Consider the following 144,179-nt stretch of genomic DNA (forward strand, 5'->3'; position numbering starts at 1 on the left):
CTTCAGGTGACAAAGCCATCCTCCCCTGCCCTGCCCACCCAACATCCTTCACTTCATCCCTGGGCAGGTCAAACCCTGTAAGGGAAAGGGGAATTGCCTTGGCTTGGGAGGATGAAGAGCAGGAACCATCAGCACATCCTGCAAGCAGGGACCTGGGAGCAGGGCTGGGAGGTGCACCAGGGAGTGCCACCAGCCCCAGGGAGGTGCCACCAGCCCCAGGGAGTGCCACCAGCACCCAGGGAGGTGCCACCAGCACCCAGGGAGTGCCACCAGCACCCAAGGAGTGCCACCAGCCCCAGGGCAGCAGTGGCACTGCCTGAGTGGCAGTGCCTGCTGGCACTGGCACACTGTGCCCCCCCTGGGACCCACAGAGCAGCTCTTTGTCCCCTGCTGCTGCTGTGGCTCTGTGTGCTCTGAGCCCAAGCAGGTGACAGCCCTGGGGTCATGGGCTGCCACTTTCAGTGCCAAGTGGGACAGGGGACCTGCTGCAGGCTCAGCTGGCACTGAGGAGCTTCCAAATGCCCTGAGGGGTGGCTGCTCAGCAGGGCAGATATGCACCTCTCTCAATCAGGGGCTGTGGGCTGGGGTGTGTCCTTGGGGCTGGAAACACTTGGCCAATGTCACCTGTACTAAACTCTGTGGATGTTTTAGGCTGCAGCTTTGTTTTCTCTGCCTTGGCCTTACTTCCATCAGTGAGCCATGTTTCTCCTCACTTTCTCCTTGCAAAAGCAGCAAAATTGTTGAAGTTATGTTTTTCCATGTTAGTTGCCTGGCTCCATCTATGGGGCTTTGGAATCCCCCTAAATCACAGCATAGTGACAGATCAGTGATGGCAGCACCACCCTGCAGCAAGAGAGCACAGTGAGCCTACTGAGGGGACACCAAGAAAAAGGTATTCCTGCCAGGGGGATGCTCTAAGCTGTGAGAGCAAACACAGCTTCATCACCCTCCTGAGCACAGAGTCAGTGGGAAAAGCTGCTCAGCTGCTCAGCAGTCAGACAGGAAAATGAATGTCTCTTGGAGAGCAAAAGAGGAGAGGACTGGGATAGATAAGATGAGGTTTGGTTTAGTACAAGCAAAATATTACCAGTAGCTTCTTCAGCTATGAGATAAAAAACAGGATTGCAGAAGATATTACAGAATTAGACCTTCCTTTGTTATTTATACCCTCAAACTTAGACCTCCTTCAACCCTAAGTTAAATCAGAAATCTCTGGTCCTTTATATTTTCTTAATATTTTTGTGCCCAGCTCATCAAGGCTCTTAAAACCTCTCTTTGAAGCACGACTCAGAGGTAGTACTTGCTCATCCCTTTGGCTTAATACTGGTGTTCAGCTAGCCCAAATCACTCCTCAGCCCTTTTTGGTGGCTGCCTTTTGGCATCTCTTGCTGTTAACTCAGGATAGTTTGTACACCCAAAATGTCTAATCATGGTGCTCTGCTCAGCTGTCTCCCTCAACAAGGTTTGGTGCAGGCATCTTTAGGTGTTTCTGCCTCAGATGCTCCCCTGCACCCTGACATCACCCACTGTGGGGTGTGTGAGCCCCACGAGCCAGTGCTGGAGGAGCACAGCTGGCAGGAGGTGCTGCCTTAGCGACAGCCTCCAGAAGCATCATCCTTCCTCCCTTCAGACAAACATCTCCTCCCCCATTTCTGATGGTCCATAGGTCCAAGATAGCTTCTCTGCCACTTCCATGGCTCTGCTGAAGTTTTATGTCCTGGAATTGCTGTCAAGTTTAATGTTAGCATTTTATATAACGAAATAGCAGTTGTTACACCTCTGCAACCTGCATGAATTCACACTGAAAAGACTGGAAATTTCAGGTGAATTTTCCCAAACTCCTCAGACCTTTACCAATGGCCTTACATTGGATTAAAAGCAGAAGTAAGCAGTATTTACTTGGGAAACTGAGCACCAGACATACCTGGAGAATTCTTTCTGAACCTAATATCAATGTATTTGAGAGGAAACCATCAGAATATTTACCCTTTTGTACAGCTTCATCGACCTTTTCTTACAACCTCTTGTTAGCTTTTCCCTTTACAGGTTTTTGGTATAGATCCTTGGGTTATAAGTCTGCAGTTCTCTGACATGTTATTGCTTTGTAGAAAGGAAGGTCTCTTTGTTTTACACTTTTAAAATACAAAACCCTGAAATGATTGCCTCTTCTGTAGTATTTTTACATAAGCGCGGTCTCATTGACAAAACTCTCATTGACTTTGATGGTTACAAAAACAATGTTTGAATTTAAAAAGAAAACATGATTGTGCTTAAAGGTGGCAGTCTGATGTTCCCAGTACCTCCAAATCTGATAGAGCCAGTAGTTTACCTAAAAGCCAAACACGTGCCCCTTATGAGCTCTAACTGGAGGCCCCTCTGAAATACCTGAGGACAATTTCTAGCATTTTCAAAGCCAACTGAGAGCTGATGGGTTGCTTCACAGGTTTTTTTTTTTTTTTTTTGCATAGTTCATTTTATAATTGCTGTGAGCAATCCCAGAGGAGCCCACTCCTCAGTCTGGTGGGGGAAGCTGCACCTTAAGGTCTCGTTACATTTGCAGATCTTAACATTTTAATTCATTCCCCTTCTGGCAAGTGGAAACTGAGCTAAGCCTAAAGGCACAAGGTGTAGCTGTGATGCTGAAGCAGAGCTGATGAGCAGAGGATGCAGAGCCCCAGAGTTACCTTTGGTCCCTCTGAACTCCCTTGCATGCCCACAGCAGTGCTAGGGGTCACAGGTTCACCGCTGCGGCACCAAACCCTCTGCAGAGCTGTGCCTGAGCCCGTCCCTGGGGTGTCAAAGGAGCTTATGCTGCACTAGGAAGAGAGGAAGAAAAATGCCTCCGTGACTAGTAAGTCTAAAATCTGTATTATTGTCAAAGAAACAATAGCAGCATCAGCTGCTGCTGCTGCCCAGGAGCAGAGCGGTGTCATTAGAGGCACAGGGCAGGGCACCTCGGGGGCAGGCAGTGCTGCTGGCTCTGCAGCCCTGGGAGGCACTGCCAGAGCAGCTGAGCTTGTGGAGCAGGGCATGGCACAAACCTGCCAGAGGGAAATGCTCTCCCTTCTCCAGAGAATGCAATGAACTAACCCATAACTGACCAATCTGGAAAACACAGCGGGCTGGGCTGCTCCTCTAGCTCTTCTTTAGCTGGCAATTTGCCTCATGTTTTCCAGAGGACTGCTAGTGACCATATTTTCCAAGTGGCCCTGCACTGCTGATTGCTACTGCCATGCTTCAGACACGTTTGAAATGTCCTTATTTGAATTATGACTCGCAACATCTGTATTTAAAACCATTTACTTCACCTTCACTTTCCACAATCAATATTGTTAACAGGGATAAAGATATGGAGGGATGACAGAAAATATTTACTCATTTCTGCCTGCACAGTCCTGCCCAGCCCTCCATTAGCCCATCCCTGATCTTACTCACTCCCAGGGATGCAGCTCTCACTGGACTCTGGCAGCAGGGGGATGTGCTGGTGGCAGTGCTCCCCAGGCAGCTGGGAGAGGAGTTTCCAGGAGACCTGGATCCTCCTGTCCATGCAGCCCCTGCCTGTGGGGCCTCAGAGCTTCCTCTACACCTCTCAGGGATCCCTCCAGACAGGACCACTGCTGCTCCTGCACACCTGGGTGTCAGTGGAGGTGGCTGCAGGGGCTGAGGGGGGCAGGTGCTCACCTGTGGGGAGTGCTGCTCCCTGGGCTGGTGCTCAGTGTCACCTGCTCTGTCAGGTGCCAGGGGGCTGCTCTGCCTGCTGCATATCTGGCTGCACAGCCCTGTAAAACTACATTGTGTAAAGATCATCCAAGTCCTTTCCAGATATTCCAGTGAGGCTTTTAAGACCAGACTTATCTGATGTAAACTGATGCAGCTCCATCAAGTCAATGGAGTGATGTTGTATTATAGCTAAAGCCTTCATTTGTTGGTTTTTATAATTGAATATACAACTCTTCCAATTTCAGGTAACAGACACCTTCATTTCCACATTGGCAAGGGGTTGATTTATTCCAATAAATATTGACCTGCTGTGATGAAGCATTCTTATTATCAGGATGTATTGGTACAGCACAGATATATCGATAGATTTTCAGCTCAATGTTGTATAAACATTTTACAATGACATATTTTGAACTTACACTGACACTGAAAATATTTGTGGTGGTGAGGAAGCTGTGAGCTCAGTCACTTATCTCTGACATGGCAAGGGCTGGGAGAATGACCAAAGATTCGCTGGAGTTTTGGGCTCTTATCAGTTGTTTTGCATGTACAAACCCAAGCACAGGTCAGGAGTCTGTTTGCAGTGGGGACCCACTTGCAAAATTTGCTCCATAAATCATCCTTTGTTCTATCCATCAATAAAAAAAGGATTAATGAAGCCCCAAATTTTCACACTGAATCGGAGAGAAAGGTTGGTTAATTCGCTTTTCAGAAATTTCCACTCTGGAAAATAGTTCCTATTTCCACTGTTTTGCTCCTCCCAGGGGCTGGGGGGTGGAGCTGGGCACCCTCACCTCCTGCCCACAGGCAGCCTGGTAATTCAGTCCCAAATTCTGGTAATTCTCCCATGCTGGTGGGAGAGCCTTTGCCCCTGGTCTCTGTGAAACACAGCCTGTGAAACTGCAGTGCAAAAGCTCTCTGAGATGACAAGCAAAATGGTGAGGAGAGTAAAATATGGGACCTGAATGGTTTTAAGCATTCTTTCCCTGAGAGCAAGATACTTTTCTTTTCCTTTAGGTGGCAATGAAGCTGCCAGCCCCCTCTCCTGAGGGTTGCTGGCCTGGGCAGGGTTGGAGCTCCTGCTCTGTCCCACTCTGCAAGTGCACACTGAGCACTGGGGGAGGAACAGCCTCTTTTTAATCCCCTAATGGGTGAATTTTAGCTGCTCATTGGTGAGAGGCAATTCCCTAATCCCAGAAGAAGCAGTATCATCTGAGCTGTCAGCAAGTGGCAGGAGGGATGGATTGTGCTCTGGCTGTCAGGAGCACTGCAAACCTTGCAGCACTTCCCCCCGTGATGGCATGTGGCATCCCCAAACTTTTCTGCACTTGTTTGGTTTATCTTGATTAATAAGCTCAAGTATTCATAAAGCTGAGGCCTGCCATTAAGGAGGTGATAAGCCATAATTTGTAATAAAGGAGCCACCTTTTCCAATTGTCTTCAGCTGAAGCTCAGAGTCCCCTGTAATGATTTATTGCCTTACTGCCAGGCTCTTGATAAGTGGACACCAAATGGCTCCTCATTACTCAAAAGCTCCTATGCATTCTTGCACCAAAGTCCCTTCCAAGCTCCTCTTGGTCCACTTTCTGAAGAAAATGAATCAAGGCCCTTCTCTCAGTAGCCTATAAACTATTTTAGCATAAAAAAATATCATAAATGAGAAAGGAGAAAATCTTGTTTGCTAAAGGGCTGCTAGATGAACTGCCTCTTGCCCTTTTGATAGCATCTTTGAAATGGAAATGGCCAGCTGCCTGACCTTCTGTTCAATGACCCTTTTTGTACAAAGTCAAATTGCAGTGGCTTCACAGCAGCAATTCACCTATGGACATAAACTAGATTTCAGGGGGGTATGGAAGAGGAGGCTTCTATCTGCAGCTTCTTTAGAATATTTCTTCCATGTTAGTGTTTCCTACATACACATCAAGAATCAAGCTGATAAAATGAATTACTGTTCATAAAAGGTATTTAGGCTTATACTTCAGTAGCTTACATCTCTCTACTTCTTTATATTATGGATGTAACAAGCTGTCTTTAAAAATCATTAATCAAAAAGATTTAGTATCTGAACAGTGCTACATGCAATTTTGAAAAAAAATTCTATAATCAGTTATTGGATTGTGGCATTAATTATTTAACTCATTTTATTAGAACTCAAGGAAAAATATCATTCTAAGCAGAATGAAAGATCAGCAAAAATAAAAGAACAGGAAAAAATATCATATTTTTAAATATGTTGGGACTTAGGTGCCCAAATTTAGAAACTGGCTGGCCATGTGAGATGTCCAAGTACTGTGAGAGCCACATTTGCTGTCCAGTTTCTGCTCTCACAGCTCAGCTTACCCCGTGATACAATTACTTTTTTTAAGAGCGCTCATTCCTTGTTAAACGTGTTTGCCAAATTCAAACCCGTTCTTCCAGCTGAGGTAAATCATTCATGCTCTATTGTACCAGCTGAGAAGTTGTCCAAGGAGGTTTTGCAGATATCCACAGAAGCACCAGGCTCGGGGTGCTGGCTGGCAGGAGGCAGGAGTGGCTGGAATTGTGGTCTGTGCCTCGCCCCACAGTCACAGGCACGCAGCCTTTATCCTCCAGCCCCACCTCTGCCTCTCTGCCAAGTGCCAAACATCCTCCAGCCGAGGAGAAATACAGTGGGATGTGCTTGGTTTTACAAGCAGCACATTTAGCAGCATTTCAGCTTCATCTAAAATTATGCCTGGATCATGTAAACATAAGGAATCACTCACAGCTGTCAAAAAAATTAGACCCTTAAGGTAGCTAGTACTTTTTCTGATTAAAGAGCAGCCCTGATTGTTGGTTTACAGCCAACAGCTGGTATGTTAAAGCTAAAATCTGAGTGTCAATTAATTGTGTATCAGATCAGCTGAGAAAGACAACTGTGCACAAGCATATGGTCATTGCAGGAATAAGGCTGCTGAAAGCTGAGGGTGTTGGATGGTTTCAGCCTGTCGCTCCTCACTTATGATATTGTAAATGAGGCTAAAACAGTTTAATTCGTGTAACTGGCAGGCAGAAGGAGTGTTTAATTGAGGGAGAGGGGAGGGCTGGCAGCACTGCCAGGTTCTCCTGCGGTTGCTTGATGCACAGTGGATTGTGCCCAGTGGCAAGTTGCCCAGTCCTGTAGCACACACAAACACAGTTCATAATTACACCATAATTCAATCTGAAGTCTTGTTTCCAATAAATCCCTCATGAACTTAGCATTCTACCCAGCCTCAGCCCAGACTGCCACCAGCCCTGCCACCCTTGGATGTGGCACGGGAGGAACCCTGCAGGCTGAATGAGTACCTGTCACCTTGGTGAGGGCATGGTGGTGCCAGGGCTCCTCTTGGCCACCGACTGGGACCCTGATGTGCTGCCACTGTGCCCTGTCCTCCTGCTCTTTGGCAATGGGCAGACATGGCTTTCCTATCTGGGATACACTAATGGCTTGGAAATTTTCCACTTGATTGGTTACAATGCAACCTCAAAGGAGAAGAAAAACAACACTCAAAATGAATAAATGGAATACAGCATAAGAGATGACCCTCCTTCTGTTCCTGCTGGCACAGGTCAAGCCAGGAGAAGTTTTATGACATACTCTTGGGCCCCCAGGTTCAAAAAAGCATCTGTGCATTTGCCTAAGTTTTAAACATGTACTTATGTCCATTCCTACACAACAGCGCTCTCAAATCATGTGGCAGCTCTGTCAAACCATAAAGAATAAATTTTTACAGTATTTTGTAGAAACTGTCAAAGGTTTGATCCAAACTTGAAATTCAGATTCCTGATTTTAGAAATACTACCTGGCTGTATTTTAAAGGTAAAGGTTGTATTAAAGGTTCAAGTGGACACAGGCTCACGCTGCCAGAAGATGCTACAGCATGACCAGGCTCAGTAGGTTGGCACCTCCTGAGGTCCAAGAAGGGGATGATCTTCCATCTGCTCTGCTTTTGTTCATATCCCCCAGCCTTGCCTGTGCTGTCTGGTCTCTCTTTTCACAGAGCTGAGGGAGAGCTGCTGCCATTCCCTTGGTTTTGGGTTTTTTTTTCCCCATTGAAGCCCTGTGGTTAAGGCAGAGGGAGACCTGGGTTTCTCCTCTTCTGCCTGAGAGGTTTGTGTACAGGGACTTGTGGCTACTGAACTGTACTCTTCTACAGGAAAAGCCTGTGAGGGGACCAGGAGGGAAATTGCTTCCCCCCTCCTGTTGAGAAATGCAATTTGGAAAGGTCCCTGGAGGCAGTGAGAGCAGCCACGAGCCCGAGCCTTTCACTGAGAGAGTAAGGCACTCACCTAGCAGGCAGGATGGGCCCTGCTGGCCCAGCACTTCATTCAAGGGCTGATGTAATTAAAAAAGACACAAGCAAATAGTCATCTCCTGTTACCTTCTGTATAAAAGCATCTGAAATACTACTGACAGAGGAGGAACTGTCTTTTCGAGTCCCATACGTGGAGCTCTCTAAAATGGCCAAGAAGTATTTCACAGATGTTTAGAGGAAAATAAAAATCCCCCCTTTGAGCTGAGAACAAGGATGAAACACTCAGACCAAAGGTTAGTGTCCTCCCATATATATAAACCTCCTGGGTCACTGGCTGTTAAGATAGAAATGGTTCCTCCATACTGAAGCTCCACAAAGCTGTAGGACTGCTGCATTTACAGGAGAAATAGCAAAGTGTTCCTGGACAGAGTCAAAGCACAGACTCAGAGATATGGGGAGAGCAGAACGTGAACCCAGGCTCAAGGGTGTGTACATGGCATGGCCAGGCAGGAAGGTTTTTAGTTTTTAGAAAGAGAGAGAGACAGACAGCAGATACATAATAGATTTTTCCCTCCCTGTTTGGAGTCTGTCCCTGTAACCCCTGCATGTGAGCAGCTCCAAGGAAATGCCACCTATATGACCAACCCAGATGTGGGAGCCCCCTGAAGGGACACTCCCCCCTCAAGCTGTCCCCACGATCCAGCATCTGAGGACAGGCTTGCCAGGAGTTACCAACCATTCCCCCTATGGATACAAAATAAAATGCTGATGCTTTCTTTTCACCCATACTGTCCCAGTGAACATGAAACTACAATAACCACAGCAGTGTGTTGTTTGAAATGAAAATGGCAGCACACTTTCTTCAGGAAAGTCTCTTATCATCTGCCTTTTCACCAGTGGCACTGTGACAGTGAGAATCAGTTAATGCAATCCTCACAAATCAGCACTAACCCCAGAGTTGCTGGGAACCTTTGACAGAAGAACTTCATACCGTGGAGGAAGTTACCTGATTCCTAAAGGTCTTTACAAGTTGGGCACTCCCTGTTGTTTCTGCACAGCAGCAGAGCAGGATTAGGGGCATGACACAGACACCACTGCAGACACAAGGGCTGGGCTAATTCCCCTCTGAAAATTATCTGTTGGCTCTGCTTAAAATCCAGGGCTCCTAGGTTAGGGAACAAACGCTGCTGTACTCAGATTAAACATCTTTGTTTCCCAAAATAAAATAAATGATGGGATACAAGATTAATTAAATCATTTTACTTGAAACAACAAGTTGAGTCCTGCAGTGCAGCTTTACCAGACTAATGAGCACAACAGCGAGGCTGAGCAGAATGCTAGCTAGGAGAAAGGAAAAAGTGGTTCAAAAACCAGTGTGACAACATGCAAATAAAGCACCTCCCAGGTTTTATGCTTTGCCCTTATAATCACTGCATTTGTTTTGAAGGATTCTGAAATGCACAATTGCTTATGTGCCCTTGTTTTCCTCCAAACATCAGTTGGAGGAAAACAAGGGCAACAGAGGCAGAAATAGCACGCAGACCATAGCATATGGATTAAAGATGCTGCATCCAGATCTGCTTGTTGCTATTATTCTTGGCTTGTGAATATTTTAAAGCACATGCCAACTCTTTGCCTCTGAAAAATCAATGCAAATTTGGCCATTGACTTTACAGAGCTGGATCAGAACTGAAGGTCTGTGCCCCCCACCCCCTTTTTAAATAAGTGGGAATTTTATAGGATAATGGTCCTGGATCATATTGATTGGCCTCAGCCAGGCTGCACATCGCCCTCACTGGAAACTGTAAAACCTGTAATGGGCTGAACACAATGGGGATGTGACTGACATGTGCTGAGGGCATTTGGGGCTCAGGGCTGCACTCTGCTCAGGGTGCTGCAGGCTGGGAGGTGTCACAGGAGACACCCAGCAGGCCTGGCATGACACCACTGCATGGAGCACAAACATCCATAACCCTGCACTGCTCTGTGGGCTGGTGACCTCAATGGGACGGGCTCTTGTGCTGCCCTGCAAGGACAGCACACCAGGCTGTGTGTCCCTGCCCACACTGAGGGGACAGTGCCCGTGCTGGGGGACAGACAGTGCCCTGCACAAAATGCTGCAGGGTTCAGCAAAATGGTGATGTGGAAAGCCAGCAACAGCATTTTGTCTTACTACCTCCTTCATGTATCAGCAGCATTGAATAAGGTAAGTACAGAGAGACCTGTGGGGTTTTGCAGAGGTGACGTGAACCCTACAGAAGAGCTGATGAATATATCAACCCCGTGCCAACCTTGTCACCTCCCTTAATCAGCCCCTGCCTCATCTGGTGGCTGGGTATCTCTATCTGTTGCTTTGTGCAAAGGACATTCAAATCAGAACTACATTCAAATCAGAACTACTGTCCTGGAAAAAAATCTTTCCCCTATAACAGCTGATGATGTGAGCCCACATCAGTGGGAGCCTTATTGACTGGTGAGGGTTTTGGATCAGGCCCTCCCCTGTGGTCATTTCCAGAGACAATTATTCTGCTAGCTCCTGCTTTGCCTTCTGTGACGTAGGGCCATTGCTCTGGGGCTGGCCAGGCTCCTGTGCTCTCCTGGAAGCCATTTCCCTTCACTGAACTTTGATTGTGAGGAATGGGTTATTGTCCAGGGTTTGAAAAGCAGACTCTGCAGATCCTGGCTGGATCCAGACACCCACTCTTTTCATACTCAAAATCAAAACAAAACACTGCTGCATGTGACTGCAAAACAGTCTACACATTTGTGCCTGTTCATCTGAATATGGGAATATGCTCTGTGAGATTTTCTGCTGAAAACATCATATATTGTCTGCTGCTTCCAAGCTGTCAGAGTGCACACACAGGAAATAAAATCTTAGTTTTGCAAAAATCAGAGGATCTTTACTTTTCTTTTAAACCTGGCTTCACCTCACTTAAAATAATGTTTTAGGTACAGTATTAATGAAAAGCTACTGCCATATAAAAGGAACATGGGTGTCAGCCAGTGTAATAATGGTAATGTAAAAATCATAGAAAGTTGATGTGTGACATGTACTGGCCCTGTTACACAGGCTGTGCACGCACGTGCATGATATTCAGGACACCCTCTTATCAGCTTTAATTACATTAGTAGCCACTGCTCATCTGTATCCTGTATAAAAGCAGCAAGGCAATCATTAGGAATAAGCATTGCAAGGTAGAGCAGAGGCTGGAGCACGGCGGCAGCGCCTCTCTCGCGGTTTGATTTGACATGCTTGCATAATCACGGATGGGATGGCTCCTTCTTGTTTCATTTTCAGTAACAAACAAAAAATCTCCTAACCTGAAACAATATGATGACAATTTTCCATAAAGGAAGAGGCTGAACTACTTATGGCTACAAAGACAGAGGAGATTGTATTAAAGGACCGTGAATCTGGAGCTCTTTGTTGTGTTCGCAGGGATTTTCAGGGTGATTTAGTGTGGATTGATTTGCAGTTTATTCTGCAGCCATTGTTTGTAATGTGCTTTGCAAGCTCATGTACTCTGAACCTTAATTGTTCTAAATTAAACTATGGGGACCAGACAGAACACATTTCAATCAGAATTACAAAATATTGCACCAAATTCCTTTGGGATACATAATCTCTCGCTATGTCTGCAGCGCTTGTATACATGAAGGAGGAGTGAGAAAGCATATTTAGGAAGACATTTTACTATAATTTAATTTACCCTTTTCCATTGGTAAAGCAAACAAGGACAGAGGTGGTGGCAGAAACAAGCAAGGGAAGTGGTTCTGGAGCTGCCTCACCGTGGTGTTTTTCGCACCCTGCGAGAGCAGCTGCTGGTGCACAATGCTCTGTGCAGGGAGGGAAGCACTGCCAGCAGCGAGGGGCTGGCACTGCCTGGGATCACAGAGATTGGCAGGGCAGGGAAGGCAATAAAAGCTTGCTTGGGCTAGCATGGGAGAAAGGAGCAATATAACTTGCATTGATTTGAACGATTCTGAGTGAAAGAAGCTCTGATATTAGTAGGGTTGGAGCCCTTTTAAGCCAATATGCCTTTACTGAAAGAGCTCTGTAATATTTGCTTGAAAAATACCTTTGTGTATCCTTGCTAGCACTGACCTGGCTCCTGGCAAGCTGGCAGACAAGGAAACCCCCTTCTTTTCCTCTTATTTTTGTTCAGGTAATTGCTTCCCCAGCTGAAGCTTCTCTGAAGAACCATGATAAAGAAGTTATATATGAAGATTTAATCTGGGAGAAAAACACTCGGTGAGGATGAGAAATAGAGTGAGAATGCAGGAATGGTGGCAAAAGCAGGAAAGGATTTTGGGGAAGGGCAGGTGGTGCCAGAGTGAAAAGCATGGCCATAGGGAAATTGGAGCTCAGGACAGCTCTGCCACCCAGAATCAGATGTCTGGCCTGCACAAAGAGCTCTTCTGCTCAGTGTGCCAAAGCTCTAATAGAAGTTTCCTTTTCTATTCAGCACTAAAGTGGGTTAAAATCATTAAAGAACATAATTTTTGTAGTTTACCATAAGAATATTCTTTCTATGTCTGTATTTGAGCAAGGTAGAGAGTGGCTGCTCTAGAGCATGGTGGATACTTCAGTGTCCCATACTTGGAACGGTTTCATCATAATTTTAGGCCATACTCTGCATTGCTCTTTGGGTGATTTGAGCTGGGACCTCCCAGCAGCAGGCTATCTCAGCAGCTTTGGGGGCAGAAGTGATGTCAGGATGCTAATGTGCCCCAGGCTGCACTTCCAGGAGACCACCTGAGCCTCCCTGGTGGGGGCAGAGGGGGAAAGAGACAACTCCCAGCTAATGAGGGGCATGCTGCAAGATCTCCTGAGATGGTCCCTGAACAGCAGCAAACTTTTGTGGCAGAAGTAAGGAAGGAGATGGGATGAAGGACAGAGACTGACGAGCCTTGGCCTCAGCAGAGGGTGAGGAGCTGTTTACATGGCCAGCCCTAGGAAGGCACCCTAATTTTGGGAGAGGAATTGAAGTCCTTTTCAAGCTCACCAGTATCAGTGCCTCTTCCTGTCACTTCCAGTCTGGAGAAATACAGATCAACTGAGCAGCAGCTCGACAAGCTCTGGAAAGTCACAAGTGATTTGTCAGAGCTTTTTTGCTGGGAGGTCACAACGAGCACGAGCGTGTTTAGGCACCGTATGTGTCCCTATTTATCCACTGCACCTGTGCTTCCATGCCGAGCCTGAAACAAACCCCCTCATACTCCATTTAGCATAGCAGTCTGAATTAGTTAATTTTAGTCAGTTGGTGATTGTTATTGCTAAGATCCACCACTGTTCTGCATTGCACAGGCATTAAAATTAGTGTGAAGATTGACAGCCTTTTCCCAGAAAGAATAAAAGTATCTGCACATTCATGATGAATATAAACAGAAAGGTCAAGACTCAAAAGCCAGCAGTCACCTATATAGTCTCCACACAGTAGACTGTCTCATAAGGTCACAACTCATTTAAGCCCTGTGCTTCCTATGAATGCTCTGGCAGATGTACATAAGTGAATGGCTTATTTATCATCAAAGCCTTAGCTCAAATATAACTTTATTAACAACACTAAGTTTTTACTCCTGTTTTAATTTAGACTAAGAAATGAAATTCAATGGTATTAGAAGAAATGACTCAAATGCTCAGATTGAGATAATACTGGCTGAATATATTGCTCTCAGTGCCTGCAATGGTCTGACAGCCTCTTTATATCAGTGATTTTCAATCTCTTCAATGTTTATGTATCTAAAATCTTCTGCTGGAGGTAGGGACCCTTAGAGTGAAAATTTAAGCCAACTGACAAGAGATTTGCTATCCTTGCTTATCTTTTATAGTACTCTCAATCACAGCCCATGGAGCCCAGGTGAAAAAGCACTGACTGAGGTATTTACATGGCCCTCCTTCCCACAGTACCTGAATACCCACCTCACCATGGATTTGTTTTTACTGCAACAATGTGAATAAGAAGAGCACTGGTTTTTCTCATTCCTACCTACCCAAAGAGCAGAGATATCAAGTAAAAATTCTAAAACCAGACAGAAATCAAAGATTATCTGCCCAAATCCATCCTTATGAATCTACTTAAAGTAAAGAAATCCAGTAACTCTTTTTTTCACACTATCCACGGGCAGGACTCTCAGCCACATTTATCCTTTGCAGCAGTGATTTGATCTGCTAGATCCTTATTTACAGGTTATTATTTGTTCAGCTTTGAGATCTGGCTTTGCAACATTTCAGAGTGTAAGAGAAGACGGGCAAGTGGTGAATTTTAGGGGCAAAAATGAGGTAAGAGAAGTCACTTATAGCAGTAAAAAGGCTGTCTCATTCAGAGATTTTAGGTTTGGTGCTAAGTTAAAAAAAAATAAAAAAATCTTTGCTCACAACCAAAGGCACCCTGTGTGCCTCTGCAGTTGGTCTGTGTGGGATCTCGATTGCAGCAGGGCTTCAGAAAGGCTGACTGCTTGCTCTAACCACTGGCTTATTTAGAGGGACTCATGAATAAAGCCAGCTACCCTGAGAGACCTCCTATGTGCTCTGCTGGTAACCAAATGAGATGGTAATTTGGTGACTTAAAAAAAAAGGACATCACAGTGGGTCCATCCCAGTGTATGCCCGATGTGACAAAAAACCCCAGTGGCACAAGTGGCAGCCTTGGCACAAAGCAAAGGCCTGGTAAACACAGACAGGGATTTGTCCATGTGAAATGCTGCTGAAATCCCACTTCCAAAGGACATTCAGAGTGTCAATCCCACCCCCACTGCAAGATGCATAGGACAATCCATGGGTAAATAAAATATATGCTGATTACAGAACTGCTTCCTTTTCTTTCCTCTAATATTGTCATTGGGACAAAAAGCAAAAAATACTTTTGTGGGGAACAACTCAGCAGCTACAGTTTTGAAGTAAAGCCTATCATTTGTACCGCAAAAATCAAAACAACCTTTTATTTGTCACTGCAGGGAGAAGAAGAAATATGATTCTTGTCTCCTGGCTCTGTAATGTTGTCTTCAGCTGTGCATTCTGTCCAGTGCCTTATCATGTCAGTGAAAGGAGGGATTCTGCTTCTTTCTTTCTTCCCTTTTCCCAGTCTTCCTTTCTTTCTTTCTTTCTTTCTCTGACTCTTTTTTTTTTATTCCTCCCTGTTCTTCACCTGACCTCTTGCTCACGTAACATCTGTTTTAAAATGGTCATTCCCTATCACCATTTCTTTTGGGAAACACGTTTCTAAGCCTAAGCATACAAGATTATAGCAGATTTCTTAGCTTACTGTGTAGTGTGTTTCCCATGTGATAGCTTCTCCTCAGGAAAGCTATTCTTTCATGCAGCCATAGCACCAGCATTGATCAGTGGAAAAGTTCAAGGCAGCAACTCATCAAGCACAGCTTCAATACTAGATTCCAGACAAGGTCTGCAATAAATAAGACCAGTAACAAAGCATCATATTTCCTCCTTACACAGAAAACCAACAGTGACACAGTTCTAAATTTCAGAATATAAGGACAATTTCTTCTCTGCATTGGAGCAAGATGAAAGCTGGAGGTATACTCTCTTTCAATATAAACTATCTTTAAGTAATTGTGAATTTCGAGGATGGTAGTCTTTGAAGTGTGCTAGCATATCATTTTAAATGCACGGGTTCTTACTGCAGGAGATTTTTCAGTGCCTTCACTGACGAGGACTTTGCTGTCTGAACACTGTGATAGTATTGAATATGAGTGTTTAGAATATATTATTCTGACCCCAGTGTTAGTTCCTGCTTTTTATAAAATATAATAATGGTTCCAAGATTTCAATGTTAGCTAACAAAAAAAAAAAAAAAAAAAAGAAAGAACAATCTAGTGCTGTAAGCAGATAGGAAAAAAATTCCAAATAGCAGTGCGATAAAAAAATATACACCCTATGAGGCCCTCACAGATTATTGCTATTGATTTCTTTCCTGGAGACGTGGAAATGTTACCAGATGGGGTGTTAGGCAGTAAGTGTGTGGGTGCAAACGCAGTTTATTGCTTGCTGTCTAGAAATCACTGAAAACCTTCACAATTCTGTTTGGCTGTGTCACATAAAAAGGTAAATTTTTTGCCCTACACCAGTCCTTACAAAAAGCTACATGACATGCCATGCAATGAGCATACAGTAAATTTGTCTCTAAGGAAAAAAAAAGATCAACAAGGGAATTAAACGCACACAGATACGTGCACACGCTTACCAGGGACCATAAAATGCCTTGCACATATTTGAGTATTTGTCCTCATCTTGGTCATATCCTTGCACTGTGTTGATTTAAATTAATTTGAAAGACTAAATTGATTTATTTCATGGTTTTTCTCTTTTACTTCTGCCTGGAACATTGGGTTCTGTCCTGTATTTTATGCTTATGGAAGTGCTAATAAGATTTGCTGTAGGTTTCTAAAAGTCAGGTACTGGAGCTGGAGTATAATGCACAACTGTGTCTGACCCCTCGGGGATGCACCCATTAAAAAAAAAAGGCTGACCTTCTGTCACTTTCTTCCTCCTCCCTTTTAATGATTCCTTCTATATCCTTTTGAGAAGATCTTTACAGCCCTTTGACCCCTGTTAGAACAGGAAGACTTAAACAGCTAAAAGTACCCTCAATATCAGCGGTTGCCAACAGGAGCTCAAGAGGCTTTTTAGGAAATGCCAGAAGACAATAACCTACATTTTCAATGCATTTAGAGCCAGGTCCACATTCAATATTGTATAATTCCCCTTTCGTTTGCTTTAGCACAGCACATGCTGCTGCTGAGCAGAGGCCTGACAGCACAAACAGACATTCCCTGGCAGCAAAGCTGCTGTTCTGGCAGCAAACCACTGCTCATGACAAAACAGCAAATCTCTGTCAGTTCTGCATGTTACACTTCTCATCTAGCCTTCAGAAAAACAAAACTGTGCGCTGTTGAAGGAGCAGGTGGTTCTGGATTTGCTCTGGCAGCACTGCCAACCTCCCCCTCCTCTCCAACTCCTGTCTTGCTGCTCCCTGAACCTCGTAACATCCTCCACCCCTGAGCCTGGCATGTGCCACTGCTTCCTGTGAAGAGAAGCAGCTCAGCAAAACCAGGTCATGCCAAGCAAAAACCAGGTTTTGGCTGCTCTCTGTGGCTGTTTCCAGGTGGCAGGGAGCACTCTGGCCATCTGCAGCACAGCAGCCCCGTGCTCACAGCTGGAGCACAGCTGGATACTGAGCTCAGGCAGCAGGAGCATCCGGTGGGAGGGAGCAAGGATGGGCTCACTAAAACAACACCAAGATGAACCCAAGGGGTGACAGCACCCTGGCAAACCTTTGCTGTGCTCAAGGAGGCTTGGTCAGAGAATGCAGTGGAGTCCTTGTGCCTTTCTGCAGTATTTAGATTCTTCTCTCTCTGGAAGAGCAGTCTCTGATTCTGCTCTGAGCCCCTGCCAGACAAAGTCAAGCAGGACAACTCTTCTGAGCAGAGCAGTGAGTGGCCAGTGCTGAGCCATGAAATTACAGAGGAATGAAAATCCCATGGACTGTTGCAATGGTATCGTGATCTCACAGGCATCTCATTATGTGTGTCACCAAATAAAATATCACTAAGCAATGTGATGAAGCCATCAGCTTTAAAACCCAGGGAAAAGTCTTTTGGGGTAGCAAAATAAGATAAGCCACTCAAGTCCCTGAGTCTTCTTTCTGTGGGGACACAAACCATAGGAGAAGAGCTGGAGCTGTGCTAAAATGAACCTGAGCCACCTCTCCAAGAGTTTGCAAAATGTTCCCTGATACAACCAAGCCCTTGTGCTGTCAATGCATCCAAAAAAAGGAAGTCAAACCTGAGTTAGACTGAGCAAATCAAGTGAGCAATGGGGATGTGCAATAAAAAAGCATTTCAAGAGGGACAATTAAACACTGACACTTTGTTTTCTTTTGCTATCACCCAAGACTGGTTAATGCTCATTGCTCACAGTGCATACTGACTTTGATAGCTCAAGCAGCTTTCTGCTAAAAGAATTTATAAGAATTTATCCTGATGCAAGTGTGCCTGTGTACTGCAGTGGAGTGCAGCCCCCCTGGCTGCTGAGGGTGAAGTTACTCTTGTGAGCAAAGAAAACAACTGCCCCTGGTTTGAGGGCATTTACACTATGGAGACTGAGCTGAATGACCTTATTGGGTCATTTGTAGGCCACTAGGCTTGGAAAATTGATGAAACCAGCCTTCATGGTGGGGATTTCAAAGACAGTAACAAGGAGATCCCCATATCAGTGATGTACAAGCCCTACAAAAGGAATGGCCATGAATATAATTGGGCAATACCCCACATAAAGGTGATTCTCCAGACAAGGAGGCATTTTGTATACAATTCACTCCCAAGGAAAGAGAGCCCTCTGCTATGTGTTTGCATGACCTAGTGGACAATATAACCAGGCCATAATAACCAGGTGGCCTCGGTGTCACACTGACAAAGGATGAAACTCAGTCTAATATTTTTCAGAAGGGCAGTACTTTGATAATTTCCCGTGGAAAAAAAGTGGCAGCCTCAAGGAAGAGGAAAGAAAGAAAAAGGTAAATTTTCCCAGCAAGCTTCTTGCTGCAAATGAAAAATGAATCACAACATGAGTCTGATAAACCTTGTGGGCCAAAACAAAGCACAGCCAAGTCCCCAGCTCTTGCTTTGTCCTCTCTGAGGCACTGTGTCCCTTGGGGACCAATTGTGCAGCTCTGAGTCCTTTTGCCTGGTGGCCTGTCATGGAGTCTGTTAGACTATAACTCACAGCTGCTCCTTCAGAAACATTTATTTTTGTTTGTTTGAATTTATTTCAGACGCACGCACGTGCACACACAGATACAAAAGCCTGGCCCTGCTCTTTCAAGAGGCCTGGAGTGCCCAGGCATTTCATTGTTTTCCATGCATTAGCTTCAGAGGACTTCAGGAGTAAAGGAGTATTTATTTATGGATTAGATTGACAGAGTGCTCCCTACAAGTGCTCCAGATTCATCTCTATTGAACTCTGTGCTCTCACTCTGAGGTTCTGATCCTGCAGAGCAAAGGGAACCCACCCCAGTGATGTTCTCAGTCCAGATGTTAAAGTTAAGAATATGTTTAAAGTGTTTGGGGACTGAAGCACCAGCCTCTAAATATCACATGAAAATAAATGCCCTGTGATTCTCACCGGCTCCTGAAGCTGTAAATCTTTTAAGTTTATCATGAAATATTAAATAAGTAAAGCCAACACCACAGTCAAGAATGAGTCTGACACTCAAGTCAGACCTTCCAGCCAGCAATATTCACAGAGTTCCTATTTACATAACCTGTGGAAATTACAGTATTTAGACATATTATAAAGCTCCTAATACCATAAAAAGGCAGGAATATTCTCTCAGTTTGCATCAGTACTTAACTAACCATGAGCCACCAAGTCTTAAATTTCTACTAAGTACATAAATCTCCCACATCAGATAGAATAGACTTCATGTTAGCAAAAAGCCCCCAGTAGAAGCAGTAATTGCAGTAGCTTGTTAATGAAATCCTTCCTTCAAAGGAGTGACTTTAGAATTCTGCAATAGCCATTGAAAATTACATGCAAACATTATGGTCATTTGTTATCATTATAAATTGTGATAATGTCATGGCTGACTTACAAAGATGATGACCTGAAAGGCCATGACATTATGACATTACATTTTATCAATAATGAAAAATTGCTTCTTTTGCATGATTGTACTGGAGGTGAGGCAGGACCCTGGAGCTGCTGGCTCCTGCAGACCATTCCCAGCTCTAGAGAGGAAAACAGACCAATAAAGAAACACTTGGGGGAAACAAACCAATCAACCAACTGCAGCAAAACTAGAGATACAGATAAAGAACACAGAGTATATTTACCTCACCGTATTTAATTTGGATTTCTGAAGGCCTGGATGATCTATGTCTTGAAAACAGCACAGAAGAGATTCACCCAACACAAGAGCTCTCAAAAGGCCCTTTCTAGTAGTTAGCTGGCACACTGAAAGCCTTGGGGACCAATGCAGCTCCTAAAGAGGAGTCCAATGTTTTCAATGGCATTAACTGACAATTCTGTTTTAGTTGTTTTCCAACCCAGCCTCTCTCTTCACTGCCTAAAGTGCCCCTCTACCCATCAGCTTAGTGACACATGGGACCCTGAACAGGGTGCCAGAGAGAGAGCTGGGAGGAGCAGGGTGTTATTCAAGGAAAACAGCTCAGCTGTTGCCACTGGCACATGTGCTTTAATTTGACAGCTGTACCAGCAGCCAAAAAGCTGGAGCCCTGCAGGAGATACAGCTCTGCCATGCACAGACACTTTCTCCTAATGCACTGAAAGTTCAGCTCTCAGCCACCTGACCCTGGCTGGGTGTTTACACTGAAAGAAGATGTAAAGTTCAATCTCCAGTCCCATCTTTTCTGAGGCATGGCAGAGCTGAACATCCTGAAGAACTGCAGGAAATGTGGTGACTTCCTCCTCTTTCCAGCACACTGTGATGCCCAAACACTTATATGTAAACCATGATCCCTTCTGCATGCTTCTCCTACTGCCTTCTGCCTCCACTCCTGAAACACAACAAACACCTGTGCAGGAGATACAGAGCCCCTCTCCTGAGATCCACCTGGCCTTGTCAAACCCTGCAAGGGGGTGAGTGCTCTACAGCCTCAGCACAGCCACCTGCTCTTTTCCAGGACCAGAGAACGAATAAGTGACTCTCACAGACTCACTGAACTGCTATAATCCTGTGTGCAACTGGCTTCTTCCCTCCTGCCTGCTCTTCCCTCACTGCAAGAGCTCCAAGTCCATGGCAGGATCTCCTGCAGCTCCCCCTGTCCCACAAATGCTGCCCCAGGCCAAGCCCTGGGCCAACAGATGGGCTTGGCCCCTGCCTGCTGCTGCCACTGCAAGCAACAAAGGCAGAGGCTGCCAACCCTCAGCCTGAAGTGAGTAGGGGCTATAACCTGAGTTCAGACCCAACCCTAAATTTCTCAAGCTCCTGGAGACAGTGGAGGGCACATTTAGCAAGGAGAGCAGCCTGCCTGGCAGAGTCCCCTCTGTGTCCCAGCCCACTGCAAGGGGGCTGCATTCACATTGCAGAGATGCCTGCAATGACATCTGTGAAAACGTGTGCTCTCTGTAATTGTTTTTTGTAGCAATATTTCCGAGGAGAGTTTTATGGTGAGTATGAAAAGAAATGCCCATAGTGGTTCTCTTACATACTACGATAAGTAGAAAAAGGAAAGTTGATCATTTCACTCATTTTACTTGCTGGTGTGTCAGGGCTGTCATGTTTCCAGCAAGCCTATGCAGGGATAGTTTCTCAGTAAATCAACATATAGCTGCTTTTATTTATTTATTTATTTATTTATTTATTTATTTATTTATTTATTTATTTATTTATTTATTTATTGGTAGAGCTTGAAAAACAGAATTAAAAAAAAGTTGGAAGCACTGTGGTACCTTCCCTATTTTCAGCTGCACTTGTTCTCTCAGATGGCAGTAGAGAGGCAAATACACACATACCACAGGCTGAAATTCCTAAAATAAGGACTACAGGATATCTAAAATCCCAACATTTGGGATGCAAAGTACATTTTGTCTATTTTTATCTTTTATGCAGGTATTTTATGGCAGGAATGTAAAAGACATTTATTTGATGCCATTACCTCTCAGTAGTAGCTCCTGTACATTTTCTCTTGATGCCACCATTTTTGAGTGATTTTTGTGGAAATTAAAAGCAGTAGTACCTGATACCTGAAAATTACAGAAATTGCCTTAATTGTCATGGAAAGGATGGCAGCAGCACAAGAGAGCTGCTTGCCAGCACACAGGGCAGAAGCAGAGAAAGGCTTGACCAGTTTTCACCTAAGAGGTTCACTTTTTGTGTGCACACAGGGTTCTGCTGGTGGTGTGAAATCCCAGGGCATCTGCCAAGATGTATTGCTTAATGTTCTCTGCTTTTCAAAGGTTCAGTAAGCAAAAGGGGTTACCCTGAGCAAGCTGCTATGACCATGACAGGAGCAAAACACCTCTGTGTATAAATTTGAAACCTTTAACCTCCTAACTGTCAAATTTCAATATTTCTGGTCACAGTGTTAAATGCACCCTAGCATTTTTATTGAAAGAGTTTTCAGTGTATCCGGATGGAAAAATCAAAGTTTCCTTTTATATTTACACACTGTTAGTAAGCTGTTAAAAGAAGAATAAAGCAAGGTGACTGCCAGCAATATTTTGTATTAGTGTAAGCTTTACAGCTCCAGCATAATAAAACAGCCTCCCAATTTGCTTTGTAACCTGTGACGTACACTCTAAATGACTTATGGTTACTGCTGCTCTAATACAGCCTACATCTTACTAATGATACACAGGCTGCACTCCAAACTGGGCAGAAAGGAATACAGGAAAAGATAAGATGGGATGAAATGTCTCTTATGAAAACAAATCTTTTAATCAAATCTAGTTTTCAAGTCCTTCAACTATCAGTGCTCATCTCACCTATTTATCTTTAGTTAGTTGTTTTTTTGCCTTTGCATGTGCAAAGAGCATGCCCACCATTGCTAGACACAGTGATATTACAGTGCCCTGCCCAGAGATGCCCTTACATTTTGGTATCCTTTCCTGCTCTGCCCGTTTTTTGTCCATTCCATCACAAAGACCTTTATGACAGCAGACAGGAGAAAGAAATCATGGCTTTAGAGAGCCACTTTCCCTTCAAACAGTAAGTAAATATTATCAGAGAGATGTGTGACAGTGATGGAGAAACCTGACATGGAGCCATCCCTTCCGGGGCATTGCCTGGCTCCTATTCCCTCCAGTGCAGCCACCACCAGCAGCTTCCAGGATGATATTTCTGAAGTCTCTCCAAGGTGAGACCTGAAATGTCACCACTGGCAGCAGTTCTGCTGCAGGGTGCTCCCCAGGAGCCCCTGGTGGCAGCCCAGCCCGCTCTGGGTGCGGCTGAGGAGCACAGAGCAGCCCCCACAGGGCTGCCTGTCCTCTGCTCCTAAGCCCTGCACAAGTCAGGATTGAACATTTGTTGTTAAGCCCTGCTGCCAAGAAGGAAATTTATTTTGGGGCAATGAGAGGATTACAACCCAGCTTCTGATCTGCCACGATCCTGTTTTACACCAGGGTGACTGCTGGCTGGAGTTAAGTTCCTGTGCTTTATGTGGAGGAGATGTAATCAGAACAAGGCTTTAAGCACCTATTTCTTCCACAGAAGTGGCTCTGGCTCACAAGGACAACAGGATGGCAGTACCAGATCCCTCTCAGAACTGGAGAGCACAGACCTGCTACTAAATAGATTTTTCAGTGGTGAAAGCAACAGGGCTCAGCACTTTTGGAGGGGAACATTTTCTTGGGTTGACAACCCAGATATTTTGTGGGTGGTGGATACAGAGAGAGCCCTGAGTGCCTCAGCAATTTTCTGAGCTTCTTACACAGCTCTGAGCACAGATAGCAAGGTGTTTAGAGTCACCCCTCCTATTCTAACTAAACCACTGTGGCCATTTCTGCCTGCAAGCTGCAGCAGGATCACCTGCAGGCTCTGTATGCCTAAAGCTTGGTCCTCTCCTCACCTCTGCATGGACACAGCACTGGCATGTGCAGCCAGGGTCTGCTTGCAGCCTCACTCCAAACCTCATTTCCAGGAGTCAGACTTCTGAATAAAAGGGCAGCAGAAGACAGGAAAGCAGCCTACTCCCCTCTATTAAATGTAGCATGTTACTTGCTGTGGGTGAGAAGTGCTCCCTGCTTCCTTGGTTGGGTGCAGCAGGGCTCCATCACCTCCCTCTGCTCTCCCCTGTGTCCCCCAGCATACTGCACTCCTCCCTGAGGCATTACTCTGGGTTGGAGAAGGCTCTAAATGCAGCAAGGCTGTAATTACTGGTGAGCAGTTTTAGCTGTATGCATTTCTCAGGGCAGTCCCACGTGGCTGGAAGCTCAGCTCTGGCTGGGGGCCATGGCATGGCAGGTCAGGCTGGGCACAGGGACTCCCAGGAGAGCCCTGAGCACGGGAACCACTCACACAGAACAACTTTAGAGGAGCCCTGCAAGGGCACAGCCAAGCCATCTTGCCCACATGGACACAAAGTCCCCAGCTGCTTCTCTGGGGGCAGGTGTTTGTGATTTATTTCAAGGAGGCACATCACTGACAGCTGGGGAAAGGTGTCTCACTGCCCTCTGACCTGTGACTCTGCTTGAAGAAAATGGGATGTCAGAATGCTCCTGCTCTGAAGATGAAGTCAGCAGCAGCTACTGGCATCAAGATGTTTAGATTCACTTCTTAAACCAGAGATAATTTCCATGGTATTGATAGAAAAAAAGGGGAAAAGTGACAATTGCATCTACATTCACCCCATTTTACAGGGAGTTATCAACAGCTCAGGAAGCTCCTGCCTGCTGCTCCACTACTCTACCAGCCCCTGATAGTGCCCATAGTTTTGCCAGGAAATACTTGCAGCCTTATTGGATTTCACACAGCTCACAATGTCACTACAACATGAAAATCAACAATTCTGCCATTCTGATCAGAAAAGAAAGGATGGTCAGTTATGCTCTCAGTCTAATGAAATACAGAGAGGTCTCAGACTAAAAAAAATGAAACAAAGTACAATGAAAAGGTGGTTGTGTCCCTATGATACACTAAGACCAGTTAGTGCTAATAATCCTTTGAAACACCCTATTCAAAAAGGTATCTGGAATTCTTATCACATTTAGGAACTTGCTTAAAACATTTCTGGATTTATCTGAAATCCATTGCTAATTGTGATTGGTTTAGTCTGTCGAAATGCAGGAACCAGAGCATGCACAAAGTCCTTGGTTTACCAACACTTCCTAAATCTATTGTGACAATGAAAAATAAACTTCATAAGTGGTTGTCCAGCACCTATTTATTTACTAGGAGTAATAATGAAATTCAGGCCTTTCAGCCCTAAGAGAGACTTCTCCTCAAAACACACCCTCTGCCTGCAGGCAGCACTGCAGGGCATTTCCCAGGCAGGAAAAGGTGTGCCAGTGGCCAGGGCACCTGCTGACATCATCCCAAGCTTTGCCAGGATGACTCTGGGGAGGTCACTGAGGCTCTGTGTGCCCTCTGCTTACTCTCTGGAGAGCAGCAGCACAGGGGGGGTCCCACAGAGCCCTGTGGCACCACGGGGGAATTGGGGCTGTTTGGCAGCTCCTGACTTTGTCCTTTTCTAGGGACACAACTCCTGCTGCTACTGCTCTTGTTTTCAAAACATACAATAATCTCAGTTTGGTCAAAGAACAATCAAATACTATGATTTTAACCATGAAATCAATAGTCATGAAAATGGCCCCAGCTCATTATCGTTCTCTTGGGAAGTTTTCAAATAGATAATGGCAGAAAGTTGAAGCTAGACTGGATCAAGCACTAATTGTAAAAAGGATGAAGGACAATTTTGAGTCTAAATGTAGGAATATTTCTCAGTTATGACTTTGAAATAACATTCACTTTTTGCAAATATTTAGGTAGATTCTCCTGGTTTCTCAAACTATTCCTTAATTTCTAAATGGGATCCTCAGCTTCAGCTCAAATGATTCCTTGGTGTTCATCTACTTGTTGTGGCTAAAAACTTTGTTGTACAGTGGAAGGCAAGGAACAAAACCATGTTTGTGTTGTGTAACCAGCCCAAACCAAATCCCCATACCCAGTGGGCATTGGGGCCAAAGCCATAAACAATAAAAGAATAGTTGGAGCAAGCCCAAGGACAAGCTGGGGCTGAAATTTATATCAACCATTGAGAAAACATTCAGAAATTACCATTTCTATTTTGTGTATTTACAAAGATGCTGAGCAGTTCACAGCTTCCACAGCAAAGGAAGATTGCATTAGAGAATGTTGCATGCCCTCTAACATTAAAGCCACCTGAACTTTGAAGAGGAAGGGTTCCTGTCTTTGCAGTGGCCTTGTGACTGCTGGGAGTTCCTTCAGCATCCCCTTAGATGGCTGGCATTTGGCTCATTTGTGGTGCTTCTATTCAATTGCTGACGGTGTGATTGAATTTACCATTTAGAGCCATTACCGTGTGTCATGAACCTCCCCAAGGTGAAAGGCGAGAATCTCCTCCCCTCTCCGGGGCTGCTGGCAGGGAGGTGCCGCGGGGGCAGATCCCATCAGGCACAGGAGGGGAAGGAGCTGGAGAGATCTGAGGAGCTCTCCAGCATCACTTCCTTCTCTTCCTCGTCCCCCTCACTGTTCCCTTCCCTCTCCAGTGCCCCACTTTGTGTCACTCCCCTCCTGTCCACCTAAGGAGCCCTGTGGCATCCGCTAGGAATGAAGAAAGGGACCTGCAGGGTGCATGAGTAGTTTTCCATACAAGGATAAAGGTGTGTTCATCATCAGTCAGAGTTTTCTGCCTTGAAGCCGAAACGTGGAAAAATAAAGAATATTATTTCTTTCCTTCCACGACCCATTTCCCTGCTCTGTAGCAACATTAGCAACGGCCAAGAAGAAAATCATATCTGCAGAGGAAATTTCTGGGCTTGATTAATGCTGTTTGTCAGTTCAGCTGGGCAGAGTGGGGCTGTGTGGCAGCAAGTCTCAGAGCACAATCCTTCAGGCAAGGCTGAAAGGGCTGTAAACAAGCTATGAAAGTTTAATGACATTCAAATATCTGAATGACTCCTCAAATGGTATCGTGGTTAGGAATTGTCCTGTACAGCTTTTGTAAAGAATTCACAGGGTTAATGACTAAAGAATGGAGTTCTGGTAATCAATATAGTCCTCTGGCTCTATTGATTGGAATCGCCTGCTTATTTTGCAGCTAAGATTTTTTAGCCCATTCAGAACAAAGACACCCTGGGGGACTGTTAAGTAAATAGGCATTTAAGACTTTTTCGTTGCTAAGAAAGTAGTTAATTATTATTAGTGCTTAAAAGTCTCAATTTAGACAGAACATCCCAATGAACATCATAATTTTGCTACTTTTCTGTATGTTTTATGCAAATGCATGTGTATTGGCAGCTGTTTGGAAGTGTGCACCCACTGGGCTGGACAAGGTGCTGAGGGAAGCTCCGCACCTGGAAGGCCTCAAGGCACTGAGAACCTTTGCAGGGACCTGTTCACAGAAAAGGATCATGTCCCCAGGCAGTTACAGTGTTTGTAGGGTCAGGACTGCCAAAAAATATGAATGTGCCAGGAAATCCCTGTTGATCTTTTGCTGAAAGATGACATTCACAGAGGTGGAGGAAGAGGAGTGCCTCAAAAGGGAGCTGGGCTTTATAGATACAGTAAAACCAGAAAGTGGTTCACTAAACAAGGAGCTTTCTATTTTGTCATGCATGTAAAGATTTCCTGCTGATGTCCCTGTTTCTGCAGGCCAGAGGTGCAGAGGATCACCACATCACCTAAGGCAGGTGGACACTGGCAGGGCAGGGAAAGCCGCAAGTGAACGTTCCTTATCTGGCAGGCAGCATGGCCTCAGCCTCTGACAGCAGCTGGGGGCTGACTGCATTCCCTTCAGCAGATTTCAGAGACAGGGGAAACTCCAGTTACACATCTTTGATGGAGGGTGTGATCTGTACAGTCAGACTGGGCCTGCCCTGGCTTGCAGTGCTGCCCTGGCCCTGCACTCCAGCTGAGATGCCTCCTGCAGAACCAGCTGCAAACAGCCCCACACTTGGCCCTCAGACCAGCCAAAGCTCCTGCCAGATCTCCAATGTTTTCACAGAAATCATTATTACTACCATTCTTTTCTTACAGCCACACAAATCTTAACTTCTATTTGCCTTTTTTTAAAGCAGAAGCTGCTCCTTGCTGGCAGAGGAAGGAGAACAGAGCGATGCTTTCCCACTGAATGGCAGATGGTGGTGGAGCTGTGATGCAGGTGTGCATTTTGATGCCACTCTAGTTTCCTTTGCTCTTTGCTTGTTCAACCATTTTTGCTTGTTACACTTAAAGCTGTGAACCCAGTGGATCAGAAGAGACATCCATTTGGAACTCAAGCAGAGCTGATCTTTTCCATCCCCCTTAAAAATTAATTATCATGGCTGCTTGCTCATATGGGTGTTTGATAAAAACACAGCTCACGCACCAGTCAACAAGCACTTACGCACCAGCTGAGACACTGAGAAAACATTCCATTTCGTATATGATCCAATTAACAGCTTTTCCCCCTGACAATGATTTCCTACCTACTTAGGCTATTATATACAATTTGGTAATATGTGGAAGTATTCATCAGGCTTGCATTCCCTGACACTAATCCTGTTTGTAGATTCTCCTCACTTTCCTCTTCCTAGAATTTAGAGTGGAGATTCCTGACTGCAGCCTGTACAGAGCAATGGCTGGATTTCAGCCATAACTGATGTCACAAATCCATAGACAGAGGCAGAACAGCAGCTCTGTTCATAATTTTACACACATCCTAATTGTGGTTTTACCTTGTACAACTGTACCCCCAGTCCCTTGGTAAGTGCGACTTACAAGGTGCACCTTTGTAGGTGTTGGACTGCTTACCAACACTTGGTAACCTCCACTCCTTATCTTGTCCAGACCCCAATGGGGATATTGTCCAAAAGAAGAGCCCTGAATGTGAATTTTAAATTTCAGTGCAAATCTGCTGTCAAAACACCTGGCAAGTGGATTTGAAGGTTTTATTGCAGCCAAGTAGCAGTTCCTCATTTTGGTTACTGTTGAGGTCTATCCATTTGCATAAGCCAGCAAGCAAAAGATTTGAATTAATTTTCTGGAAAAGGTTTACTTAAGAAGGAACACTTATGGCAACTGTCTAATGATACCTGCTGTGGGGGCAAGATCTGAAAATCAATCCAAGTTTCATACAGAGGAGCATTATACAGATCAACACCTCCCAGGACCTGAATGGTCTGCAGCTGATTGCAGATCAGAGCTTTCTCTGCTGTAGTTCTACTGAACACCAGAAGGCTGGAGTTTGACAAAATGGGAGGTAGAGGAAATAAGGGGTTTCTCAAGGGTTTCTGAACATTAGGTGGGAATTGCCTTGGGAGGACAAATGGGACAGAGCTATCCCTGATTTTTTTTCCCTGTGGAATAGTCTTAAAAATTAACAAATGAAATCCACATAGCACTGCCCAGTCTTTTACAGTGAGTAACACAGATTCAGTCACACTGTAACCTTTTTAGAAATTTCGTAGGGAAAACTTCTGCACAATTGGGATAGTGAAAGGAATTCTTCGTGGCCTTTTGATGAAAAAAAGTTCAGAAGAATTTCAGGTTGAATTTTTTTTTTTTTTAGACTTTTTCTGGATCATCAGTGAAGAAAAATTATCTGATTTGTTATGCAGTGTAAAGACCTATTGCACATTGCCAGGAATACGATTGTGAAGAAAGAGCTGTAGACCAGTGCACATTGATATCAACTGTGTAGCCATCAAGCAGGGAGAAAAAGAAAGGTCCAAAGCTAGGGAATTAATGAAATTTTGCCCAAGGGCAGCATTCAAATGTATTTATTTTTTGAATTTGTAGTTTTAACTTTGCTGAATCCATCTGTTATTTTCATATGTAAATGCTCCTCTCCTCCACTCTTTCTATTTTCTGGGTACCCTCTCTTTCTTTTATCTTGTTTCTTTGTTTTTGTGCTAACTCCTCAGTAACACATGAGGTCTCCCTGAAGTGTGGAGTCAGAGAACATTTTGGGGTGCCAGGTAAGATGATGTTCACACTGGGACCCTGTAGAAGTTGGGGCTCTTTACCTCTGCAGACCACAGAGGAAACTCCTGTGATGAAGAGTTTTTCTGCACAACTTACTATGAACTCATCACGGAGAGCTGAGGAAAGGCAAAAGTCATTTTTTTTTCAAGGATGAAAGTATTGATGTCCCTGATAGTGAATTGGGTTCAATTTGTAATGTTGAGTTGTGAGTCTTGATAACACAGAAAAAAAAAAAAAAAAGAGAGAAGGAAAGCCCCAGAATGTGCAGAAATCTTTACCATGTTGTTCTGTCGTCTCTTTTCCAAAATGACAGGTCTGGGTTCCTTAATTGACTCTATGTTATAGGAAATGACATTTGCCTGAAAATGAGTTGAGGTGCTCCCTTTTCATGGAATGCTGAAGTGCCATGCCAGTGCAGCCAGGCACACAGACTGGGGACACCTTGGGTTTCTAACAGCTGTGCTAGTGACTATATGGAGTGACCCATTCCCACAGATGTTGTGAAAATCATGGCTATTTTTATTTTGCATTGAAAATGGTGCTAAGCTTTTGAGGATCAAAGTTCTCTTTCAGGCCCTGCTGGAGATTCACTATATGACTTTACTACATTCCCACAGACTCTTTTTACTTCTAGATCTCCTTCTGTATAACGGGAAAAATTACATTGGTCCATCTAAAGGAAACCCTTCAACAGCCCTTCCAAAAAAGCAGTAATACTCGTTAGGGAGACGTAGGTGACATAACTTGGTTTTTTCACTAGAAACCTCTCCCTCCAGTAGATATGCAAAATGTATCTTTATGGTTTGGTTAATTACCATGGTGTTTATGAATTACAGAGAAGTCATCTCATACCTTGGTATTCAGAGTAATGCAACATACTTACTAGAAATACATACTGAGCAATTACTTTTCTGATCTATTGCCAGATTCCTTCCATATCAGCTGCAGCAGCTTGCAAAAACTTAACAAATAGCATTTTACATAGGCTTGTAGTCTATATTCAGTTTTATCTGATTATTTTTAGCACAGTGATTTGAGAATCCAAATTACAGCTAAGAAAATGGAAAATTCATTTTCCAACAATGCCTTAAGCTCCACTAGCATTTTAGAGCAGAACATTTCTGTGATGGCCTTTGATTCAATCCAGGCTGAACGAAAGACATTTCATCACCACAGAATGCATTTCTTTATTTGCCTTGGATCTATGATTCTGTCAGTATTGAGAGAAAAGAAAAATCAATGCTGCACTATAAACCTCGGGCAGCCCCTGGCCAACGTGGTCAGCATGGTGTGAGCAAAGGAAATGGCAGGGGAAAAAAATTGACCGCTCAGCAATAGTGTGGCACAGTAACGGACAAAGCTCTGGGCTAATAACAGCTTGCAATTACACATGGAAAGCCAAGGCTTGTAGGGCATTCAGTACGAAGGGGATGTAATACAATTTATTGAACCACCGGTTAGAGTTCTGCAGCTTCTCAATAAAAAAAAAAAGGGCTGTGGACCTGTACTGCTTAAAAGACAGACTTATATGGTGCCAGCAGGGGAAGGAGACTTGAAAAAAGCAGAAAGCCCTTCCTTTTTATGTCTTGGATGGTGAGCAAGTGGGAGAATGCAGCCTATTTATGCTTTCTAAAAATACTCCGGTGAGGCTTAAAGGGACAGCCCTGCTGGCAGAGCCTGGCTGCCTCCACGGCTGCCTGCACACACACACACACCCCCTGAGCCACAGTGGCCAAACACATCCAGGCACTGCATTTTAATTCCTCAACTGCACCTCTGCTGACAGCACACTGCACATCCTGCCACTCTGAAAAAGGGGAAAAGCAGCATGACAAAAATCCTTACTCAGGTACCGTTCTTCATCTGAGAGAAGCAAGGTGTTTCTGCAGGAGAGCAGAAGGTTAAAGTACTAGTTAATGAGAAGGGGAAGTCCTGAATTAAAAGAGGAATCATTGACAAATGTGTTTTTGAACAGACAGAAATTAAAAATTCTGACTGAAAGCATGTGTTTTATAGTCACCAAAGGAGGTGGAGGCATGTTTGGGTAGGTCTGGCTGCAGAAGGGAAGGTCAGCACTGCACACTGAGGCCAACACCCTCCTGCCCCCCCAGTGCCCTTTACCAGATGGGACAGCTGGGGACACTGTGGCCACAGGTGGGGCACAGCCTCAGTCCCAGCCACCTGCTCCACTGGGGTTTGTGCCTCCACCAAGAAGGAGCAGGGTCTGTTAAGGGTAGGTGGCTACGGAGCAGGCCTGGGGAACTACATACAAACACATGGTGTGCAGGGTGCAGTATTTGTGGTTCAGGGATAAATTATTCTCCTCAGATGGTGATGCAAAGTTTTGACACTCAATGGCATGAAAACAGGAGGTGCCAAGTATCGCCCTGGTGCTTGTATGGCTGGGCTCAGCAGACAGCTTGTTTTGGGAGCAAGTGATCCCACACTTGGACCCCTTTCTGCCCACGTTAGCATACATGCACATTCACCAGATTATCTCTTAGCATCAGTTTTGGGCATGTGATAGAAGGGCTGCCAAACCAGTAGCAGGTTGCTCAAAGCCCTGTTTTAGAGTTAGGATTCATCTTTCCTCCTGAGTTAGCACAATACAGCAGGAATATTAATATCCAGCCTCAGATCCTGCACTTCCTGGGGGACCCTGATCTTTGCAGGGCCACCTGGGTCTGGCAATTGCCTGACCACATTTCTATGTATTGCAAAGAAACAGTTTCTAAAATTTTTGGCAGGTGTTGTAGTACTTGTTCTTAAGTACTACAGTGATGTGGTGAAGTGTGCATTGAAAACAACTGAAACAACAGCCACAATGGGTCTGGTTGTGTTCTTAACTGAAGTTAAGCTCTCCTCACAATGCAATACAGCTACAAGATTCCTCATCCTCAGTAATAAGTAACAGATTTCCCTTTCCTGTGACCAGAGGAACCAGACCATGGGTACAGCTGTGGGGTACTATGCCAGCACAAATCTGGTCCAGAGATACTTTTGTTTAATCTGAAATGTAATTTCTAGAGTCCCAGCCTAAATACTTCACCATTTCATATTTTCGCATCTATCTCTTCTCCTAGCACAATTTAAGGTTCCAGTGGCTCCTCTAGGCTTCCCTGGCACGGCACATCCCCTTCAACACCAAGAGATCAGCATTGGTGCCCAGAGGATGTGTCGGATCTCTTGTGACAATTACGGCAGGGTCCCCATGGCTCCGTTCCCCGCGCTGTAGAACCAGCCCAGCGCTGCGGCCGCTCCGCAAATCCCCGGCCCGGGATTGTAATTAAGTCCTTCTACATGACACGGCTCAAGAGATAAGGGATCCGTGCCTGGGACGGGAGGAGCTCGCTGCAGGACCGGCATCCCTGGCACAGAGGGAGCCCCTGGCCGGTGCCTTCTCTGGGCAGCCCCAGCGGTGGGGGAGGAGGAGGATGCGAGCGCTGGCCATTCCCAATGTCACCTGCAGAGCCATTAGCCCGCTCAGCCCTCTATTCCTACACGCTGAATCAAATTAATCTAACAAAAACAGATGACCTGTGAGCTCAGCCTGCCTTACAGCAAAGTCAAACGGGAGCGAGCGGCAGGGAGGGACAGCGCTGTGCCCGCAGCCCCTCGCTGTGGCCTCCCGCGGATGTCCCTGTGTCGCCGGCTGTCGCAGCCACCTCTCCCTCCGCAGCCACACGAGCCTCTCCCGTCTACCTTGGGCTGGCTGTGCTGCCCCTCCATTGCACACGTCCACAGCACACCCGGAGCTGCTGACCTAGAGGTGTTAGCCACTCCGCAGCTGCCGTTCTTCTCACATTAATCCATAGGAATCAATGGACATTTCATTAGAGTAATCAAGTGTGGATGCATCCCGCATTTATATCCCGCACCTCCCCCTTCCCCCCCAGCTGCTTTCACAGGCTAATTGGTCCTACAGCAAAGACTATGTGGATATTTTCCCCTACAGATGAGTGTCAAGAGCAGTTTTTTACTGCTGGTTGAAATACCTATCAATAGAGAGGTAGTATAAAAGCCTTCACCCATCAGGCAGTGTTGCTGATGCTAATACATTATGCACTCTCTGTTCTCACACACTCAACTCTCTCCCTTGCACCTTTTCCCCATACTACTGAGTCATTTATGCTGACTTCCATAAGAGAATTAGTCCATTGCATTTTCCTTTAAAAAAAAAAAAAAAAAGAAAAGAGAGATTGCAATTAGCACTTCTCTATCAGTTCACAATACATTGAGGAAATTTCTCACATAATTATATTTCATCAGCAAGCTTTTTATTTTTTTCAGTCAAATCTTTTCATCTTCATATCTTATAATTTCAGCAGGTTTATGTGGTTGACGTGCACATTGGTACACAATGACATCTTGTGAAAGGCACCAGCATTGTGTTCAGCACCTCTGCTGCCTGGGAGGGGATGCTCTCCCCTCTCTGCTCGACTCTGCAGAGACAGCAGAGCTTTAGCAGGACTCAGGGGGTGCTGAGAAACACCCCAAGAGTTGCTGTTGCTAAAATGTGTAGGTGACAGAGGGCTGGTGAGCAAGTGGAGTCCTTACAGTTGGGGGCCAAGGGCTTCCTTCAGATGATCTTTTCGAGGCCATGAGGAAATGATGACACTTGTTTGAACAAAAAGTTTGAAAGTGGAATTTTCCATAAGATCGTGGACTTTCCATTCAAAAATAATTTCGAAAGCTTTTTACAGGAAGGTTGACACATATTTAAAATGCATGAAAGCTTTAGAAATGCCATTGTGGAGAAGGAGGCAGTGCAGGGAAGGCAGGCAGTGGCTCAGGGGGGCTGTACCTGTGGCTAAGGTGCCTCTTGAGAAGGGCTGCTGGGGCACGGGGGGTAAGGGCTCTGCACAGGCACCTCCACTGCAGCAAAAATTATATGGGTTATATGGAAATTCATCACACTGCACCATCACCCTACACAGTGCTTGGCCTTGGCTTGGCCAAGGAGAAGGGCAGGAGCTCAGGAAACAACAGGGATGGGAGCTTTGGTGTCCCTTGAAGTTGAAATTAACTCTTCTCTCTTGGCAACTGTATTTGATTATTAGAAAAACGAGCCGAATTTAAAAATCCACTCACTTAAAGTAAAGCTTATCTTTCAAGTCATGTCAGACCTGAAAAAAACCCCTGTTCCAAGCAGAAAAGTACTTGAGCATAAGAGTTTCAAGTAACACACACACAAAAAAAAAAAAAAAAAAAAAGCAAATTAACTTTCTTAGAACTATTAGCATGACTTACTTGGATTTACCCCAGGTAAAGTGGAGCCCCATTGGCTGCTGGTGCTAGAGTGCCTTGTTTGCAGTATATTTTTGTTTGCAGTATATTTGGATATATTGCAGGGATGTGGGATTTCTTCTGCCTTCCTGACTTTTCCAACATGGCATGCAATTTTCAGTTTTGTTTAATGAATACTGTATAGGCTTTTAAGGGTATATTTTTTTAACTAAACCCTACTTTTTGCTTATGGCCAAATTCATGAAACTGCAATGAAGAAAAATGAACCTGCTGAAGGGGATTGACCCCACATGCTCAGAGCAGGCCTTTCAAGACTAACGAGAGAGTTTGCATTTGCTTTTCCTGCCAGATCTCTTTCCTGAGGGCACGCTGCATAATGCAAAAAGAGCTGTGTGAAGTTTGGTGCAGAGGATGAAAACGGGACCACTCAGCTGCTTTACAGAGATGAGGTTCTCTTCCCCTTCCCCCTCCACACGTTTTTCACTGTAAGTGAAAATGAAACTTGTGCTTTTCAGAGGAAATGGCTGCTAAAGGTTAAAGGGTAAGTCTTCCTTGCTGCAAGCATACATTTTTGCAAGCTGAATCTTATCCATGTGGCTAGCAGCACTCACACTGAAATAACTGCAGAGGGCTTAGAAGAAGAGTAGAGAAACAGAGGGCAAGAGCATCAAAAGAACATCCCAAAATTGATTCATCTGCTCTTTTTTATTCCTTCATTTCAGTTCTGGCCACCTTCTTTTCCCTATTCCTCATTCCACTGTGGAAATCAGGTCATTATGCAGAGGCAGAGGGTGGGTAGCTGTGCCCAGAAAGGACAGTCATTGTGCAAGGAAGCAAGAGCATTTCTCCAGGGCTGCCACGGAGGCTTACCTACCTCAAGGGAAGGGAAATTTGGGGCAACAGGTAACTGAAGCCTTGACTCCTTGCCCTGCCAACCAACCAGTATATTTGTGCAGCTGATGTACCCACACAGAAATACAATATCACACATCACAAGTCACTGGGAAAAGAGCAGGGGGAGGAAGGAGGCAGCTGCTGCCCACCCCAGCTCACCTCTCTGCTTGCTTTTGTCCTCAGAGTGCCTGTCATTTGGCTCTTGGGTTTTTCCCTGACAGGGAGAAAGAGTGTCTGTATGGTCCTGAAAGCAGTTTCTTGGACATTTTGATATATTCTGTGTAGTACAATGCTCCTAGGAAATATTTGACCTCAAGCAAACACACTCATTGGTATCCATGTGAAATTCAGAATATTCCTGGTAACAGTCTGTTATATAAAATACAAAATAGGATGAACAGCAGTCCAATCAAAACCACACCTTCTAATAGCATGTAGAATGCAAATGTGGACAAGATGGAATGTATGGACACAGAACACACATGGAGAGCAGTAGAGCAGAAATGTATATCCATTTAGCTTTATCCATTGTATATAACCATTTAGCTTTAAATGAAGACGTTTAAAGTTGTTATAAGACAGCAAATCCAGATTTGAAAGGGAGTCAGCATTTTCCTCTTATTCCCTCTCTCCCACTTGTCTCTCAAAACCAAGCACTGAATCCAACACCTGGGAGATTGGTGAAGGGTTTGTAGTGCTGCCTAAGGAAAGCTAAATTTCATGGAGCAATGTTCCAAAGGATGCAGAGTGGGATGGGCAGAGGGATGGTTGGGAAATGGCTGTGGCCAAGCTCAGTGTTCAGAAGGCTGCAGGTGTCAAGTTTTCTTTAGAGAGGTCTCCCAGTGACCCCAGACTGCCCAGCAGCTGCCCCTGCTCCTTGGGGCTGGGGATCTCTCTCCCCAGGCAGCCCCACACCTCAACATTGAGCAACACAAGTGAATCATCACAGGAATGGCTCTTGCTCCTTGGAGGTTACTCATAGCCAGGAAAGATTAATTTCCTTCCAAGAAAGTTGAAGTTAAAAAAGCTCCTTGTGCTTGTTCTGTAAAGCACCACTTATTGATATACCTTTAAACCAAAATTCATTCCAAAAGTTCACAGCAGGAAAATAAGGGAGTTCTTCTGAGCCTGGACTTCCTGATATCCGAGTCAGCTGATAGATTACAGTCCCTTTCAGTGGTCCCAGGTCCAGCTTCCCCTGGCATTGCTGTGCCTTTTTTACCTCTGACCTTACTCTGATTTACCAGCCACTGGCAGGGGAGAATGAACCTGCAGGTACTTCAGCCCTTCCCCACTTTGCTGTGGACACACCCACTTTCTCTTAGGCCTGTAACACACACTTCCAAAGGCCAGAGCTGTACAATATTTATAATGTGTAAAAAGCCCATGCACTTTGTTATCACTAGAACCTGTGTGGAGATGGGGATTAGACAGCACCATCATCTGTGGCTTTATGAACTAACTGATGGTCCTTGCATTGCAATAGCTGCAGCTGATGTAAAACTGATCACAAATGTCTTCATGCTCTGCTCTGTGAATCACCAGCACAGAGAAACAACAAAACCACCACATTCTGGCAGTCACAGACACCAAATAGTTATTAGTGTTAAGGTTTGAAATCAAGTATAAAAGTTTCTCTTAGGCCACTCTTACCTTGTAGAGCATGTATTGTAATCCATTGTTGTTCTAAAACGAGAGCATGAAGCTCTGTGGTCCTACTGCAGATCTTTTGTGACAGCAAAGCAGCTCAGGACCTACAAGGAGAGTAAGGGCTGACAGCAGAGGATGGGAGGACATAAAACTCCTTCCAGGAGAGGATCTAGATGGGGCAGGGGAGGGGATTACTTTAATCCCTGTCCCACTCACAGGCTCTGCTGGCCTTCAAAAGGTATTCTTGAGCTGAAGTGTTGGTTCTGTTAAGAGGCTCTTCATAAAATATCATGGACCCAGTTTAGAGAAAATGGATCCACTTCCTTTCATCTGCCTGGAGGGTTTTGGCAGTTGCTGGGGCTTGAGGGCTTGCTAATGGCAAGAAGAAAGGCTCTAAAGTGGTAGAAGTGGGAAAAGAATAATGCTGATGCAGGCAGGCAGACTGTGCTAAGGTTTCATTTCTGTGACCAAAGTCTTGCAAAGGCCAGCCAGTGAAAATGAACACAAAACCCAGGACCTGCCACTATCTGCTTTCCTCAGCTTTAATCATAAACCAAAAGCTTTTGCTATGATGAGCACCCACAGTGCAGAGCCCTCCCCTTTGCCCAGGAGTGACAGAATGACCCCTTGGGTAAACTTTGCTTTGGCATTTCTAACCATACTTCCTTTAAAAAAAAATTTCAAAGTACAAATGTTGGTTACCTTTTTTGAAAAACAGGTCAGATTTTTAAGATGAATCAACTTTAAAAAAAACCAAAAACTTCAGAGCTTGCAGTGTGCTTATTGCCTTCCAAAGTGTTGCTGGCAATAGCAATTTTAATATGAAGCAATAAAAGAGGAGGTGTGAGGACTATTGCACTACAACTTGCAGATGGCTGCTCAGCCAAGGGGGTTGCAGGGAAGGGTCCCAGGAGCTGTTGTGGTCCCATGAATAGTGAATGGCCCCCCTGGCTCTCTGGGGCTGAGCACACACTCTGCCAGGCAGCCCTGAGCTCCAGCAGCCCTCTGGGCCACACGCTATCTCTCTATTTACAGAAGTTGGTGGACTTTCCTCCACAGCTAAATAGGCTGACAGCCTCAGAGATTGGCTTTGAGTTTTTGGTTTGAACAAATCAATGAGCTACGAGGAAAACTACAAAAACAACAACAAAAGAAATGGTTTCTGAATGTTACCTGAAAAACCACAGAGTTTCAAAAGAAAAATCTCTAGCGAAAAAGATACCTGGAGCAAGGCAAGGGAAGAAGTTCCTCCTGCAGTACATAGATCAGTGCAAAACCATAAAACACCATTTATTGCATACTGTTCTGGACATAAAGACAGACTTGATGAGGTTCACTTTTAGGCTGTTTCAGTCCATCAATAGAACTGCCAAATAATTTCTAATGCAATGCAGAAAAACGATAGTTTTTGAAGTTAGTTTGTGACCCACACTTGTGCTAGCCCCAGAGGACAATAACAGCTCAAGCACTTCCTGAGTGAAATAAAACGTGAGTAGCAAGATGTAGATGCAATTTCAGTTTTCATCATCAACTTTCAGCCTAATTACATTTAACTCACATGTGATCAACCCTGCCCCATGGACCAGTAAGGAAAGGAGCAGGCAGAAGAGTGAAGGTGACTTGAATATCTTGAGTACAAACATCAATAAAGAAATGTTTATTTACTAATGGTAATAACCCCTACTTCTTACACAACACTGGAAACAGAGAGCACTGTACAAGCCTTGACTCATCAATGACCTAATGAATGATTCAGACAAGGATCACACTGGAGCCTGCTGCTGTGGAAGGCCCTGTGCACCTGTAGAGCACTGACTCCCCAGAGAGGCTTGGGGAGCAGCAGCAGAGGCTGTCCTGCCTGCCAGCAGTGCATCCCAAGGCATGGTGCCACCCCCTCCTTCAGGAACATCTGGGCAGTGAGCAGGGGAGACAGAGCAGGTCCCAAGAAGCACCTTTGGTGGGTTCTCAAAGGGGAAAAGTGGCAAGGGGCAAAATTCACAAACAAAACACCTTCTGCATGGTAAATACACGTGGAAGACATTTACTTGAGGCAAACTCCCACATATCTGGAAAGCTTTTATTGCTACCCTGGCATTGGTGCTGTGCCTGAGAGTGAAGAAGTTCACAAAGCAAGCACCCAGAGGAAGGCACTACCAGCAGGTCCCTGAGAGAGCCTGTGTCTGTTCATCCTGGAACCACATCCCAGTGCTACCCTAGCAAGGGAGTGATGCAAAGGGAATGAACTTGCTGAGCTGACTACAGGAACTGTAACAGGTTCCTGAGGGTTCTGGCCCATATCCAGCCCAGTAAGAAATGCTTTGCCTGTTTCACTTGGCTACAGCAGGTTCAAATTCTGGCTGAGCTTTAGCCACAGCAGAAAGGGCTGTGAAAAGCAGAGCTGTAAAGCAGCTGCAGGTGAACTGGGTTCTCTTTCAGCCACAGGGAGGAAGGAGGTCAGCACAGCACAGCACATGCAGCCCTGCCACCCTCCCTTGTGCCCAGGGCACCTCCTCACCCTGCACTGGCTGAGCCTGGCTCTTGGCAAAGCTTTCCAGTAGGAAAGTCTTCAGCTGGTACAAAAGATAATCCTGAATTATTGAGAGCTCAGAATAATAGAAGGGTCATCAGTTTGGTGTGTCTGATTGAGTATACAAATTTGAGCTATGAAGAGTAAAGACTATTTATTTTACAATAATGAGGAAGGTTATGATGCTATATAATCTAATGCTGGGCACCTTTGCAGGCTAGAACTTTCTAAAGTAATATTATTTAAAATATATTTTCATTTCTTTGGAGTGATTAAGCCTGGCTTGCATGGAAATGGAGATGCTTCAGCTTTATGAAGGGTTTTCTGTGCATTTTCACAAACTTAGTTGAATTTTTATATGCATGTCAAAATGAAGTTCTGTACATCCAAGAATATTGTGAATTTTCAAGTCTGAGGTCCAAATTCATGACTGGTGTAACTGCTGTAGAGTAACCGATAATCTGACCCAGATTCTGGACTTTAGACAAACTTTATCATCCCTGAGGATTATGTAGAGTTTACTTATCAGGAAAAGAATCCAATCATCTTTCATGCCCCTGCTGTGAGGAGTGGACTTTGCAGCCAGGTTTAGCAGTGGATGCCTTGTCTGGGAAAGGTCTCAGAGTGCTCTGTAATAAATGGCACTTGCTAGAGCTGAGTGCTGGCAAGAAATTGTGCTGCTCTGCTTCTGTGTGTGAAGGCATATGTGAGAAGGTGTGTGTCACTGAGATTTGTAGATAACCAAAGCTGGAAACTCCATGGTTTATAGTTTACTGATGCAAGTTCCTGCTTTTCATTGATCTTCATTCACTAAATCTGGACATTTGACTACTAGAAAGAACCAAGCAGCTTTTAACTCCATCTTTCACATCTCTCCAGTGTCTATGAAAGGCATTGTTTTGTTTTAAGGAAATGATCAAACTGAAGGAGTACCCCTACTTTATGCAACCCAAGTATTTGGAGAATTTAAAACCCAGGTTGAATTTGGAGAATTTTAAAACCCATTTGTATTTTGGCTTCCCTTTATGTTTTATAGGGAAGTAATTGATCCATGTAAGGCACTTCTATTTCCTACTGAGAATGGCAGCATGTAGTGCCCCAACAATTAATGTGAAAAATTCCTGGTTTTAATTTTCTATTAACGTTAACCTGAGCCATTGTGTGTCCCTGTTCCATTGCTTAGCTGCAGTTGTACTGAGCAGCCATGGGAAACAGATGAAGTATGGGTGGTTATTGCCCAAAATACAGCTGGATTTCAGAACTAAACCCTTGGAGCTTAGAATTTATGCCAGTGCTGTCTGTGGCTCCTAAATGCCATTCACCCCTAGGAAGCACCCTACACTCACACAAAACATTTGATGTGGTGCTTTCCAGGGTCCAAAGCAGGACTGATATGTCATTTCTAAAAATGAGAGAGGGGAAATAACATATCTTCATTTTACTGCTAAGGAAAAAGATAAAAGAAAGTCTGAATGTCTTGAAACTAAGTTAAGTGTGCTACAAAGAGGTAACTCCAGACACGAGGTGGAAACAGCTTGTTGTGTTTCTTTAAAAGGGCCTAGTCAATCTGCAAAGGTATTTTTCACTTATGCTTGGATATTTTATGTACATAGCTCTGTTTTTGTCTTAACAGTTTTCCTGTTCAAATCACTGAAACACATCAGCTGAGCAAAACTGCATTTTGCAGACCCATGACCGAAGTGTTAACATACTGTGGTTTCAGAAAGCATGAAAAGGACAGACTAGAGGGAGGGAAAAATTTTCATTAGGGGATTAATTAGACAAAACAAAGCAATAAGAGATTGCAAAAGGCTCACTCTTCAGAGATTTCCATAATTGTGCACTTTACAAATGAGTTTAATCACCCGAAGGAAGAGCCAAGGGCAGACGAGGAAGTGGTCAATAAGCAGCAGTAAGTGACCACTGCATTCCCAGGCTATCTCTGCACATCAGGCCCCATATCCTGATTTTAAAGTGATGCACTAATGAATCCTGACCCATCTTTGCAGCACTGTGCTGAGCTCCTGAGAGCTGCTGCTATTCTGGGGAAAAACCAGTTCCGCTCACATTTTCCCCCGTCATCCCGGGGCTGCTAACATTCCTACAGGATGTATATTTTGGAGGTCAAATAAATCAATACAATTCAAAATCAAAACAAATATGGTAAACAAACTGTCTAATGTGAGTAACTGAGATGTTTTCCTTCTTTTTCTTCTGTGCTTGGTCCTCAAAAGCATTAGTGGGATAAACAATAGAAGGAAACAAAATGAATATGTAAAGTATCTCATCTCTTCCCACATGTAATAAAATGAAAACAAATGTTCTCACTTCTACAAACTCCACCACATCAAATTAATAATGGAAAACATCACATCAAAGCACTCTTTGTGCTCAATAGCCTGTGGCACATTTGGACTCATCAATAGATGTTCAACAATATTACAACTTGTTTAAATCTTGGTAAAGTAGTGTTATGTACTATTGTTATTGACTTTCTTTTTCTAATTATCACCCAAAGGTGACAGATGATACAGCACTAATGATCAGACTGTTTAAGAGCTGAATCAGCTTAGAATCCCAACTCATTAAACCTCAGCAAGACTAAAAGATTCCTTGGACTTTAAGGCTAAAAGCTTCACTCTGCTGGCAACATTTTGGTCAGTTATACAGGGGACAAAAATCAAGAGATTTAAGGTATTTTCCACTGACAGCACTTTTGTAGATTTTAAGGATTCAAGTACAAAAAAGTGCCTAAATATTTAAAAGTATATAAAACCCATAGTGCTGTCACAAGAAAGCAAATATTTGCAGAACCACTTTTGTTACGCTAAACCTTCCCTTGATAAGCTGATAGTAAAACTGTTCTTGATTTTAATAGAAGCTGAAGCCAGTAGGAGTTGCAGAGCCAAGGCATTTGCTTGAACCCATTTCTCCCAGTGTGGTCAGAAGCAGACACCCCAATAGCATTTTTGTGGTGTGTACCAGTGTACTTCAGCCTCGCACCAAATTCATTATTTTCTTAGCCAGTTTGGCAATGACATGTGGTATTCTTACATCTGTTTAAAAAAATCTGACTAAACTAATATATCCCTTTCTGTTGCTTCATTGGATACAGGTTAGGAACGATATTCCTGATGCTATCCTGATGTTAGGAAGTGATGGCTGTCTCTAACAGCAAGAGCCGAATCAGATTTCTGAAGCTAAAAGTAAATTTAATGAATAGATTTACTTAAACTAAGGGGTGGGGACTAAACACACCTTTTGTAACTGCATGGAAAAATAAGCTATTAACACTCCCCCATGCAATGTTTGATACCATTGTTTAGTCTGAAGATACTTGTCCAGGTTAAGTAAATCCTCACCTGGACAAACTTCCATTTACTTGGCAGAGATCAAAACTAGAAGCATTGGCCTCCACACCTTGCAGTAAAAGCCCAAACATTTTAGCTAAGTGTGCTGTCCCTCAGTCAGAGCTCAGATGGTACATTTCCCAGTGAGCTGTGTTACTTCTGCATGGAGACCTATAGGAATTAACCTCTAAAATCAGGCAGCAGTCACTCTAATCTCTGTATTTAGCTTGGCCCATTCAAGCCCCGTGTTATAAATCAGAATAGTAGTTACCCAGTTTGCCAGGCCACATTCCTTACAAAGTAAATGAAGCTATTAGGTGCTACTACAAGGGCAGGATTAGCAACTGAAAACTTCCCTATAAACTGCTACCTAATAATTTATTACAGTTTTGATGTTTCCTGGCAACTGAACAGATTAATAAGTCCATAGTCCACCTCTGATATTCTCTTTCCCCCTATCACAAACTTTTGGACCTTGCAATGTTTATTTTCACTTTCATAAAATTCACTGTATCAGAGAGTCAGTGCAGGACTGGCAGTGGTGCTCTAGTTACAGTCCAGGGAAGATTTTATCCCAGTTAGACAAGCCCCACATATTAGAGTGTCACAGCAATGAGGTGCAGAGAGAATTCTCCTGCCTGATGTGCACACAGAGTGAAAACACAAATGTGTATTTGCAAAGCCTCTTCCCACCTTAACTGCTTTTCTGCCATGAGCTTCCCCACTTGTACTCTGCAGCTGTCTTGAGTCAAAAAATGATGGCTTGTTAATTTTTCTACTTCTTTTTAGGACTACCCACGTGCTAATCTGGTCACAGACTCACCATTTCAAAGACACCATGCACCTTGATGAATGTTGTAAATCCCAAATTACACAGGATTTATTTTGGGAAATTGCTTTTTCCTTTTTTCCTCCCAAAGTTGATCGAGGCTAAACCTTTTGTTCATTTTGGGTCGGCTTAAGTCTAAGTCCAAATGATACATCTAGCTTTAGTTTTGATAAGGGCAAAATTAAACCCCAGGCTGGATCCTCTGAGTCCCTGCTATGCAGTCCCCAAGGCTGCCTGGTACACAGCTTTTCAACCTCCCGAGCAACCAGAGCTATTTACTTTGGAGTCACAAAATATAAGGACTAAAGATCTTTTTTCAATATTGACATTCAATGGAAAGGTTACTTATTTCTGACAGTCCTTCAAAAGACATTCCCAACGATTCCCCCATTTCTCCTTCTCTCTGTGTCTCATCCCTGAAGCCTCCAGCTGCAAGCACCATTCTTCTTTGCTGCCTGTCAACATGAGCAATTAATGGCTCGGAAGGGTTGCTTTGAATGGCCTGTGTAGTCCCACCCACAGGAACTGGCTCCGAGATAGCAGTGCCAAGTAGTTTCATGGGAATCCATAGAGGAGCAATAGTTTTACCCAGAGGTCATAATGTTTTGGATAAAATTGTGAATCAGTTTTTAGCTGTGTGCTATGAGCTTCAGGCTACTTTTTAAATTCTCCCCCAAAGCTTACTGTTTTTTACATGAAGAGGCCATATGTCATAATAAACATCAGGCTTAGGAACAGCTCACACTCTAAATGTCAGGCTACAAAGCTACCTTTAAAGATTAAATCTCTGCCCTCTTCAAAAGGGAGGTTGAAGGGAGGGATGAAGAAATCCCAAATACAGAGAGCCTTACAAATAAAGCAAAGTTTGCTACTAACAAAACGTATCTTGCAAAAACACACTTGGTGCTTTGCTGTTGGAGCTGCCCTGGATAAAATGTGGGTGTCATTTGAAAAGGACATCATTTCCAATGAATTCTGAAAGTGTCACACAGAGTATTGATCGATCGAGTCTTGCCGTCAGCGTGACCGGGGCCGGCAAAAAGCTATCCCTGTGATCCAATTTTCAGAGCTCACAGACACCTCCAGTCCCAGGCAAATGGCGTCAGCAAGTGGCAGGAGGGGTCTGGGGGAGGGGAGCTGGAGGGAAACGTGGAGGGGAGAGGCTTTGCACCACCTGCTTGTCTAAGCATTAAATGTTATTAGGCACAAGCGTGGCACCCCCATTGTGTGGGGAGGCTGCTGTATTTCTGGCTTTTGTGCTACCAGCAATGCCCAACCATTTGTACATCAAAAGTAGGGCCTTATCAGCAAGATATACCTGATAAGATCACGTTTTTTATGATTACATCAGTGTTCAGCCAGTTTCCTCCTTTTGCCTACAGACACGCACGGAGCCATTGCTGGCCAAACACTGTGAGCCATGCTGGCTGTGACACGGGGGTGGCACTGGCCCCTGTGTCCCCAGAGAGGGCTGTGGGGAGCAGGAGCACCCTGTGCAGATTGCAGAGAACAGAGCCAGCCCTGGGCTCTGCTGCGTGCAGGGCTCGGGTACCAAACAGATCCATCTCACAGGAGAGGCTGGAGAAGGAATTATCAAAACCCTTTATGAAGCTGAGCATTCAAAAGGAAAGCGTTGTCTCAGCCTGAAGGAATCCTGGCTTGAATCTGAAAGGGTTGGGGATGCCCCCACCACTGCACAATTAAGGATGGAGTTTGTTTTCCCTCGTGTTACACAGGGAGGAACATCGTGTGGGATCCTGGCACAACAAATGCGTTGCTGGACTCGCAGGAACTCACCACTCGAGTGAAATAACAGGGAAGATAAAAACGTGAAAAACAACAATAAAGGGAGAGCTGCCAGGTGGAGAAATAGGATGGTTTGTTGTTTCTATGAAGCCAGTGGGGAAGTGCAGCAGGTAAGGAAAAAAAGTTTAAGTGGGAGGAGTGAATTACACACATTTTCTTATTATACACCTAATTTCTGTTGGTGGACTCATTGTTACTCAATATGGGAAATATTGGCTCCTGCTGTATTGTTTCCTCTTTGTACTAAGTCACAAAACCTCTTTCATTATTTTGCAAGGAAATTTCTTCCTTTGCTAAGAATTATTTATATATTAAAATAAAACAAGGAACTGAAATGTTCTATTAGTCATTTCTAGTGTTGAAAATGCTATTTTTGAAAACAGAATGGAAGTGTTCAACAGAAACTGAATTTTACTGACTATATTAATGGTATTTAAAACAAAAGCTTCAGAATGTAAACAGAAATGTAAAATAATCCACACAGCTTTCATTTTATTTAAAGAAAAAAACCCCAACTATTTACTCCCAGTGGTACTCTTTTTAATAGGCTTCTTTTCTATTTAGTGTCTAAATCTACAATTATTTCTGCTAAAGCTGATGAACTCTCACGTCTGAGTGAGTACAGCAAAGAAAAACAAGGCTCCACAACTAATAATAATAATTTAAATGAATTTCTTTTGTTTAATATAAATTAAATACTTTTTTTCAAGAAACTCCTAGGGAACTGAAATTCTTGTAAGTCACCCAGAAAGCATGTTCTAGGGTTGGCACTCCAAATTCACCACTCCTAATAAAAACCAAGGAGAGCAGATGCAGTGAAGGCACATAGCCAAGCTTGCCACAGGATGAACCATGTTTGCACAGAGAGCACAGCACCACTTCAAGCCACAAACAAATCAATCAAAGTCAACATCTATTTCCAAGTGATTTGGAAACAAAAAAAAAAGTAACTAATTTAATGAATTTTTCATTAGGATTCCTTCACTCTACCACAGATGAACTAAAAAAATCTACAAAACAGTCATGCAGTGCTTGAGAGAGACCAAAGTCTCCTTACCTTAGGAGCAGCTCCTACCACTGCATCAGAACTGGGCTAAACCCCTGCAACCTGAAAAACCCTGCTTGAGCCTCTGCTTATTTTGTGCTGCCTGTGCAGGTGTGTGTGTGGGTGTGTGTGTGTCTCCTAGCATCTGCACCTGAACTTTCAGGTGCCTGCCATTTTCCCAAGTAGAGCCCTTTTCCCCAGTGATTTGTATTTTTGTTAATACATTCATTGCAGAGGTCTGAATTTCTGTATATTGGTTCTCATAACCAATGAGCTGCAGCTGAATTTTTTTTCAGAAAGTCTGGGTAGGAATGCACATATCTGAAAAGAGCCCCAAACTGATATCAGGGCTGACCAATATGCACAAAATCTGTCATGGTCCACTTCACCAAATACAACTTTTTAAAATGAAATCTTCTCTGTTTTTCAATACATGTGTTCAGTGGCAGAGTACAGAATGAGCTCATGCAAAGCTCATGAAGTTCAGTGCTTGACTCAGGTGTCACTAGTTGCTGATGCATCTGCTGTTGCTCCAGAGGGAAGGGAGCAGAACTGACGTGTCCATGTGGATTGCACTGGCAGCACCAAAGGGAGAGTGCTCACGTGGAGAATTCTGGCTTTTCTCAGTACCTAGCCCAGAAGTATGAAGTATATTCTCAATAAAATGCATCTTTTCTGGATGCTAATACATGGGCAGTCATGAGAAAAGTCATGGCATTTTATCCTGAAGGTACCAAGTCAAAGTCCATTCGTGGTGAAAGCTCCAGTTAACTTCAGCGGGGTTCAATTATGTTCCAAATATTGCAAATGTTTTCTTCAGAGGTTCACCTGGGCAACCCACTCTGCTGCAACAGCAGCACTAGGCCAACCAACAGATTAAGCAGATTTCCCCCCTTGATTTAAGATAGTTTCTAATTTTCTACAGCAAGTGGATATTCCACAGCAAATCCTGAAAACCTACAGGAAACTGAAGGAGAGCAAACCTTCTTCCCTTTCACCACTGTAAGCACTTCATTGTCTTTTATTTTAGCTCTTTTCCACCATTATTTATACTAACAAGGTGAGGGGAGGTTTCCTTTGATGGCTCTCTAATAACCATAGTGAGTGAATCAAGGTCTGACTTTTGGAGCCCCAATGCCCAGCTCTGCTGGGTGAGGTATCCCTGCAGCTTCCCACAGACATTCCTGGAATAAATCAGAGCATTTTTGGAGCCACTAATCTGCCTGTAAATGTAACCTGTAGCTGGGGGTAGTGCCAGAGCACCTGGCTTTCACAGTCTTTTCCCTTTCTTTTGCCTGGTGTTGGGATACTCCCAAGTCTCTCCTCAAAGGCAAGGCTCTGTGATGAAAACTTAACCAAGTTATCTGCCAGGACCTCTTGGTTTTCCATGTGTAGGCAAGAAAACAAAATCTATTCACAGTCAGTTTCCAGTGTGTGAAACAAGGCCATTTTGGGTCCTGCCTAACTCCCCAAACAGTGTCTCTGACTACCCCATCCAAAATCACTCCCTAGACTCTCTCTCACACCCCCAGTGCCCAGTTTCAGGCCTGCAGAGACCTGCTCATGTTTGCCAAAAGGGGTTTCACTGTAGGCCTTAGGTCTGAATGAAAACCAAGATTCCAAAAACAGTCCAGGAAATGGAATTCTTGATTACTTGACTGGCATTACAAAAAAATGTGACTTCAGGGGAGCATTTAGGGACCTATTTAACCAGATTGGAAATTTTTTTCTGTTACAGTCAGTGTACATCCCCCTTTGAGCAGAGCAGTGTGTAAGCAGTGCTAATGATAACACAGGTAGCAGTGATGGTGTTACAGAGTCTTTCTTGGTGAGAGGAAGAAGCTGCCCCCATATCTATTGCTTCTGAGGGCTACGAGAGCCAGAATCTCAGTTACAAGAGGTTAAAAAGGTCCATCTATCTTCAAAGAATGGAGTAAGCAGCAGTTCATGGAGACTGAAAGAAATGTAAGTCCTGGAGGGGATGCTGTGGAAGGGAGGAAGCCTGAAGCTAGATTGCTTGTCTGGCTCTGCAGGAGCCACAGCACAGTGAACATCATCCCTGCATTTGAAAAGTACCAATTGAAGAGCAGCCACCCTCTGAACCTGAATGGGCACACAGCGAGGCTCCTGCAAGCCCATCTGTTGCACCCCATGCAAATACTTGGCCTTTGAAAGAAAAGAAGGATGCAGCTCATGCCAGCTTCCCCCAAGCACCTTTGGCACCGCTCGTGTGCCTGCGCTCGTCTCATTAAGGACAGAAGGAAGGTGCGATGCTCTGAATGAGAGTCTCTGCCCACATTATGTCAAATCCTTCATAGAAAGGGAAAAAATCCAACTGTGGGGTAGCAAACCCCTGCCCGTCTTCAATCAATCCTCACTAGCACCAGGCATCTAGTCAATTTTTATTCAGTCTTCTGTAGCCTGACTTCAATGGAGTGGCACAGCAGGGCCAGCGCCAGCAGCTGCCAGCGCCGCGGCGCTGCTGAGGAGAGAGCCAGCCAAGCCCAGGGAGGGCTGTGCAGGGGGCTCAGGAGTGTTTCAATCTGTGCCCCAGCCCTTCATCATAAACTCAAGGTTCAAAGCCTTGCTGGACTGCTGGCCGCTGATCCCATCTCAAGGTGATAGTCACCTCTAGCCCTTCTGCAAACTGCAAACCTACTGTCCATCCATCTTAGAGCAGCTTGACACTGGCTTCTCTACCCATTTTACAGCCAGCGAACATTTCCTATTGATTTATTGATTTCTGTCTGCCTGTGGAAGGAGCTCAGAACAGACTCTATGTGCTCTTGCAGCCTCCTGAATAGATTTTTTTCTCCCTTTTTCCCTTTTTATCCAAGCTGTGTTAGCAGTCTGTGGTGAAGCAGGAATTAGACCATGCGGGAGCCCAATTTGCTACTGGTGAATGTGCCAGGCTTTTCTTCCTCTCCCTACCCGGCACACACGCCTCTGCTCCCACTTGCTGCCTCCTGTCTCCTTTTCCTGCAGGAGAGCTGGCAGATCCCTGCCTGTTCAACCAGTTCATCTCAGCTCAAAACCTCTGCTGCTTCCCTTCAGATCTTTTCCCTGTCATTAAGAGGTGTTTGATGTGCATGTAAACACCACTTGTAATTGCAAATCCTTGATTTCTACAGGGTCAGAGAAATTTCTTCTTTTCTGAGTCGATCAAGGGAAGGGCACACTTCCCAACTGCACGTGCATCTGCCCGAGTGCAAACCTCTGTGTGCTTTAATAGACACATCCTTTATGAACTTCAAAGCCCACAGGGGACGGATGGCTCCAAAGGTCTGAATCAGGGAAGGGCTGTAGTGTGCTTTCCACCTCCTACTTGCCAGCCCAAATGCAGCCCAGTGATTGAAAGTTATTGCTGGCAGATCAGAGCCCTACATGAAATTAGTACCTGCCACAAGGCAGCTCCCAGCAGGCAGATGTCCACGTCACAAAGAGCAGTCTGGCCTGTCCTCCACAGGGAGGCATGCACTGAGTGAGCCAGGGGCTGAAACACAACTTCAAGGTGGTGCCTTGAAGTTTTGTTTCAGTCATGATGGTGGCAAACTTTTGTTTCTGGTGGCCTCACTTTTCCTCAGCTGGGGAGTGATGTCCCTTGGGATGCCTCACCCTGGCTCCATGGCCAGCTCCACTGGGCTGTGATGCCCTGGTAGAGCCTCTTGGCCCATGCTTTAGGTGAGGTTGGGTTCACCTTCTCACTGTTCTTCATCCTCCTCATCCTTCTCTCACCTGAGGCTGCCAGAGCAGCATTGACACTCAGTTATAGAGCAAACACCATGGCATGGTAGGGTAAAAAGGACATAGCAGGTACAGGACTGATGCCCATAAATACAATCTCACTTTTTTGTGCAAAAGACTGGCAAGAGGTCTGACTGCAGGCAGCTTCTGTGGAAAACACCTTAAGGTTATTTGATACTCATCCTCCCCTCAGAGTGCACACACCTGAGCAGGAAAGCCAAAATCAAAGAGCAGCCTACAGGCCTGGCAAGCAAAACATGTAGCCTTGCTGTCCTTTTAGGAGATCACAACATCTTAAACCTGTACCTCAGCACTCATGTGTGCAAACCTCCCCTTTGCCTCTCCCCAAGGGAATACATACAGGCAAAGCCCCACTCAGACAACAGGGGAGGAGGAGAAGCCCATTGGGAACCATTCCTCTCTGTCCTCAGAAGATCTGTGGGGGTTAATCATTTTTCCAGGCTGTGGGGGCTGACCCAGGCACAGGGGTGAGCACTCACTGGCTTTGCTTGGGCTGAGGAACTCCAATTTGTTTATACTCTCCTTATCCTCCTTTTACAACAGTCCCTAGCTTGGATTCACAGGAATTTTTACTCCTTTATCTCCTTAGAGACTGGCCTGCTTTGTGGGAAAAATGCGTTTTGTGGGCCCTAAGCTGCCTCTCTGGGTATCCTGAGAATGGGTGAACTCAGCACTGCTGAGGCCTTAAGTGAAATGCTTCCTCCACACCTTGTCTCCACAGAACACCCTGCACAGCTGCTCCAGTTGTGTTACCATCCATTAGCATTTGTTTTCCTGACTAGAATTTATTGCATCACAGGAATTGTTTTGTTATTCTCTAATGTTATGAGCTGGTATGGGCATCCTTCTGAGATGTGAGAGCTGTGTGCACTGAAGCTGTGTGTGCTGTCCTTTGAAGAGGCAGGCTTTGGGGGCAGGGAGATGGGATTGTCTCCAGGGAAGCTGTGCAACACTAGTAAGGGACCTTGTGGGCATGTGAGTTAAAAAAGATGGGAACAATTAAAACTAACCCCCACATTTGTGTTGTGTATTCTAATTTATTGGAAACACAGTTCTGATGAGCTAGTGGGGACTCTAAAGTGGAAATTTTTCAAGGCTGAATCAGGCAAGTGTGGAAAGGGAAAGCTACAGGCATGGTGTAGGGGGGCAGCAGGCATCAGTGGCTGGAGCTCTAGTTTGGACTGATATATTTCCAGTGGGGTCAATGAAATGATGCAGATTTACAGGAGCACAGAATCTTAAATGTTTACAGGATAACCAGAACTGTTCTTTTGAGAAACTGCATCTGCCCATTTTTACACTGGGTCTATCCATAGGTACCTACCTGCATTTCAATGGGTTACTTGTGATTTACACTGCAGGCATCCTGCATTTCCCTAGACCAGCATTAACTGTTTGTTGACCTTCCCAGGACTGCTGTGAGGAAGGCTAATATTCCCATCATATAGACAAACAAGGATTACATTTTGGAGAGTGTCTGGATCTGGTGCACACATTTGCTCCTCTTTTGCCATCAATTACACTTCTTACAGCTTTTATTTCCCCACCCCCTCCCCTCCTCCCTCCCTCTCTCCCTCCCATTGCCACCATATGTGTGCAGGAGAATGGAGAGAAAAAACAGCACTAACCATAGTCCAGGTCTAAATGTAAGGTAAATCTCTCAGCCTTATTTGACTTAATTTCTCTCTTTAAACTAAAAAAAAGGCTCTCTGACCTCTTAAATTTGCAGAAAGCTATTTTTAAGCCTTACTGGTTTACTGGTTGGTCTGCTGATGTTTCAAACTGTGCATGGAGACGGGGTGAATCTTTCAGAGGGTTTGGAGAAATGGGCTGCACCTGCAGTAGGCAGGGAGCAACCCTGAGATGGGAACTTGAGTGCACAGCAGGGGCAGAAGGATGTTCCAGGCAATGTAGGCTGATGGTGGTGTTTGTTTAATGTGGAAAGAAAATGTGAAATAGTGAGCAGGATGTTAAAACTCAAACCAAAGCACACTTGATGCAGCTTAATGTCTGCCCTGTGTGCCTTGTATCAGGCCTTTGTTAACATACTTCAGTAGAAGGTGAGGGAATCTCCCAACAGCAAAGTTCTTATTTCTGGAAATGTTCTAAGATACCTGGACCTCCTGCTCTCACTGTGTACTTGCTACATGCCAAACAAAAGAACCAGCACTGCACAGTCAGTAACAGGCTGAGTTTCAGAGCACTGAACTGACTCAGCCAACAGCTCCAGGAGACCCCAGCCACCAGCCTGTCCTTTTCCTTGGGCAATAGGGCATGACTGGTTTGTGCCTGTCAAGCAGCACTCTGCATCCTCCTCAGTGTTTCACAGAGCCCTGCCTCCCGTGTGTGGGATTTCCCCGTCTCCTTCCTTCCCCTTGCCCTCCTCCTCTGGAAGGAAGTGCTGGAGCTGTGGTTCTCTGAGCTGCCAAACAGCAAACCCCAAGTGAGCCTCACAAATGTGAGAGGTGCAGCAAAGACAGCACCATGCCTCTGCACTGGCCCAGGCCCTCCAGAGTGGAGTGCAAGTTGACATATTGAATAAACACAATTGGCACGTGATTTATCGATTACACCCCTTCTGAAGACAGGTCCTCTACTGAGATGAGATTCATAGGGCATCACATCACTTAAATGAGCCCTGAAGCATGTCCTTCACCATGTTTTCACCATTGGTGCTTTCACAAGACACCAACATTTTTTAGGTTTTCTATGTGTGAGATGCAGCTGACAGTACGAGCCAATGCTCCCCGTGGGAAGTGCACCAGAGTTCAGCAAAAGGCAGAATTTATGTCCTGCAGAAAATCCAGGTATTTCCACACTGTGATTCATGTCTGCTTCATTGGGACTGTCTGAAAACTCAGGTTTCAGAGCTGAGCTCTATTTTGCAACAAGCAAATGTTACAATTTGCTTTGGCCATGCTTCTTCACCCCAGGCTGGAAGATGCAACACAAAAATTGTAGGAAAGCACTAAAAATAGAAATTTGAAACTGCAGTACCAGCACATTTTAGGAATCAGAATATTTACTGGATAGGCAGAATTTTACCATTGTCACTTTGAAGATGTTTGTGTGTTGGGATAGACTCCAGCTGCAAAGTATGACAGTGAGATCCTTTTATGAACAGAGTGATCTACATACATCTTTCATCAAATGACTTCAGCTCATTTAATGAGTCACTCTGTTTTACCCAACTTGCTTTGAGAAGGCATTAGCTTGATTTGGTTTTGTTGCCAATGATATATCTTCTCTTCCTTTTAGTTTTGCTGCTCTTTCTCCTATCACTCTTGTTCTGTCCCCTGCACTGCCTCTCTTTAGCCCTCAGTCACACTCCCTGCAGCCTATTTCATCCCATTAGGTGGACACCTACAATTGGTGATGTGGCCCAGACAGATTTTCTTGTTTCTGGTAATAAATGGAGCTCAGTTGTGTAACTTTGACCTTGTGTATAATTTTCAAAGATAAGTTTTGGGGAAACAAATGGGTTAGTTGTTATAGAAATATTGTAAGGCTTGACAGAAAATAACATGGCAGAAAATTATGACAGAAATAGCAGAAAGCCACTGTAGGGCTCTGCAGTATCTAAATTATCTTTTTATATCCCAGGATTGATAGTTCTACAATTATTCTCTAAGTTTCAAAACTTCATTTCCCTTGGGTCTCCCACTGCTATTGTATTTTTTATTTTCCTGCAAGGACTACGCTTAGGTCTATAGTTCTTTTAATAAATTTTACAAAAACTTTCAAAATATTTAGTCTATTCCTTAAGCTATTTCCTACTAAAAATAAATATTTTGTAGTAAGAAATTTTTCAGTGTTTCCCAATCTCATCTAATTGTGGATAGTAATGCTCAGGAGGAATCCAAGGGTGTAGCATGGATTATTATCTGCTGCAGATAATAAAGCACAGACCTGCGAGCCCTGGCAATAGGTAGTGGGAAGAAAGTGGCAGAAGACAGGTACTGAGGCTGTGAAGGAGGCAGGTGAGGACAAATACTCCTCCTGCCTCTGATGATAAGTCACAGACCAGTCTCCACGGCCTGATACTGGTCTCCTGTTGTCCTGTTAGAGCAGCAACAGCCCCACAGCAAAAGCTGACACACCCTCCAGCATGTTTGTGGGGAAAAAGCACAGTGCTCAGAGGAAAAACTACAGGGCAGTGCATCTCAAAGCCATGCCAGAGCTGTACACCATCACCAGCACGGAGGTTTGTGAGAAATCAAACACTAACAATTGAATAATACTGCACATGCATTAAGGAACACACATGCTTTTTTCTGCCCTGTCCTACACAGCACTGCCTGTGCTGGTACATGACCACCCAGTCCTATTGAGCACCTCTTGCTGATTCTTGAATGCTGATTGACACTTTGGGGTGTTTGAAATATTAAATTATTGTTAATACTCCTTATTGGTAGGAGTGCTTGTTGGCTGTGCAAAGGTAAAGAGATTTTTTCCATGCTGAAGGTAAGGCCACTGAATTCCTGCGTGCAAATGTTGGGAGTTTTCTCCCTCCCCTGATGTTTTGAACAAGGTGTCCTGGCCATCTCACAGCACTGTCTGCAGTGCTCTGGCTGTGTCTTGCCTCAGGAGCATTCTGGTAGTGTAGAATATCCCTACCCATGTTAGCATTGCCCTGCTCATTCTGCTTTGTTGCAGAGCCTCTACATCTGCAGGTCCTTGTGGCATGGCTGCCCTTCATGAACCACACTTACCTGTGTGTGGCATTAGGGAACAAACCTGCAGCTTGTGTGAACTGCTGTAACTACAGTGGTCTTCAGCTGAAAATCTCAAAGGCAGCCAATTCTGCTGAGGTTGCTAAAAAGAGAAACAGAGTTTGCTCTGTTGGGGGGCCATGGGGTGGATTTGTGCACAACAGGGAGTAAAATGGTTTGACCCCAGGAGCCTCCCTGACAGCTCTGTGCTCATTCTCCTGATAGCTACAGTCACATTCTTTTTCTCTCTCCATTCCTTCCCTTCCTGGCCCCTTACATGCTGCTGTTTTGTTTTTTTTTTTTTCCCTAGGACTTGCAGTAACCCAAAGGGTGACTTAAATTCCATTGTGTGGCACCACGAATGTTGTACAAGCTGGAGTTTTTTTACTGAGGAGCTCTGTGTGTGTAGTTTTTGTGTTGTGCTGTGCAGTTTGTGCTCTGTGCTCAAAGACATGTGGCACATCTTAGGTCTGAGAGGGGCTGTTCCCCCTGCCCAATTTGGGCCTCCTGCCTGACTGGAGTGAGAATCAGCAATGACTTTTGTTGGTATGGCAGAGAGAGCTGATATCACTGACCTCCCTGCATCCAGAGAAGGGATGGGTGACTGCTCAGTACAGCCCTGTTGAGAAGACAACTTTGCTCAGCTTTGCCTGAAAAAATGAAAGCTCAGGATACTCCTAATGACAGCAAGTGTCTCTCCTGGCTTTCTCCCAGGGGGGAAGATGACCCCAGGACACTGCAGGCAGATCTGCACAGGGAACTTGCCAGTGGCCCTTTAGAAATGATTGCTGAGCAAGGAGGCAGCACCTTTTGTGCTGACACCAAGGGCAGCAGCAAAGGAAAGGGTGGGACAACTGCTGGAAGGAGGCAACCCTGCAGCAAAGGGGCCAGAGCCTTACCAGCATTTCTACTGCCATCTCCTGCCTTTTCTATCACTTTCTGGCTGTCCTTGAAAAAGTTGCACAGGGACATGTTACCAGCAGAGCATCCTTGGGAGGTGAGGGAAGATTGTGTTACGCTGGAAAGTATTAACAGTTGCATCAATCACAAGCCTGGTCAGAGCAAATAGATGTCCTGCTCACCCTTTATCCAGGCTGAATAGGAGATGCAATTAAATGGCTCTCATACAGCAACAGCAGGAACAGCCAAAGCCATTCTCCAAAGCCTGAGCAGAAGTGTGTGGGCTGAAGCACCATAACCCTCAGCAGAAGAGGGACAGGCAGAGAGGTGGGCTGGGGCTGGCTTGGAAAGGCAGCAGGTGAGAGCATGGAAAGCATGAGAGAAAGGGAGACATGGAAACTCTAGGAGTGAGCAGAGGCAGTGCTCCCATGGCCCAGGGTTGCTGGGCAGGTTGGTTTGGAAAGCCTGACCTGAACAATTACCTCTGTGTCAGGAGAACAGGTTTAGACCAAAGAAATAACCTTTTAATAGAACTCACTTAACTTTTTGGGAGGGTGAAAAGCCCAGAAGAATATAGGGTAATTTGGGGCCAAATAAGTCTTATTAAACTGATTCAACTGGGGAAAAAATATTATCCAATGTGCTGGAGGGGTGGGATTCACCACATGTAAATAGGGCAATGAATGGATGTGTACCTGACTGAATGGCCTAAATTGTCCTTAAGACACTAGAGAGAAATGGGCAGTTTTAGGGAAAGCTTCATCTCTTCCTGAAGAAGGTGTCTAAAACAGGCCAGATGAATTGGGCTTAGAACTGCCTGCTTCTCTCTATTGACATTCACAAGAGTCTAGACATCAAGCTGAGATAGAGATATCCACACTATATATGTCTAAGGTTAGGTAAGATGAATCCCATCCAATAAGTCTCTGTGCCTCTACCTGCAGGCAAGGAAAGGAATGTGAATAGTGATGGATGAGAGGAGCATTGAATTTCCTGCAAACATTCATCCACTCTTTCTGTGACTGGGCTTCAGCTGCATTCTCATGTATTTGTGCTTTCCATTAATGCTGCACGACAGTACAAATGCCAGTGGAAGGTGAGTTTCATGCTTGCACACACAAAACTTGTGGGAAGAAGATTGTCAATTTTGTCTTGCAGGTTTTTTGCACCAAAACTGATGGCCATATTTACATTCAGCCAGGCTATCTGCACAAACTGCCCTGAACTTCTGACCTCTTTAGGCACAATGAAAGATAACAAAGATGAAGGCTGTATATTTTCTTTGACAGAATTATGAAGGCCAGGACATAAGTCATTTAAGCAGAAAGGATTGAACAGGCCACGGGGTGTATTGGCTGCTGCAGAGAGAGAAGCATTCAGACTCCTTCTGTCAGAGAGCTGGTGGATGCTGCTGATGGAAACACAGCTGCAATCTGCATAGGAGCAGGAGCAAGATCCTTCCTTGTTGGAGCTGGTGTGTGAGCCAGGGCCAAGTCACCCCCCTAATTCTTCCTGTCATTTCTGAAAGATTTATTTCCCAGTGCCTCTGCTGGAGAAATGGGCTCCGTATCCCGGGTCTCACCTTGTCCATGAATGTATCAGGAGCCGTCCCAGGGGTCAAATTCTTTTCCTTCTCACAATCCAGGCAAGCCCATCATCTTTAAGGGTCTCACAGTAACATTAATAAGAAGAAAAATATGGCCACCATTGTGTTATTCTGATTTAACTTTTATGGGTGACCAAAGTGTTCTTTTCAATGTATTTTAGCTATACTTGCTATGAAGCAGAAAAATGTTCAGCCACTTCTCAGCTGCTAGTAACATTTCAAACCCTACCATCAACTACCTGTATGCAATGGATTTTCTTTAAATAACTCTTGGCAAATGCTTGACATCTGTTTTCTCTAATTAATTCTAGCAGTCATCATACTTCACTGCATATGTTGAAAGCTTTCAAGGATGATAAGAGCTACCTACAGCATTTCAATCATGGGAGCCTGTATTGCAACCACCACTCCATGAAAGCTCCAGCATAGTTCATTCTGAAATGTCAGTGAGAGAAAACCAAGATGAAACACCTGCTGAATGTGAAAATAATTACCACATAAGTTAGGGAGAAGTATTTCAGAATACTGGCTTTTGATTTTCTTGCAATTGTATTCTGGATTAAAAGGAGGCAATCACTAGGAATAAGGGGCCTAGACAAGTGCTCGTTCCTGTGGAACTATGAAACAAAAAAAGCTCTTCCATAAAGTAAATTCAAAGCAAAAAGTAGTTACTGATGGATGAGCACAAGGGAATTAGAAGGCAATAATTTCATTCCTGTGTATTTAGAATAATATTATTTCTACGTATTCCTCAGCCTGCTTCCCCATTGCCACCTCCCAAAATGCCCTATGGCCATCCTACTCTGAGATGAGAAACTGCTCCAGAAAAAAGTGTCAGAGGGTGTGCCTGTGTCAGTGCTGATCAGAGCCAGCCCTGCTCCCATTTCTGCACAGTGGATTTGGTTGTTGTTCCCTTATTTCCACCTGCACACTTGTCTGCCATTTGCCATTGTGTTCTTGCAGCCTGGAGATTCCCAGTGACCTGGGACCGACAGCAAACTGTGGGCTCTGCCAGAGGCAACAATAATCACTCCAACTGACCAAACAACACAAAAATCAGCATTCATAAACAGATCTGATGCTGTTCTCTGCAGAGGAGTGTACCCTTCAACATCACCTTTTGCTTGCCTCTAATCACCCCTCACATGTTTTGTAAACAGAACAACAGAGACCAGTTAGATAACACGTTAATGAGTAAAGGAGCTTGCTGACATCCTTTTGGGAAAAACATCCAAGTGCTGCATAAACCTTATTAACTGCAAGTGACTGGAGATTCTCCTCTCTCCTCACATGTGGAACCACAGCAGTCACCTGGCAGTGCCCCACAAGCCCTGGTTCCCCCAGAGCCCCAGCACTGCCAGCAGCAGGACCGGGGTGAGGCAGCGAGGGGCTGCAGCCTGAGCTCTGGGGGAGGGAGCAGGGAGGAGGAACAAGGAGAAAAGTCCCAGTTCCCACTCTGTGCCAGCCCGTGGCCAGCAGTGCCTCACTGCCCAGGTGGGACTCTGAGGTGGCATTTAGGGCCTGCACAACACAGCATTTACAGCTGCTGAGCTGTTGAGCAAAACCCTCCTCTGTCACTCCTTAAGACCCTCGTGCCTTTGTTGGTGAGTTGTAACTCCTCAGTGCTCTGCTAGTGGTGCACCACTTTGTGCTTTGGGCTTTCTGGTGTTCTGTGGTTTATCTTAGGTACACTGAAGTCAGAGCTGGAGATCAGCATGAGGGAAAGGCACAAGTTGTTAATATTTGTTGTTTTTTCCCTTGCAAAGTGCTTATAGTGCCCATTTCCATGTTAACACATTGCAAAGAATCTTCTCAATAAGTGTCCGATAATGGCAACAAACCCCAGCACAGATAACGTGTTACAAGGATACACAGTAAATCAGGCAATTTAATGAATTCATAACCTTTCATTTTATTTCCTTCCTGTGAGATAATTTTAGCCAGTGTCAATAGGATTTGTAGGAAGGGGGAATGAATAGTGATCCTACCTCCACCAATAAAACAAAATCCTAATTTTCTGTCTTTTATCTTTTCCCATTCTTTCGGGCGCCTCTTTGGCCTTGTCAAAACATATCGTTCAGTTAGAGACTAAAAATATTTTCCCATCGATTGGGGTTATTGATTTTTTTTAATCTGTACTTTGGCTTAGAGAGCTGGGGTGAAGGGTGAAAGTTCAGCGGCTTAGTCCGCTGTTTTATCTGGACAGCAGAAGAATGTATTGGCAGCAGATTTGATTTACCTTGTTGGTCAGCTGTAGTCACTCCAAGCTCTGCAGACAAGCAGCAAGCGTATTTTGCTGTCTATTTTATTGTACACTGAACTTCTTGAAGGTCCAACCTCTCTATTGATTTATCTCTCAATTTCCAGTGGCCTATGTTTCCATTCTTATTAACATAAATGTATCAGAAATCAGATTCCCTCTCAAAGATATATTGATCATTTATGAGCTTTGAAAAAAGTCTGACATGTCTGCCATGTATTTCAATCATTCAGGGTCCACAAGACCGATACATATTGAGTAATAAACAAATGGAGGAAAGAAGTAGAAAAGATGGTGTATATCATGGTGCTGTTATAGATTATACTTGGATATATCTGGTGTTGATATTGAAAATCATTTTCATACTGAAAAAAAATTGGTTGTTGTGAACAAATATTTGTCTAAATGCTCAAGAGCCCTGGTTGAATTGCTGCAAACTTATTTCTGAACAAATTTAAAATAATCTATTGTGAAGCTATGATTTTATTGAGAAAAAGAAACTGTACCACATAGTGATAGATATTTATATTTTTTTTCTATTCTTCCTGTAGTTGCATTGAATAGGCTAAGCCTTTTTTTTGAAAGAGCTTGCTAGGTTAAAGCTTTCCATATAATACCTGCCTCTGTGACCGTAGGCAGTTTGTATATAAATACATAAAGGGAAAAGTTCTTGTCCTAGAGAATGATTTTTGGAAGATCTCATTAGACAAGTCCTTGTAACTAGCCAGGATCTCTAAGTCACAGTGAATCCTGCTCTTCCAGATCCTGGGGGACCCTTGTGAGCAGAGCCAAAGAGAAGATGGAGGTGGGAAGGGAAAATGTGAGGCAATCATTCTTTGAAGAAAAGCTTTTCCTGTGCTTGTAGAAAGTACATCTGACTAAAAGTATCAAACTAGAATGTTTAGGCAAGTCTGGCATGCAGCAACTGCAAACACTAAGTGAGGATATTTAGCAGGCTCCCTGAATACTATCTGGTCAATGAGTGCTGCAAATAGGTGTACAGAATCAAATTTAATTTTGATTAATATAATTTTTGATTTCTCGATTTCTTGGAAAAATTAAAATTCATTAGGTATGTAAAATATTCTTAAGGTAACTCTAAATAAATTCTAAGCTACTGCAATACCAATCTATCCTTGGAGGTCACTGGGTTTGTTGTCCCTTCCAAATTTGTTTTTCAAGGCAGAAACAATCCTTTGGCCAGCAGTGCTTTGGTCCAGGATTGTCCTGACCACAACTACCTGAAGCACTTCCACAGCTCTGAGTGCCCTTTCCCTGACCATCCCCACTGCCCCTGCAACCTATGGATAGCATTGCTCAGCAGCTGTGGGCAATGTTTCTGTAGATGCCAAGTTAATTGGAGGGTTTCATTCTCCATATGAAGTGAATCTCTGTAACAGGTCAGAAGTCTTAGGACTTCTGGGCCACCTGGTCTTTGTTTTGCTCTTTCTTCAGTGGCAGCCTCCCTCTTTCAGTTTGCCAGGTGCTTTCAGCATGACTGCCGGGGGAGGGACAGGGAAGAAAAAGGGAAGCTTCCTTTGCTGTAAGCAGCAAGCATGTGCAGGTACAGGGCTAATTCATGTGAAACTATTTTGCTGAGGCCTGTTGTGGGGGCAGGGAGAAGTGAGGAGGGGTATTTTCCTCTCCCCAGCCATTACCTTCTCAGAGGCAGTGAAGCAAAAGCAGCTTTCCAGGAAGGATTTGAATAAAGAGTACTGTGACCTTGTGGATGACAAGAAAATGCTCATGCAGTGAGCAATGTCAGTTCTCCATCTTCTTTGTGGCTGGATACATCCTGGAGGGCTCTCTCAGACAAAATGCATTTCCCATCACAAACCAGCTTCCTGCATTCTGGATGGTTTCTAGCTCTGGCAGCAAATGCTCCAAATCAGTGGTGTCAGTTTTATTTTAGGTTTGAATTTTGCCAGCATTGCTGTGCTCTTGAATTTGACTTTGCTCCACATTCCAAACAAAAATGCAGACTGCCCTTTCCCACTCTCTGTCTCCCCTCAGACTTCCAATAGCACAGGGATGCCTGAATATTGTCCTGTCTCATTCCAGTGGACTTTTCTGCATGACACATCACAAGGCAGTTGGAACCACAGATAACTGGACTGCCTTCTCTGCCACTTGCTACCATGCATTTCTGTGTGCTTACTTTCACACTGGCTGTTTTCTGGTGGGTTGTGTTGCTGGTTTTTTTTGTTTTCTTTCTGACTTGCATGCAAAGGGAACAGCTGGGAAAGGCATTTTTTTCTACGAGTAGAAGAATTGTATCAATATTGCATAATCTATCTCCATTTTCAGTAAGTCTTCATTAGATAGCCATACAGGGATCCCCAGGTGACATATAATAAAGCCCCTTTCCATGACAGAAACATACCCATTAACAAATTTTACATTTTCCTTTCTTCCGTTGCTCACCACAGAAGCAATTTCAGTAAGAGCCTTATTAAGTCCTTGCAGGCCTGGAACATATGCTGTCAAAGGAAGTACTGTCAAGACTAAAGGAATGAGTTACTGGGCATTTTCTGGCTCTGAAAATTGCTTTTAAAAATTCAAGTAACTGGACACAACAGACATTATTCTGTTTAGGAGTTGTAGCCCTAAATTTGAATCTCTTTGTTACCTAGAGTAGATAAGATACAGCAATGATTGTTCAAACATACTGTATCAGAGACCTTTGCACAGACTACTGCCACTGCAAAAACAATCAGTGCCTGCAAAAGCTGTTTGCTTTGCCTTGGAAACCACAGGAGCTGGACATGGAGACTCGCACCAGGCCAGACAATACGACTGCCTGGTACCTCAGAAGATAGTGTATTCCATTATTGTACTATATGATCCTAAATACTGTCATAAACTGCTAATATACTAATGTGTTCATAGTCTATTGATTGGTACTGGGAATAGCATTCTGGGTTAGTCTAACTCATTTGTAATACTGCATATAAGCAGAATTTTTTGCAGCACGTGGCGTGTAGAAAAAGGGATTCCACACATGCTTTATCTTATCATTGCAGCATTACTGCTACAGTTTCTTTTATAGTGTACTAAAAATAATTTTATTTATAAATCTCCTTACTCTCTTCAAGCATTTGGGATACCATACAAAATTCCAGAAAGAATTTAAAAGGCATTAAAAATTATATTAAAGAGCCACAGCCTGGAAGTTTTAATAAAAACCTGATCAAGGGTGTCAAGGGGCGAGAGATGTTATTCATATAAAGTCAAGAGAAATAAAACTGACTACACAATTAAAATGTTTTGAATATTTTTAAGACAAGGAGACAGAGATTGAGGGAGACTTGGGAAAGAAGAGCCATATTGGGCTCCCCTAATGAAATGCTTTGGCTGGAAGAGGGGCAGCAGGCTGCCCCTGCATGAGGCCGGGGTTGCTGTGGTGGCATGTAACCTGCACTGGGGGGTTCTCAGGGGCTCCAATTCTCTTCCCACCTGGGCTGCTGCAAGAGCATGTGTGCTGCTTCCACAGGGCTGAGCTCACCAGGGCCCAGGGGCACTGACTTTTGCCCTGGTCAGTGTCCTGCTGGCAGGCAGGGACAGCCTGGGACACCGGGCAGGACAGAGGCAGGACGCCCTGCGGCCAGCGCTGTGCCCCTGGAGGGGTCACACTGCGAGGTGTCTGGGGGGCCATTTGGGCAGGGGCTGTGCTGCTCAGCTGGGAGAAGTGCAGGGATGGTGTGCTGGCAGCATCAGTGGCTCAGCCTGAGGCTGGAGCAGGCCCTGTCCCTGGAGCCAGGCACGGGAGCCTGCGAGCAAACCCTGTGTGGCACTCAGCACAACCCGTGAGCAGCAGAGAGAGCTGCTGTGAAGTGCCCCAAATGGAGACCACAGCCCTGAGCCTTATGGCCCTGGGAGCACACACTGCTGCTCTGCTTCCCAACCTCCTGGGCAGGGTGCAGCCTGCAAAAACCATGCACTAGGAGTAGCTTTTGGAAAGCCATGCCTTCCTAAGCATGGCTGCTGTAGTGAGATGTTAGTAAACTAAACACTGCTCCTCTGGAGACATTAGATTGGACTTGGTGATCTGACAGGTCTTTTCCAACCTAAATGATTCTGTGATTGGAAGGAGGAATCTGTTGTTTTTGACTGCTTGCAGAGCTACCTACACCAAGTGCATTCTGACTTACAGACAGCCCTCAGAGCCTGTGAATGCCTCAGCCATATTCAACACACAAAATACAATGGTTTTGTGAAAGAAAATGCTCCTTCCACAGAGTAGAGCATGAGCAGTAAATATGAGCAGTGCTCACACTACATGGTATCAGCACTCACACTCAGAAATCATTGATACATATCCTTAATTTTTAGATTGAGGATAGCTTTTATGCACTCACTAAACTGTACCACAGAAGGTGTAACGGGTTACACAGGAACTGCAAATGTCTTTCCAGATCCCATTTGATCAATGTAATTAGATATTGCTGGTTTTACCTTGTATTTGAGCATCTAAGATCAGTCAGTAACATAAGAGCACTGTTAAAAAGAAAAGATTTTTCCTAGGAGAACAGGCATGTGCAGCAGGGGTTTGCAGTGTTGCGTGCTGTCAGTCAAAATTTGCTTGCAATGTCATTGAAGGTCAGAGTCCCAATATCTCTGCAATCAAAGCTGACAATGACACATTCACTAGATAGATATATGGAAGGCACTTTTCCACTAACTGTCCTAAAGTAATAAGTGAAAAATTAAAACTTTTCTTTTAAATATACTGCACATATTGTAGCAAAGTGGGTTTGGATTTTTTTTCCCCTGAAAGAAAATAGCAATGATAAAATGGAAAATGAAGAAATAGCACCTGTCATTTTAACCAGCTGTGGCATATTGTTTTCCAGTGTTTTCTAAAGGTTCAGAGCTGTGGAATCAGACCAGTGGAAAAACAATAATGACTAGAGTTGCAGAAGAGAAGCTAAACTAAGAGGGGCACTAACAGGCAGCAAAAGAGGCTCAAAAGAAAATAACATAAATTCTAATTTAATCTACTGATGCAAAACTAGAGATAGTCTTTTTTCAGTTCACTCTGTTTGCATTTATGCTAAGGTTTTGGTTGGGAGCACAGTGCATTTTACAAGCAAATTTCCAGTCTTTTCCACCTAATATGCATTGGTTCACCTCAATCAGCAGAGAGCCAAAAAGAGAACTAAGCCAAAAGGTTCTCATTTCACTGCATCACTTCCTAATGTAGACCATACATACTTCAGCTACCATGAGTCTATCAGAAGGAAAACCCAGGGGGAGAAGCCTGGGTAAAACCAATATTTGACTCCCTCAAACCCAACACTATTCCTAACCCTCACCCTAAACCCAAACCCAATACCATGGCTGGTCCAGATCAGAAATCTGTAGGAGCAGAAATACTGGGACCTTGCTGGGGTCGTTTTGGCATTCTTTTCCCAGCCCCAATGTTCTTGGAGCTGTAGGATGTTAGACTCTCTCAAAAATCCCAGACACAGAATGACGATGAACTTGCCCACAAGCACATATTGCTGGGAAGAGACTCGTGCTCAGAGCAACCATGTCACACCATGCAAGAAACTGATAAATGTTAATAACATTTAAGCACTAGCATCTGTGTAGACAGAGGATTCCAGTACCAATTCCCAGACAAGCCAGTTCTCAAAGGGAAGTTTTGACTTGAAATTATGTTTAAAATAAATAAGTACCCCAGATGTTCAACCAGACAAAATAGGAACATTGTTGGATAAGTAGTTGTGTTATAAGCACAGGAATCTCACAGCTGATTTAATAAAACTGAATTCCTGGTAGAGGAGGGAAACGTTCACAAGGGAAGGAAGAAAATAGAGCAAATATCTTACAATGGTGAGTTTCACACATCCAGCCTGGGAGTCTGACAACCAAATAGACCTTTTGAAGAGCTAAATGGTAACATAAATCACCTGGCAATTTATTATCAAGTGATTATATGTATTTCAGTAGATGTCACACAATATAACTGCATTAATTAAAATGGAATTAACACAGGGCATCTTGCCATATCTAGCAATATATCAAAGCATAATTTGCAATTTGAGTTCTGCCCTCACTGTAGGGCTCCCAGGGCACTCCCCACTTCAGGAGCAGTTGTTTGCTTAAGTCTTTCTTGGGTTATTTTTCAGCTGCAGTTAATTTTGGAAGAACCATTATGCTTTTTTTTAAAAAAGACAAAACCAATTAACACAGTACACTAAAAAGCATTTTGAGTTGAGTTCACAAGGGTACTACTACTACTGCTACAGTGTGGATTTAGTTTTGGAGCCAGGATCAAGTGTTAGGTAGAAGTGCTACTTATGGGACACTGAATACTGTATGCAACTTGTTTTAATTCAAGTGAAAGTGTCTCCTTCCACCAGCAGAGTGAGTGGAGGTTGCAAATACCTTCTCACTTTCAGTGCTGTTAACACTGAGAAGGAATGAATGTCCTAAGAAATAATGTGTTGAAAGAATGTGAGATTCTTAAAATGAATTCATATGGGGAATCTTTTTGTGCTCTCTCATCTCTAACCCCCTTAGGGCTGAAGTCCTCCAGTTCTCCATCTTTAATGAAAGGGAAGGGACAGAGGAGAAAGAAGGATGCATTAAATAACAAAACAGTAAGATACCCAAAAAGAATTGGACCAATTATTCTGTTTGGATGAAACCTTGTGGCAGCACTGCTGGATCTATGACAACAGGAAGGAATACAGAAGGAGTAACTCCTCATCATCAACAAAGAAGTTCATTAGAGCAAGGAAAACAGTGTGATCCCCTAAGCTGCTTTATCTCTCTCCCTAATTCACTATGAAATTCTGCTAGAACTGTTCTTTGATGGTGAGAAGTTAAGCACTCTGTGCTTCACCTGCTGATAAGTATTCAGGATCAACTTTTGAAATCACAGCAGTGTGAGCATTCTTCTCTGCTATGATGCCTGCTTTTATAAATATTATTTTCTTCATTGTCCTTAAAACTTCTGCCAGGCTTCTGGAACAGAAAAGTTCTGTTCTTCAATGAACACAGACATTTCTTCTTAGAAAAACGGGAGCTGCATTCACATGCATCTGGAGGCTCCATTTGGCTTTTAGCCCAGGGATGAATTTATTTGTAGATGATTTTAGAAATCAGTTCCACTGTCTGAATCTGATTTTCTTTACAGCAAAGACAAGCCCCCCTAAACCAAGAAACCTAATTAGGATGCTATGTAACTGCCATAATAATCAGCACGGCTTCTAGGTGCATTCTTACAAAATGAATGTTTACATTGCTATACAGGATTTGCAGTGAGTAGTGTGTGAAGAGTCTCCTGCTGTGCTTGGCACTGTAAAATTCACTTTGCTAAAGAGGGAGCTTCTCCCAAAGAGTTTAGGGCTTTAGCAAGTGACTTGTTCTCTTTTTGTTAGGTGACCTAAAGCCTTTAAGGCCTGGCCTGGACACAAAGGCACAGAAAGTGTTGTTTGATACTGATTTGATTAAATTGAAGCAACTTTTCCACAAGAGTGTTCATACACTGGTTTAATTTGTGTTGATGAATTTACAAGCATGAACTAAATTTGCATAATCAGTCTTGGTCTGATATAAAAGAGAACAAGCACTAAAATTGCACCAGTTAGCTAAATGGATATAAATTAACCCTGAAGCCCTCTCTGAGCAGAATGAAACCTCAGAAACACCATACAGCAGCAGAGAAAAGCATCCAACCAGAGCAATTCTATTTATTACTCAAGGATTAGCAATATTAGATTAAAAAGATGCAAAACCAATTCAAAAGTATTCCAAAGTTAGTCTGCATTGAAAATGACCTATTTGCACAGACACCCTTTCACATGCAGGTTTTGGAGCTGCAGGTCAGCTCAGCTGGGCCTGTGGCAGGAGCTCCAGAGCAGCTGGACAGAGGGATGCACAGAGGGAGACTGTTCTCTGTCCTGGCCACAAAATAACTCAGATGTCACACAGCCTCACAGTTCTGCTCAGGTGTGTGCCCAAGTGTTTGGACTTGACATTTAGTAGAGATTCATCCACTCCACACAGCTTTTACAGTAATTAAAAATCTGAATCAAATCATACTAATTTCACTAGCAAGTCCCAAAATTCTATATAGAACACTGTAAAGTAACAGCAGGACAAAAACTGAGAGAGGGACTATTGCAGTACTATTACAGACTGTAGGGAAAGATGTAAATTACAAATAATGAAGGAGAAGTACTGCAAAGATCTATACTCTCTGTATGAAAATCAACAACAGGCTTTTGAAATGCTAAAAAATTACACCCACGACAAGGCAATGTCACTGTGGGAGAGGAAAAATAGTGACAAATAGTTTTTCAGAAAGGTAAGAGGCATTTGATCATCTCTCCAGCTGGGGCAGTGGTTATTTTTTTTATTATTATTATTGTGATTTGCAAGGCTCTGGATAGAGCTGAGCAATTGCTACAAAAAAGAGAATAGTTTGACAACAGTTCAAATTAAGAAAGAAGTTGATTTTGTCTGGATCATGCATTTTATCTTGTGTGGTCATCTGAATTGCTTATGGGATATTTTCTTTTTGTGTTAAGAAAAATAATTTTTGAAAATCACGTTTTGAGTATTTGTGTAACCATCTTGAACATCACTCACCTTCCCACCCCACCCACTCTTATGGTGAATATTTTCAGATACCTGATCAGAGATCAAGAAGGATATTCTATATCAGTGCTGACCAAATAGACACTGTTAAGTTAGAAAACAATGAATACTCAATGTTTAGTCAAAAAGATCAACTTGTAGACTAAAATAACTGGCACAGTTGTCAAAACTGGACTGTTCAGTGGTGGCTGACAAAGAGAAACAGAGCAAATATAGCTACCCCATCATTTGCTATGAAGTTTGTGCCCTCTAATTTCTCAAGCCAATTCAAACCAACCACTTCCATATCAAATGTGTCTGATGGACAGCCTCAGAGCTGAGGTAATGTGATTTGTTATCTGTCAAATACTGCACATTTGCTGTGAACATTATGGATTTTAATTTTTTTTAAATTAATGTACTTCAAATGTATTCTATTAAGAATCTTTGGAACAGTCTTTATTCACAGGGAAAAAAAATAGATTATATGTCAGTGTGGGCTGTTCACATGGACTTTATAGTGCCTCAGTTTTCAGAGGGTGCAAAACTCCTGCTGAGGACACCAGCTTGGCTCCCTTGGTACATCAGCACCCTCCAGTAGTCTAATGCCACCACCTTCAAAAACCAATGCAAAAAAATTATTTTTGTGCACGAGGAGCTGCATTGAGACACTATTTATAAGTGTATTATTATTCCATCAACCTGCCATGGAAGCAGATGAGTTCTGCACTTTGCTGATCCAGGTCAGCACATCCTGATATCTGTCCTGAAACCTCTTGGCCATATGCAGTGATACTTAAGAAAAAGCCACAAGATGTAAACACTGGATGAGTACTGGATGAGCTTCCTGTGGGTAAATGTCTTGTATAAATAGTGCCCAAGACACATGTTCCAAGGTGGGATTCTCAGCTGATGGACATTGGTTCAGCTCTATAAACTCCCAAAGCAGGGAGGTTGTTTCACCATAAGGGAAGGACAGGCCCTTCTTTCCATCCATGTGCTTTACGTTTCATTTTCCATACCTGTTTACTTTTCCCTCTCACTTTACATTCTTCCCCTTTCTTTGGTGTGAGAAGGATCATTGCCTCCCTTTCCAGAGACAAAACATAATCTGCCATCAGCATCTTAGAGGAGCACCTGTGTCTGTGTATCACTATCATTCATTCCATGGGCTGGCTGGATCTCTCATCTCTGATGGATTTTCCCTTTTCTCCATCTGTCTGTCACACCACCTTGGAAAACATTGCTATTTGAAGGGATGAAGTTTATTTTACAATCGAACTTGCTTTTGCTGAATATTCTGAGCACTTTCTTCCATCTGAGAGAGTTCATGATCTCTGCTCCCCAACTGTTGACATTTATCTGCCCTTTCTTTCATTCCCAGCTCTCTTTCTGTCATTATGATTCTGATTCCAGAATGACCTATTACCATTTGTCTTTTATTCCTGCACACTTTAGGAATGACACCTTTTATGTTGATATCTGGATACCTTTTACATTCCTCTCAAACCTCACCCAACTCAGGCAGCTCTTTGTGTGGAGTAGCAAGTCAGCAGTGCAGCTCCCTCTGCCTCCCCACAGAGCCTCCTCAATCCCCAAGGTGTGCCCTCCCTGCTCCTTCCTGGGCCTGTCAAAGGACAGCATCAACCAGATGCCAATTTTGCAGTGGGTTGAGGTCAGGCCTCACACCTCTCTGTGGGCTGTGTGTAAATCTTGGCCCCATGGAGGGGTACCCAGGAGCATTCAGCAATGCTGAAAGCTGGTACCACCACTCTGGCTGTAGGCAGTGCCAAAATGAGTCCTGCCTTCTCTGCTCTTTTATGAAAGGGACCGAGGGAGAATCCCTGCTCTTCTTCTGACACTCCTGCCTCCAAAGAAATATCTAAGGTGGTTTTGAAGAGAGCTGGGGAACAGGGGTCAATGCCACCCACAGCTGCACACTGTGGAGTCACTGGTGGAAAAAGGAAGAGTCCTTTCATTTAAGCACAAATTTTAAACTATGGCTGCAGCAAATGAAGGGTGAAAATGCATTAGGTAAGGTTAACAAGTTTGCTTGACTCAGCTAATCAATAAGTAAGTAAAGAAGATTCTCTAACCATGAAGAAAACATATTTATTCCCTTGCAAAGGAATGGGGAGGTGCTTTCTGTGATGCTCTGTATACAAAAGTGCCTGCACCTTGTTCATATTAAACTTACATGACACATAAGCTTATATCAAGCTGCACACTGATAATTTGAGTATTCTAACTGATGGCAGCCTTCTCAGTGCTTAGTTAAAACAGAGCTGATATGCCCAAGAGCAAACGAGCTAAACTGCACAGAGCACACTTCTGTAACTGTTCTTGGGCTGCTTTTTCCCTGCACAGCTCATTAGCTATCCAGCACTGCAAAATGCAGGTATTCTCTGCTCCCATTACAGCTTTAATTGAGAGCTTATGATGCAGCACTGCTCTGAAAAAGAATTCAACATCCTTCTCCTCATGGCTTCAGGATAGTGGGCTGTTGATTTTTTGCCCTTACAAAATCCATTTCTTTGTACTTTTTTAATATATATATTTAATATATGACTCTCCAAGAGCTTAATATCCTAATGTGCCTTTTACAGAGGAGGAGAATCAGTCAAAGCTAAGTAATCTGCCTAAGATCACAGAGGAAGGCTGTGGCAGCATCACACTGAGACCTGAGGTCTCCAGAATCCTATTACTGTGCTCTAACCCCAAGACCATCCTGTCTTTCTTAAAAGCTTTACTATTACATTTAAGTATGCAGAGACTCAGATAGAAACAAAACCAGAAGGCATAAACAAACTCAGCATGACAGTGACTGCAAGTACCCTGAATCAACAGAAAAGCTAACAGATAAAGTTATTTCACTTTGAAATAGATTTGGAAAGTACATTCTAATATAATGAATTTATATCTATTTTAAAATACTAGTTAATTAGTCAGGAGACTAAAACATTCCCGAAAACAAAGGCAAGTGCTGTGGGGCATGATCCTCCTTTGTGAGAATTTACTATTTTAAATGTGTATTATGTCCATGATCTCCTAGGTAAAATCTGCTGGAAATAAGAATAACCTTTTCCCTTAAAGATATTGTCTCTTTCCCTGTGATAAGTCTGTCCATCACCAAAGAACTGACAGAAGGGCAGAAGGGAAGGTCACTGATCAGAAGCCACACAGCCATGCAGCAGAAATGGTTCTGCAAACACATGAAGCTATTCTCAGCCTTGCCATCAGTATCACAGACAGACCCTGCCAAAGCTGACCCCACTGATCAGAATGACTCTGGCCATGCAAGGGCTCCTGCATGTTGGGGAACTCTGCTACTACTTTGATGAACAGACAAAAAGCCACGTGTGAGCTGCTTTGCTGTGTTGCAGACACATTGTTTTAATCCCATGCCTTCCAAAATTATGGCCTTAGGCCATTTTTGCTGTTGGTCAGTCAGTGTCAGTCCTCTGAAGTGATTTTATGTCACCTGAAATCCCCACTTAGAGTGGAAGCAGGAGGATGTGTGCAGGACAGCAGGAAGTTAGAAAAAAACCAGCTGGAGATAAAAGGGCATAAATAGTAGATAGAAGAGAGCCTTTGGGGAAGGCCACAATACCTCTGCTTGAGTACCTCTGGAAAATTTCCTTCTATTTCCAAATGTCCAGAGTAGTGGAAAAAGTCCAGCCAAGGGATTTCACAATGTAATCAAGTAGTCACCTCAGAATATAATCAGTTAAGAGATTGTTTTATATACACCTGCTATACTGCATTATTTATCATGCCCGGAAGGCTCTGCATGACTTGCTATCTTTCATCACAATTCATCCTCCGTGGCAGGTGACTGTCATGAAAGAAAGAAGAGAAGATTCTCAGAACAACTCAACCAGCCACCACCTACTCAGTCTGGAACTGCCCTTGCAGCAGCAGGGTTTGTAACCTGGCTTTGAGCTGAGACCTGCAGTCCCGTTATTCTGCACACTAAAAGCAGCAAGCACAGTTCATGCCTTAAATGTTTCATATTTGAGGCTATTCTTACACTTAGGGAAGGAAAGGAAATTGAATTTTGATCTTCTTCAGATCATGGTACGAAAGGTATTTTATTTCAGGGAATTATCTTTGTGTGTGACTAATGTTTGTTCATTTGTCCGCTCTCTGGAATTGAAGGTAGGGCATTCCGAGATGTTATTGTAGTGCTAAGTGCAATAAAAGCTGCAGTGAAAGTAGCTAAACACCCTGAGGAAAGCAAACACACAGCTAATGACACACAGCAACTGCTCTACTTTGAGGATTTACTGGGACAAACAGTTACAACCAGAAGCAGAGTTTATGACATTGAGGAGCCTGATCAGCTTCAAATGCATCTTATTCAGTCACATTTACCTAAAAGAGCATTTCTGACTCATGAAAGGTTCTTCATCAACTTAACTGGGAACATGGTGGGAAATAAGAAATACTGCCTTGAATAAGGGTTTGTTTCTGGGAGGCTGTGATTCAGTGCTTCTGGAAAGACCAAAGCAAGTGGTGAATAGTACGTCTCTCTCTCTCACCTTTTTTTTTTTAACATTGTATTGTACCATCCCACTTTTGTTTCAAGGTTTACCAGGGGTTTGAATTGAATCCATCCAAAGGAAGACTTGATATTCAAGGCTGCCCCTCGGCAAAGAGGAGTTTTGCATTCATTAATATTGCCTTGGGATGAAGGAAGGAACAGGAGAGCCCTGATTGACCTTAGACATTTATAAAGGTAATCTAATTTGTGCTCGTTTGCTACTTTTTCATTAAAGCCACTGGAATGTTTCTTATCATGGGTTCCCTTTTCCCTTGAGAAAAGTTTCAACAAATAGACCAAATCCAGCACAGAGCTGGCCCAGCAAATGACTCAAGTGATGTGGAAATGCAGACTTGGAGAAATTTACTGCATTCTGACCTGTGGAATTAGGAAGGTAAAACCAGAACCAGGAAAGTCTACAGTCAAACAAGTCAACTTATAGCTACTCTATGGCTCATAGTACATTCACATGCAAGTGACTGCAGCTTATCTAGGACTGACTGAATATATGTTGTTCATGCAGGGCAGCAGCCCATTTCACAGCTGAAACATTTTAACAACCACGGTCCATTTGTGTACACGCAGAGGGTGGAGAAGTAAATCTAGTCCTCAATACTGAAGCTTTCTCACAGTCACACAGTTGAAGACGTAATTCCAGAAACAGGTGATGCCAGTGATGAAAAGAAACGTTGTAGTTCTCAGAAACATTACTGCTACTTGTCAGGAACATTTCTTCCCCCCCCCCGCCCCCCCGACTTAAAGTATATTTGTTATACCACAGATTAACAGTATCCATTTAGGGAAGAAATGGCCTTGAATCATTGTTTCATCTTAGGAACCACAGGTGATGTTGTACACAGTCTGTTTACAACCTCAGGGTTAGTGAAAATGAAACCAAACTAAGAAATGCCGACCATTGACCAGAACGAGCCCCGCCAACATTTCCTTCTTTAATCTCTTAACCAAACAATACGACACATGACAGCACAATGGTGGGGATGAGGTTTCACAGCCTGCTGGGAATGCCACCTTTTGCTTCAAAAGAAATAAAAGAATGTTTTGTTTATCTGATTTGCATATTGCACATTAAATAAGCCCTGCGAGCGACCGTGCTTCAAAATGGACTTATTTTTAAAGAAATGTAGATTAATAATCCTCCTTGCTTAAAAAATGAGCTTCAATATTTGTGCGAATCGTAGAGTGAAAAAAATCAATGTGCTATCGACTGCTGGGGATGATCACATTCATTTTGCCCTTTGTGGTTGGTGAAATCCATGCTGCAATTACAGAGACAGGCTGGCAGCAAAGAGCCTCAGTTGGGCTTTCAGCTCCACATTAATCCAAAACTCACCATTTTAATGCAGATATAGATTGCCACGAGTCAATAGCTGACTACTTGAATTGTGAAGTAGCAGTTCCATGCTATATTGGCAGCACTGGCTGTTACAGTATCTTCAAGTATTTTGAAATTTCAAAGTGTTGCTCCATGAAAGTGAAGAGCGTAACTGACACCACATCAGAAGGGGCTGCAGTGTTAATGCTATTATCATCAATGCTAGAATCTACAATGAAGACATAACAGCACAAATAATCTTAAAGTAGATCAAAAGTCGACTTTTCTTAGGATAACGTACAAACATATCCACTCATGTTGTAATGGCCTGATGCATTATCTCACAGAGTACCCCAAGTGTTGAATTTTTACAATATAGTTCCTAATTCTCTCTCATTTACGCTGTTTCAAGCACAGATGACTTCACCAGAGTTCACTCTGCATTTACAATCCGCCAAGCGAGGTCAGAATTTGGCTTTGGGTAGCAATTCCCTTTGCAGCAATCTGTCTGTAAGCAGGAACTGAATTCTGCCACTAAATTTGTGTGAAGAATAGAGGAATCCACTAGGTGATCATTGTCTCTGCAGCACGCCAGGTGCAGGGTGAACATAGGACTCTGTTTTATGTACGGTGATGACATTCCTGTACAATTCCATGATGCTGACCACTTTCTGCCCCATCCTGGTGCACTGACAGAGCCACACCACGCTCTTACAGCTGTCATTTATGGTGCACAGAGCCAAGGCAACCCGAAACCCAGGGAGCCTGATGGAAACGCTTCCATTGATTTTACTGAGCTGTGCTTGAGTGCCTGCAGACAAGTTCACCCCAGCAGCGAGCAGCAGAGCTGGCTGCTGTGTGCCAGGGCTGGGTCTCAGAGCAGGCAGGCTGTGTGTGCCCTGCCACCCTGCCCAGCAGCCAGGCTCTGCACACCCCAGAGGCACCGTGCAATTTCTGGTTTTCTGTTAATTTCAGAACTGATTAAATATTTACAAATTTCCATCAGCGTGCAATGGTGGCGCTTAGGGATGCAAACATTCAGGTTTGATGTTGACCACCTTTTCCTAACTCACACACATAACCACTGTCTGTGCTACAGGTAGGAATAGGAGAGGTGTGTGCTGAGGCTGAGCAACAAAAACACAGCTGCAGCAAAATGTGCACACTCATTTTTGTTACCAGGGTAACCTGTGAACTCAGCAAGATCTCTTAGCACACGTAATACTATCAATAATAAATTAATTAAATAGGAAATATATAAGGAGCAGGCCCAGTTTTTTTGTAGCAAAATCAGGTGTGTGCAATCCAAAGCAGCCATTTTCCTTTGTTCATATCTGAAATAGTCTCATTTGATGTTGGTAAGCTTTCCTGTGATTTAGACTCTTAACAATGAGTGGAGCAGAGTATGCAGCTATGAGACTTTGTGGAGGATTTAAAAAGAAAGAGGATTCACCCTGGTGTTATATATTGATATTCTGTGTAGCTTTTCATAGCCTACCTGATATACCTTAACAATTTGCCTTAAAAACATTATGAGATTTGAGAAGGATCTTAACTTTGCCTGCAGAAAAAAATACTGGTTCTTGCCACTGAGCTGCAGTTGAGGGGTTCTGACATCTGGAAATCTCATTAAGTAAAAAAATTGATATATTGTGGAAATTAAGATTATTTTTATCTCAGTTTTAAGCAGACTCACACTATGTTGAGAAACAAACAACCAGAGTTTTTCAGGTTTTTGATTGCTTAGAAAGTTGTGAGCTTTCCGATGTTTTTCTTCTGATTTCCTCAATAAAACATAAGGTTCATCTCAATTATAATGGACAACATAACAGAAATTTCGTTAGTAGCAAGAATCAGAATAACAAGTTTCACTGAACATGATGAGAAGAGAGAATGATTCATTTGCATGGGCAGGCATTGCTAGGGATCTTCCATAGGAAGAGTTTGATTAGCTGAGACTGAACAAATTCTTAAAATTGTCAGAATCAGGTCCTCTCCTTATGAAATCACCGTGATCTAAAATGCCAGATAGAAAGAAGTCTAGGCCACAACAATTCAACTTCAGTTAGAATATTATTAAGAAAATGGAAAAAGTGCTTCAATTCAACAGGAAGAGTTTTTTTGTCTTGACCTTCCTACCTGAGTAGTTTTAATTAATTATGAGGAATTGGACTTACTGTGGAGTGCATAATGATAGCCATTATGTGGAAACCCTAAATTTAGACCCTGTTTTTACAGCCTGTACAAACAAACTACAAAGTCTGTCCCAAGCAGCCAGAAATCTTAGCAGAAGGCACAGGCAGTAGGGATGAGGTGCTGGATGCAGAACCCAGCCAAGTCCCAGCACCCAGCAGAGATTGTCTGACCCTGTTTTAGGAAGTGGGAGGGTGCTGAGAGGTGTAGGGGAGGTGGGCACAGCACAGGGAGGGGAGGGAGCTGGACCTGACTCAGGACTCAGGCAGTGGCAGGGAAGAGGCACAAAATGCCTGACCTGAAGCAAGCCCAGGGAGCTGCTGTTCCAGCTCCTTTGTGGCCCTGGCTGGAGCCTCTCTACATTTTCTTCTTTTCTTTCTGAGGACAATTTTGGTTTGATTTTCCCTAATGTGGCTTCCTGTCTTTGCAGGGGGGGGGCACCAGCCTGCCAGGGATTGAGCTCCCCCCCAAACTGACTTTTTCCTTATTTTCAGTGTCCTTGTGTTACTTCTGCTGCCACTTTTTCAGACCATCCAGACTGAGGCTGATTTTAAGGTGTTTAGGGAAACTTTGTACTCCAAGAAAGTTAATTTTGTACAGTCCAGGAGAAGTAAGCCTGCCTTTAACAATCTCCACCTGGAATAAGAAAAACTTAATAAATTCTTCATGTTTACTGCATTTACACAAGGCCCCAGACTATGGATTACCTTTTTATTACTCCTTGTTGTAAGGTTTTTTTCTCTATTATTAGTTTTGTTTTTTTCTTTTTTTTTTTTTTTTAACAAAACAGTGGCAAGAAGAGAAAATTGCTATCTTCCCTGTGGACATTTATAGGCTTTTGAATGAAAGTTTGGTTACAGATTTGTTCTCTGTGGAAGCATGAAATAGTTTTCCTTCACAGAGCTGGTGTGCCCCATATCTCAATAAGAGCTTTCCCAATGCTCTGGCAGCAGCTATGCCACAGGAAAAGGGGTATGTCTAAAAACCTGGAGTGTCTGCTTCACTGCTGACAAAGCACCAAGAAATGAATGTGCCCACACACACCAACCTGTTTCTACACAGGAGATCCTATGTGCACTTTTTATAGACAATCCATAGACAGTGGCTGCTGTTCACTATTTTTAGCTGCAATGCTCTCTCCAGCAGTGAGTGGAATTTTCCAGCGCTGCCTAATGTTGAAATAATGAACTTTGGCAAATCTAAATCAGCCGAGAGCAAACTGCAAATATGAGACCCTGTAGCATAGGTGGCAGTTTGTGTCATTGCATCACTGGGGCTGAGCTGTCCTTCTGTCTCTGAGGACAGAGAGAGAAATCCTGCTGGACTCCAGGCTCATGATCTAGTTTCTCTATTGCTATGTCCTTTATCCTATTTTCATAACTTGGTGCTGTCATTCTCTGTCTGCCCCTCTCCATACATTAGTGCAGAACTCACTATAACATTGTAGCAGTGGTCTTCTCCAGGGGAAATCTTTGATATTTTCTAAACTAACTATAATTCCCTATCAGCATCTAATGTCTGCATTTCAAGAACACGTGGAGTTAAGGAATGGTCCAGCCCAGAGCAGTGACAAAAGACAAGGAATTTTCTCTCTGTACTCATTATGAAGTGTGCAGAAAGAGCCAGTTCACTGCAGGATGGGCCCACAGAAATGCCCAGAAATACAAAGCTCTTCTCAGGAAGAGCTCACATGCAAACATACAGGTATTCTGGAGAAGACAGAAATGAAATAAGTTAGGAAAAGCAGTGCTAAGGGAGGGAAACTACAGCAATTATAACCCCCTTTTACAATCAAAAGAGTGGTGAGCTGAACTCACAGCTTGAATGTTGCTGCCCAAGCAAGAGGAGGTACAAAAGGAAATCCTCTTATGAAATGGAAAGGCAGTTCCTCTCCATGCCACAAAAGGAGCCTTGAAAGATGAGAATCCAGGTACTAATCTTTCTGCCACTATTTCTCTCTTCCAATGGTTATTTCTACCAGAGCATCCATATGAGCAAAACTAACTCACCAAAAGTACAGGCAAAAAAATCCCCTGACCCTTCAATGCCTAAATAACCACTGCATGAGGTTTTAGACTTGTAACAGGTATCAAAATTTATCACTGAATAAAAAAATAACCCCAATGAAAAAGACTGGCTGGTAAAAAGGACACAGCATCATTCTCATAGGTTAATCCTCATCTGATTTATACATTTATTTTAATTGAGGTCCTTCTATTTGGTCTAAAATTAATATTTTCAGAGCCAATGGACCTGCAGTTAACATAAGTATCTGTCACTGAGTTATTCAAACTCATCACTACAGCATTAGCATACATTCCATACACTGACTATTCATAAAATTCCCATGTTAAATTTGAAGTTTTATTATTCCCTTAAAAGCCCTTAATGGCTCCAGCCCTGCACACCTGACAGAAGTTCTGCCACCATTTCCCCTCAGCCATTCCCCAGTTTCAGCATGGGCAGCCTGCTGGAGACCATTGCCAACAGGGAGAGAGCTCAGAGCAATGAATTCTTGTATCTCTGCCTCTTCATAGGTCTCTGAATGAGCATTTAGGATCAAAAATATGGGTATTTCTCATACAGATTGTTTGTGTGTGGTGCAATTGGTCTAGACAACGAAGCTGGGCTGAGTTTCCCTGGATTCTGGAAAATGCAGAATATTCAAGGGCTGATTTCAAGTCATTCACAAGTCAGTAGCCACCCCACAGGTGTTCATGTGTTTTCTGGTTATTTGTTAGCAATTCAGAAATTCAAAGTAGAAACTTTACATGTCAATCTACAGACAAACCTTAACATTTACTGAAAACAAATGCAAAAAAAATTGGTTTCATCAGAATAAAGTGGATTCACACTTGACAGTACATTCATTACAATTGAAAAAATTGCAGTATTACAATACTTGTAATTCAATTGCTCCTGAGCCTCTTAATGTGATGATAAGTTGCCTCATTAAAAAAATATTTTGCTTCTTAATTTAGGTATGAGGAAAGGGGAAGTACAGAGATAAGTAATTATATCTCTAACAGAGAATACAAAATGAGCTAAATGTATCTGCAGTATAACTCAATATGAGCTTTTTTCCCCATTTTCAGTATTGTAGACCTCATTTGCATCCTAAATCAGAATGAAATGCTGCAAAAGTTTTTTGAACCAAAACCCAAGAAAAAGCTCACCTTATGCCAACAGAATACTTTGTTTTCATGTGTTCATAATGCCACTGTTTTGCTTTTAGAATTTTTCTTTGACTTAATTTTGTTATGAATTAAAATTAAAAAGCAAACGTGATAAAACCAAATTTGTAGGAAATTATGCAAAATTCTGTATGAATGATTTGTAATTTATTTTTCAAAACTTCTTATAAATGGAAATGTCATTAGAGGTAGCCTGTTGCAGCAAATTTCACCTTTTACAAATCTGCACATTTTTGAAGAAATAGATTTTGTCAAGTTATTTTTCCATCAACTCTCCCTGATATCAATATCTCAAGCCTGTGAAACATCAGACTGAGGGAAGCTATTACAAATACTGTATGTGTAAATAAGTATCTCCATCTAAATTACTTCATACTTTTTCACACAAGAAGCATAAATGTAACAAAAGATCAATCTGACTGTAAATATCCAAATATGTCCTTTAAAAGCCAAAGGAATGTCAGATACAATTTATTTTCAGCCAGTGCAAACTGAGACATTAAGTGGCAATTCTACTTCCATTAGCTAAATCTGGCAAATATGCAACTGTTTAAAGGCATTGTCAATAGCCATTGCACAATTAAGTATTTGTACTGATGCCTTATTAAATTACCCTTTTCAAGTAGGCATAATAAACTAGGAGTTCACTGTACAGATTTTCATGGTGAAAGTCCAGATCACTGGAAAATTTATTTAAAGGGAATGCAGTCCACTGAGTAATGAAGTAAATGTCAAATGTTTTTGGGCAAATAAGTCTGAGCTGTCTTAAAACTTTTTTGGCAGGTATAGCTAAAGATAACTCTAGTAAGATAAAGCCTTCAGATTTACAATTCTGATTTTTGGAGTTCCCAGGTAAAGTTTCAAATGCATCTCCAGCAGCAAAGCCTGTGTGGTGGGGAATGGAGATCACTACCACAGGCAGCCAAAAATGGGAAGTCAGCCAGAGCTGATAACTTGGATGTTTCTCTGGAATACCTTTATTCCCCTCAGTTTAATTATAGATGTTGCTAGATCCACTGTGGGCCCTGCCCAGCTCAGGCTGTGGGAGGGGGCTTGGCCCTGGCTGCACACCCAGCCAGCACCAAACCCGGGACAGAATGAAATGCAGAATTGCTTTCCTGCATTGAATTATTGCTTCCCAGGGGCAGGGCAGGTCTTTGAGGATCAGTGTTGCTGAGGATGGGCCAGGATGCTGAGGATGTTTTCCCAGCCCAGCCACAGAGCTGGAGGAGAGCCAGGGCTCCTCCCTGCTCCAGGGCATGGCCAGGACCCAGCCCAGGGACAAACGCTGCCACCCCAGCAGCTGCCAGTGCCCACCTCGCTCCTGTGGGTGTCAGGATAAATGGCCAAACCAATCCAGACTGGGGGTGTTTCACTCAGTCCACTCAATGGAAATTAAGTACTTTACCTGTGCCTCTTTCCCCCCTAAATATTTGTTCTGCTTGCTGTTCCACACAAACAGAACAGGCTATATTCAGGTGCCACATTTTCAAAGCTTACTTGTGACCTTTCTTTTTTTTTCCTCATTGTCAGGTGCTGAAAGGCACAGAGAATTACCCTCACTCCCCCAGCTTTGTGCCAGTTTGCCACCATTGAAAAGGAAAAGCAATGGCCACAGACTGACAAGATGTTTCATGTTGGAGAATTGGAATTTTGTCTTTCCAGCCCTCTTCCAGGGCTGGGCAGTGAATTTCTTTATACACAGTGCACGTATCCTGCCAGGCATCAGCAGTGTCTGGCTAGAACTGACCTCAAAGGAAGACAGGCACTGATATTTGCAAGCAGATTTTGGACACTTGCAACACTAAGGCTTTATCTCAAATGTAAGATCAAACCACTTATATTATTTATACTTTCCTCCAGCATATTCTCTTTGAATATTTTCTCACTGAATGCACGATGATTTCTTCTCTTCATAACTTTTTTGATTACTAGTGTCAGTCTGCTGCTTTTAAGAATGGTAGAGTTGCAATGTCCAAACTGTTATACACAGGGTGGTGAATTTATTCTTTTAAATTATAGCTTAGTATATTTAGTCAGTTTGTTTTATATCGAGTATTCATTTAAGTGGTTTTCATTGTATTGACATTTTATAATGCCCTCCTAATATTCTTATTATTGATTTTAATACTGCAATGGTATTATTCATGGTGACACCTATTGGAAAGCAAGCTTCAATTATATCAATAGATGCTATTATTATAACATTGATAACATTAATATTTGATAGTGGCATAAAATGTGATGCATTGGCAATTAACTCATTAATGTAGATATCATTAACCAAAAATGTCAAAGTTGTTGTAATGATTTTTCTGTGGTTTTCTTTAACAAATTCTCTAATCACCGGCTCAGTTTTGCATTTCCAAGTGTGCATTAGCCACAAAAGTTTTTCTGAAAACTAAATAACATCATCCCTTTTAAATGAGAAAAGATGGGCTTTTATGGCTCAGAAGATGCCCTGAGTCTTGAATCAAGAGCATTAGTAAGAGATAGAGCATCTGAAACTCCAGCACAGAATATTCAAAAATAAAAGATTTACCAAAACATAACTGTGCCTTTTTGCTTGTTGCTTAGCAACCAGAATTGATCCAGCAAAAAAGTCACCTGACTGAGGGATTGCTGGTGGCAATATTACTCCATCATTTTTCTTTTTCACACTAAACTGATGAAGGTTCTATCAGAAACAGCTATTAAATGTTTCTTTCTTTTCTCTCCAGCTCCTTAATTATACAGTAAAAACATTTCTATTGCTGTTGCTGACAGGAAGAGAGCACAATGTAAAGCTTAAATAATTAACAGGCTTATTCAAATACATCTAGCTCTAAAAGGAGAAATACTGCAAGTCACAACTCACTGTCAACTCTGCCATCCCAAAATAACAGATGCACTGAGCTCTTCATATAGCAGCAGAATAGCCATTTTTACCACACCTGCACTGATGGACAATTTGCAATAATCTTTTAAAAACCACAGACTAAGAATACTTGTTGTTTTGATGACTCAGTTGGAATTCACCACCACATTTGTCTTGCTTTCATCATTTCTAAACATTAGCATTTTCATCTGTTGACTGAAAGCACTTCTGGTCCTCTAAAACATATATATAAAACACTTTTGATCTTTTAAAATCCTCCTGTCAACCTGGAATCACACAGCCTCTTACATTACCTTGTTCTTGTCCTTAATGGTGACCTGCAGTGAACTCCACACTCCCTACTTTCAGATGTTCAACATCCTTCCTTTGTTAAAAGCTGCTGATCAAAAAGGAACATTGTGTTCGCTGTGTTTCCCTCTATAGCCCCTCACAATCATTTACAGGAATTACACTAAAACACAGGCTATGGACAGCAGCAATTTCATTTAACCACATACTGGATTTTTGTTTTGCTTTCTGCAATATTTGACTCCTTAAGCAAACAAGGGAAGGGAAAGCATCTTGGGACTTACAGAGTTGGCCCATCACGAGCCAATGGAAAGTGGAGTCAAGGAGTGGCCAAAAGAATATTGTTTTTACCTGCTGATTCTTTGAATTGAATGCTCTATATAAGCTCAGATGGCATTTGTCCTTTTAAGAAGTGAAGAAATGTTACCCAAATGGAGCATGTATCCAGTTTCACTTTTCCTCTGTATCATATTCAGATCTGGTAGATGGGATTTGATGCTGTTTCCCATAATGCCTCCATGGCTTTTTCTGTAAAAGCTTAACAAGGACACAGCATCAGAGAGTCTTTAGTGGCTAATACCCGACCCCTTTCTCTCACATTACAGCTCCAAGTGACCATTTTCATGCCAAAAGGTCACCAACATCCCCATCCCCATGGAACCAATGTGCATCAACCTTCTAACCTTTGCCACCGAGAGATGATAGCTATTTGGGCTGCAATCCCTTCATTACAGATGCTCCATATTTTATATTTAGTGTGGGAGGTCAAATTTAGGAAAGCAATTTCTCTTAAAGCTAAGAGTTCCAATAATCCAAGATCTTCTATTGGCTTATGGGTGAGTGGACAGTAATGGGTTTATGGGCAGCTTTTTTCTCTTCGCTGGGGAGGGAATTCCGTCAATCTAAATTTTTAGGATTGGGTGGCTACCATTGTTTATTATTCAATGAGCTCTTATTAGATTGTATCTAAGCACACTACAGCAGGCAGAGAGTATCCTTATAAGCGGTCTCACAGGCTGGATCAATATCTCAAGGCATTTACAATCTTCTTGAAACAGATTAAATAATGTTATTTTTTAAATTCTGTTTTTAAGGCTTATATGCGGTCATGCAGTTTTGTTAGTGACAAAAGCATTCATCCATTATCATCATTAATCACCATGGTTAATTTCCTGTTCAAGCAGCTTGCATCTTAATACAGAGACCACCTTTGGTGGAAATAACATTTCACAGCAGATCAAAGAAGGGTTGAGTAAATCCCAAAACCGAAAAAACAATTTAAAAAAAAACCACTCCAAAATGGTGGTTGAAAGATATCTGCTCTACATCCAGGGGGAGCATTTTGATTCCAGTTTGTACTGATCTTTGTAAAATAGAAAAACTGTTATAGTCCCAATACTGCAGATATTTAGACACATGCTTAGGTTCTTACAGCAAGGCCCAAGCCAACAAGGCATTTGAGGACATGGTTGCATCCAGGACAGCATTCAGGCATGTGCTGGTAAATCAGAGACCCCTACAGAGTGTTTGGAGGGCAAGGTAAGAGTTTATCATCCATGACACCATTGAACAATTCTTGTTCTAGAAGGCCAGTGCAGTCTGTGGCTAAAAATCTATCTTAGACCTGCAAAACTACATTGAGACAGAAAAGTTTTGAAGCTACCTGTGAATAAGAAATTTGGAGCAAATCACTATTGTCTGTAGGATCATGTTCTCCATTAGCCAAAAATATTAACAGAAGTGTTAGGGAAACCTGAATTTTTCCAAGATAGCATTGACCAAAGCTCCTTGTTAAAAAACAAAGCTTGCTATAAACAGAGATCAGAAACAACATCAGGTCATTGGACTGGGAAGAACTAGTGACGTGCTCTTACAGCTCCTTGCTGCTGGGCAAAGCATCCTTAGATAAATCCATACCCATTAAACAGTTGGGCCCAGCAGATTTCAAGTTTCCAGCTTTCTCCTTTAATAACAGCTCCAGAGATTCCAAAAGGAGATCCATAGGCAGAGACAGCAAACAATAAACATCCTTTGTGACGGGGCCAAGACAAGATCACAATGGAGTTCTTAAAGTCAATTTCTCAAATATTTATTTGCACCTACATTATTCTTCTCCACTTGCTGAAACCTACTTAGGATGTCAAGGAGGCTGCCTGCAGTCCCTGGAGGGCTGGCCCTGGTGCCTGCTGAGCAGGAGCTGTGCTGGGAGCACAGCCCCTCCTGCCACCATGTGCCAGGCACACCCACACACCCCGAGTCACCAGGGGATGAACACGACAGAGCCCAGTGTGCACAGAGACTTGGTGAGAAGGAAGAACTGCACATTTGGAGATCTAAGGGGCAGAAGATACAGCATTAACTCTAGTGAGGTTTTAAAACAGCACCCAGCCCTCAGTGCCAGTGCCTGGGCCATGGGGAGAACCTGCAGACTTACTGTGAATCAGGGAGAGGGCACATGGGAGGCATATGCTAAACACCTTTTTTAGACCATTTTGAGCCCTTAAAGGAACACCTGCAAGGAGCTGGTGCCACATGTTTGCCTTGAGAGTGCCTGGAAACATCTGTGGGTTCACACTGGACATTTGGAGAACATGAGATGGGAACTGGTGATGATGAAGGCAGTTCTGGAAATAACACTGGGCTGATCTGACCCCTGACATAATCCCACTCTGATCAATAGGGTTATCAGCATTTTTTAAAGAGTGAGTCTGGCTAGCTTCACACTGCATTTTTGTTGCAGTACAAAGGGTGTCAGTTTCTTCAATCTCTTTTAAAACATCTTCCATCACCCTTTTTGCCAGGAATATGGAAGTCAAATTGTCAGGATGACTGTGAAAGAAATAAAGAGACTAGACTGCCTTGCTGTGGTTAACATCCCTGGTGTTGCCTTTCCTTTATTATCAGGCTCAAATATCACAATTTTGATAATATTTACATACAACACTTCCATACTTTAAAGCAAACATAATACAGCAAATCTCTTATTGATTTTGCCATCCATATTCTGTTATCCAAAAACTTAAATGGTGTTCCTCTCAATAATGCAACCCCTAAGTCAATGACTACAGGTAGGCTTGCATCAAACTTAATTAAGGAAGTTCTCGGGGTCTCAAGGCAACTAAACATATTTCAGATTCCAGGTTTAGGCCAGCTATTTTCCTCACTGGAAGGTGTTATGGGGCCCTGATCCCATGGTGCAGACACAGCCTGAGCTGCCCAATAGGCTGGAGGCTGCTCCTGCTAGCACGGAAAGAAGCTTTTAATTTTCTTTAACACCTTTGCAATATCTCCTGCAATAGGCTAATGATGGTCAATATTTCACAATTTTTTAACATAATTACTGAACTAAAGCTTATTTCCATAATATTTATGCTCTGCACTCCTTGGAACACAGACTGTTGCTGTGTTTGACTGCGTGCAGATCCCATGCAGCAGTGTCCTGGTTCCTGCCAGGTCTCCCAGCTGCTGTCACAACTCACCTTTTTTGATACATTATGACAATTTCTTTTATTTTGGTCTGTTATTCTCACATTCAGCAAATGACCTCTGTAAAAGCTGCAATGTGAAACTAAAACCATCTGCCCTATGCTTACAGACATATTCCTGCTTCAGGCTGTACAACATGATCTCTCCTAGCTGGAAGTGGTTAATATTAAAATGATACCCCGTGAAGGTACGATGGGTGTGGACAGAACCAATTTGTTTATACAATTGTGTTTTGCCACAGAGTAAATTAAGTTACAGGGTATTCATCAAAATTGAATTACCAGAGTGGGAGCTAACAATTTCCCAAAGAAGTTGTGACATGAGCACAAAGCAGCCCGTCAGCCACGAGGAACCGCTGTCGTCCCACGGGCTGCGGCTGAATCACTCACCAGAACAATTAGACAAAAGCCATCCTCAGAAAGCTGAGGTTGCCAACCAGTGGAAAACAGTGACAGGTCTAAAACTGTGTTTATTGCTTACTTAGAGAAGCCAGGAGAAAGGAGAGAGGGAGGGAGAGGTAGAGACACCTTCCTTTGGTGGAATCTCCATGGGGTTGGGCAGTGGGGACATGGCAAGGTGAGGAGTGCTGCTGTCCTGGTGGGACAGAAATATCTCTGGAAAATCAGATTTTCAGTTGACTGTTTCCACTTTACTTTTCTTTCCAATGCATGAATGAGATGGAGTGAGAAACCTCTTCTCTGACCCTACATTTCTTTACATGAAATGAAGATGAAAGTGAGAAAATGATTGTGTTGCAGTACAGGAAAATTTAAGAGGGCAAATATGGCCAGATGAAGTTTTAGCACTCTTCTTCTCTCAACTCATGCTGTGAAATAGGGAAGACAATTCTGGAAAATATGAACATGGAGGCCACCTTCTGTTATCTCTTTATTTTTTTCCTATAAGAAAGTTTTTTTTTTGCTAATCTTACTTAAAAGAAAAATTAAGGCATAAAAAAACTGTTTAAATGGCATTTTGTTTAACTAAATGAGATTTTAAAGTGTAAAATAATTTTAAGAACGTTGAAATATTGCTGTTGGAAAAACATAAAAGTTGGGGTTCTAACTTCTTTCATCTTTAATCTCTTTTTAAAAAAATAAACCTGTCACTCCACTTTTCTAAGGAAACAAAGAATCAAAAGATTTTGCAGAAGGACAGATGTTTCTTTATCCTTTCAAAGTAATAGAAAAATCACAAATGTTCATCAGAAATTGTTCTAGTTAAAAAAAAATACTAGATGACATTCAATAATTTAAACTTTGATAACTACCATACTTCTACCTGCACAAAGTACTTGCTCAAAACCTGCAAACCCAGCTCTCATCAGACAGTCTGACCTGCCCAGACTCAGAGAAGAGCAAAGTGATTAAATCAAACCACTCTGGAGTGATGCTCCAGCCCTGAATGAGTCCCCAGGACCAGGCTGGATGTGGCCACTGTGATCCCCTGAGATGTGCTGGGTGTCCCCTCCTGGACAACCAGCCCTGGGCATCCTTGGGCTGCCAGGGCTGCAGCCTTCTGCGGGGAGAGGCCAGCAGGGAGCCCCAGGGGCAGCTCTGGGGCTGGGGCTCCTCGGGAAAGCTGGGGGGTCAGGCAGCCCCAGGGGCTGGTCTGGGCAAGGCAGGGTGCAGGGCAGCTGGGATCCTGGGAAGGCAGGGTGCAGGGCAGCTGGGATCCTGGGAAAGCAGAATCCAGACTCCCCAGTGGGTGACACACTGTGCCCAGACACCATCCCTGAGCACAGACCTGGGCAGCCCTTTCCCCAGCTGCCCTCTTTGGGATAACAGCCATACTCGTCGTTCTCTGGCTTCCTGAATTACACAAACCACAGAGATTTCCAAAAAACTCCTCCTTACAACAACTGTCCCGTTAGAAAAACCTGTTTAGAAAACTGCATTACTTGGGTTTGGCAGGGAAGATTTTGTTTTTAGAAAATAACCATGCACCGTTTCCTCGGCAGATAGGACATTAGAGCTAGATCTAAAGAGGAACATCAAGCCTCTCCCCCAGCCCAAAATCCCAGCAGGATCTGTGCAGTCGGGGGAGGCGGCAGGGGCTGCAGGGATGAGCCCTGTGCCTGAGCAAGCTCTGCCCGGCCGGATGCCCCGCGCTGGGGCTGCCAGGGAGGCTGGGCTGGCCCAGAGCCTGCCCGCAGCTGGGGACAGCGGCCCGGGCGCTCCCCGCTGCCTCCCCCGCTGCTTTCCGGAGGCCAGCCCGGGCAGGAGCCGCACAGGAGCTCCTGTCGCTGCCGAGCTGGCCGGGCAAACCCCCAGGGTCTCCGAACCTGGCCGAGCCGCTCACACCGCAGCCCGGGAGCCTCAAACACACGTTCCTTCCACGCATTCCTTCCAGCGGCTCTGCTGCTGCCCAGCGCAAGCGCTGGGAGCTGCTGCCTGCTTTCTTTCCCTCGGGGAATTCAGCAGTGTTTGGGTTTGGGGATGAGCAGCAGGGCTCCTTCACTCTGATGGAAACAGGCTTACACTACACAGCATGTATTACTGGATGCCATGCTGCTGCCTCAAGAGATGTTGACTGCGCACATTTACATAAATCTAAAAATAAATAAATATACTCACAAGCCTCCTCAATCAAAATATGCCACAGACAACTAAAAGATCTTGAATCAAATATTAATGCTGGAGATTTCTCCAGCCATTTTGTAATGCTTCCAGCTATATTTATTACACAATGTGTAATGCACTACCTTATTATAGTCCTGAGCTATCAGGAGTATCATCTTTTTTGATGGCCTCAAACTGGCTTAATAAAACTGGCCCTCCTCTGAGTGCCCAGGAGCAAGTACTTAAGATGGAGATGTGGCAGCCAGCACCTGCAGGCTGTGGCAGTCGTGACCAGGACAGTGCTTGCTGAACCACAAGAAGGAATTGGTACTCATTAAAGGTCTTTTCCTCTGGCATAGCGAGTCCCCTGTTTCATATTTATCCTGAGACAGGTGAGAGGATTGTGAATATTTTCCCACAAATCTAAAATTTGTCTTCAATTTGCACTAGCACATATCAAGTCTGTCATTTTTTTTGTCTCAATCTATTTTTGTTGTTTTTACCTTCTGCAGCTTTCCCACTAGTAAATGTACTGAATATTTCTCTTTTTGCTGCACTGTCTCCTTTTCCTTACTTTGCTATAAATCTCCATGTCTTATAGAATTCATGTTTCTAACTAAAAGAGGATGTGATATTATACTTAGTGTTGGCAGCCACAAGAGATAATGAATGTTTAAAAAGAATCCCATGCAAATATGAGATTTGCAACATCACTATGGGAACAAACCCAAGTTACTGGGCTTTCTAAATTTAATGAGGTTCAAATGTCCAAGGGCACCAGCTTTCAGGGGAAGAAGCAATGTCAGAGCATGCAGAGGAATGGATAGTGTTTCTTAAGCAAAGGAAAGAAAATATCTTCAAAGAGGCTTCCCCCTTGAAGGGAATCAGGTGAAGTTGGTGGTAAGGAGGCAGCTGTGAATGTTCAAAAGGGATTAGGTTCTTCCACAGATTGTGACTTTTAAGTTCAGTCACTGCAATACTATTTATGACAGTTACAGTCCTATATGGCAATATCTCAAGGACGAGAATGATTCATCAATTCCAACTCTGCTTCTTCCAGAGACCAAGCTGCAATGCAGCACATCACAAGGCAAACTATTCCTATGAGGTAGGAAGCAAGAAATCTTCAAAACAGGAATGATGCAGAGTCCTTTCAGTCAGCTTAAAGATTCCTATTGCCTCTAGTGAGCTTTGGAGAAAGGCAGCTGTTGAAAGCAGGAAAGTTTTATTTGTCAGAAATTCCTTTTGCTGAAAATGACATTCTGAGGTGGATTACTAAAACTGAAACAACCAATACTTGCACCCTGGAGCATTTCAGTGCTTTCTCTGCAGAGGTCGCCACACAGCTCAGTGCTTGGGGTCTGGAGGGACAGAGTTCCTTAGCACCCTATGGCCACCAGGCAGGCTGAATGTAAAGCTTCCTCCAACCTAAACAACCACAGTTCAGACCAAATACTTGCAGCTATGCCAGCTGTGCCCATGGTAGCAAACACCAGCCTTGGCTGCTGACTGTCCCCTGCAATGGCTGGGCAACATTTCTTCCTTCAGTGGAAACCCCAACCCTCTTCTGAGCTGTGCCTTTCCCACCCAGGGCAAGACAGAAGTGGGTTCTTTGCAAGCTGCTTGGCAGTATGAGTGGGATTTATCATGAAGCTACAGTCTGGTTCCAGTCTGAGACACATTCAGTGCATTACCCACACATCAGTTTGGATTTTGTGGGAAGTCACATGGTATCCACCACAGCTTCAAACACAGCACGGCATTCTCTGGTCAGGTAAGTCCATATCTGCAGTTTTATAGTAAAAGTAGCTCCCCAGCCATCATTGTCATTATGCTCTACCATTTCTTCTTCAAATATTTACTCTTGTTTCCACTGTTTGATGTATAATACACCAACACTGTAGAGCAAGCACACGAGTGGTGCACCTTGCTTTAGTACTACACCTATCTTCTGCTAGATAGCAGTAGATGACCAGGCTTCTACAAGCAATTTGTCAGCAAAGAAGAGGCAGTGAAGTATTTACAGGAGATATCACAGTGCATTTTGGTTTATTTGTACATATTCATATTAATTCCAGAAGAGAGATTCCACAGCAGCACTTGGGGAAATTCTCCCTTGCAGGAACCTCAGCCCCATGGTTCTCCTTGTCCCCAGTGAGAAATGATGTGCATGATATCAGCCAGAGAAGACAGCAAGTTCTCCTGCATTTGCAGAGCCTTTTCCATCTACATTGAAGGTTCTATACCAAATGCTTAAGCATGAACTGATAATATGAAATATCTTCTCCAAACTGGCCATTTGCTCACATGTAAAGAAAAAACCCCGTGTAATAGTGACACCTGGTGACACCTATTGTTTTGCTTACACACACACACGCCTCTTTTTCCACATGTACTGGGTTACTGAAAACTCCCAGCCTCTGCTATGTGATCAGGGGTAAAACTATGGAACAACACTCAGAGAATTTGGATTGATATCCTTTTCTTTGCTCTCACCTTTGTTATTGACAGTAACCTTCATCAAATGGTTTGCACACTGTACTGTCACGTTCAAGGTGATGTACAAGAGGCCACACGGTCCACCTGGAAAATAGATTTGTAGCTAGACACTAATATAAAATGAAAAGTGCATTACAGTGCCATCAGTTAAGCCCTTTTTCTGTAGTCCCCATTCCCTGAGCTAAGGACTGCATGTTCTGTGGAAGGGATTCTGCAAACTTAACAGTTAAACAATAGGAAGTTATTCTGGTTTAAAAACCTCATCTAAGCCTCCAAGCTTCTTGTAAAGTTTCTCTGCCAATATATGCTCAAAGTGACCTCATTTTTGTATTAGAGAAGATGAAAAAGCCTCGATGTGTCAGGAGGATACTAATAATAACCAATACTATTAGACATTGATCCCCATTTTCTCAAAGTGTTTGCTGGGAAGTGCAGGGATTATTGTCAAATACTCTGAAGTTCTGGTACTGTAAGTTATCATTTGTGTCCATTATTAAATTAGCTCACCACTGTGGTGGAAATCACTACTTGTCTCCTTTGGTAAATACACTATGAGTCATCTAGGCCATGGATTGTATAAAGTCCTATTGGAAAATCCTGTAAAAATTATGTGGTAAGAAATACTCAACTTTCTGAATCAAAGAGGACTGCGGTGAAAGGGGAATTAGTATTTTGATATGTTCACAGAAGTGTTTGGGTAGGTGAGCAGAATGTCAGTGCAGATACAATTGCACAAGCTTTGACCACCTGACTGCTTCCCTAGGGATGTTTTCACTGGATTTTGTTGAACTCAGTCTGTGCTTCCTGTTAGGAACTGGTTAAAGAGGAGATTATAATACAGTGATGGCAAAGGCAAAAAAAATGAAGTGCATCTCAGCAGAAAGAAAAAGGAGAGAATAGCAGGTGCAAAGAGATATTTTTCTTTTTAATAACCCCTAACCTCTTTTTTTTTTTTAATTCCCTGATTTCCTTGTTCTTGGACCTCAGATTCTAGCACTCATGTGAGGTATGTTGAGACTAGCCAATGTGTGGTGCTGCCCATGCTGCAGTGCCCAAGCACAGTGCTTGTGGGCTCTCCTCCCCCTCAGCTGGAAAGGCTCTGCTGCGAGCAGGGGCTGCCCAGGGAACGACCCCTGAACTCTCAGAGCATGGGGACATCATAAAGATGTACCTGGAGACAGGCACTGCTCTGCAGAGCAACACAGAGGTCATCCTGAATGCCTGTTGCCAAGAAGGGCTGAGCTAGGGTCATTAATGATAATTAATCATTAATTAAACCGGGCACGATACACTGGAAATAGAATGTTAGCTACTCCATTCTCTGGGAAATCTTCTCCTTTGGGTTAAACTGCCTCACCCAGTGCTTGTGCTTCCTGTGGGAAAGATGTGTCACTTCTGTGAGAACCCAAACCTCCCAGAGAAGTTGTGGAAACAGCAATCTTTGTGTTGATTGAATTTTCACTTAATTTAATTTCATTGGAAATCACAGATGGTGTCACCCAGCAGCCAGAGGCTAAAAAGGGGCACTTTACAAACTGAATAAAAAACTTACTAAGTTATTATAAGCATCAAAAGCAAATGGAGGTGAAAATTTTACTGCAGACAACATATTTACTCTACACACACGGTGATACTAAAATTGAATTTCTTTTTAATTTGGACTTTAATCAGGCTCTTGATAAAGCAAATGATTCTAATATGATGCAAACCCCTGTTTTCTTATGAATGAGACTGGAAATGGAAATAAGGAGCGCAATAATGCTAAAATATGGAAAGATGAGAATGGCTGAAATGTAAATAGTTACATAATTTATTTTTACAAATAAAAAAAGAATAAAAAGAATAGAATATTCTTGTTCAGTATAGACACTAAACTTTCTTCCCCACATGAGCAGAGATAGTGTGGTCAGTGTAACAGATTGCTTGATAAAACTGCAGTGTGTGAATTTGTCCTTCCATTTCTCACCAGCCTTTCCCCTCCTCTTGGGGAGTGAGTGGCAAATTGTGCCACGGTGTGGGAAGTTTTCCCAAATCAAAACAGCCCTCTCAGGAAGCACTGTCAGTGTCCCAGGCACGTGCAGGGTGCATTCTGTCAGTCTGCAGCCCAGGTAAAGTGCAACTTTCCTGTGGTTTTAGTATCACCTAGGACTCCTCAAAATGACATGACAGTTACTCAAGGGCACTGTGTGCTAAGAGATGTGAATATTAGCTGGGAGATAGCATGTCTAGGAGAGAAGCCTTGAAAGGACAGGCAAGGATGCTTGTTTTTTAGTCTGTGTAAACTGGGAAAAGAACAGCTACCATTATTGGAAATGGAAAAAATTCTTTCTGTGATGGAGTGGAACATTGCTGTCCCTCCTCTGATTTTCTACATGATCATTTTTGGAGAAAGGAACAATAAATATAAAGGTAAGCCCTGCTCACAGATGTGTTATTTATTCACCCAGTTAGCAGCCATTTCCTGTAATCAGTATAAACTGATCAATCTGCCATAATGAGGATGGAGCCAGCAGCTTCCTGGCCAGGGATGAGTCTGTGTCTCTTCTAATCTGCAGACATAACATATTGGAAGGTTGCTACATTCCCACATGCTAAGCACTGGGAACACAGCAGCTTTCCCCTCTGCAGGTAGATGGCTAAAATAATGCATGAAGGAAATAGTTTGTGGGTCACTTGTATCATTAGTGCTATAAGAAAAAGACTAACATAGGCTTGAATTATTAATTAATTATTTCTGACAGTAAAAAACCTATTTTTCAGTTCCCACTGTAATATAACTGCTACAACAAACGGATGATGTTTAAAAACAGATCCACAAATGTATTAAGAGAAATGATTTTTGACCCTCCACAGAAAAATGCTTTTATTACTGCTGTAAATACCTCTGCTGAGCACATGGATGGGGGTAAACTACAGAGCAAATGAGATGTAGTGGAAATAAAAGGGGGGATCAAATAGTGCTTTGTTCCTACGGAAGAATAAACCAGTAAATAACACAACAAAAAATCCTGCTCCTTGATTCCAGGAGGCCCCATGGGCTGCCTTTCTGTACTGGTACATTTGTTGGTGGGCACAGAAAACACGTTATTTTTATGACCAAAATGGGATTCAAAATAGACAAGAAGTAACTGAAATATATACCAAAAAGACAACACTGTCATAAAGATCTATTGAAATCTGTCATATTTACATTTCTAATGTGGACTTTGCTTTAGAGGAAACACAGCAAATAAAAACCAGTAAACATCCAGAAATTGTTTTGGGACACTACATCAGCATCTCTGTTATTTGATTGTGAAATAGGCCAATAGATTTCTCTTCATTTTTTTTGGATCGCTCTGTGGGCTCTGAAGATGTGTTCTGAGACTTCCCACGGTCAAAATACACATTCCTTATTTCAAAACACTCCTTGCACACCTGTCTTCCCCACGCCCTGACAACTTTCCAGGGTTTTGCAGTACTGGTGCTTAGCTGCTTAGTGTTCACTTACAAACTTTTCTGTCTATTCCCAGGAGACATTATGCTGCAAAATGAAAAGCACCTCCATCCAGACAGTGACTCAATGCCCACCTTCAACCAAATAGAAGGTGCATTTCAAGTTATTCCTTTTCAATCTGAAGGGTCTGACCATAAAAATGTCTGCTTAATATTGTGAATAATTCTGCTGCAGTCCATGGGCTTTGGTGGTCTCAGTCCTTCATAAGCTAAAGCTGCACAACTCAATGCTTCAAGATGGAAAAGTAGAATAATATAAAAGAAAATATACATTACTTAATACAATGTATGTTAAAATTGTGCCAGAAATTATTTTACTGAGTGTTAATTGACAAACAGAGAGCACTCAGTGCCATAAATGCAGTGTTCAATGTAGTGCTCACAACCCAGGATGGCTGGATGTGTGCTGCAGAGTCTGTGAAGGACCAGGCTGTTCTGGGACTCTGTACACATGCAATTGATTCCACAGATCAGATACAAATCTTCCTGGTGTCTGCATTCCTGTCCACAGCTGCACACACCCAAATAAGAGCAAAATCCTGTAACTCTGTGTTTAGAAAACAGATCCTGAACGCAATGCTTTGGGACCAAACCAGAAAGGAACAGTCTTTAATTCTATGATGTGACAGGATTTTCTGTCTCCAGAGAATATTCCCTGGTTACTGAGAGTGAAGGGCCATTGTTAGGTACCTGAGAATTGAAAGCTACCAAGAACTGGAGGATTGCTGACAGCCCCACCACTGAGGAGACACTGAGAGCTGATGGTGTTTCAGCCTCCTATGACAAGACAGCCTAGCAGGATTCTGTCTTACTGTAATCATCCCCTTGCAAGGGGTGTGAGCTGTGCCTTCAGCTGGCTGAGCAGCAGCTGGCCTCAGAGGAACAAACAAACACTCCCTCGCTGGCACACACATTGCTATGCACAGCAGTGCACTCAGTTTCTAGGCTGAGAAGTGCCATGAGAATGCAAAGAGTTATTAATATTAAAATTGTGAGTCTAATAATGTATATGCTGCTTTCTCATCATCTTGCAAAATGTCCCCAGCAGCAAATGTTATAAGTCATGACATTAAATGTTCTTTAGAGAAGTGCACTTTTTTTCACAAATAAGACTCTTCCCCCTGAAAGTCACTAACAAAAAACTGCAGCATGTCCAAAAGGGGCAGAATCTGCCTGTTAGCTTCTGAGAACCTGCAGTTCATTTCAGCTGTGCTACCCCTGATGAAATCTCATGTGATAAATCATACAACTCAGACGTGTTTCACTTGTTTGCCAATGAATTTGAAAAAGGGCTTATAGCAGTTAGGAGTGTAAATACAATTAGATTTTAGAATTATTCAAGAATCATTTTAAAGTTCCCCTGAGATTTCCATGCTAACTCAAATGGATTTTGCTTTCTGTCAGGATTCAACTGCTTCTAAGAAAGCTTTGGTGAGCAGGTAATGCGACACCTACTTCTAGGTGAGAATTTGTGGACAAATCTAAATTACTTAATTACAAATCACTGCTGTAAACACTTAGTAATGTGCTTTTAAGATAATGAAAAGCATATTCATCTTAGTTTTTTTTAAAACCTCAAATACAGCTACATTTACAAGTACACTTTAGCTCTTGATAAATATTCTTTGTCTTTACACCAGCAGCTGGTCTCATTCTGCACATCTGCATCTGATGCCTGCTCTGGGCTCTTCCCCTGCTTTGCATCCCTGTTGTGTCAACACTGTTTGTGCTGCTGGGGGAAGAGGGCAAGGGTCAATTCTTTTACTGATGAGATGTAGCTGTTGGCTCCTTGAAATTAGGTTACACTGAAGTTAGAAGCATGAAGGAAGGTAAAATTCCCACCTCTCACCAGGGCACCTTCTCATGCTATAGGGATGGGCGGGCTCAAACTGGAGAAATCAGTATTGCAACACAACTGGCTTCACTGGTGTGTAGGAAAAGACAAATTGGGGGTGGGAACATTTGAAAACATTGCCCCTTGCAGAGGCCCTGCACCCTCCTCACCCACCTCAGGCTGATCTGCTGTGAGATGCTGTCATACCCTCACTTCTCCCACCTCACTCCTCACATCCAGCAGCATTTTAAATGTGTAAGGAACTGTACAAAGAAAGTATTTGCCATTGATTGACATAATCCACAGACAAAGAATCTGTGTGGGAATAATTTGATCCCAAACTATTGATGCAGTGATCATTTTCTGCTCTGGGTTTGGGCAGCACCTGTCAGTGAAGAGTCCTGATTCAGGACTGAGCCCTCCAGATGATATGGATGAGTGCTGGCTGCCTTCCTGCAGCAGCACAGCAGCTTTTCAGGAGATAAAGGGAATAGGAAAGAGGCTTCCCAGAAACTAACTGCTAGAGGATTGTTTTTGAGTAGCTAGTGATGAGTACTCCAGATATCAGCTGACAAATATTTACTGCAGAAATTCCAAGAGTTAAAAGCTCATTCCTCTTAAGTAGCTGGACATGATGTTTTTACTGATTTCTTCTTCTCATATGCTATCTCTTCACCTCCATAAAAGATATCAAGGGAATTTTACCAGCTTTAACCTCTTGTGTCCCCACAGCTCTACCCCAGGTAGGAGCTGACCTTTACTAAGTGTTCATGCTGCCTTTAATGAGAGAGGATGTATTGTATATGGATCTTTCTGAAAATCCATGAAAAAAGCCTCTTGCCCAGTAACAAATGGTCCAATTCACCTTCTTTTGCTCATGGTGAGGAACATTCACACTTTGTGGTGGTCCACTCTTTGTGCTTGCTGCCTCTTTCCTGAGGCAGGAAAAAAGGCATAACTTGGGTGAAGGTCCAAGACAGGGCAGCAGGCTCTGTGGATGGCTCCTCCAAGGGAGAGCAGCCACAGGGCTCTCCAGCAGACCTGCTTTCACTGAGTAGCTGATTTTCCTGGGGTTTTCCTGCAGTCATCTCTGCTGTACAATGACATATGAGGCAGACACTTGACCTATGCCTGCTATTTAATTAAATGCACTTCTCCACCTTTTTTCTTTGTGTCCGTGTCGTGATCCATGCAAGGATAGACAAAACACAGTGTTGTTAACAGGCAGAACTTATGGAGCTTAAATGGAAGATTTGGCTGTGTGTCTTTCATTAAATGGGCATTAATACTATGCAACATCTTAACTCTGAATGTGAAGACATTAAAATAATTAACTGGTCTAATCTAGGTTTAAGAGGCTTGAAAAATAGGTTGAAAATAGGTGCCAGTGTGACAGTATATCCCTGTGAAGGTGACCTTAATTCCAGATCCTGGAGCAGCAGCAGCATGCTGGTCCATGCTGGGGACATGTGAGTACCTGGCTGTGACTCCAGGATGGTGAGTGCTGGCAGAGGAGAAAGCAGCAGCTGTTTAATCTTATCTATGACTAATCTAGAAAATACAGTGAAAAAAATTACTCAAATCACTGGAATATTGTTTGTGTATCACAGCAGCAGCACAAAACTGATTACAGATTTAGTACTCTCTTTAGTGGACTTTAGCCATAGGTGTAGGAAGACACATTGTCAGAATGATATTCTCTTCTGACCTTGTAAATAAGACAAAAATGCTGATAAATGACTGATCTTTTTTTTTTTTTTTTTTTTTTTCTGACAATCACATGATGTCACCAGAAATTCCTATCCCTCTCACTTAGGAAACAACCACTGCTTTTCCTGTGTGTTGGCTCTTGACACCAAACCCCAGCTCTAGGAGGAAACCAAACAATCCAGCTGTAAACAGGCTCCTGCCACAGAAACCAGGCTCAGGAAAAACATCTCATTTTTGCTTGCTTGGTAAATTTGTCATCTATTGATATCCCCACACTAACAAAGGTTTTGCTGAGTTTAACACACGTTGTGTAAAAAGTAGAGCTGCTACAAAATTGATATGGAAAATGATAATTACAGGGTTTTTTTTTCTTTTTTTGGCCAGTTTTTAAAAAAAACCTTTGGGATCTGCCAACATTGCCAAGAAGTGCAGTATAACAGAAGGAGACTTGAAGAGCAGAACAGTTGGTCCAATGATGTCCATTCTGCCTGGTGTGATGAGTCAATTTTCTACAAGCTCTAGTCTGATCCTATGAGTTGCAAGCTTTAGGTGTGTGCCTGCAGAGCATCTTTTTGTGAGCTACAGTTACTTCTTCAGAGATCACAAATGAAAGGAAGAATAAAGAAAGCTGCTCAGGTGCTCCCCCAAAGCTTTGGGCACCACTTTAGAAGAAACTGAACCCACTAAAATAAGCAATTCCCACTAGTTACTAAAATTTGGTGTTAACACCCACTGAGCAGACACATTTTAGGCCTTCTGGACAAAACTGACCCTTTGTTTATCAATCTAAATGGAACAACAAAAAAGAACAAACAAAGACATTTCATTTTAACTTCCTCCCTGAAGAGGACTGTCATCATCACAAGTCTGTTCAGGCTGGAAGGTCATCAGTGAGCAGTCACATCTAGTAATTTTTTTTAAATGGGAACTTAAATTCTGAACAAATTAAATTGTGCCCATGCAAATCACACTGCTCTTAAACAACAAATCCTAAATTATAGTACATAACAACAGTCATTAATGCCTGGAAGATATGATCACCCTGTTAATTCTGGGATGCAAAAAATTCAAAAAGAATGGTGAGGAAAGTGCACCTCTAAAACCTGTGGTGATCTCAGCTGTCCAGAATACAGTGGCAATCTGCAGGATTTTTGTCTTTATTTATCAGACTGCATAATCTAATTATCTCTCATTAGTCCAAAGCTGATTATTTCATTTATCTTTGTATATGTGACAAGAAAAGGCTCTCTTTAATTAAGCAGATCAGCAATTAGCTGTTGTTTTATAGGCAGTTTTAAACATCCCTGTACAAGTAGCATTCAGCATGATTGCAATCAGATGCTTAGGAAAGAATTGTAGATGAGGACATTTTGATTTACAGCCCCATTTAGTTTAAAGCTGCATTGGCAAGTCTAGCTCCAAAAGCAAAGGCTTATGAGATATGGCCAAGTTGCCAAGCACACTCACTAGAACAAAGCATAACTGAGACAAGGTCTGCCAGTGAAATTCAGTTAGATCTGCAGAGGAACCTCTGTGGGCTGGCCCTGAAGAACATGGGAGCTCTGCTTCAGACAGGATTGTTCTACTCTTCACAGGGAAGGAGACTCACATCCAAACTCCTCAGTGAAGCAGCAAAGGGCAGTTTGGATGTACAGCTATCAGGATAGTCTGTGCTTAATTAAAATGAGAAATTAATTTCTCTTTGTGCTGTTGGCAGTGGTGGATACTGCAGAAAATATGAGAGCAACTTAATTTGGCTTGTGAATTCTCCAAAAATCAGAACAACAAAAACCTGGCTATCCTTCCAAGAATCTTTGAATGAATTCCCAATCCCAGTGTTTCTTTTACTTCCTCTTAAAAAGTCATCTCCCACTTTGGGGCTGGTCCTGGAGCAGGAATCATCACTAATCCCTACTTTTCAGTCCCACATTACACAAGTCACAGCTGAGTGAAAATGTCAACGCAATTTTTTTTTGTTTAACATTTCCAAATTTCTGCAATAGTTTCATCAGCAAAAAAAAAAAAAAAAAAGTTCTGCATCTTAAGTTCTACATCATAAATGCATGTATCCACATGCAGAAAAGAACAAAGCAGTAAAAAAAAATTCCTTACAATAATTTATGAACACCTAATAAGTTTTAATTTTAAGATGTAAGTGCTGAGATAAGCACAAAGAAATTAAGTTGGATGTCTCTGAGAGCATAGAAAGAAGAATGGATTGGAATGCAAATCTCCACACAAACTCATACTTGTAAGCGTGGGTATTATCCATTACTTGAGAGTAGCTCAATTTAAATAATCAATTTGCAAGAGAAAACTGCTGGTGCATTTAATATACTGAACTTCCCCCACTGGACTGTGCTTGTGACCTGCTCTGCTTAAAATATGGAGAAATGGGATTAAATAAAAGAACAGAGAAGCTGCTCCTTTTTACTTTATTTTGCATATGTAATTTCTTAGTTTTCAAAAATGAATTGGAATAATATATTTTCTTGTGTTGATACAATTTTTAAAATACATTTGTCTTATTTTTTGAAAGACAATTCTTTTCTGCCCTAATTTTTGGATGGAAACATGACTTTTTAAAATAGGAATATTCCACTTCAATGCATGAGCTCTCCAAACCAGAAGGAGCTCCTGAAAACTTTAGCAGAAATAGGGAGGTCCTTCAACAGCCTTTCTCCCTCCTTGTGCAGAGATTTCCCTGCACAGAGCTCCTTTGCCAAGCATGGGAGGCCTGGAGCAGCAGTGTTATGAGGCTGTTCACCCGCTGGTAATTGGCAATTAAGGCTGGTATAAAAGGCTAATGGCAATTCTCTTCTGCTTGGAGAGGCAGAGGTAGGAATACTGCCTGAACAAACTGAAGACATCTGAAACTCCCTGAAGTGAGTCATGAAAAGGACATAACCTCTCAAGTGCCTGCCATGAATTTTAAGGGCAGAGTCCCTAAAAACACATATGAGAACCATGAGAAATCTAGGGCATCTTATTGTGCAGAGGGAATTACTGTTGGTTTGAATCAACAGGATGTAGCAGTCTTCCTATAAATATGTGAAAGAGCTGAGCTGGGTGCAGACAGCTCCTGGAGACCTGCTGCCATCCCTCCACTGACTAGGAATGTCACTGGGAGGCTTGGATGGCCCTTTCTGTACATGGCTTTTATTTAGAAGAAATAAAACCCACCCAGTAGCACTGGTATCAATACTAATCTCAGGGACAGAAAAGTTTGAAAAAGACCAACAAAACATATGCTAGAAGTAATTCTTGAGTGACAACTGAATAAACAGCCTAGTGAATAGGTAAAGACCTTTTAATGTAATATTTTTTTCCCTTCATATTCTGGTGAAATCACATCTGTAGATATGGTAGTTCAGCCAATCCTATTCTTTCTTTAATGGGTCTTACACTGAGAAAAAAATATTCTTTCTCTGGGCATATTCTGAGAATGTTTGGTAGGTACACTGAGAAGCAGGAAAATCAGATGAGAAGGCAAATATCATGGTTCATGGGATATTCTCCATGAGAGACTAGTGGAGCATCAGGCAGGCTGGACAGTCTGCAGCTGCAAACTTCCAGGAATGGTGATACCAGTTAGGACCAGGGCTGTGTCCCCTCAGAGCCATGGGCCCCACAGTGACAGCATCAGTAAAACTCAGGGCAAAGTGACTGTCCTGACTCAGAGGGTTTGTGACAAATCCAACTGCCCTCAGACACACCCAGAGGGAGCAAAGCAGACCTCACCCAGAGACCATGGGAAGTGTGTGCTCTTTCCTCCTCAGATGGGGTTTTCCTTTGTTGCACTATAAAATATTGGTCAGTATTCACACAAAACCCTGAACAACTGAAATATGAAGTCAATAGGAACTTGGACTCATCAACCACAATAACAACTTTAAATTAAATTACAACCACAGGCAGCAGGTTGAACCAAGGATCCTAACAGCCTAAGTCAGTGCTGAACAGCAAGAGACACAAAGTCAACACCCACTCCAATTGCACAAACTAGAACAAAAAGCTCTGAATTTTGTCAAATATCACTGAACACCTTGGAATAGAAATCTGGGACGTATCATGTCTGTTGGCCGCCCTTTCACTCCCCTGGTCTTGGCTTCTAAGTCAAGGAGGTGAAAGCAAACCAGGAGCCAATCCAGAGGTCTGGGATTACTGAGGACAGATCCTGCCTTGCCTGGAGTCACTCTTCAGCTGCCCTGGAAGGAATCTCTTGGTCCACACTCAGCCACCCCACAAACCCATGGCTCCCACACCTTGCTAAAGCAGAGGGAAAACTACACTGAAAACAATTTGCAGAGCACATTCTTGCCTAGGAATAGAGATTTTCATGGTCTAACTATAGATTTCTTAAGGTAAATTATTTTATTCATAGAATGACATCACCAATTCACTAATTTTTCTGAAGTCTGGCTACCTCTCACTTTTAACTTCTGACCATTTGCTGCTTTTATGTCTTTGATGTACTCCCATCTCATAAATTGCAAATGAGGAACCTTTTTTGAAGTATATGAATTTCACTTAATAATATTCTAGTCCACCAGGAATGTAAACATGAACCAAACTTTGAATCCCAAAGGAGGGCTGCCACAGCTGGATACAGCTACGTGTTTCTCACTGCTTCATTTACATTTTCCAATTCATTTTCCAGGCCCTCAGCAATAACAAAACAAACCATTGAACTGGCTAACAGAGCAAGGATAAATTAATGTCTGAGGGTTTTTTTTTCTGAAAAAAAAGATCAAATTATTAGTCAAATTGCCCCTTTTTTCCTGGAAAAGGTATTTTGCTTCACATGCATTGTAGAAACTGAAAAACCCCTTGCAATACACAAGAACAGTTTGAGACATAGGGCTTTACATCTATACATTTGAAATATTGCAGGCAACTCTTCTGCTTTTCATTTTGCAGATGGGGCAGACCTTTTATGATTTTTAGGCTGAAGTAAAATATTGGCACAATGGAAAAAGAACCCAGACTTCTTTCTCTGCATTCCTTTCTCTCCTTTCTTTACCTTTCAGGTCCCAGTTTCATCATAAAAATCAGAGACCTTACAGAAACCATACACACACTGAGTGAGGTGTTCTGGCCTTTCCTCTGGCACATGAATCCATTCAGAGCCACCCACAGGGAAGGATGGCTCAGTGTGGGAGCATGGCCAGGTCCTACCTCCTCCTGCTCTCCTGACAAATCTGGATAAGCTAACAGACAAATCTGGGAGGGTTTAGTGGCTACTTGATCCTCACTAACAGGGCCAGGCAGATGAGGCAGCTGCAGGTCATGGTAAATGGTCAGGGAATAACTTTTGCCTTCATCAGCTGGCCTAAATTTACTCCATGAAGCCTTATGAATTCTACTTTAATGGAAAATACCTACTTTAGCCAACATCCATGCAGGCAGCTTCCACAAAGAGTTATTTTTAGGTAGCATATTGGACTTCAAAACAGGTAAGTATTACACCACCTCCATTTTTTTCTTCTGCAGCTCACGCCCTCCTCACTCCCAAATTACAAACACCTGTGCATGAAAAACTCAAAGCTCTTACAAAACTACTCCTTCAGAGAAAAGCTTGTCAGCTTTACATCATAGGAAGAGAAAAAACTGTCTGCTGTGAACTAGAGAGGAAAATAAAACCCTATCAGCCAGTTGTCCTTTAAAAAGCATGTCTAACTTGCATTTTTTCAGACAACCCCCAGAACACACAATTAACCACTTCTGCACTGGTATTTAGATTTTTCTAAGTCTTTCCTAACTTCCTTTTCCCATACAGGTTGATCACTATATCTAGCAGCTGATGGGCTGTTCTTCAGACTGTGGAAGGTGGAAACAGGAAAAAGCAACATCCTGTTAAAATCTACTTTCATGCAAAGCAAAACCTTTAAAATTCTGTATTTCTATTCTGTTTTTTTTCCCTAGAAGAGATATGAAATCAGTGTTGCAGCTGACATGGCCTGTAATGGTTTCTGTAAGCTGGGCAACACGTTCTGCCCTGTGATAACTCCTGCTGCCAAAAACCACACACCAAAACAGCTGTCCCTCCAGTTGATCATTCTTCATATGATCCAACAGCACATCTAGAGCAAAATGTCTGGATCACCATGACATGGCCCAAATCAGCTTAAGTTAGAGAATATTAATGAGAGTCAACTGAAAATCTCTGTTTTCCATGCTTCAGGTTCCCTTCAGGAACAGTAGGATTTCTTTTCTACAGGGCAAGTCTTCTGCCAATATCTCAGTGAAGCCAGAAAAATATATGCAGAGATAGACATCCACATCAGAGCAGGAAAACCCTGGAATGAGACCTAAAGAGCTAAAGAGCAAAGACATGAAATGATTTTTATCTTTACAAAAAGTACTAAAGTAAACCTCATTTAGTTTTATTATTGATGCACATTTAGTTGAACTAGAACTGTGAAGAGCACTGTGGTTCTTAAAAAGAACAGGTCCTGCTTACAAAGGGATTAACCTTCTCAATCACACAGGAAAACCTACAGGGTTTTCCACTGTACTTAAGTATCTGGAGAAGGATTTATTAAAAGCTTCCTGAGCAGACCTGAACATCTTACCTATGCTTCACCTTCAGAGTCTCAAACCACATTTTCATCTGAAACCGTGAGGAGGAACCATCACCTATCTCCTTTCTGGATGTTTTTTCCTAAACACAGAGGCCTACTGAACAAATCAATTCCCTTTGCATATTTTTCAGACCCCTTCATGGGAAAGAAATGATCTAAATGTTTCCTATCAGCATCACCTATGTCCAGCTTATTCACCTGGCTTGAATAATGCGCTGCTGCCCAGAAGCTGCTTTTTCCCAAGGAGAAGGGACAGAAATAAGTGCTTTTCAGAGGGAGGGGGCTTGACAGCATGGTAATATATACCTCAGAAAGGTGAATACATTGCCAGGTATTCCACAGATTAATTCTGATTCTTCCAGCTTTGTTCTGTAAATTCAGATTTGGAAAAGCCACCCTTTTCTGTGGTGAGAAGGCAATTAAAGCTCCACTCCTTCAACCCTTCCATCTCCTGAAAGCCAAGGAAACAAAGAGCAGGGAGTGGCTGTGTGATACAAACCCAAACTAAATTTGAGTTACAGCAAACCCTTACAAATTAATGTAAATAAAAATCTCCAGCTTTCATACATTATTACACAACCCAGACAGGTGGGGGGCTCCAAGGAAAGAAAACATGAACTCATTTGTATTTATGGTTAGTAAGAACACAGCAAAACAGCAAGAATAGTACAAAACTTGTTCTCTTCCAGATACTTAAAATGTATGTAAAATTTAAATGTAAAATTCACCCTAGGCCTTAGGAGACCTCCTTCTTTCATTAGGAAACTCCAGATTTACTGAAGTAAAGTAGTTCTAAATTAATTCTCCTATAGCAAAAACCTGTGCTGTATTTAATAGCAGTCAGAGCTTGAGAACTCTAAACCGAAAAACCAGAGATTTCATTCTGAGCAGTGCTATATAGCAATACAGAAAAATTCAACAATCTTATTTGCATGAACTATTACCTAAATTTACAAAGCATTTTGTATAATCTGTCTGTTCCTCCCCTGTCTCTCCCAGAAGACAGCCATAAATACACAGAGCTGGAGCATTCCCTTGAACGGTGCATTTTTCAGCTGTGCATTTCTTTAGGAATGGTATATTTTGTATTATTGTGAAGTGCATCCTCACAGAAACTCCATAGTTTATTGATTCAATTGAATTGTGCAAGACTGAAATTCTAAACCGTGCTTTTTGCATTGATCATTGAATGGTGGCATTAAAGCAGAACTCGATGATGTTTTGCATACACTGATCCTCATCATTTCATTGCTTGTGAAGTTTCACTGCAGCACCAGTGACTAACAGCGCCTGAAGAGAAAAATAAAAATCTTCCTCTGAAACACAATTGTGTCTAAACCATTTGAAAGGTACAGAAACCAATTACAATAAAATTCTGTGTTCTCAATCAGGCTCCGTGGAAAACATTCCAGCACAGAGAGATGCTGGGTTATTTATTGTGGGAAGTTACTGGATGCTTAACTATGCAGATGAAATTCTCCTCATTCTTTTATACAAGGCAGCAAAATAAATAACTTAACAGCTCACAGTTCCCAAGGTAGACTTGTTAATCGGTCCAATATTGTTCTAATTCTCCTCGTTGCTAACTGAATTGGAGCATGTAACTGGATAAAATGTGTCTTTAGATACCATGTACTTATTCCGATTACTATTTGGTTGATTGATGACTTTCTGATTTTTTGAAACAATGCCAGCACAGTGGCCTCTTGGTAGCTGAACACATGACTGCTGTTTGTTGTGCTTTGGGGGGACTGCAATGCGAGGTCTGGCTCAGTCATTTTTAAAATCAATACTTGCTCTCTGAGCACGGGATAATTTAGAGAACATAATTCAGAATTCTACCTTTCAGCATGTATCCTCCATCAAAGGAGGATTTTTGTCCAGAGTCAGCACAAAGGCTACATGACCCAAGAATGCACAGATAAGGTTAAAAAAGAGAGGGAAAGTACATATTTTTTCCAAACTAAAGCCTCACTAGCCACATGGGTAGATAAATATATCTTTTATGTATGTGCACTTATAGCACACGTGTACCTCCATAAATATGAACAGGAACTGGATGTCTTGAATAAATTTCAGGTTTTGCTTACTCTTGTGTGTTTTGATGCTTTGCCTCCTGTTTTGACCATTTGTGTACTACCTCACACTTTTTAAAGCAAGGTCATACTTCCCTAGAAAGAGTGAAATGGCTGAAAATGGGACCTGCAAAGTGTCTGATCAGCTGGGGTTCAGTCTTCTCAATGCTGGAGCTCTGAAAATGCTGAACACTGAATAATTTCCTCCACAGGTATTAGTGCTGTTCTTCTCTCAGCAGCAGTGATTTGAGCCAAATCTGCTGCATTCAGTCAGAGCAGTTCTGCACATGTAAATGAACTCTAACAGATCTTGGTCAGACCCACTGCTCTTTGGGCATTGAATGAACTCCAGTGTTATGGACTTTGATCCTTTTGGATTAATCCTTACATCTTAGCATTCAGACTGGAGGTTGTATCTCCAGTTCACCTTCTGGATCCCTCCCATTAATGAACATCTCCAATTGTCCAGCTCTTTTAACCTCAGTAGTATTCTAAATCCTCTCTCTGCCATTGAAATAGAAAGTTTTCTTTGCACTTTCTCTTCCTGCTTCCTCCACCCCCCTCTGAGCAGAGCACACACAGAGTTTCCTATTTCCAGTGCAGGATATATCCAGATATATTCCTACACCCTCTCTCCTCCCATATCAGTATACTTTTATCCTCTCATGTTTTGGCAGAAGCTGCTGAAGTCAATGGACCCTTGTTCACATATGAAATGTGCTTAATTTGTTTTTGAATCCTGAATGTATTTTAACTTCTCAGTACAGAAAATCTCAGCACAATCCTTTTGCCCAGTTTCTCCCTAGCTTAGAGGACTTGGAGTCATTCTATAAGTTCTTATTTTCATTTTTAATTTTGCTTCTACCTCCTTCAAAAGGGGAAACTTGCAGTTATACCTAAACAAAAATTACAGCTTCTCTTCACTGTCACAGCATCCTGAGGAAAATGGATCTGCCATAAAAAGCACAAAGCAGTCTAATTCCTAACCAATGGCAGTATTAGGAGAAATGGTACTCAAAATGTCTGGAGGTCTTGGGGGAAAAAGGCTGATGCCTCACTTTAAAGTATTATTTTCAAACATCTCCTCTTCATTCAGATTTCTTACAAGGAAAATATTTGTCTTAATTCTTTGCAACATTCATTTTGAATTCTACTTGAAAATCCATAGATGGCAGCAAATTAGTTTTAGCAAGTTGAGTTTTCTAATCATTCTCCTTTCTTATATGCTTCTTTTGATAGAAATTGAATTAAATATGACAAGAAACAGCAGAGAATAGTGACAAAACCAGGCAAATAATTCCAACCATCTAAAGACTAATGAAAATCTGTAATTTTTCTTCCATATTTATTGTCATTTGATGAGGCCTGAGTTATTTCAATATGGACCAAGCAAATAAAATCTGCTCAGGATAGAAAAGTTTCAAACCCTGCATCCATGATAAATTTTTTATGAGGATTATTGGTGCTATTTCCTTCTACACACTTTGCTGGATGCCCATAACAGCAGCTGCAGCAGCAGAACTCTGCAAAGCAGTTTCCCTTTCAACTTTTTCCACAGCTTTCTCCAAAGGTCATCCTTTGGGGCTGAAATTTCTAGTGTCTGTAAATAAATTTTAAAGAGGAGATTTAAACCTTTTTTGTTTTGCTTTTTTGGAATTAGGATTTAAAGTATATTTCTTCTGGTGTTTTTAGGGAAATCCTTGTTATTCTTTCCCAGAAAAGGGTGCAATATAAGCATCAGGGTAGATCATAAGAATTTGCATTTTCCAAATAATTTGACCCAAGGTTTGTATTCTAGGGTAAACAACTTCCCAGGCTTGGTTGATATTTTCTGCAACAAGACAAGATGCTTAATGCACAGATTGCTAGCCAGCCAAACCTCAGAATAAAACCTGGGGAAACAGAAGAATAGAAGAACCTGACTGAACCCAGAGAAAAGAGTTTAAAGCATCCATTTCCATGACACTGAGGCTTCCTTCTCATTCCTTTGCAGCTGGGTGCCCTTGGATTCACCTCTCAGGTGAGGTTTGCCCTCCTTCACCACAGGAGAGAAGGTGAGTGTCTGCACAGCTTGGCTTTTACAAGGTTTGGGACCTTTTACAAATGCAGGCAGAGGGGAAATCCCACATTTTATGACAATTGACCACCAGGATGTCTGTGTTTTAAAATGAGACTTTTCAACTGCACTTCATCTGTCCTAGAGAAAAGCAATCAGGAAGCCTCCCACATCATTGCTCATTATCAATTGCTCCTGTTATGACACAAAAACAATGTTTTAATTGCAACAGCTTGAAAAAATTACTGAAGGTTTCCTTGTGCTCAGCATGTACATTGATTAAAAAAGCAAATAAAGAAAAGGAAGAAAAAGTGAGGATCAGGAAGAAGCCCAAGATCTCAGCTTTGCACCTGAGGCCACCTGGGTGGGAAAACAGGAACATGCACTGGAAATCTGTGATAAAGCTACCTGGTTTTAGCAGGAAAAAAAATAGGGAAAATAATTCCATGTAGCTATACTACAACCATTATTATACTTTTTTTTCTCTGAGTATAATAAAAATAAAGAACAAAGAACAAATTTTTCAGAAACAAACAGCAAGACTAAAAATTTGACATGAAAGATTTTATCAGTAGTACTTGATTATAGTTTTGTTTTATAGTAAATTATTTAAAAAGGGAGAGTAGCTTTTGCCACACTATTTGCCTTAAATTTGGGGTTCTTGCCCTTAATTTACAAATCTAGATACCTTCACACCCAATTTCTCAGCAAAAGAAAAAATCCTCAGACATGTACCTGCAGCATAATTTTCTGTTTCAAGCTGTAAGCACAAATTTTATGACAGAAAGATGGGGAAATGACAAGGGTTTTGACAAGATTTTATTTAGAATATATATGACTATGAACATATAATTTGGAGTCGGAAATTACCTCATTTGTGAGAAATAACACCTCTGGCTTCACTGAACATAAAACAAAGGGTTTGCCATGGGGGGCTTCACCAAAAGACATCTTTAGGAAAAGCAGTATCTTTAATAGCAGAATTACTGCAAATACTGGAATATTTAATTCTAAGAATTTTAAAAACTCTTCACAATTAAAATATCCATACATACTCTAGAACACATACACAACTACTTCTGCACTGTTTATGTTGGCAAATCAATAATTATGAGAACAAAGACTGTAAAATCTGGCATTTCTACATCCTCCTCCACTCTGCTTTTTCTCAATTTTTAACCCCTGCCATTTCCTTCCTATGGCATGGGCAGCTGATAAGCTGTTTATTCAGCTTATTCAAGGAGCCCAGACAGAATGTTTATTTTTGCTCATTCAATAAGCCTGCAAGCAAACCTTCCTTTGCCAAACTGTCCTCATCTCCTCTCTCATGAGAACTCTCCATTTGCAGAGATATCCCATCAAATTTTAGATGCCTGCTTCTAAAATTTGGTGGGTCATCACCTTGGGCTGCCACCATGTTCCTGCACAGAGCTGCTCTCCCACTCCTGTTGTTTGCATGCAGGAGGATCTGGGAGCAGAGTGGGTACTGGGACTTTCTTGACCAAAGAGATCATATTTTCCAAAATAATCACCAGCACTAGATATGTCAATCTGAATTTTTATCTTGAGCTAATGACACACCAATTACTATCAGATTGCTTGGAATTATGGACAGAATGTACTTTTAAAGCTGGTTCTGCTAAATGTGAAGAGGGTCTCAAAGTTGCCCAGTGGTCTGCAGCACATGAAAAATGAGTGGTGATATTGCCCAGCACTAATGCTATCAGCTTGATATTTCCTGCCACGCTGCAGGAACAACAAAATCCCAATTAAGCATAAAATACTGTAGAAAAAATCCTAGCTAGAGATGTTTTGGCAGGATGAACTCCCCTAGCATGCACAGGACAGGATTCTGTAGATCACTCAGTGAGTGCTCATTGAGTCTGGTACCAGTCATTGCTCTCGAGTGTGAAAGTAGGAGTAGGTAGGATAAGTCTCAAAAAAGAGAAGAGCAGGCTGTTAATGTGTAAATGGATATTATTTCAAGAATGTCTTTGGACTTGCTGTGCTCCAGATTTTGGGTCTGGAACACAGCAGTCCTCAGGAGAGTATTGTTATCTGCACATCCATGAAATTGGAGAATCCAGCCCTAGCCTTTGAAAGAGCCAGTGATAATAAAGCCCTGACATCCTTGAGTTTATCTTCAAAGGCAAGAAATAGAAGAGGATGCATGTTTTGTTTATATGATTTTATTTAGTGCTGTAGATTAAACTGTGCCTGTCTCTGGACCAAAATGCTTCTGAGCTTTGATCCTCATAAATTTGGTTTTGAGCCATGTGTCTTTGGACCTCTCTTAGGAGCAGATTCACAATCTAAATACATGAGTTATTCATGAGAGGAATGCATGTGTTAGAATAATGCCATCACTTTTTCCTAGTCAGATGAAATGCTGCTGTATAATGTTGGTTTCCCTGCCAAATTTCCTGATGAAATTCCTTCACAGAAATAAAATCTGCAGGAATTGTAATACTTTTATAAAAAGTCATGACCCCTTTAAGGAATTGATTTCTATAACACTCTATTTTTCATTAGAATTGTTTTCCTTTAAGTAATTTCATAATTCTCTGTTAATGAGCAAATGAAGAGTGTTTTGGAGCAGATAACATGTGATGTCTAAAGCACCAATCACGTCCCTGGACCTCCTATCTCTCAAACCACCTGCTAATCATAACAATTGCTAATTTGAGACCTTTTAGCCATTTCTGGTGTCAGTGACAATGCCACATAGCCTGCAATGGCCATTTGGCCACTCTTCCCACCCACCTCAGTGACTGCTGCTGCTGCTGCCCATTTTGGGCTCTATTGTTCTCCTGCCTCTTCTGACCACAAGCAATTCCTCCTCTCCTAATCTCGGGGGAATCTCTGCCTTCACAATGGGGGCAGGGCCATTCGCTTTGTGTGCAAGATAATCTTTTATAGAATTGTTCTCACACACACCCCATCCTGTTCATGCTCTTTCTGCCTCTGAAAGGCAGATAAACAGCAATGGGAAGGTTTAAAAAGCCAATAGGAAGTGTTAACTATCTCTGGTTACCGTTACCCTTGTTGATCTGCACTGAAAAATGCATATGGATATGGCTAAATTGGGAAAAAACTGTAAGCACTATTATTGTTGCACTCTCTCTAATATTAAATCCAGAAGTGCCTGGAATACAGAGGGAATTTGCTGACAGATAAACAATTCACTGGATTTGGATTTTATCAATACCTACGTGTAAAAACCATACAGTGATGGAGCAAGTGCTTCCCACAGTATTTCAAAAGAGAGGAAAAATCTGAGGTGATCAGTTAAGGGAAGCAGAACTGACAGCCCCTGTGCTCAGCATGGTATCTCCCTGCTCCTCTGCCCCAGCCCACTCTGAATAGAAGGCAAAATTTACTTCATTTCCCAGTCTGAATTGCTGAAGTATGACTTCTAGCTAGGCTTTATGTTTAAGTCCTCCACTCTGAAGAATTTAAAGCTAGTCATTGTATTACAAAGCAGGTTGCAGAAGAGGGAAAAAATAAAGAAAAAATTTAAAAAAAATGAAGAAGGTAGATTGTACAGAACAACTGCTTTAACTGGGGGAGGGGGGATTTGTAAATATTACTCTACCCCACACAGCAGTGAATAAATGCATAGAAATAAAGCATCCTGTTGCCTGTGACATGGATCACAATTTCAGATATTTCTTTCACCTTTCAAAATTGCTTTTCTGATTTATTCCCTATCCTTTTCCTGAGCAGAGTATAAAATTACCTGCAAAACCTGCATCACGCAGGCATTTCTTCTTGACAATGCTCACTACTAACAGAGCAAAGGCTCAGGAAAATCTCAGCTCTGCCATTCCGCTCGGTCCTGCCGGACTCTCTCCTCCTCCTCCCGCTGCCGCTCCCGGAGCGCAGCCCGCGCCGAGGGCTCCCTCTAGTCCCTGCTGCCAGCACAGCAGGGGCCGGGATCGATACCGAGCCTGCAGCTGCCCCTGCCTGAACCTCAGCGCCGCCCGAGCAGCGCCAGCCACGGGGAACTCCACCCCTCCATCCACCTCTCCATCCACCATCCATTGCTCCATCACTGCATCACTGCATCACTGCATCACTGCATCACTGCATCACTGCATCCATCCATCCATCCATCCATCCATCCATCCATCCATCCATCCATCCATCCATCCATCCATCCATCCATCCATCCATCCATCCATCCATCCATCCATCCATCCATCCATCCATCCATCCATCCATCCATCCATCCATCCATCCATCCATCCATCCATCCATCCATCCATCCATCCATCCATCCATCCATCCATCCATCCCATCCCTCCGGCTGTCCGTCCACCCATCCACCCGTCCATCCATCCCCCCGGCCATCTGTCCATCCATCCTCCATCCATCCATCCATCCATCCCTCCATCCCTCCATCCCCTCCACTGGAGCCACACAGCCTGGCAGGCTCGTTGCCCAATGAAACACGGGTGCTGCGATGATTTTGGAACATGTCCTGGCAGAAGTGCTGAGCACAGAGGATGTGAAACCCAAATGTAACACATCTGTGAGTCCCCTGGGACTGAGGCCACTGCCCCAGTGGGCAGCCAGGGCCGGAGCCACTGAGTGCTTTGTTGCACTGCTGCCTTTCATTACTCTCTGCTTTAGCCAGGTGGTGAGGGCCACGCTCTGAAAAGCTCCCTGGGGTCCATGTTGTCTAATAAGTATGGATGTTGCCTGGGGCAGTTGGTGAGGTCCCTGTATCTAAGGCCCAACAAACTCAGCTTTATAATGATTGGCAGATTTGGGGTTGAAGCGTGGCTGCTGACATGACATCGTAATTCATTACACAGTGCTCTTTAACGTGTAAATTACCTGAGATATTACCAGGATTTTGCTTTTAACCCTCATCTGCTTGTACCTAATTTTGTTCTACAGCTGTGTGGGCTGACTTTGGTGAGGCTTTACTGATGCAAGACAAATGCAGGGGAAGCCCTAAGCTGCATGTTTTGTTACATGCTTTTTCTGTAAAACATGGTGCAGTAAAAAATTTCAACAATTTCAGTCAAGTTCAACAAAATGTTACAGCTATGACATGAATGTCATACCTCAAACCTGGTACTTAATCACTGAGTTCAAAAGGAGCATTTTTGCAGTGGTTTCTATAGAGGAACGAACTGCAAGCACCTCACAGTCACAAAAAAAGTCCTTTTCAGCACAATCATCAATCTATTCCCACACCTTTGTACAGCTTCCTCTGCCAATGTGTGTTCAGCTATGGAGTTGCAGATATTGCTGTTTATATGAATATAGCTCTGCACACAGACCAGGACCAACAGTGCTACCCCTTGCTCACTGCCACAACTTATACATAGAATCAGCAAGAAAGCAAAATTAAGTCTATCAAAAATTAGCTGATGTAGAGTGACAGATATGATTAATTCAATGCTGGGAAAACAGATGAGATCTTTTGAATGAATACTTGAGTTTTATTGAAGAATGGTATATTTTATATAAATTAACATCTCCAAGCCCATTCAAGCTTTCTCAGCCTGGACAAGTTCATGACAAGTTACAGAGCTTGTCATTAAAACATAGCATCTGATTTTATCTGACAATAAGCTTTAAAATGATGATTTAATGATGATATCAAAGGGTGCTGTCTGTGCTGCTTTGGCCACAGCAGCCTCATGTTGCCAAGCACACACGTGTAGATGGAAAAAGAAAGGCTGGCAGTGTGTGTGAGGCAGGCTCCTGCCCTCTCTCCCTGGCTGAGACCTGCTGGGCCCTGGAGCCTTTGCTCTGTAAGAGCTGTGTTTTCAAAAATTATTACAAAATAGTTGATATTTATAACTTGCAGCTGCAGATAGATTTTTCAAGATACCCAATATTAGCCAGCCCTGGAACCATTTAATTCAATGCTGAGTGGTTTGAAAAAATATATCCTGAGAGTGTTGACTGTCCTTGAGTTTCTCTGATGCCTACAGAATCTGGAAGGATTTATAAGCCTGTAGGAGGTGGCTAGCAAACTGAAGGATTCAAGTCCCAGGCCAAAGAAAAATAACTGGGTCTTGTTTCAGGCCCTTCTAGAAATCTGCATTACAGCAAGCATTTTTGGGCCACCCTTATGATGGTACAGTACCACTGCCAATTTATACAAACACTTTTATCTCAGGCTTCAGCAGGAAGTATTTGGCCTGGATATGACTGAGTTAGCTCTAAATTTTTCTCTTGTATCATAAATATCCTCAATCTCTGGTCATATGCACTAGTCTCAGATTCACTTTCACCTATTCTCAGTCCTTATGAAAGTTTTCCTTTTGCAATGAAAGCTCAAATGAATGCAAACTGTATTCAGACTTTGTACAAAACCTTTCCATGGTCCAAGCTGAAAACAGCATGCACAGAGTGAGGTACCAGCCCCTTCCTCCCCTAAAGCAGTGAACACCGGGATTGCTCCTGTTCATCACAAACTGCTACAAGAACTCCAGTCCTGGGAAGTCTCAGCAGCTCCAAGAACAATAATGCTCTTTAAGATCCAATTTTAATTTGGATTCAGTGAATCATCCACAAGTTCCAAGTAACTCAGGCATTTCAGTGTAATGTGTCAATACAAGATGAAAAAAAAGAAGTGAAAGCTAGCCCTGAAAACCAGATAATGTTTTTATGTGTCTGGCACATTTATTTTGTCTTTATTTTAGATTATATAGATTATTATTATCAATAAGATAATTCTTATTATATAGATTCTTATTGTCAATACTAAGCATTTGACTAACCTAATTTCTTTTGTATTCATTATACTAAACTGAGTGCACCAGCAATTTATTTGGCTACAGTTTGAAAATAACACACAGCATTTTACTGCACTTTACTCCATATCAAGGTAAAGCTTTCCATAATCTCACCCAGGTTAATACAGAAGAGATCCCTCTTGTCCACTTTGAGTGGAAAACCAGTTTTAAGGCTGCTTATGACATGGCAGGCCAGTTGCTACAGAAGCCTATTTTTCCTTCATCCCTGGCTCCTCAAGACAAGTCAAACCTTACAAGACACTGAGCCCTCTCAGCTCAGGCCATTCCAGGTGCTGCAAATGCTGGGGAGCCACAGGAAGGACCCCAGCATCACACTGGCAGGAGGGTGAGGGGGAATTTTCCCTTGCCCACAGCTGAAATTCCACAATAACTCAGTTTTGTATGTTTTCTTTCATAGAAAACAAACTATTTTCTAGCTACCCAAAGCAGAGGTTTTTGTTTTAATAAGCTACATTCTGTATTGCTGTGAGGCTGAGGAAGACACTGGAGCTGCAGCAGCTCAATACTGGGTGGTGAGAAGCAGAGAGTTAATCACTGCTGAGCCAATATTTCGATATAATGTTCGTGGGCTCGTGCTATTTTTAGCCCCTCTGCCAGCTGTATTCACTGCAGTTCCTGTGCCTGTTTTTGACAGAAGAGGAGCAGTATCTCTGGTTACCTGGCCAAATTCTTATTCTGGCAGTTTCATCCTCCCTGCTGAAAAACTTGCATAACGTCTGAGGAATAAACGTGTTTGTGTTCCTCCTTCAGCAGCACACAGCAATCCTGGGTGAGGAGGTGATGCACCTTTCTCCTACAGCTTTGTGCTGCCAAAGGGGGTGTGTGACCCCAGCAGGCACATTCAGCCATCCAGGTGTGGTCCTGCCATGTCCTGCAGCATTTCTGTGCTCCAGAGCCCCTGCTGCCCTGGGCTGTTACTGCTGACACATTCCAAGAACCATCCTGCCTGGTGTCCTCTGCATAATTTAAATTCTGGGCTCCTTGGGAAAGCAATGCCATCTCCTCATGCACTGGTGCCACTGCTGGACACATTGCCAGCACCCAGAAAAGGACAACATTTTCTTTCCAGCTCTTTGCCTTCACTGAGTGCCCACTGCCTGAGCCCGACAAGGCAATTCTCTCCAGTGTTCTGAGGGCTTTTGTTTCATCACACACAGACCTGGGCCCCCAAAATGAAATATATTCCCAATGTCTGAACTAACTATTATATTAAAAGAGGAAACTTCCCATGTTTGTGGGGATGAAGTAAATGTCCCATGGCATTTTAAGATAAAATGTTGAGCCTGCAATCTTGGACATTGTTGTTTTAATAAGCTGTACTGCATTACATTAGAGTAGATTACAGATTTGAGCATACCCTTGGCTCCAAATATAATCTCACTATCAAATGGTTTTCAACACAAGGACCTTCAAATTTTGCTTTTAAATCAGATTATCCCCCAAAACAGAAAAAACCAATTGACTGTGGAGTGCTATCTTTCCCTTGCTTTCACCATTTTGCTTTCATGACACAATACAGACACACAACAGAAGATGCTGTACATTCTCTTCCTCCTTCCCTTTTAGTGCTAGAACCACTTCTTTTATCTGAAAGATCAGCCACCTAAGGTTCTTTTTCTGCACATAAGTATGTGAGGTTTTTTTCTCTGTACTTTGAATGATGCCAGTGAATGCTGTGCTCACAGGTACACTGAGTGTAAAGATACAGATTTGAGAGTAAAACGTTCTGTAAATCTGTCAGTCATCTAAAAAAAAGGAAAGGATTTAATTGCATTTTAGCTGCAGAGGCATTTTGTGTGCCTTAACTGTTAAAATAAGGAGGAAAACTTTCATTATCAGGTTCTGGGATTCAGCTGTGCATTTCTCCTTAACACTAATAGGAGACTCTGCTGTTTCTGCCCACCTAACACTGAAAAATTACTCAATAAAAATTACTTGTCTGGTGCAATTACACCCTCATCTTTTAATTAGCATTCTCTGTAGTAGTTAGTGTGGGCTTTAGAAGCCTAGTGAAGAGATATTTCTTGGCTGAACAAAGTCATCTTCTTACCAAGCAGATTGGTTTAGCTCCAGCCTTGCAATGAGCACAGGATCCCAAAAGCATTTCATCCTCATTACTGAATCACAGTGCTGCTGCCCAAGTGTGAATGTGGATGCTCTGTCTTCTGGGAAGGGAGGGCTTAATATTGAATAAACAACTGTCTGGGGAGAGGAAAAAGAGACTGAAAGGAGCTTCTGGGGCAGAAGAGGACTGAAGCCAATTTTTTTTTTTTTTTTGGTATCATTTTTCTTTTAAAATGAAATGAGCCACTTAAGTGTTTTCTTTAATTTCTATTTGGCTGACTGAATTATTGTCAGAGAGAGGGAAATGCCTGCAATGCAATCCTGAGTTGGGAAGCACACAGCACATAGAAAAAGCAGCAGAATCCTCAAAAAGCATAATGAGCACAGAGCAGTGCTTGCATGTATGGATCCCTCCTGACATGAAGTTTGAATCACCCAACAAAATAGAACCACAATTCTATTTACATTGTATGTTTCTTCCTCTCATACTTTCAAAAATTTCAGGGTGAGCAAAATTTTCTTTCATTTCCTGACATTTTAAATGGAAAGTACTTTGGAAAAAAGAAGTCTGCCCTAAGCAGCAAGGACAGTGTGATGGCAGCACAGAGGCAGCTCACTGGGGAGCTGGCTGAAGGCAGCACAGCAGGGCTGGAGCCCAGGGACCAGTCCCTGGGGCTGCTCCAGGGCAAGGACAAGCACTTGTCCTCCTCAGTTTACACAGGACCTTTTCAGGTGAGGTTTCTATGATCACCTTTCAAACCCTCTTTCTCTCATATAGATAATCATACATTAAAGCAGGCAGAGGCATTCCTGTCCTCTCACCCAACAGAGGGGAGCTTATTGAGCTCCAAAAATTATTTTCTCCCCTCCTCTGGCCAGATATATTTTTACAAAACAGTGTCCAGGATTGCCATCAGAATTTTGAAACACATGGGAGCACTTCCATTCTTTACAGTCTTTTCATTATTGAAGAAAAGTATTTATGAGCTGAAGGACACACAGTATATGTCTCCATTTACAATGCACTTAGAAACACTTATAAAACATGTAATCAATTAAAGACTAGTTGTTTTTTGTTTTATTCCCCACAATTTTGTAATTAACAGCGATTAGCATGGCAAGAAAGCAGAATATTTCAATAAATCTTGATGTAATAAAGAACTTTAAAAGGTCTTTGGTGAAGATATTGTGATTTTTCAATTTCAAACAAATATCTCCAAAATCAGATTAAACCAGAGCTGCCATTTTACTACCTAATGTGCCCTTCTAGACCTGGAATCTGCCCCACAGGGCCTCACTCCAAGTGAGAATCTCTTTCACCAGCTGCCAAAATTGTCTGATGCTGGAAGAGTAAGGGCTGGACCAGCCCAAGAGAGGGCAATGGCAGACATCCACACGAAGCTGGATGGAAGTGGTGACAGCCCAGCCAGGTGACAGCTGGGGACAGCCAAGCCAGGGCTATCATCAGGGACAGAGCAGGACTGAGCAGGAAGAGTGCAAATAGGAATCTTTGAGGATATTCACATTGTTCAGCTGATAATGTTGGCTCCTGTGTTCTGGGTGGGCTTTCTTTTTTTTTTTTTTTTTAATTACCTGCCCTTTTTTAAAAAAAAATCTCTCAACTAAAAGGCTTGATATGGGCCAAGCTGGCAGATACTTGACATGAAAGGTCAGAAGCTGTGCAGCAGCACAGGGGCCACTTCTTGGGTAATCAGCAGGTTCCACCTTTGGCAGTGGTGGAACCACTTTCTTAGTCTCCTGTGCCTGGGAGCATGCCCAGCTTGTGCAGGCCAGGGGAGCTCTGCAGAGCTCATGCTGTTTGTACAAGTTGCATGGGTTATAATAAGCATGTGTATGCAGAATAAACATATTTTGATTGCTTTTCATTTTATCTTTGGTCTGTGTCAGAAGCCTGGCAGCAGGAAGACCAAAAGATTAAAATAGAATATTCTGGAATCATATCAAGATGGAACAAAGAATCTGTGCATTATCAACCAAGACCTATTCCTGGAAATTCAGTATGCCAGCTCACCTCCCAAGCATGCTCAGATGAGATTTCTGTGACTAAAAACCAGAGCATCCTGATGCCACAAGACACTCGCTCACATCACCAATACATTGTGACCTTTACTCTGCATAAGCATATTAACAGACTGGGCCATTTTACAAATTACACTGCATTCCTGAATAGTGAAATAAAATGTCAGAAAAGCTCAAAATTCAAAATACATACATTGAAATGCACGATGCTTTGTTCAGTTGGAGGAAGGTAATTTCACAGATTTTAGCTTTCCTGTTGTTGTATGTTTCTCTCAAAATCACTATCTGGGAAAATGTGCATTAACTAGCATCTGTACAGTGGGAGGATGACCACACAGTGATTTCAAAATCATGCTCTCATTACTGCTAAAAATATAGTTTGTTATCCCAAGAAGGGATGTAACACCTCTGTAATTAGGGACTTCTCTGGCCTCGGGGGAATCCTAATAAAGCAAATTTCATACATTGATGTGCTTCCCATTGCTTCATTTCTTTGTTCTATCACCCTGTTGTTAATAACACCCTGCAGCAAAAAATGTTCATGAAGCCAAGAGCTGTCCAGATAAGAGAAAAGGTCATGATCCCCCTAGTGCGCGTTCATCAGTGAATGGACACCAATCTGAAAATAAGAGGATGCCTGTCAATATGGAATGGAAGGCAGCAGCATAACATCAAATTAAAGCCAACGAATGCTCATACAGTTGTACTGGGCTCCAACCTTAACCAAAAATCAATAGTCAACAAAGTATTACAATATGAAGTGACTGAATCACTGGGGAAGGAGGTAGCGGAGGGAGGAAGTGCATGAAAGCCTTGCAAACATTATTATACTTATATACACATAGGCACAGGGATGATGAGGATGATGATGCTCTGCTGCCTCTGAATTTCAGCAGGAAGTGGAGCCTCAGTTACCAGGGGTAGGAAACACAGCACAAGATTCTTGTCAGGTCAGTATTGTTACTGGGGGATGCAGCAGGTGCACCTTATCCAAAGCCACTAAATGTGTTACACACAGCTTTCATGTTTGATCACAGCCCAGATACTAAGGGTTACTGCTGAACATTATTCATGTATATTTTATGGCAATTTCTCTGAATGATCACAGGAGCAGTAAAAATTTCAGAGGGCAAGCAATGTCAGGTGGCATTATGGGAAGCAGGGATTTTTGCCAAGGAATGGCTGCAATAAAAATATTGGTTTGCCTTTGAATTTTTTTGATGTTATATTTGTGAGGAAAAATGCTGGGGAACTACTTACAGATAAGGCATCACCATATTCCAAAGAGTTTGCCTCAAAGCCCTCTCCATTTATTGGCAAATTAGTGAACTATAGTCAAATTGTAAATTTCTATCCCCAAAGGCAACTTTTTGCTAAGACATTCTGTGCTTTCCTTTTAGGCCATTGATAGCTTATTTCAAAATCACTCACAAGCAGGTAGGAAACATCCAAAATCTTCAGTGGAACTTGATTCAGCCCCCAGAGACAATGGGGATGACTCCCTCCCTAACTACAGGCAAAACTCAATTTAAAAATTCTTTGTTTTTCCCTATCATTTTCAAACAAGAAGAATTCCAAGAAAAAAAAAAAAGGCTAAACAAATTCAAAACATATTGCAATCCAAACAGCAGACTTGTCTAATAACTATTTTCCCCCTGAGCAGCTGAGAAGGAAGAGTGAACCAGGGAATTTCCTATTTGTACATTATTTTGTGGTGAAACAAATAACTTTAGCAGTAAGATGTCCCTCTGGTTTGGAGCTCCCCATTTTGCCCCACTAAATGTACAAGATTAATTTTGCTGCCTCAAGGCCACCCTGCACATAATTAGGCCTGATGCTGGAAAATGACCTTAATTTTCTCCATCAGTTTTGCACCCATAGTAAGTACAGGAGCACTTTATAGCCCTTAGGACATCTGATGATCAGATTAAACATGCAAATCACATAGCTGGACATCTAAGCATGATTAAATTAATCACCCCTAACTTGAATCTATAAACCTGCACAAAAAAATTAATTTTAAAGTTTACCATAATTTCTAAAGATAAAATGCATCAACAAATGCAGAAAATGCTTCTGGGCTCTTCTAAAATTCCCAGAAAACATCTTTATAATTTGTCTAAGAAACAGGGCAACTTCAGATTTCTCTGGGTTTTCAGGATGAGTTGCTGAAAAAACCCCTTATTAAAGACATTAATTGGGATAGGGTCCAGTTGTTCTAGGCACTGTACAAACCATGCAGTGGTCACCTAGAGATTAGAAACTAAAAAGAAAGACCTTAGCAAATAAATTACAGGAAAAAGGGAAACTGCAAGGGAGACACCCCCAAAAGAGGATACTGATTGCATAGAAGTTCAGATCCACTGAATTTTGTTATTACAGTTCTTTCTTTCCCTTCCCTTCAAAAATGGTTTGTATTATGCATTTCATGAAGGTAACTGTTAAGAGTTCATGTTTACTCATTTGTTTAATTGCAAAGTGCAATAAAGCAAATAGAAGTCAGTCTTATTTCCAGAAGGGCTTGGATATGAACTATGTTATCTGGGTCTCCACACTTGCTCAGTGCATTACACAAGAACTGTGTTGTAGCCTTTTCTTATTACTCAAGCTGTAAATTTACAAGACAATTATGGTCGACATCCTACAATGCAGTGTCAGTTCCAGTAACCCAGGGACCCTCATCAACCATTTTTTGTTTGGTTTGTTTCTTCTGGAAACCTTGGGCTCCTCATTTTCAGGGAAAACTCCACCTGGACCTTTTGGTGTCTCAACAGCTCCATCATAAGCAAATCTTCAGGTTTATTGCCCTGTTAATTAGGGTCACTGCCCACTAATAATTTACCCAATAATAGGATATTTTTTTAATCAGTCAGTCATTGCATTTATTATTTCCTTTGGCTAAAACTGTAATAAACACTATGAAACACTTTAATTTATGATACTTCTACCCATCATAAAAGCATTTAACCTGGCCTTAAATTTTTTTTAATGGTAGCTTTCATTTCTAACATTTTAGATCTTTTAAGGCTATAATACATGTTCTGGTAGGTGGACTTCACTGCCATTTAGTGTATTAGCCTTACTAGCCAAATCCACTCCATTAATGCTCATTTCATTTGCTTGCTAACAAGGATTATAGCAGAGAGCTGTCCTGTCCAAAGGCATCATTGTATAGTCTGTGTTATTGTGTTAGGGCAGGATTCACATTGCCTACAGAGGATGCTGCAGATCAGACAGATCATTCTGAAATCCTGCAGGTCACTAGTCCAGAAAAGAGAGCAGGATTGCAGCCCTGGGAACTGTTCAGAAACCTGGCTCCACTCTGGCTCCACTCTGGTGCCCAGTCACCTGGCAGCAGCATTTGTGGGGCTGATTTCAGGCCATGGGATCCTCAAGAACCTCTAGGAAAGATCTTGAAATCTTCTCAACTGAGAGCTTCAGGAAACTCTGCCCTGAATAAAATAGATGAGCTCAATGCTGGTATTTTGCCTATTTTCATGCTCCTAGTTAGAGGAAAGGTCTGTATAAACCTGGTGAAGATGATGAGGGAAAGGGAAGGAGGAGGGGCTGGAGTATTGTGCCACCTTAATGAAAGGTGCTGCAGAAAATGCTTAGAAGTGAGAAGAGGTGGTTGCACTTCTCTCACAAAGAGCCAAACCTCTAAAAGTGGACACACAGTGGATAAATAAATGCCAGGACTAACTAAAGGTTTCTTGGAGTGTAACAAATAATCAATGGTGTATGCAGAAAACAGGGCCAGCAGCTCCTCCTGGCAAGCAGAGATAGGCAGAAAACCAGAGCAAGGCTCCTTTCATGAGGGAGGAGTATTAACCATGAAGATGTTTTTCCACTCCAGTGGGACTGAATGCATTAGGATTAGGAGCAGAGATGGGGAAAGCAAATCCTGAGAGGTAAGGAGCTTGTCAGCATGATACTGATGTCACAAGTCATGCTGATGCCCAGGTAGTAATAACACTATTTTTTGTAGCTGTTATTTGTATTAAAGTAGCTGAGATTAGGATCTCTTTGTGTTAAGCCTTTAAGCAAGGGAAAGTCTAACCCCCAAAGAGAATGGAGTCATCAATAATAAGACAAGGAAAAGCTGGGAACAAGGCCATTATTATTCCTATTTTATAGCTGGAGAACTGAAACACTGAGATGAAATTATTAGTCACCAAAAAAAACCCCTAATCCAAAACAAAGCCAACCAACAGAAATCAACACTTTGGCACAGTTTTGACATGGAGCCACATCTGATTCTATGGTTTCTGCTTTGGCCACCAGATCAGCCCTCCTCCCTAGATAAATGGTAATAGGAGGTAAATAGCATACTAATTAAAATATACTACTCACCAAAAAAATTTCAAACTATTGAATGTTCTAACTGAGCCTGTTATTGAGCAGCTGGGTTGCTGGGTACCACCAGGGTGACACCAGTGCAGTGCAGAGCCCCAGGAATAATGGAAACTGCTGTGGACTAACTAACTTCTGCACATAGAGGAGAAACACAAAAACAAAGTGTCCATGTAGATATGCTGTTAACGGGCCAACAATGCTGAGCACAAGAAAACAGTTAAATAAAACTTATCAAATGGAATAGAAGCTTCTGTAATTACATTAGATATTCCACAATTCTGAGAGAAAACTTAATTGCCATAGTATTAAAGAAGCACCTGAGGATATTCTCCAACAAAACTAGTGTTTATATTTCTGCCCAAAAGAGAAAAAATGAATGTTTGTTCAAACAGATTGTCATTTCTGGAGATGTTAAATGGGAAACTTGTTACTATAATAAATTTCTGAGCTTTTAAATAATAATTCTGTTTGACAGATACTCCAGTGAATGGTTCACAGCCATAATTTGCCAAATATATGCTTTATGAAGAGTTATGACACTGCCCCCCTACAGGTGTTACTCAGACCTAGACTGTCACCATCTGTGCATTGTGAAGACAGCAAGAACTCATTTCATAATTAGCATTGGTGGGAGTGCTGCACCACACAAGCACAGTGTTCTACATAACTACAACGTGGCTCGATAACAAGCTTAGCATGTTTAAGCATAATTGGTTGGAGAAATCAATCCTCCTCTGTGCTGTAATTGTTGTGCATGCAAGTGAGAAATAGGGCTGGACCAGAGAGCTCTGCCAGGTGGCTCCTTTGGCTGCAGGTTCATCTTTCAGAGCAAGGACTAAGGAATGTGCTCAGAAATCAGCTAAGGAGGGGAAGCCACAACGTTTCTTCCCCTATTTCTGGGCAGATCACAAAGAGTAATTGCAGCGAAAGGCGATTTCTCCCATCATGCCTTGTGCTCTATTGAGTTCACTCAAGATGTAATTGGAAAACAAATACAGCAACACCATCATCAGGACAGACACAAGTGTTTGTCTTGGGCACAAGCTGTTTTATAATGTGATAGGTCTTATTTCCACTGACACTCTTTATTCTTACCTAATAAAATACATCGCCGCAGCCTTTGTAACCTGGTACTAATAATTAAAGCTCATACATATATATTGGTGCTCTGTACACATTCAAAAAGATATTTTAATGACTATTAAACATTAAGAATTGGCCTGTGTCCAGAAAATAGAATCTAGTTAATCACCAAATTATTTTGTAAGTATAACATTCTCCTCCTGTCATACACTTACACAGCACATAAAGAAGTTTTGAGTAGCAGCTCATAAAAGTGAGTTTTTGCTAAAAACAGTGTATCTCATAGAGTTACAGTGATTTTTAACCTTTCTATTTATAGACATTTCTAGTGCATTCATGTAGTATACAAGTGACTCACAAGATTAAAGATGCACAAATACATTTACTATGAAGTCCATAATATATACAAAGAAAATAAAGAAATAGAAATTACTGTTGAAAAATACCACGCTTATTAAAAATACCATCCAAAGCTTTAAAAAGCTGAATTTTATGAGATTTCACATTTGATATGACACATTTGTTTGATGGTTTTTGTCTTAACAGGTACATGGCTAAACATGAAAATATAATTTCAAAATAAATGCGTAGCTATTAGCTGCTGGAGACCACAAAAGTCATACCAGAATAGCATGACAAAGTCAAACAAACTAAAATATTTCAACTGACACAGTGACACTGCCAGTGACTGCAGCCAAAAAGCTTTTATCTGCCTGGAGTAGACTAAGATTTCAGACTTGAGAGCATTTCTTGGCTTCCTCAAATACATGTAATTCTTTGTAAGACTGCAAGTCTGTAGGCACAATGTGTAACACGCATCTGCCCAGGAATCCATTGCAGTTCAGTGCAATTCACAGCCACCTACCTGCTCTGACAGTGCTGGTAATTTATGTCACACCCACGAGCTAACAGGGGACCACAGAGGTGCTTCATGCAGATACATTTCAAACTGCACAGTGGCTTTAAGTGATTAAACCATATTCTGTCTATACACTGCTAGCAATGCACCTCCTTTACAAGTATTCCTGTCACAAAGGCTCCCCCTTCTGCACCCCCACCCCTCTGCTGATAAATACAAATCTCAATATTTACTACAGAAAATGCAAACATACAGAACTTGTAGCCCTGAGTACACTACCACAATTATTTAGTTACCTTCTCCTGTTTGCTTCCTGTCTGCTAAGTGTGATGCTTTTTTTCAGCCTAATATCCTGTGAAGGTGCCAATTACCCTGCTGCTTATCAGCTGAAAACTATGCTTTGTGCAAAGGGAGCATCAATTATTTGTGAGCAGAGAGCAAAGCACGTTTGAATCATAATGATAGGATGCTGGGGCTTCCAGCAAATAGAACATATCAAAAGGTAACATAAATCTAATAAAGTGTAGGTCATAAGGGATCATCTCAGAAGTCCACACTTCAATCTTTAATTGTTAAAATTATGTTAGTTTTGCAGAAGGCAAGTCTGTGAGTGCACAGGGGTTTGCTATAGCTTAATAATAGGAAAAACCCACAGCAGAAAATAAATTTTCTTCAAGCAACATTGTCTTTAAGACACAGCATTTCTTCCACTCAATTCATTCGAATTGTTAGGCTTTCTACTTCGGTGCTGTTGTTTATGCTTTGATTCTACCCTGATAACCATTTTGCAGCAAAACCTCCTTGGTCTCAGCCAGACATAAACATGCTGCAAACCTGTAATCCTCTGCAGATTGCAGAGAGAGGCTGTACATGATTTTGTGAGGACACCAGTCTCTTTATTTGGTATCAACATTGCCTTTACAAGCTTCCCCCCCACACACTTTCAATTTCAGGCAAGCTTTTGTACATCGGGGGATATGGGACAGAAAGATTAGGTTATTCCTTGAACTACCTCTGTAAGGTCAACTCTTTATATGCTTTTGAAACCCAATTTGAAGGGCTTGTCCCTACTTTTTCCTCAAGGATTGTGATTCACAAGGGTTACTACAAGCGACCATTATCTTATCGCAACACCTGCTCCGAGTGGTGGGACTGCAGGGCAGCTCCTGCAAACCAGCTTCTTTACTATTGCAGAACTGCTTACCTGCTGACTGACAGAGGCTCATTCAAATGATGTACAAGTGTGGCCCAACCATTTACAGGATTATCATGCTCTCCTTTCACCAGGCTACTGCCCACCCCCACCCTGACTCAGGTCAGAAATCCAGGGATGGTGCTTCTGGGGGAGATCAGACTCACAGTGTGAAATGTAGGGAATAAATATCCCAGCAGTGTTAGGCATGAGAGTCTTATTTTGGATCATTACTAGGAGAACAGCAATGCTGCTGAGAGACCTGTTGAAACTCACTAAACCATCCAGTGCAGAACATTACTTTTAGGCCACTGAGTCTTAGGCAAAAAGCTTCCTGATTGTTAAAAAATATTCCTGCTTCCTAATGCCTGCCCAGAGTATGACTTTGGTACTGTAAGAGAAAAAATAATGGTGTGACTCAAAGGACTCATCTGAAACCCTACAGTACTAACAGAATGCACGTGCACACAGACATTAAAGTGAGCCTCTAGTGATGGTCATCACCTGGCAATAGCTGCCACTCAGTGGTCAGGGGTGTGGGAGATGCTTGAAAAACCCAGGGCAGCAGATGTGACACAAAAAGCCTGATGGAGACAGAAGCAGAATGAGGCAGCTGAGGAATGGCACATTTTTCTGCCTCATCTCTGCACATCTCAGACCAGCCTACAGTGTTCTGTGATCAATTATACCTGCAAGTCTGCTTAGGGATCTCAAGAAATTCAATATTGTGAGCTGCAGCTTTCTTCCCAGCAATTGCAGACCTCCGGCTTCCAGAAAATCCACCCCACACACCAGTTTGTAACACTGTGCCCCTTGTAGCTAAGAGCATGCAGGCACTCTTTGTGCTAGGAGAAAATTCTGGTGCTAACATCCATTAATCATTGGTGTTCTTCAAAGAAGCTGATGGATCAGTCTCTTTCCTGTATTAATCATTTTCCTGAGTAACCACCACTTTCTATTTCCAGCAGTTATGAGAGGGGCACCTGCTTCCCTGTCAGAGCACAGCCATCTCCCATCCTTTGCCCAATGTAGTCAGTTATTCCTCTACTCTGGCTTGAGGTACAGCCATCACCATTACTGCCATGCCTTCACCCTCACTCCTCAATTTTGCCTCTGGAGGAATTTACCAGAACGTGCAATTGGCTCCTGCTGATGTTCTCAAATTCCATCTTGGAAGTTAAAAAATGCCCCTAAATTCAAAGCATAACCTGCACTATAAATGTGTTGCTGTGGCAGCATGCAAATGTGTACCTGCTCCAGGCAGCATATGGCCCTCATGTGGCCCCAGAGACCCTTGGTTCTCTCATTTGGGAAGGATTTGAGGGACTTGGACAGAGCCAGTCTGACAAGCTCATGGGATGGGCTGTTATTTCCTAGAAGTGAGCCCACAGATTCTTTCTGTTACCAAGTGGATAAAAGATGGGAGCAGTTGTGTTTCTTTGAGCCACAAATCTCCCTTCGATATCCTTGGAGGATAACTCAGTTCCTTGGTTTGCAGCTTGCCTGGGAGAGGCACTGCAAAACAGTAACTTGTGTCACAGGGCATCCCAACTATAGGACAAGATGTTGAAGTCAAGGTACCTACAGGGATATTCAAGTTATTTTTGACCAGCACACAAAGAGTCTGTGGACAACAGATTGCTTTCTCCTGGCATTCACAGAGCTTGGTCCAGCACCAGCTGCTATTGTTGCTGCAAGTAGGGATAGCCAAGAAATCCAGCTAATATGTATAATAAAGATGCAAGTTCATATCCACAGTGAAAAACCACAATCTTATCAGAGAAACAATTCTTCAGCTTACACAGCTTTATTTAATTCACAATTTCTGGGAAAAGATGCAAGATTAGACAGACCTTGCCAAGACCATGAAAGTCAGCAAATCTGAGTAAAAGAGGGACTTTTTAGATGCAGGGCATCATGGCCACTAAATCCAAACTAACACAGTTGGACAGCCTGGGAGAGGCTGGTACCTGGTAGGTACCACCTGATCCATCCTAAGAAACCTTGTAAACAGAGCATCAGAAATTGGACAGCCTCTCTGATCATGGAGTGCATGTTCTGCTCCCCATCCCAGAGGTGTCCCATTGTCTCCAGTCTGATGCTCTTGCTAAAGCTCCATCTGGCTCTACCTTCAACCAGAAGATAGAAAGCTGCTCAGGGCCCTTCTCCACTGCTGAATGCTGAAACTTGATTGCTTTGTGGGCTCTAAGGAAGGTGTGGAAGTTCTAACAGCAGCCAAGCTGATGTGTCTGATCAAGATTATCTGACTCTCCCTGGATGCAGAGGGGGAAGATCTCTCTTGGCCTCAGCCTTTGTAGGGACAAAGGCAAAAGGTAGGAGAGAACCCTTGCACAGAACTGACCCAGGTCACATTAATTAGACATTTGCTCAGACTTGTTCCCTGCAGGAGCAGGGAACATCTCTTCCTCTGTACAAATCCTGCAAGACTGTTCATACCTTAGCCATTTAAGACAGGTTCCTGTGGGGGCTTACATGAAAATCTAAATGATTCTTCCTTGATACATGACCTCTTTCTGTTGTGGCTGATACTTAGTATTCCAAAAGTCAAATTAAAAAAAAATAACAGGAAAAATACTTTTATGAATGCAGCAGCTGCTAGGTTGGAAGGTGACATGAAGGAAAGGTTTAAACACAATGATGAACAAGAAGTCAACTGCATGCCCAAGCCACCAGTGCTCACCCCAAATCCTGGGGCTGCAAGAAACCTTGTTGTCCTCAAGGGGGAGGAGAAGGCTTGAGCCCTCCCTACCCACTGAAGACATCTCCGGTGGCAAAAGCCACTTTATCCTGCTTTCCCTCTGCAGCATTTACATGGAGTAAATCTGGTGTTTCTGAAGAGGAAAGGGCCATCATTTGCTCCCCTCTGCCCAGAGGTTTATTTTTCAGGAGAGACTCAGAGGTATTACTGTCAGATGGCAGGCACATCAATAATGCTTGCTTCCAGCTGGCACTTCAGAATTCCCACACTGTGGTTTGTGGAGTTTATAGGAAATTTGAGATCCCAGATCTTCTGCACATGCAAGATGATCAGTAAGGAAAACTCCCAATTGAAACCACAACGGGACAACTTCAGGTAGCAAAACAGCAAAGGAAATTGCAACCAGCATTACCAGTGCTGAAATGAAAGCTTGGGCATAATTCACCTAACAAGATACATCAAGGTGTGTAGATAGGTTTTTATTTCTTCTGTTATTATTTTTCCATCTCAAGCATTTTGTATGGCTTTTCAAAAGCATAAAGCATTTTCCACATCACAAATGGAAATTCTAGTCCGCTTACACTGTCCAGCACTTCTGTTAACTCTCTCATGAGTTAACACATAAATAGAGCAGATTTTAAAACAAAAATACAGCAAGTGTGGATGCTTCAAAATACAGTTCATAACTGTCTCATTACTGCTGGTGCAAGTGGTTAATATAGTGATCCATAGTGCTGATACTTACATCTCAATTATTAAACCTTTTAACCAGCCTAAATGTGCTAAGATTTGCTTATGTTTAGGAATTCAAAAGTAGATCAAGATAACATGTCTGGGTTGAAAAAAGTTGTTTCCCTCAGGTACTGTTCTGTCTTTCTCATGGATCCTGATGACCCTAAGCTAATCACTACTTATAGTAAGAGCAATATATTTGCCTAACCATTAAAAATTGAAACTTTAAATTTATAGAGTTTGCAGACAGTCCCTGGAGTGTTCCAGGACACTAAGGATGAATGCCAAAGAAGAATTTTTTATCTCTCCTTTATCCCTTCTTCCACTCTGAAACAATCATCAATTACCCTTATCCACTAGCACCATCTCATCTAAGTTCATTTTCAAGATGAAGTTTCCTCGTTGGATGGTGGCTGTCCAATCCTCTTTCTGTCCATCATGGGCTGCTTTAGCGCTGTCCCCAGATTGACAGCCTGAGAGCGAATCAATAATAATTATCAGACTGCAACCACAGCGAGCTGTGTAATTCTGTGATGGGATAGCACTGAACAAACAGCCCCACGTCTACTGCCTCAGCTTTAAATATGTGCCTGTCCATTTAACTACTCTGATCACGTGGTTGGTAGGAAGCTCTTGGCCTTTTTTCCATGCCAGACATAAAACATTTAAAAATTGCCTGCTACTCTAATGGGACCGTGCCATGTCCTGCCTTTCACTAAGCAAAAGCATTCGCCAGCAGGTGTTAAACACAACCATGGAAAACAGTGACACAAGCAAAAAGGAGGAATATGCCAGTTTTCCTGGATGAGAGCAATGTCCCACAAGAGAACTGAGAGGCATTTTGCACACTGTAAATGACAAAGGTCTGAGGGTTTTTCCATATGGCAATAATGCTCCTGGCTAAGCCAGGATGCTGCAGATATCTTAACCTCACTGCACGTACATACAGCACATGCTGCTCAACTGCCCTGGCAAAGAAGCAGCTGGACTAATGCAGAAAGAGGCTCATATTTTCCTGGGTAAAACATCCTGGGTATATGCAAGGTAAGGGGAGGCATGTGCACTCTCTGCCATATAGTCTAGGAAAAAAGAAATGAGTACATATAGAGGTAAATTGGCACTGAAATAGTTTCCAGGTCAGTTTCGAATCTTAAAAGGAAAATTAATATTCTGGAAGGTATACCAAGATATGAAATTCAGATGTAGGAGAAGGCACAATGTGACAAAAGCACTGGTTTTAAAAGAATAATTTTCACATGATCCAGATGTTTAACAGAAGCATGAAGCAGCACAAAGTAGCACAAGAAGCAGCAAAAGCCTTTACATAACCATCATGTGGAGTAGAAATTGGTAGGCTTGTAGGGTGGAGCCCAGAAACTGAAGACAGAAGAATGAAAAGAGTACAATAAGTTAGTAAGAGGCACCATCTTTTAGCCAGCTGGTAGAAATGTGAAATTAAGATTTCTTAGCAGATAACAAGACTAGCTTCTTGACACAAGGAACGGAAAACTTAAAAAATACATAAATACATAATTACTATACCATAGTTTTACTACAATGGGATAAGAGAACCTTCATGCAATACCCTTCATATGATGTTTACAGTAAAATAGCTGCAAGCTGATTTTATGCTGAATTTCAGATGTTTCTTGCAGTGTCAACAACAAACCAAGCCAAGGTTTCATGATATGACAGACCAGTGTGAGGACATCTGAAAGGGCCAAGGCCAATCTATATTATTGACTTCACAAATGTTAACATATAGCTGGGGAAAAGTGGAGATCTACTACTGAAACATTAGGCAGGAAACAAGACATCTTCTAAAATAAATGCACTTATAAAAGATATTGAATGTTAAATGGAGAGAATTCATAATGAAAAAAGAAATTCAATAAATCTTAGCCAACAACTTGTCTTCTCCAGAATTAGAAGGACATGCAGAGTGTGTTTAGGATCTGGACACCAGATACTGAGAGAAAGTGATAAGTTATCATAGCAAACCAACCACTGCAAAGTAAAGAGGCCTTTGCAGAGAAACCTTAGAAGTAGCTTCAACAGAGCAGTGAAATCTGCATCAACAGCACAAGGCAGATCAAAAGAGGTGGTCTCCATAAATGACAGGAGATTACAAGATCTTTACAGGTTCTACTAGAAAATTAGTTGAGACTTCCATCAGCGTATTCTTGATCTATCAAATATTAAAATGCATGCAAAGCTTCCAGTACTTTAATTCTTATAAGATGAAGGGTACATTGATGTAAAGTAGAAACAACATTTTACTATGAGTAAGATGGGGCCAGTGACAAAAAACAAGTCTGCACTTTTAAGGATTATGAAGAGCTCCAGCACATGGGGGTCAAAAAATAGTTTAACACAAATACAGCAATTTGAACTGTAGTTCAAATCTCCTCTTGTTGGATTTCTGGCTTTCTGATTTGGTCAAAGTCCCTGATTCTATGACCAAGTGAAAAGCTGAGTTACTGCCTGGTTAGCAATCAGAATAAAAACAAAGGCTGAGAAGAAGCTTAGTGCTTCACAAGGACACAAGGACAGTGAAAACATGGCCCAGTCATAGAGCTGAAGGTCAGGATGCAGTCTTGAGTGCTATCTACCATTGCTAGATATTGGAAATCCTTATAAAGAGTCAGAAAGGTGTTGCATATTATGTGAGAGGTTTAACAGCAGTAAAGCTATTATTGCAGGAGCGATTTCTGAAAGCCTAACAGAAAATCTAACTCTTCAGTTCCAAACACAAAACAAGCTTATCGTGCTTATCATTGAATTCCCACTGGAAGATCCCCAAATTCTACCTTCTCTTGTGGTTTTTTCCTCTTTTATTTTCCAGTGTCTTTTTTTGTTTTTCCAGAGAAGTGCTTACTGACTTGAAACATACAGAGCTGCTTACTTTCTACTGGAAAGGAAGAAATTAAATGAAACAACCCAGAGGCAGGATATTAATGCAGAGTGCATTAAAAGAAAAAAAACTATGGTATGAACAGGATAGTGACCGATTTATAAAATCAATCACGTACTTTTGGCTCGATGTCATGTTATAAAAAGAACAATAACCCTGTTTACAAGAAGGATGTAAATGATGATGATAAATCACTGCTTTCCTATTATTTAAGGTAGGCAATTTTAATTTCCTTTTTTCTTTCATATTAGTAAGCAGTAACATAGTTTTTTTTATAATTTCAGTTGAATCATTACATTCTGATGATAGAGAATTTAATGCACTGCTGTAGTTAAAAGGTCTGTCAGCAGAAATCCTGAAACAAACTTTCAAGGCATCTGTAAGTAGACATAAAAATTTAATATTGAAATAAATTGAATTTTATCAAGTTTTAGCAAAGAATTAAATATTACAAACTGGAACATAATATCTGTAGATCACATTGTATGGCACAAGATATCAAGGCAAGCATTTGAGGCTGAACAGCTATGTGAAACTGTTTTCCTTCTCACATGCATGAAAACAAGCTGACAAATTTTCAGGCCTTTTAAACTGTGACTGCTCAAGGTGTGTCTGTTAATTATAAATTTGCCAAAGGTTATTTCTAGTGTAAAAGAGGATTCTTTTATAGTTTGCCTGTTCTGATCATTACAAGGTAATACCTGTTCCTGATATTTCAAATCAACACTTTAAGCCCTTTTACTTTTTAGAACTCAATAAATCTGCACAAATAGCCATTACTAACACATTTACTTCAAAACACACATTTTTTGTGGGATACATGCAAAAGAGAATAATGAAAAGGGAATAAAGTAGTGGCACGAGAAATTTTAACAAGATGTCCACACAAAAACATTCTGATTTTATAGGTCCTGCAATAGTATTGTCACAACTGATCTTCAATGTGGTCTGAAAATGTGTCTCTATCTCACCTGCACTAGTGTGGAGATGCAAATATGCAGCACAGTTCCCTTGTATAGTGATTTTTGTCAAAAACTTCAAAGGATTATGAACTTCCTCCATTTCTTGAACAAAAGACAGTAGAAATGCAGAAAAATTCACAGATCCTTGAAAGGAATAATGCCAAAAAATCTATCAAAACATCAAAATTAGGGACTGGAGTGTCTCCTTGGATTTCTTGCCTACTCCTGTACCACAGAACTAATATAAAACAATTGTTTCTCAGTGTATAACATTATCACCCTCTGTGATGCTAAATGCCAGCTGTAAAGTCAGCTCTGAGCATTCTGTTATGGTAGGGCTTGGTCTAAGGCATTCCCTCTGAAATACTTTAGGAGACTGGCCCTTGCACAGAACAGAAATCAGTGAACCAATGCATCCTACTTTGATGGAGTTTGAAATGAAAAAAAAAAAAAAAGAAGGAAATTTCCTGAGGATCCTATAAATACCCAAGATGAGGACAAGCTCAATGAAACTCATTTTCACAAGTGACAGGAACAGCTAAAGATCCTTCAATGGTTGGTGCAGATAAGAGAGGGAGCAGCAGAAAGGTTAAGGCTGAAACAGACCTGGACTGCACTGCAGGGAATCATGCCAAGACATGAGGGGGCCTGAGATGGCAGCCTCTCCTTTTCTTTCCTGGAGAATTCCAGAGTGACAATCAAGAACCACATGTGGGCACGTGGGAAGAATGAGATTTCAAACCTGGAACTGCAGTGAAGACCCAGAGTGGCCCCCAGCAGATGGGTGCCTGTTTTGGAACCCATGAAGCAGGAGCATCAAGGACACAGATGAAGCTCCCAGTGACCCCTGTGCTGCTGAGGATGGACACTGATGGGGTGGGACAGTCAGTGACACAGGCAGGGAGGTGAGAGCACCCAGCCTGTCTGCACTGACTCCTCTGGGCCTGGCAGCAAGGGAAAGCTCAGCCTTTAAAAAAGGGCTGAGGAACAGCTGCATCATCTTGGTTTAATGTATGCACTGTGAAAATACAGCTAGAGAGAAATTGCCTACAACTGATTTCAACTCCTTCCCTGCATTTCCTAGCATTTCTTCACTTCTTATGGTGCAAATTTTCACACTTGTCCAGCAATGCTTGATCAAAAGGTAATTTAAAATTATTTCACACCATCTGGGAGAGGATGTTGACATAAACATTGTTAGTAAAAATTATCTCCTATTTCACAGAAGATTAAGTTAGCTCTAACAAAATAATCCTATAGTATAATATTCTAAAGAGGAACATTATTTACATGCTGTCATCACAGAAATTTTAGCAATCTATAAAGTGCTGTCAATCAACAACTATTATAGAGATGTACTTGAACTTCTTCATGGGGTTTAAATTGGCAGATGTCTTGAGACAAAGAGCCCTAGCTATGTTCCTCTATCATGCACAATTCTTTCAGGTGGTAGGACAAAGGATTGCTTCTTAGCCATGAAGAATATAAAAAGTTAATTAAATTCTTGTCAGTGGTGAAAGCACTCCTTTCAAATTAAACTTCATTGACTACCAGCCTATACTTGCATAGTTAAAATTAGAGTATATTAAAATAATTTATCAAAATAAGCACACAAATACAATCAAAATTAACTGATTAAAAGTCCATTGATTAAGCACATGCAAAATGTTGTTAATGTAATAAAGAAGAAACAGCAACATTTATAGAAAACCTGTATGTTGCCATTTAGGTCACATAGGCTTTTGTTGGCAGAGCATTTATAGTTTTTATTAGCTACTGTTGCCTTTGAAAGCTAGCTTTGATATAGCTGTACAAAAAACTTATCACCCAGACTTCTTTTTGTCCTTCAATTTTAGTTTTAAATTCCAGGAGGATATGATTTGACTCCATAACATTGCTTCCCTCCCTGCTGCTGATAGAACCATGTCATTAAATGAAAATTGTACTCCATTTCTATTATAAATATTTTTCACTTAAACTTTGCTTGAAGTTATCTGTGATGCTGTCAATGTAAGTTCTGTCAAAAAAAGAAGGGGATAATACAAAGCAAACCCGAAGTCTAATAAAATGCTAAATATGTAATTGTGAGCAAAACCCATTTTTGTTTGAGTATTGCAGAGTCCTGACTGTTTCAGCTCAAATAACAGAAATGTAGCTAAGGAAACAAGAATTTCAGTTTTGACTTCCACCTGAGATAAACAGGGTTTGAAGACCTAAACAACTCCAAGAGGTTCATTTTGATTCTGTGTCAGCACAAGGTGTTTTATAAGGTGATCCCAAAAGGTTTTCTTTCTGACTCAGGCAGGTCAAAATGGGTGTCAGTCCTCAGTTACTTTCAGTGAGATTTGGAATCATCAGTTAAATATAAACTCTGCATTATGAGTTAGAAAGTTTGTACTTAGACTTGTTTTTTTCTTGTAATCTGTGAATCTGAACTCAGATATTGTTGTGGAACCTAACTCCTCATACTGTTTATATGCTACTTCTTTTTCTCTATTTCTGGCAATGCTTTACATTTCATGTGAACAAGCATCACCCTGAAAGGCAAATGCACAAGGTGCATCTTTGGTTGATTTCTGCAGATTTAATTTATAAATAAATAGTATTTATGCAGCTACAGTTTGGCATTGGCCTTAAACTTAGTTGTGTTTGAATAATTTCTCACTATTAGTACAGAATTACTCATGGTAAATACTTGACAATGCAGCATAGGACTCAGTAAAACTACAGATTACCTTTCTAAAATCCAGGGAGATATCCTAGATTTAACCTAAACTAGTATTTCCTATCAAAAGCAAGTTGGAAAATCCCAAGATTTGCAAAGACAAAAAACCAGAAGCTGCTTAGAACTTTCAGGCTTAAGCAGCAACACAACATCTGATGTCTACACCATTTTTTCTCTTTCAAAACATGACTTTCTATGTATTGTTTCATTTGTTGACTTGTCTGAGTTATTTTATAAACTCATACCAACTGACAAAGAAAAACCACAGAGAAAAACTAGATTAAATTGTTTAGATAGAAAGAATTCCATTTAAGCGTAATTCCCCCGATAGCATTAATTTGGTAAAAGCCCTGGTACATGACCCAATCCTAACCTTATATTGAGCAGTCAAAGATAGCAAAAAAATTCATTGTCAATTCCAAGTTGCAATTGCACTTGTTTGCCACCAACAAAGGCACCTTATATCGCGTGTGCAAAGTAACTAATAAGTGCCTGATTGAAGTTTTGACTTCTATTAGTCCAGCCAAGGCCAGAGCAATTTTCTGGGTTTGAATGTCCAGGGTTTAGTTGGATTCCCTTGAGGATGAGCAGGAAATACTGCTAGACAAAAGATGCTCTGTGGCTGAACTGCTTCTTCTGCATTCAGTGCCACTGCACTGCTCCAGCTGCTCTAGCCGAGCTACTAATAATGTTTTTGTATGTCAGCCCTGGCTCCCAATAAAGACAAGGACATTATTCTTAAATGACATGTGAAGGTGTGATAATCAAGACACTGCATTCAGTCCTGGTGGGGATTTTGATAGTGCTACTTCTCCAGATTATATCACAACCTTTTGTTCAGGTGCCACAGTAATATCTGGAGTGTAATTTGCAAACAGGCAGATGAGAATTACCAGCATCTGTGATGCAATTTTTAATGTGTTTGGGCATCAGTGAAATGATAATCACTCTAATAGGGAATGACTGATGATTCTAGAAATGCTAGGCTGATCAGTGAATGCACAAACCACTCACCTGATTCAGAGTCTGTGTGACAAGCACTGACTTCAAAGGGATTTGAATCAGACTTCTAAGATTTGCTATGTTAACTGTGAATAGCCCACACTTCACTGCTATTGAAAAGCACGCTCATTTTCAGCCAACCTTCTCCTTTCTTATACCTTGCAGGGTTTACAGTGTATTGCAGGTTATTACTTGTTTTTATTAAATCCACTTTGAAGCCTGGGGCTAAATCCTAAAGTCCTTGCCCAGCCGTTCCCTTCTTCCCCCAGACAAACATCCCCACTGCCTGCACCAGGAGCCTGAAATCAGAGAAAGTAGAAATAATCAAACCTGCTTAAATTTAACCTCAGCTTTTTGTTAACTGCTTTATCATGTTGTACCTTTATTCACTGGATAAATGTACTTGATAGTGGAGTTATTCTTTATGAGCACTAATAAGGAGGCAGGGATTATACACAGAACTTTTCTACTTGTTCTCTAAATTCGATCATGAAGTGTTTCCACCAAAGCAGATTTTATTGAAGCTATTACTTATCTTGTGATTCAGCCAGTGCAGACCTATAAGATCTGCAAAGTTTACAAGGTGCTAAATAATACCCAAACCAACCAGATTAGCTGAGATGGATGTCAGGGTAATTATAGGCAGTAATGCCTCTACAGAGTCCTGAGTGTTCAGAATGGAAGACAATGTTTTATATTTAAAAGATCAGATGAAATAAGATATTGTCTATCCTTCCTGGAATCAAAATTGAATATTAATTGTTTATTAAAGTCTGAAATCTTGAATTAAACAGTAATTCCTCTAAACCTAGTGGAAATCACTATTATTAGGCCATTAACACACACAGTGCTCCACTAAGAACAGAGCCACAGTGGTAAGCAGTGTTACAGAAGCAGCTGTTGTCTATCCTGAGCAAGCATTGTTGGAACCAAATGCGCCAGGACCTCCACAATTTCCACAAGAATTATTTTTTAATTATTTCCATTACTGAACTCCTTTCTATTCTGTAGTACTCTGAACCCCCCACTCTCTCATCCACCAGGGCCTTGTGCCCACTTCACCAGTAGCTCCCAGCATCTGCCAAGTGTCTGAGGATCTGTTTTGAAGAGCAGAATCTCTGCATGCAATATCTGAATGCTCTGCCTTTCCTCACCACTGAGGGTGGTGCACAGAAATTCCCTAAGTGTCCCACAGTGCACAGAAAGTACCTGCCAGTGCCAAGGGATGCCTGGGGACTCCCCATTCTCCTTGTCTGGGACCAGAGAAAATGAGGGACTTGTGCTTTTCACAGGATCTCTTCCTCACACACTGCACATGAGACCCCACTGGAGGCCCCAGAGCTGCTGTGTGCCTCTGCATGGAGTGTAAGGAGAGACAGACCACTCCCCAGAATCAATAATTTACCTTGCAAAAAGGTGGGTTCATGACACTGAAGGAGGCTGATTTCCAGCAGGGAAAATGTTATTTTTTATGCTGAACACAGAGACCATTTAACAAGTGACAAAACTAAGATAAGGAAATTGCACATTTCTTTTTTTGGCTGAAATAACACTCAGGTGAAACATACACTAAAAGAAAAAAAACAAAACACTGAACAAATGAAAATCCCCAGCTTTTCCACATTTAAAAGAATAAATTTTTGAATTTTCTTGAGCCTACAAGAGTCTGTTCATGTCACCTGTTATGAATTTATTTGTGCCTGGGTATAAGGGAAAGAGAAGACTCTTCATTTCCATGCTATATGGAGGGGACATGAGGGAGATTATTGCAAAACCCCCCCTATACCTGCTGCACTTATACCCAAGCTGTAATAAGAGGATAGACACATATAGGCTCACAATTACCTACACATTTTTTAATGAATACCAACACCTTCAGGGGAAATCAGAATATTTTAATAGACAAAATCATTTCAGTTCAGTGTAGTTACTACAGGAGCTCATCTCTTGCATGTCTATCATGATGCTGGAAATCTTTTTAAAGAAGCAATGATAAGTGAAACCATGAATAGAATGGTTCAAATTGAACCTCGTCAATCAGCTGATGGAACAGAAACATGCCAGTTAATTTCCAGAGGCCTTTAGGCATGTATTTATTACTTGATTTCTAATCAAAATTATATACAGAACAGGAAAAAGTGCAATTACAGGTCTGTAGTGATACAAAGCAAGTTCAAAAAACTATGGATAATTGCAGTTGCACATTTCTAAACTAATATACTTACATGCTGCCAAGACTAATAAACTTTATTTGATTTCTGGCTGCAAAGACCAATGATATATGTTAACCTGGTATCTGATTTTCAGCAAGGATACCTAAGTACTATTTAACACTGACAGTTATAGATAGCTTAGCATTTAGCTGGAGTCTCCCTTGACCTCAATTACCACATTAAAATATTGTTAACAAATTTAGAGTCAAATTGGCATTTATTATACAAGATTAGGTTCACTCGGAGTAATTTACATATTGTCATCAGGTCTGCCAACTGCTTACATCTTCATGTAGTTTGGGGAAAGCAGCCAATGTTGATATCATCAGGGCACATGTGATGACAAATAATAAAGTTTTGTTCCTATGACAAAGTGGAATTTTCCCTTTGATAGGGAATTCCACCCGCAAAAGCTATTATCCTACTCACTGCCTGCATTCTTTGAACCACAACTTAAAGAGTTCATATATATAAAGAGGAAAATTTCCATAATTTTTGACCCATATGAACAGCTTTTCCCATAGTTAGAAGTGGCATGTGTGACACTGTAGCCTGATGCTTTTGTGGCAGTGATTGTTTTGTTATGTATTTCAGTTCCAACATAAGTACCGTGGGGAACATAACACTAAGCCTGCTTCCCATAATTTCTCATGCTTATGTGTTCAAGGTGACACATGAAAGATGAGAATGAAAATGTGCTCACACTCATGTATGAAATACATGAAAAATAAAATACATATGCATGTGTTTCACTTGTGCCTCATAGATTAACAGGTTTTCCAATATTCAGAATTGATGACTGTCTCCTGTTTCAACTTATTTTTGTGCCCCTTAAATTTTAGTCATAAGGGAATAAGTCACAGAGCATTAGTAATCTAACTTTGATCAGCCTTGGAGGTCCCATGGGGAAAAGCCATGAAGCCTCTGCTCAGTTTAAAGTCGATCCCTAATCAGACAAAATGCCTAATAATTTCAGTAATGATTTTATAAGGACTCAGGGATTTGTTCTACTCTTACTAAGCAATGCAGAAGAGGGATCATGGAGTATTTCCAGTTTGCCCTCAATCTAAAAGGATATTTAGTGCATTAGGGAAGATCTCATAAGAAATGCTTTCTTAAAGGCAGATTCGGCAGTCTGGGAGATTTCCAAGGTATGTAATCCCTTTAGCAGAAACATCAATTTATCTCAGCATGCTGTAAAAACCATAATAGCAAACAAAACTACAAATCCAGAGATCAGTTTCTGCCTGATATTCAGCCTTAAGTGTTTTTTGGGACCTGCAGACACTGACATTCTTTGGTTGCTTCTAAAAATTATTTCACTTGCTTTCACTGTAAATCTTTGCAATTGCACACAACTAAACGGCTGGTCCTCTCAAACTGCTCATAGCATGGCTGCATATTTGCAAGGCTTTCATTCCAGCTTGCCCAGCTTTGTAGATCTGCCATTTCTTAATCTTGCCTGTATTTTTTTTCCCTACTTCTTAAAAGGAAAAAGGGTTTTAGGGTAAACTAAAGGGAGAAACTTTCTATTGAAGTTCGTAGAGGTTCTCAAAGAACTTAATCTGCCCGAAGACATTTTCTACATGAATCAGTCAGAGTCTGGAGGCCTTTTTGAAGAAGAGTTATCACACAATTCCCTGTAGACCTTTCTACTTGCAAAACCCAAGATGCTCCTATTACTCCTGAACTACAAAAAAAAAAAAAACCCCAAAATAAGGCACATTTCAATTCCAATTGAGGTACTGACCCCAAAAGACACTCTGTAGACTTAAGGAGGGTCTCTGGGTTTAGAACTGCAGTCATGAAGGAGTTTTGCTAGAAAGCCTTTACATCAGTCAAATCCAAAATACTTTTTGCACATAGAGATAGGTTGAAATAACTGTTGTTAGTTGTCTGGGGGTCTTTTGCTGTTTTGTTTTGTTTTTTTTTTAATAAGGAAAACTAAAATATTTTGAAATAGTTATTACTATTACATGCTTAAAATTTGGAGGTTTACATGAAAAAAAGATTACATGAGAGAAATTAGAAATTTATCCAGACATTATAAAAGGTGAGAAACTCCTTTTTATTCTAACAGCATATTCTGCTTATAAAGAATCAGTACCCTCCATCAGCCTCATCTCAAGGGGCTGTGTTCTAAGTTGTGTTGAGAAAAAAATCAGACAAAAAAAATATTCCAAGCAGTGAAAATTTTTGAGTAATATTTGACTCTCATAAAGGACTTGGGGAATTTCTGACCCATCAACTGAAAGAATTTCAGATTCAGAATGTGTGGGACTGCTAGTTTGGTCTTACAACTATTGTTTTGGCCTTCCCTGAGGACAAGACTGGAAGTATCTGCAGGTTTTTCACAATCATATTTACAGCCAAGCAGGACATCACAGAGTTAATGGCTTGTTCCAGTTGGGAATTCCTGGTCTTCTGGAGCCTGGGAGACTTTGTTAATTTGGATAAATGCTTTAAGTAGTGGCCTCTGTGCAAATAGTGGCCAAAGGAACTTTGGTATACTTCTGTTTAACTACAAGGAGGCAAACTGAAGTACTTTTCAGAATATAGTTTAAGTAAGGAACATAGGAATAAATGTCACAGTAACCACTTTCCTGGAAACATTATATACTGACTATTCACTGGTGACTAGACTGACACAGAAGATTTAGTAAAATACACATCCATACAAGGAAATGTACTGTGCACAGAAACCCCCTTAACACACTCAAACCTCAGGCTCACCTGGACCACTAGTGCTTTGCCAAACATACTGCTGGCCTCAGCACTGAGGCTGTAAATCTGACTTGGCAGAAAAATTGCTTCCTGTGAGCTGCAATAGCTGCTACAGCACACTGCTGCATCCCAAACAGAGTACATGAGACCTCTCTGACATCTTCAAAGAGTACCACCTTCTTTGGTGAACAGAGAACTGGAATTCACCAGCTGAGGCTTCCTCTCCCAGGATCCCATACAAGCAAACTCCCTTCAGTTTGGAATAGGACCCAATTGAAGCCAGTTCACAGCAGGG

The 144,179-nt window shown here is 42.3% G+C and overlaps 1 long non-coding RNA gene across 2 annotated transcripts; it reads left to right on the forward strand.

Annotated features, from left to right (window-relative positions):
* Nucleotides 1-9,995: 9,995 nt before the first annotated feature.
* On the forward strand, nt 9,996-82,556 carry LOC127059989 (uncharacterized). Of its 2 annotated transcripts, XR_007778431.1 has the most exons (5): nt 9,996-10,182; nt 35,202-35,393; nt 45,839-46,018; nt 73,377-73,526; nt 81,585-82,556. It is a non-coding gene; the product is annotated as an uncharacterized LOC127059989 (long non-coding RNA). The 2 variants fall into 2 exon arrangements; XR_007778432.1 differs by lacking the exons at nt 73,377-73,526; nt 81,585-82,556 and adding an exon at nt 57,275-57,420.
* The last annotated feature ends 61,623 nt before the right edge of the window (nt 82,557-144,179 follow it).

Source organism: Serinus canaria, chromosome 10, assembly GCF_022539315.1.
Source record: "Serinus canaria isolate serCan28SL12 chromosome 10, serCan2020, whole genome shotgun sequence".
In the NCBI taxonomy this organism is placed as follows: Eukaryota; Metazoa; Chordata; class Aves; order Passeriformes; family Fringillidae; genus Serinus; species Serinus canaria.